Source organism: Colletotrichum fioriniae, assembly GCF_027942845.1.
Source record: "Colletotrichum fioriniae strain IMI 355084 chromosome Unknown scaffold_14, whole genome shotgun sequence".
Taxonomy (NCBI): domain Eukaryota; kingdom Fungi; phylum Ascomycota; class Sordariomycetes; order Glomerellales; family Glomerellaceae; genus Colletotrichum; species Colletotrichum fioriniae.
In genome coordinates, this window is record NW_027076850.1 from 15,810 (window position 1) to 148,782 (window position 132,973).

The 132,973-nt window shown below is 44.5% G+C and overlaps 26 protein-coding genes and 2 non-coding genes across 28 annotated transcripts; 17 read left to right on the forward strand and 11 right to left on the reverse strand.

Annotated features, from left to right (window-relative positions):
* Positions 1–21,060: 21,060 nt before the first annotated feature.
* On the forward strand, positions 21,061–21,644 carry N0V96_010206 (uncharacterized protein; the record flags this gene model as incomplete). The annotated part of the gene is made up of 4 exons (XM_065758878.1): positions 21,061–21,112; positions 21,199–21,209; positions 21,270–21,333; positions 21,394–21,644. The coding sequence occupies 4 exons, from the start codon at positions 21,061–21,063 to the stop codon at positions 21,642–21,644; spliced, it is 378 nt and encodes a 125-aa protein (XP_065612401.1).
* A 2,816-nt stretch (positions 21,645–24,460) lies between these two features.
* Positions 24,461–24,768, forward strand: N0V96_010207 (uncharacterized protein; the record flags this gene model as incomplete). Its single annotated transcript, XM_065758879.1, is given in 2 exon segments — positions 24,461–24,466; positions 24,481–24,768. 2 exon segments carry the CDS (start codon positions 24,461–24,463, stop codon positions 24,766–24,768), a joined length of 294 nt encoding a protein of 97 aa, XP_065612402.1.
* Positions 24,769–28,197: 3,429 nt separating this feature from the next.
* On the reverse strand, positions 28,198–29,481 carry N0V96_010208 (uncharacterized protein; the record flags this gene model as incomplete). The annotated part of the gene is made up of 2 exons (XM_053195686.2): positions 28,198–29,024; positions 29,085–29,481. 2 exons carry the CDS (start codon positions 29,479–29,481, stop codon positions 28,198–28,200), a joined length of 1,224 nt encoding a protein of 407 aa, XP_053047025.2.
* Positions 29,482–30,352: 871 nt separating this feature from the next.
* Positions 30,353–30,868, reverse strand: N0V96_010209 (uncharacterized protein; the record flags this gene model as incomplete). The annotated part of the gene is made up of 2 exons (XM_053195685.2): positions 30,353–30,565; positions 30,638–30,868. The coding sequence occupies 2 exons, from the start codon at positions 30,866–30,868 to the stop codon at positions 30,353–30,355; spliced, it is 444 nt and encodes a 147-aa protein (XP_053047024.2).
* A 456-nt stretch (positions 30,869–31,324) lies between these two features.
* On the forward strand, positions 31,325–31,430 carry N0V96_010210. The gene has a single exon. It is a non-coding gene; the product is annotated as a tRNA-Val (tRNA).
* Positions 31,431–31,437: 7 nt separating this feature from the next.
* On the forward strand, positions 31,438–31,509 carry N0V96_010211. The gene has a single exon. It is a non-coding gene; the product is annotated as a tRNA-Ala (tRNA).
* Positions 31,510–34,943: 3,434 nt separating this feature from the next.
* On the reverse strand, positions 34,944–36,444 carry N0V96_010212 (uncharacterized protein; the record flags this gene model as incomplete). The annotated part of the gene is made up of 4 exons (XM_053195684.2): positions 34,944–35,461; positions 35,516–36,064; positions 36,127–36,358; positions 36,415–36,444. 4 exons carry the CDS (start codon positions 36,442–36,444, stop codon positions 34,944–34,946), a joined length of 1,329 nt encoding a protein of 442 aa, XP_053047023.1.
* Positions 36,445–38,136: 1,692 nt separating this feature from the next.
* Positions 38,137–39,273, forward strand: N0V96_010213 (uncharacterized protein; the record flags this gene model as incomplete). Its single annotated transcript, XM_053195683.2, has 1 exon — positions 38,137–39,273. The coding sequence occupies one exon, from the start codon at positions 38,137–38,139 to the stop codon at positions 39,271–39,273; it is 1,137 nt and encodes a 378-aa protein (XP_053047022.2).
* Positions 39,274–39,914: 641 nt separating this feature from the next.
* N0V96_010214 (uncharacterized protein) lies at positions 39,915–41,222 on the reverse strand (the record flags this gene model as incomplete). The annotated part of the gene is made up of 1 exon (XM_053195682.2): positions 39,915–41,222. The coding sequence occupies one exon, from the start codon at positions 41,220–41,222 to the stop codon at positions 39,915–39,917; it is 1,308 nt and encodes a 435-aa protein (XP_053047021.2).
* A 6,933-nt stretch (positions 41,223–48,155) lies between these two features.
* N0V96_010215 (uncharacterized protein) lies at positions 48,156–50,918 on the forward strand (the record flags this gene model as incomplete). The annotated part of the gene is made up of 4 exons (XM_065758880.1): positions 48,156–48,200; positions 48,356–48,599; positions 48,696–48,904; positions 49,398–50,918. 4 exons carry the CDS (start codon positions 48,156–48,158, stop codon positions 50,916–50,918), a joined length of 2,019 nt encoding a protein of 672 aa, XP_065612403.1.
* Positions 50,919–64,039: 13,121 nt separating this feature from the next.
* N0V96_010216 (uncharacterized protein) lies at positions 64,040–65,081 on the forward strand (the record flags this gene model as incomplete). Its single annotated transcript, XM_065758881.1, has 3 exons — positions 64,040–64,051; positions 64,770–64,856; positions 64,905–65,081. 3 exons carry the CDS (start codon positions 64,040–64,042, stop codon positions 65,079–65,081), a joined length of 276 nt encoding a protein of 91 aa, XP_065612404.1.
* A 219-nt stretch (positions 65,082–65,300) lies between these two features.
* Positions 65,301–67,307, reverse strand: N0V96_010217 (uncharacterized protein; the record flags this gene model as incomplete). The annotated part of the gene is made up of 2 exons (XM_065758882.1): positions 65,301–67,106; positions 67,302–67,307. The coding sequence occupies 2 exons, from the start codon at positions 67,305–67,307 to the stop codon at positions 65,301–65,303; spliced, it is 1,812 nt and encodes a 603-aa protein (XP_065612405.1).
* Positions 67,308–67,630: 323 nt separating this feature from the next.
* N0V96_010218 (uncharacterized protein) lies at positions 67,631–68,235 on the forward strand (the record flags this gene model as incomplete). The annotated part of the gene is given in 2 exon segments (XM_053195676.2): positions 67,631–67,633; positions 67,645–68,235. 2 exon segments carry the CDS (start codon positions 67,631–67,633, stop codon positions 68,233–68,235), a joined length of 594 nt encoding a protein of 197 aa, XP_053047015.2.
* A 1,611-nt stretch (positions 68,236–69,846) lies between these two features.
* N0V96_010219 (uncharacterized protein) lies at positions 69,847–70,971 on the forward strand (the record flags this gene model as incomplete). Its single annotated transcript, XM_065758883.1, has 2 exons — positions 69,847–70,054; positions 70,136–70,971. The coding sequence occupies 2 exons, from the start codon at positions 69,847–69,849 to the stop codon at positions 70,969–70,971; spliced, it is 1,044 nt and encodes a 347-aa protein (XP_065612406.1).
* A 9,904-nt stretch (positions 70,972–80,875) lies between these two features.
* Positions 80,876–81,913, forward strand: N0V96_010220 (uncharacterized protein; the record flags this gene model as incomplete). The annotated part of the gene is made up of 1 exon (XM_053198927.2): positions 80,876–81,913. One exon carries the CDS (start codon positions 80,876–80,878, stop codon positions 81,911–81,913), a length of 1,038 nt encoding a protein of 345 aa, XP_053043672.1.
* A 380-nt stretch (positions 81,914–82,293) lies between these two features.
* On the forward strand, positions 82,294–82,891 carry N0V96_010221 (uncharacterized protein; the record flags this gene model as incomplete). Its single annotated transcript, XM_053198926.1, has 2 exons — positions 82,294–82,603; positions 82,683–82,891. 2 exons carry the CDS (start codon positions 82,294–82,296, stop codon positions 82,889–82,891), a joined length of 519 nt encoding a protein of 172 aa, XP_053043671.1.
* A 733-nt stretch (positions 82,892–83,624) lies between these two features.
* MRS6 (Rab proteins geranylgeranyltransferase component A) lies at positions 83,625–85,493 on the forward strand (the record flags this gene model as incomplete). The annotated part of the gene is made up of 3 exons (XM_053198925.1): positions 83,625–83,698; positions 83,819–84,948; positions 85,153–85,493. 3 exons carry the CDS (start codon positions 83,625–83,627, stop codon positions 85,491–85,493), a joined length of 1,545 nt encoding a protein of 514 aa, XP_053043670.1.
* A 438-nt stretch (positions 85,494–85,931) lies between these two features.
* On the reverse strand, positions 85,932–88,156 carry rec8 (R8 protein; the record flags this gene model as incomplete). Its single annotated transcript, XM_053198924.1, has 4 exons — positions 85,932–87,666; positions 87,713–87,994; positions 88,049–88,085; positions 88,138–88,156. 4 exons carry the CDS (start codon positions 88,154–88,156, stop codon positions 85,932–85,934), a joined length of 2,073 nt encoding a protein of 690 aa, XP_053043669.1.
* A 1,652-nt stretch (positions 88,157–89,808) lies between these two features.
* Positions 89,809–91,295, forward strand: N0V96_010224 (uncharacterized protein; the record flags this gene model as incomplete). Its single annotated transcript, XM_065758884.1, has 3 exons — positions 89,809–89,900; positions 89,986–90,950; positions 91,015–91,295. 3 exons carry the CDS (start codon positions 89,809–89,811, stop codon positions 91,293–91,295), a joined length of 1,338 nt encoding a protein of 445 aa, XP_065612407.1.
* Positions 91,296–91,865: 570 nt separating this feature from the next.
* On the reverse strand, positions 91,866–94,055 carry N0V96_010225 (uncharacterized protein; the record flags this gene model as incomplete). Its single annotated transcript, XM_053198922.2, has 2 exons — positions 91,866–93,574; positions 93,953–94,055. 2 exons carry the CDS (start codon positions 94,053–94,055, stop codon positions 91,866–91,868), a joined length of 1,812 nt encoding a protein of 603 aa, XP_053043667.2.
* A 738-nt stretch (positions 94,056–94,793) lies between these two features.
* N0V96_010226 (uncharacterized protein) lies at positions 94,794–96,071 on the reverse strand (the record flags this gene model as incomplete). The annotated part of the gene is made up of 4 exons (XM_053198921.1): positions 94,794–94,878; positions 94,983–95,380; positions 95,495–95,530; positions 95,640–96,071. The coding sequence occupies 4 exons, from the start codon at positions 96,069–96,071 to the stop codon at positions 94,794–94,796; spliced, it is 951 nt and encodes a 316-aa protein (XP_053043666.1).
* Positions 96,072–97,399: 1,328 nt separating this feature from the next.
* N0V96_010227 (uncharacterized protein) lies at positions 97,400–98,483 on the forward strand (the record flags this gene model as incomplete). Its single annotated transcript, XM_053198920.2, has 2 exons — positions 97,400–97,591; positions 97,683–98,483. 2 exons carry the CDS (start codon positions 97,400–97,402, stop codon positions 98,481–98,483), a joined length of 993 nt encoding a protein of 330 aa, XP_053043665.2.
* A 4,618-nt stretch (positions 98,484–103,101) lies between these two features.
* On the reverse strand, positions 103,102–104,902 carry PRB1_3 (proteinase B; the record flags this gene model as incomplete). Its single annotated transcript, XM_053198919.1, has 2 exons — positions 103,102–104,328; positions 104,525–104,902. The coding sequence occupies 2 exons, from the start codon at positions 104,900–104,902 to the stop codon at positions 103,102–103,104; spliced, it is 1,605 nt and encodes a 534-aa protein (XP_053043664.1).
* Positions 104,903–109,433: 4,531 nt separating this feature from the next.
* Positions 109,434–117,567, forward strand: BPH1 (beige protein-like 1; the record flags this gene model as incomplete). Its single annotated transcript, XM_065758885.1, has 2 exons — positions 109,434–117,476; positions 117,535–117,567. 2 exons carry the CDS (start codon positions 109,434–109,436, stop codon positions 117,565–117,567), a joined length of 8,076 nt encoding a protein of 2,691 aa, XP_065612408.1.
* Positions 117,568–117,982: 415 nt separating this feature from the next.
* Positions 117,983–118,321, reverse strand: N19M (n19m, NADH-ubiquinone oxidoreductase 9.5 kDa subunit; the record flags this gene model as incomplete). Its single annotated transcript, XM_053198917.1, has 2 exons — positions 117,983–118,029; positions 118,129–118,321. 2 exons carry the CDS (start codon positions 118,319–118,321, stop codon positions 117,983–117,985), a joined length of 240 nt encoding a protein of 79 aa, XP_053043662.1.
* A 551-nt stretch (positions 118,322–118,872) lies between these two features.
* WBP1 (oligosaccharyl transferase glycoprotein complex, beta subunit) lies at positions 118,873–120,470 on the forward strand (the record flags this gene model as incomplete). Its single annotated transcript, XM_053198916.1, has 4 exons — positions 118,873–119,014; positions 119,111–119,221; positions 119,282–119,985; positions 120,045–120,470. 4 exons carry the CDS (start codon positions 118,873–118,875, stop codon positions 120,468–120,470), a joined length of 1,383 nt encoding a protein of 460 aa, XP_053043661.1.
* A 537-nt stretch (positions 120,471–121,007) lies between these two features.
* N0V96_010232 (uncharacterized protein) lies at positions 121,008–121,214 on the reverse strand (the record flags this gene model as incomplete). The annotated part of the gene is made up of 1 exon (XM_053198915.1): positions 121,008–121,214. The coding sequence occupies one exon, from the start codon at positions 121,212–121,214 to the stop codon at positions 121,008–121,010; it is 207 nt and encodes a 68-aa protein (XP_053043660.1).
* Positions 121,215–130,040: 8,826 nt separating this feature from the next.
* On the forward strand, positions 130,041–130,817 carry N0V96_010233 (uncharacterized protein; the record flags this gene model as incomplete). The annotated part of the gene is made up of 1 exon (XM_053198914.2): positions 130,041–130,817. One exon carries the CDS (start codon positions 130,041–130,043, stop codon positions 130,815–130,817), a length of 777 nt encoding a protein of 258 aa, XP_053043659.2.
* Positions 130,818–132,973: the final 2,156 nt, after the last annotated feature.

Consider the following 132,973-nt stretch of genomic DNA (forward strand, 5'->3'; position numbering starts at 1 on the left):
CTACTTACCTTAGCTTACGTAGGTATACGTAGGTATAATCCACAATCATTGTCAGCCATGATCATTCCGAGTAAACTGTATCGTGTGCGGTTCTAGGTAAAGCTATCTTACATAGCTGACATAGGCGCGTGGTCACATCTAGTAGCAGCCTTTTCCCATCGAGTACGCTGTTAAATACAAAACACCTTGAGAGATCCCTTTGCCTGAAAACGGGAAAGCTGCTTCTATTGATATTATAAATTCATCGTAATACTTGAGTTCTTTTTACTTCCTTGTTCCCATACTACAGTCTGTCATAGCTTGCCGCGCTGGGCACTAAGCTATGTTGCATTTACCTTCCATCAAACCCAAGACGATGCCCTCCGAGCTCAGTAGAGGTGTGTTCGCTTGACTATTTCCATCCAACCTGGCCCAATTAACGTAACATTGTTCGCTAGCTAGATTTTGCTATGGGATTTCGCTCACGTGGAAGTCTGCCTCCATTAGCGGAGGTGCTTCACCAAGAAGTGAAGGTTTGATATTCAGATCCACCTGCACGATATTTCGAGCCGCCTGAGAGATGTATTTGTCGATAAGTTGACACCCGCAGCCGCTGTGCTGTAGCACCACGTTTTTCAACGAGAGGATATCAGATTGCAGCATGGCAACCTCGTGTTTGAGAAACATGTTGATGTTGTTGATGGCGGCTTCTTGGACTTGAAGATCCCCATTGACCCTCCGCTTCTTGTTTCGGCACCTGGATGCCGCCTGCCGATTACGTTCGAGGGTCTTATCTTGCCTATCATTGCTATCGCTTTCCGAGGTGTGTAAGACACTTCGGGGGACCTCTTGAGTCCGCACCTTGACGGCCTTTGTTCTGGCGGCTCGCATGGCTATTGGGCTGCTGCCGCTCTTTGAGAGTCTTGGACGGCCGCCGCGACGTGATTCCGAACTCTTCGTCCAGGCCGACGCCTGCTCCTGCGCCTCTGGTGAAACAATTGTCAAAGCTGATGGAAATATAAGTGAGGCAATGTTTGAGTCTGCCTCAGGGATGATTGGTTGTTGCAGTATCGGGAAACTCAGACCATGCTGAAGTTCGTTCATGTTGCCTTGACGCGTTTGTTGGAAGCGGTCTACCCCTGTGATGGGAGACGGGAGTAAGCAGGTGGCCTATGGCATGGATACTCCTTGTTCGGAAGGCTCACTTTCATCGGTTACGCTTGACACCTTCATTGAAGAATACTATCATTAAACTGGATTTCGTGTATGTAGAATGGATCATACCGGTGTCGGATCTCTTTGCTTGAAAAGAGGTACGGAACAGCGACAAACAATATTTTGAGCTCGTAGACAAGGCAGGAACAGGGACTGGCATAAATAGGGCTTGTATGGTGACGACATTGTAGAACACAACTTGGCAAAATTATGCATCGATAAAGGGCCCACTAGCCTCAACTAAGAGATAACGTTATCGAAATTCAGGTGCTCATATCAAATTATCTCTAACCGACTTCAGCAGGGTTAGCGAATGGCGGAGCTGATACAGCGACTTTGCTCTCTAGTATAATGATGAAGATGGAGCCTTTGCTGTCAGAAGCACCTCTCCAGGGTGTCGGAGTCAAAGTCCGGAGTGTACACAACAGCTGATTGGATGGAGTGGCCAGTGGCCACTGACGCTTATCTAACATGTCTGACTATGACGAAGCTTGGTGGCGCTCTACAGGGACATTTACGTACACTCTGGCATGTATACTGTGCTACGATTAGGACCAGAAGAGTCTCCCAGTACCGTCCATATCCCATCTATATCATTAACTATCGCCCGCAGCGGCGTGGCCTCTAACTCCAGGGTGCCGTCTAGGCTAGCTTCGAAATACCGGTAACACCACCGCTAGCCGTTTACAATAGCATCCTCGCACTTTCTTCTTAGCATTTCTTATATAATATATCGTCAATCGCTAGCTCTCGTACTGCTCTTTTAGCTTACTATTACCGCTATAAAAATAATACTGGCTATTAAAATCTATTCGTCAGTCCCGTTATATACTTTAAATATTTATAATATTATATAATAGAACGAGGTTAACTATAAATAAAAAAAGTATTTACTAAAAAAGTAAGTCTTATAGTATATAAAAGCTGAATCTTACTTACTTTTCGTAACAAAAAGCTAGCTAAAGAATTACCCCTATATTATAAAATAGTAGCTTAATAAGCTATAATACGTAATATTATAATTATTCTATAATATTATAGCTAGCTAGTCGTAGTAAGTATATTAGTAGAAGTTAAAGCTACGATACTAAATAGATAGTATTCGTAATTATAAATAGTTTTTTAAAAGCTCTATTTATAAATTATAAAGTAAATAAGGTTTTAATAATTAAAGATAATAAAACTTATTAAAAGGGGTTCTTAGTTAAAATAGTTAAAATATTACGACCTAATATATATAACTAAGACTAGGGCCTACCCCGCAGGCTTATAATAATTATAATATACTATATATATATAAAAACGTTAGTATAAGAATTATTTTAATAAAATAAAAGAATTATAAATAAGTTATATAATAATAAAATAAACTAATAAATAATAAGTAGTTCATAAATAAGACTAATAAAATAAAAATAATTTATCTTTATAGGATTAATATTATAATATTAATCTTAATTATAAAAAAAATATTTAAATAATATACGGGATTTATATATAATATAATTTTAAACTAGGCACGAGAATAAACTTTTTATAACTTTTTTAATGATTGATTTGATATTGAATCTTATAATTATTTTTTAAATATTTTTTATTAAGAACTTTTTAAATAAATTATAATTAATTACTAAAGTTTTATTTATTTGATAACTTATAAATATAATTTTTAAAAAAAACTATTTATAATTATAAAGCTATTTACTTAGTATTTATAGCTTTAGTTTTTATTAATATATTTATTATAACTAGCTAATTATAATATTTTAATTATTTTTAATATACTTATATAGCGAGCGGTATATTATAATAAGCAGCGTAATTTTATAACTTCTTAACTTTTTTTATAAGTTAATTTAGTTATAATATATAAAATTAATTAAAACTATATATTACCCTCTTTTTTATTACTATTCTAAACTATTTTATAAGTTCATACATTATATTTAAGCTTTTTATAATTATTATATCGTTATATATATAGTTTAGTATTTTTTATATAACCCTCTTTTTTAAAAAGTTATTCTTTTTTTTAGTATTAATATTACCCCTTTTTTTTATTTTTAATACTTTTATTTTAATATTATTAAGTAACTTTTTTAAAGACATAACTAAGTCTTTTTTTACTTTTTTAATATTTACTTAATATCTCTATTTTTATATAAAGTTTATAGTTCTTTATTTTAATAATAATAAGCTTTATAAACTAATTTATTTATACGTCTAGTTTAGAAATTAATTACTTTATATATTAATATTAATAAGCTATTTTAATATACTTTAAATCTTATTTCTAAAAAAGGTAGTATTTTGTATACCTTTTAATACTATAATTAATATTTTTAAATCTTAAAAACCTCGGCTATTTAGCTATAAGTTTAATAATATTAGCGTTTTTAATTTAAAATCTAAATAAAAAATAATTATTTTAAGGTTAAAAAAGTATAAAGCTTACCTATTTAAGACTAATTTATATATTATTTTTTACTTATTAAAGTAAAAGAATACTATTTTAAAAAATAAAAAAGAAATTATTTTTTATAATATATAAAATTTATATTCGTATTATCTTTTTTAATTTTTTTATTATATAAGTACTTTAATAAGTTAAAATACTTAATATTAAAAAGCTAAAGCTCGTATAATAAATAAGGAGGTATATAAAAAAGTAATAATATTTTATTTTTTTATAGTATTTATTAAAGTTAGTTAATTTATAGTTATTATAGCTATTAAGGATTAAGAAGTAATAAGAGCCCTTCGTATAAATCCTTTATATACTAATTAAAATACTTTAGTTAATCTAAGCTAATATTATTTATTATCTATTTATTTTTACTTAGATAAATATATTATATAGCTAGAAATTAATTATTAATATATTAAAAAGAAAAGGTAATATTTACTTTTTATAATAATATATAAAAATAGCGCTTAGCTATTTATATATATACCCTAAATGATAAAAACCTATTTATAATTAATAAATTACTTTATATAAGGCCTTTTATAATAATTAGAAATTATAATAATTTTTATATATAAAAGTATTCTTATTAAGAAGCCTATTTTATTAAAATTATAAATATTATTATTATATATTTTATACTTTATAATCGTATTTTTATATAAGGGTAAACTAAGTTTAAATAATTATAAAATCCTTAGCTAATACTTTTCAATAATTAATTTTATATTAAAAACGTATTTTTTAGTTATAATTAGTATTATACGATATTCTTTATTTATTACGATTTAATATATATTACGTTACGTTTATTAAAAAAAGTAATTAGTTATATTTCGTATATTATTAAATTATAATAAAAATCCTTAATTAATTAGGTTAATAACTTGTTTAAAAATCACGGTTTCTTTTTAAAAAAGTTATTTTTATTAAACTTATACATATTTTTTTATTATAATAATTAGCTAACGCGTTAGTATTAAAATATTATTCTTAAAATATTATAAATAATAACGGCTTTTTCGTATAAATAGTTTTAAATCTTTTTTTAATAACTTTAAATATAAGGATAATATAGTTTTTATTTAAAAAAGAACTTATTATTATATATATAAAAAAGTTATTATGAAAAAAAAGAGGTATAAATAATAATAAAAGTAGCCCGCTCGCTATAATAGCCCGCTCGCTATATAAATACGTTATATCTTTTTTATTATAAAAAGAACCTTTAATTAATTAAGTTAATAACTTATTTAAGAATTATTCCCTTTTTTTTATAGTTATTTTTATTAAATTTAGTCGTTTTTTTATTTTATATAACGCGTTTAGTATATTAGTAATAGAGAGTTAATTTAGAAATTTTAAAAATAAAAATAGCTTTTTATATAAATATTTTTAAGTCTTTTTTAATAGCTTAGAGAGTAAGTATTACAACCTAATATATATAACTAACCTAGAGGCTAATCCGCTAGCCGTAGTAACTATAATATACTATATATATAAGTAAAATAAAAAATATAGCTACTCCTTATAAAATAAAAAAACTATAAAATAAATTATATATTAATAAAATAAGGATTATTTTAAATTAGAATAATTTAATATAACTTAGGGAGCTAAACGATTATTTTAAATTAAATTAATTAAGAATAACTTAAAAAAATAAAAGATATATTAAAGAACGAGACTTATATATAAGATAAGCTCGAGCTAAGTTTTAAAATAGACTTTTATAACTTTTTTAATAATTAACTTAGTATTAGATTTTATAATTATTTTTAGTTATTTTTATTAAAAACCTTTTTTAATAAAACTACGATTAATTATTAAAGCCTTATTTATTTATAATTTATAAATATAGTTTTAGAGAAGCTACTTTATAATTATAATACTATTTATTTAGTTATCGTAATTTTAATTTTTTATTAATATATTTATTATAACTAGCTAGTTATAATACTTTAATTACTCTTATTTAGTAAGTTTATTTTATAAAAAACTAATTAAATAGTACGAATAATATCTTTTATACCTTAACTAAATTACTTACTCCGGGCTTTTTTATATCCTCTAAATAACTTATTTAAAACTTAGCTAAAAAAAATAAAAATAGCCCCTATAAACGTTAATTTTAATAATAAAGTTATTTTTTTAAAAAAAAATTATAAATAATTTTAAAAAAAAGTTAAAAAAGGGAGATATAAATATTATTAAAATATAAATTATATATAATAAAATTACGAACGAGTTTTAAAATTTTAAAATTATATATTAATAGTTTAGAAATAGCCCTTAGTATATTTAAGCTTTAAAAAAATAAAGTTATTTAACTTAAAAAATAAAAAAATAAATATTAATATTTAAGCTCTTTTAAAAAAAAAGTTAATATTTTTTAAGCCGTTATTAATATTATTAATACCCCTTTTTAAAAGGATAATAAAAACTTAAACTTAGTATACTTATTATTTATAATAATACCCTAAGTATTTTTAAAAATTTTTTTAATCTAAATTAAAAATTATTAGAACTTTTATTATAAAGATTTTATTAATAAAATTAAGAAAGTTATATATATTATTAATTTTTTTTAAAGAACGAGCCTTTAAATAGTTTAAACTAATTTAAAAAGAATACTTTAATAAAAAAACTCTTAATAAGTATTTTACTAAGATACGTAATATTTACTATACCTTTAGTAAATTTAAAAAAGCTTTTAGGTCCCTATTTTAAAACCTTAATAAAAAATAATAAACTAAGAATAACTTAATATAGTTATAATAAACTAAATTAATAAAAAAAATACTTTACTAAGTTTAGACGTTTTAATACTTAACTAGATTTTATTAATAATATTAAAATATTTATATTTTACTAAAAACTAAAAAAATAAAGTTAAAAAACGAATTAGTTAAACTTAATAAACTAAATAACTTCTTTTAATATAGCGAATTTATTATTAAAATCGATAACTAACTCTATAAATATAAAAAAAAAGAACGACTTAATATAAAACGTAAATATTAATAATAACCCTAGTATAGTTTCTAAATAAATTAAAAAACTTATAATAATTAGAATAATAATTAATAAAATACTATTTATAAATAATATAACGGTTTTATAAACCTTAATATTACTAAAAAAGAGGATAACTACCTAAAAACAAACTTTAAATATTATAATTATAATAAGCTAGGATATATAGCTAGAGATTATTAATAATTTAAATATATTTAATACTAACTTATTTTGAAAAAAAACGAGTTAATATTATAAATAAAAAAGTCCTTTATAAATAACTCTTATAAATAGCTTATTATAATAATAACTATTTTACTTATTAAAATAATAAAAAATAGACCGGATAGTATTTAAAAAAAACCTAAAAATAATAAATAATTAAAATATAGTATTATTTTATTATTTATTAAAATACTAGCCGTTATAACTAAAAAAAAGAAGTTATTTTAGATATTAATTAAATATTTTTTAAAAATAATAATTTTAAATATATTACTATACTTTTTTAAATTTATAAGAATATAAAAAAAAGGTTAAAACGGACCTTATTATAAAAAATACCCTTTATTTTTTTTAAAAAAAGAATTATATAAAAACTTTAAATAAATATAAAGGAGTAATTTTTTAAGTTTAAAAAAAGAGGACCCGATATAAAAAAAATTATAAATAACCCCGTTTATATAATATAATAAAATAATAAGTAAAAACAGCTCTTTAAACTAAAAAAAATATAATTTAAAAAAAAGTCCTAACTAAGTTTATTTATATAATAAAATAAGAAAATAGTAATAAAAGGTTTATTTATAAAATTAAAAAAATAGTTTAAAGACTTATTATATAAAAAATAGAATTAAAATAATTAAAAAAATTAGACCTCGATTTTAAAAAAATTAAAAAAAAATCGATTTTTAATTTAATAAAGAACCCTGTACGAGTTTTAGTAATTTTATTTTTTAATAAAGAATTATTATATAACTTAAATAAACCTCGTAACGTTATTTAATAATATACTTAAATAAAAATTAGTTATAGATCTTATTTTAATATTAATAATATTAGTTTTAAAAAGGATTTTAATAAGAATTAATATAAGAATATTAACTTATTTAATAATAAATAAATATTATAGTTTTATAAAATAATAAAACTTAAAAAGGTTTTTATAATATTTTAAATAAAAAGAAATAGCTCTTTATTTAATACTAAGGATATATTTTATAAGGAATTATTTTAAGTAAAATATTTAAATAATAAATATTTTTAGTACTTTTTACTTAAAAAAAATAACTATTTCTATTTATAAAAAATATAATAACTGACTTATTAAAAAATATTTATATTAATAATTAGTTATTAAACTAAATAATTATATATTTTAATAGGATTTATAAAGCGATTTTTAGACTAAATTTAAACTTCCTTATATAATATTAAAATAATAATAATATAATATAAACTAATTATAAATATAATTAATATTAAATTTACTATATCCCTAAAATACAAGCTTAAAAAAAATAATAAAAATAAATAAAATAAAAAAAATAATTAAAAAATAAAATATTAAAAAATTAAAAAAAGCTAATTATAAAAGAATAATAAAAGGTAAATATTAAAAATAAGTTCTTATATATAACTAAATAATAATATAACGTATATTTATTAATTAAACTCGTTATATATAAATAATAACTATATATTATAATTAATAGCGGTATATAAAGAAGTTTTATATTATTAAAAATAATAAATAAACTTAACTTATTATAGATATAAAAAAGATAATTTATACTAATTATAAATAATAAAAAGAGAAAGAGTTAATTATAATAATAAATATATTAATCGAGAAACTATATACTTTTTAATATATATTAATAATTATAAGGACTAATTATAATATAATATTATAAAGATTAGAAATATTAATATTATTTTAAAAAATCTCGTAATTATAAAAAGTATAACTTATAAATAAATTAGATTATTAGCTAGGTTTAATAAGTAAATTTAGTTATTAAATAACTTAAAAAAAAGGGTTTAAATAAATTTATTATAATTCTTATTATAATATATAGCTTTTATTAAAATAATAAAAAGCTTTTAAAAAGTTCGTATTTAATATAAATAATTAGGGATCAGAACGACTCTAAACTATACTTAAAAAGTACTAGAAATATATAAAACTATTTATAAAACCTAAAAAAAAGAGGGATTATTAAAATATAATAGTTAGGATATAAAAATTAAACTTAAAAAAAGAACGTAACTTAAGTTTTTTTTTATATTTTATAAACTAAGAAGAATAAGACTATTTTGATAAGTATATTAATAAAAAACTTAAAAAAGGATATATTTAACCCTCGAAATCTTTTCGTAAGATTATCCTTATTTTTTATATTTAAAAAAAAATTAAAACTTATTATTAATTATAAAAAACTTAATAAAATTATAAAAAAGAATTATTATTTTTTTATTATTTATTACTAAACTTAAAAATTTATTATATAAAACTAATTAGTTTATTATAATAAATTTTAAAAAAAGTTTTTAATTAAATTAAAATTAAAAAAGGGGATAAATAGAAAATAGTATTTTAAATTCGTAAAAGACTTTTTAAATATTTTATTATACCCTTTAGATTTACTAATACTTTAATAACTTTTTTAAATAATAGTTAATTATATACTCTAAAAATTCGTTAATATCTTTATTATTATTTATATTAATAATATTTTTATTTTCTTTCTTAATTTCGAAATATATAAAAAATATATCTATATAATATTTTAAAAACTTTAAAATACTAAACTATATACCAAACCCTCTAAATATAAGTTCTATATTTAGAAAATAGACTTTTTTAAATATATTATAATATTAAAATAAATTTATATATAAGTATTAAAAATAAAAATAGTTAGGGACTAGTTTATATTATAAAACGTTAAAGATATATAAAGATTTTTAAGATTTATTAATTTCTATTAACGATTTTTTTAAAAATTATATTAATATTATTCAACTTCTTAACGATTTAATATAAAAAAATAACTTATTTATTTAAGATTTTAAATACGAAAAAGTATTTATTAAAATTAAAAAATATAATTATTTCTAAACTAGTTATTATAATTTTAGACCTCTAAAAACTTTTCGAAATTAAAATTAATACCTCGAATTTTATTATAAAAATAGTTTTAAAATAGTAAAATAAATAAAGAAAATTTTATTTATATTATTTTTTATTTTTAAAATATTTTATAGAGTAGAATTAAATTAATAAATTTATAATAAGGAATTAATAGCTATTATTAAAGTATTTTAAAAAATAAAAACTATAATTATTTAGAACTAAATATAAAGTTATGGTCTATATAAATTATAAAAAACTTTATAAACTTTATAATAAATAAAAAATTTAAATAAATAATAAATTAAATAGAGCGAGTTCTTATTTAAATATAACTTCTAAATTATTTATTAAAAAAAGTTTAAAAAATAGTAAAATAAACGCTCTTAATAAAAGACCTAATTACGAAGTTATAGTCCCTAAAAAAATATAAATAATTTTTTTAAAAAAAAATAGTAACTTTATACTAATTATAAAGCTTTTTATAATAATTAGAAGGATTAATACTAACTTAACTAAAAAAAATAACCCTTAAGCTTATTATAAAAAATTTATAATATATTTATATATAGTTATTAAAGAGTTATTAAAATATAAAAAACGGATTTAATAATATTATAATAAATCTATTATACGTACTAAAGTTACTAATATAATTAAGGATTATACAATTTATAAAAAAAATAAGAATAGCCTATATAAACTATATAGCGAGTTATAACTATTATAATTACTTATAGAAATATAATAATCGATTTTATAAAGTTTTATTATTAAATTATTAAAATTTAAAAAACTATTTATAAATATATAATATAATAATATCTTAGTTATAATTAATTAACTTACTAAGTTTATTTATTTTATATTTTATAAAAAAGCTAGTAATATAAAAGAATTAATATATACGTTTTTTTAAAAATATTATTATTATTTATAATATATTAAAAGAAATTATTTTTTAATAGAAGTACTTTATTTATTTTAAAATTTTAGAGATCCTTAATCTTATAACTTAGTATAAATTATAAATTATTAACTATTTTTTTATTTATAAACCGATAATTAGATAAAAAAAATTAATTAAATTTTTTAAAATATACTTCTATTATTATATAAACTACGATTAGAATAATTAGGTAATATTATTATTAATAGCCTAATTTATATATAATAATATAATTAGCGAAAATATAAAAAAATCCCCATTCTATTTAAATTACGGATATTAATTAATAATATATAGAGAAGTATAATAAGAATTATAAACTATTAAAATAATAATAAATATAATAAAACTTAAAAAAAATTTAAAAAAAAGTATTTTTAAACCTCGAGTTTATATATTAATATATAAAAAAAAACGTAAATAGATTAAGGATTAAGGAACTAATTTTAAAAAAGAGGAATAATATTTATTTCTTCCGTTATAATATTAAAATAAAATAACTAAATAATAAATTAAATTATAAAAAACTTAGACTTTTTTAAAATTATTTAAAAAATTTTAAACGTTAATTATAAGTTAAGATTCCTAAATATAATAAAATATTATTTAGTTTTTTTATATTTTATTTCTCGAACTAATATTTAAGGGTTTATATATAGAAAATTATATTATTATAGAGCTAAATAAATTAGAGTATAAAGTTAAATAAATTATTAATTATAGAGTTAAGAACGAGATATAAGAATTCCTAATTAAATAAAAAAAATTATAAATATAAAAAAAATATATAAGAACTATATAATAATTTTTTAAAACGTATAAGAATTTCTAAATAATTACTAAGGAATAGCTAAGCTTTAAAAAGCTCGTTCGTAATTAGAAGACCTAAATTTATAAAGCTAATATTAAAAGAAGATTAATTAATCTTATTTAGAGCGCCCTAAGTAATTAAGTCCTTTATAATACGTATTTTTTATATTTCTAAGGACCTTTTTTTTATTTCTTATGTTTTAATTAATTATATTTTATAACAAATAAAAAATTAGAACTACGCTTTTTTAAAAACCGCTTTTATTTTTTTAAATAAAATAAACGACTTAGAATAGTTATTAACTAAGTTTATAATATTTTTAAGGTTTCTTTAGCTTCTTACTTTTTATATTTTACTTTTTTTTATTTTTTTTAAAATAATAATTTATTATAATAAGTTAGTATTATAATAAACTTAATAAAATAAAAAAAACTTATAAGTATTTATTATATTATTATTATTATAATTTAGTAAACTATAAGTAATATATTTGTTATAATGCTTAGAATTAAATAAGTTTATTTTATATATATAGTTATATTAAAAAATAAAAAGAATATAATATTATATTATAACTCTTATATTTTATAAGAATATTAAGGGCCTAATAATTACGCTTAATCTTATTATAATAAGTTTTATAAGAATTAGATTTTTAAATACGATTTAATATAATATTAAGATATTATAAAAATAAAACTTAACGAACCCTAACTTAGGTCGTAATTACTTATTTATAGGTTTATAAGACTAGATTTTTTAAAAAGAGAAATTAATATTATAATTTAATATATATAATTAACTTAAAAGCTAGTTTATTAATTATAATAGTTATAATATATTATATATATAAATAAAATAAGGATATAATTACTTTTTTATAAAATAAAAAAAATTATAAAATAAGTTATATATTAATAAAATAAGGATTATTTTAAATTAAAATAATTTAATATAACTTAGAAACTAAATAATTATTTTAAATTAAATTAATTAAGAACGACCTAAGGGATAAAGGATATATTAAAAAAACAAGATTTATATATAAAATAAGCTCGAGCTAGGCTCGAGAATAGATTTCTATAGCTTTTTTAATAATTAATTTAATATTAGATTTTATAATCGCTTTTAATTATTTTTATTAAGAACCTTTTTTAATAAAATTATAATTAATTACTAAAGTTTTATTTATTTATAACTTATAAATATAACTTTAATATTATAACCTAATATATATAACTAACCTAAAGGCTAACCCGCTAACCGCGGTAACTACGGTATACTATATATATAAGTAAAATAAGGATACGGCTACTTTTTACAAAACGGAAGAACTATAAGATAAGTTACGTATTAATAAAATAAGGATTATTTTAGATTAGATTAATTTAATATAACTTAGGGGCTAAAACAATTATTTTAAATTAAATTAATCGAAGATAACTTAAAGAATAAAGGATATATTTAGGAACAAGACTTATATATAATATAAACTTAAGCCGGGCTTAAAAATAAACTTTTTATAGCTTTTTTAGTAATTAACTTAGTATTAGATCTTATAATCGCTTTTAACTATTTTTTATTAAGAAACCCTTTTAATAAAACTATAATTAATTACTAAAGTTTTACTTACTTTTACAACTTATAAATATAGTTTCGAAAAAACTATTTACAACTACAATATTATTTACTTAGTATTCGTAGCCTTAATTTTTATTAATATATTTATTATAATTAGCTAGCTATAATATTTTAATTACTCTTATTTAATAAGTTTATTTTACGAAAACTAACTAAATAATACAAATATATTAATTATTAATAATAATAGTACTAAGTAGCCTACTAGGGTAGCTGCGCCTACTATTTAATAATTATATAATATAATATTTAAACTTAAGAATAAGAACGAGCAGTTTTATACTTAGCTTATAATACCCCGACCTCTTTCGGTACTTAGAGCTAAGTACTCTAAACTAGAACCTTATAATAAGTCCCCGGATATACTCTAAGGATTCCTTATTTAAACTAGGGCCTACTTACGTTATTACGGAACCTCTTTTATTACTAAAGTAAATAAAGTTTATTACATAGCCTTTTTTTTAAAAAAGGACGCCCTTACCTAATTTAAACCTTTAATAAAAGACTATTTTAAAAATAACTATTATATATAAAATAAAAAATACTAAAAAGATCTTCGCAAACTATACTAAATTCAAAAAAAAATTAAAAAAAACCTTTAGTAATCCTAATAAAAAAACGAGTTACTAAATAAAAACTTACGAACCTTAAGTAAAAAAGGGTTTATTAATAAGTACGCTTCGGAGTTCTAATAAATCGTTTCTAAACTCGACTAGGGCAATAAAATACTTATAATATTATTTTATCGCAGCCTAAAAAAAAAGTTAAAGACAAACTTTTATATAAAAAAACGACCTAATAAATTTTATAAGTATATAAATATAATAATTAAAATTAATAACCGACTTTATAAATAATATTTTAAGTATAAGGGTTAAAACGTATAAAATAACCGACCCAAACTTAATACTAAAAAAGAAATATTAACCTTTAATAACCGCTACTAGTTATTATAGCAGACTTATAAATCTTAATATTACTAAAAAAAAATAACCTCGCTAAAAAAAAATTTTAAATACTATAATTATAATAAGCTAAGATATATAGCTAGAGACTATTAATAACTTAAGTATATTTAATACTAGCTTATTTTAAAAAAAACGAGTTAATATTACGAATAAAGAAGTCCCTTACGGATAACTCTCTTAAATAACTTACTACGATAATAACTATCTTATTTACTAAAATAATAAGGAATAAACTAGTTAGTATTTAAAAAAAACCTAAGAATAACAGATAAATAAGATATAATATTACTCCGCTACTTATTAAGACGCTAGTTATTATAACTAAAAAAAAATCCTAACTAAGTCTATCTATATAATAAAATAAGAAAATAATAACAAGAAATTTATTTATAAAGTTAAAGAACAGCTTAGAAATTTATTATATAAAAAATAAAATCAAAATAATTAAGAGACTAGATCTTAATTTTAAAAAAAATTAAGGGAAAAATTAACTTCTAACTTAATAAAGAACCCTACGCAGGCCTAAGCGAACTTACCTTTAGTAAAGAATTATTATATAACTTAGACAAACCTCGTAACGTTACTTAATAACGTACTTAAACGAAAATTAATTACGGATCTTATTTTAATATTAATAATATTAGTTCTAAAGAGGATTCTAACGAGAATTAATATAAGAATATTAACCCGTTTGATAATAAATAAATATTATAGTTTTATAGAATAACTAAATTTAAAAAGGTTCTTATAATACCTTAAGTAAAGGGAGATAGTTCTTTATTTAATATTAAGGATATATTTTATAAGGAATTATTTTAAGTAGAGTACTTAAATAATAAATACTTTTAGCACCTCTTACTTAAAAAAAAGATAGCTACTTTTACTTACGAAGACATAATAACTAACTTATTAAAGATATCTATATTAATAACTAGTTACTAAACTAGATAATTATATATTTTAATAAGATTTATAAAGTAATATTCGGACTAAGTCTAGACTTCCCTATATAATATTAGAATAATAATAATATAATATAAACTAATTATAAGTACGACTAATATTAAATCTATTATATTTTTTAAAGCACGAGCCTAAAAAGAATAATAAAAAATAAACAGAATAAAAGGAATAATTAAAGAATAAAATATTAAAAAACTAAAAAAGCTAATCATAAAGGAATAACAAAAAGGCAAATATTAAAAAATAAGTTCTTATACACAACTAGATAATAATACGATATATACTTATTAATTAAACTTAATATATACAGACGATAACTATACGCTATAATTAATAGTAATATAAAAAAAACTTTATATTACTAAGAGTAGTAAATAAACTTAACCTACTATAAATATAAAAAAAATAACCTATACTAATTATAAATAGTAAAAAGAGAAAGAGTTAACTACGATAACGAATATATTAATCAAAAAAACTATATACCTCTTAATATATATTAACGATTATTTAAAATAATTATAATATAATATTATGGAGATAGGAAATATCGACGTTATCCTAAGAATCTTATAATTATAAAAGCATAACTTACGGATAGATTAAACTATTAGCTAGGTTTAATAAGAAAAATTTAGTTATTAAATAATTTTAAAAAAAAAGGTTTAAATAAATTTTTTATAACTCCTAAAAAAAAAGAAATATAATATATAGCTTTTATTAGAATAATAAAAAGCTCTAAGAAGTTCGTATTCAGTATAAATAATTAAGGATCAGAATAACTCTAGATTATATTTAAAGAGTACTAAAAAATATATAAGACTATTTATAGAACTTAAAAAAAATAGGATTACTAAAACATAGTAGTTAGGATATAGAGATTAAACTTAAAAAAAGAACATAACCTAGGTTCTTCCCTATATACCCTATAAACTAAGAAAAAATAAGATTATTTCGACAAATATATTAACAAAAAACTCGAAAAAGGATATATTCAACCCTCGAAATCCCTCATAGGGGCACCTCTATTTTTTATACTAAAAAAAAGAAAAAAAAACTAAGACCTATTATTAACTATAAAAAACTTAATAAAATTACAAAAAAGAACTATTATCCTTTACCTTTTATTACCGAGCTTAGAAATTTATTTTACGGAGCTAACTAGTTTACTATAATAAACTTTAAAAAAGTATTTAATTAAATCTAAATTAAAAAAGGAGATAAATAGAAGATAGTATTTCGGACCCGTAGAGGACTTTTTAAGTATCTCGTCATGCCCTTCGGACTTATTAATACTTTAATAACTTTTTTAAATAATAGTTAATTATATATTCCGGGAGTTCGTTAATATTTTTATTATTATTTATATTAATAATATTCTTATCTTCTCTCTCAACTTTAAAATATATAAAAAGTATATCTATATAGTATTTTAAAAACTCTAAAATACTAAGCTATATACTAAACCCTCTAAGTATAAGTTCTATGTTTAGAAAGTAGACTTTTTTAAATATATTATTATACTAAGATAAATTTATATATAAGTATTTAAAGTAGAAATAGTTAGGGACTAGCTTATACTATAGAACGTTAAGGATATATAAAGATTTTTTAGAATTCGTTAATTTCTATTAACGATTCCTTAAAAACTATACTAATATTATTAAACCTCTTAACAATTTAATACAAAAAAAATAACCTATTTATTTAGGACTTTAAATACGAAGAAGTATTTACTAAAGTTAAAAAATATAGTCATTTCCGAACTAATTATTATAATTCTAAACCCCTAAAAACCTTTTTAAAATTGAGACTAATACCTCGAATTTTATTATAAGAGCAGTCTTAGAATAATAAAATAAGTAAAAAAAACTTTATTTATATTATTTTTTATTCTAAAGCATTCTATAAAATAAAATTAAATTAGTAAATCTATAATAAAGAACTAATAGCTATTATCAAAGTATTTTAAGAATAGAAATTATAATTATCTAGAACTAAATATAAAGTTACAGTTTATATAAATTATAAAAAACTTTATAAACTTTACGATAAATAAAAATTTAAATAAATAATAAGTTAAATAGAGCGAGTTCCTATTTAAATATAACTTCCGAATTATCTATTAAAAAAGTTTAAAAAATAATAAAATAGACGTTCTTAATAAAAAAACCTAACTACGAAGTTATGGTCCCTAAAGAAATATAAATTATCCTTAAAAAAAAATAGTAGCCTTATACTAATTACAAAACTTTTTATAATAGCTAGAAAGATTAATACTAGCCTAACTAAAAAAAAATAACCCCTAAGCTTATTATAAAAATTTATAGTATACTTATATACGGTTATTAAAAAGTTATTAAAACGTAAAAACGGATTCGCTAGTATTATAATAAATCCGCTATACGCACTAAAATTACTAACGTAATTAAGGACTATACGATTTATAAAAAAAATAAAAAATAGTCCATATAAACCGTATAATAAGCTATAGCTATTATAACTACTTATAGAAGTATAATAATTAATTTTATAAGACTTTATTATTAAACTATTAAAATCTAAAAAACTACTTACGAATATATAATACAATAGCATCTTAATTATAATCAATCGACTTACTAAGTTCGCTTACTTTATACCTTATAAAAAAGCTAGTAATATAAAGGAATTAGTATATATATTCTTTAAGAATATTATTACTACCTATAATACGCTAAAAGAAATTATTTCTAATAGAAGTACTTTATTTATTTTAAAGTTTTAGAGATCCCTAATCTCGTAATTTAGTATAAATTATAAATTATTAACCGCTTTTTATTCGCAAACCAATAGTTAGATAAAAAAGAATTAACTAGATTTTTTAAAATATACCTCTATTATTATATAAACTATAATTAGAATAATTAAGTAATATTATTACTAATGGCCTAATTTATATATAATAGTATAGTTAATAAAAGTATAAGAAAAATCCCCTGTTCTATTTAAATTACGAATACTAGCTAATAGCATATAAAAAAAGTACAATAAGGACCATAAGTTATTAAAGTAGTAATAAACATAATAAAACTCTAAAGAATCTAAAAAAAGCATTTTTAAATCTTAAGTTCGTACGCTAACATATAAAAAAAAACGCAAATAAATTAAAAATTAGAAAACTAACTTTAAAAAAGGGAAATAGCGCCTATCTCCTTTACTATAATATTAAAACAAAATAACTAAGTAATAAATTAGATTATAAAAAAACTTAGACCTTTCAAAATTACCTAAAAAATTTCAAATATTAATTATAAATTAAGACTCCTAAATATAATAAAGTACTATTTAGTCTTTTATATTTCACTTCTCGAACTAGTATTTAAAAGTTTATATATAGAAGACTATATTATTATAAAACCTAACGAACTAAAATACGAAATTAAACAAATTATTAACTATAAGGTTAAGAATAAAATACGAGAATTCCTAATTAAATAGAAAAACTACGGATATAAAAAAAAATATATAAGAGCTATATAATAACCTTTAGAACGTACAAGAACTTCTAAACAATTACTAAAAAATAACTAAGCCCCGAAAGGCTCGTTTATAACTAGAAGACCTAAGTCTACAAAGCTAATATTAAAAAAGGACTAGTTAGTCTTATTTAGAACGCCCTAAGTAGCTAGATTTTTTATAATACGTATCTCCTATACCTCTAAAGATTTCTTTTTAACCTCCTACTCTTTAACTAACTATATCCCGTAGCAAATAAGATCTAAACTATACTTTTTTAAAAAGCGTTTCTATTTCCTTAAATAAGATAAACGACCTAAAGTAATTACTAATTAAGTTTATAATACCTCTAAAACCTCTTTTACCTCCTACTTTTTACGCTCTACTTTTTTTTATTTTCTAAAATAACAATTCACTATAATAAGTTAGTACCATAATAATTAACGAACAAAAAAGAACTTATAAGTATTTATTATATTACTATTATTATAATTTAATAACTCATAAATAGCGCACTCGCTATAGCGTTTAAAATTAAATAAGTCTATCTTATATATATAGTTATATTAAAAATAAAAAGAATACGGTATTATATTATATTTTCTATACGCTACGAAGATACCAAGAGCCTAATAATTACGCTTAATTTTATTATAACAAGCTTCATAAGAATTGGGTTTTTAAATACGACCTAATATAATATTAAAATATTTACAAAAATAAAACTTAACGAACCCTAACCTAGGTTACGACTACTTATTTATAGGTCTATAGGACTAGACCTTTAAGGGGGAGAAGTTAATATTACGACCTAATATATATAACTAACCTAGAGGCTAACCTACTAACCGCGGTAGCTATAGTATACTATATATATAAATAAAATAAAGATATAGCTACTCCTTATAAAACAAAAGAACTATAGGATAAGTTACGTATTAATAAGATAAGAATTATTTTAAATTAAATTAATCTAATACGACTTAGGGGCTAAAACGATTATTTTAAATTAAATTAATCGAGGATAACCTAAGGGATAAAAAAATATATTTAGGAATAAGACTTATATATAATATAGACTTAAGCTAGGCTTAAGAATAGACTTCTTATAGCTTCTTTAGTAATTAACTTAGTATTAGATTTTACGATCGCTTTTAACTATTTTTATTAAGAAACCCTTTTAATAAGATTATAATTAATTACTAAAGCCTTATTTACCTCACGATTTATAAATATAGTTTTAAGGAAGCTATTTACGATTACGATATTATTTACTTAGTATTCGTAGCCTTAACTTTTACTAATATACTTACTACGACTAGCTGGCTATAATATTTAAAGAAGCTATTTACGATTATAATATTATTTATTTAGTTATTATAACCTTAATTTTTTATTAATATATTTATTATAACTAGCTAGCTATAATAATAAGGATAATTTAATTTTTTATTTAAAAGGATTATATATTTATATATAGAGAAAAAGTATTTTAAAAATAAAAAGAGTAGAATTATAAAGACGTGTATTATTTATTATAATATACCGCTCGCTATATAAGTACGTTACTAATTTAGTTAAGTAAGTAATACGATAGTTTATTATTAAATACTTTCCTTTTTTATTTCTATTAGGCCTACTTTTACTACTATTACTATTGCCACTACTACTATTACTTCTACTATTATTACTATAATTATTTTCTATTTCTTATATATTCCTTATAGATTACGCATTGGAAAGCGTACAGTAATTATGGTAGTGATGGTGGCTTAAGAAAGGCGGCTAATATTCCTTAGCTAGTATCTTGTTCTAATACCCACTTACTACTTTCTAGTGTTTTGTAATAACATATATGTTCCGAAAATTGTTGGGGGAAAGTTCCAAGCTAGTACGAATGTTTTGATCTTTTGCGCCCTTGCATTGACGACATCGTCATTTCTGCATCCCACGGTGATCTGTCAGCAAGCAGGGCAAACTGGAGAAGACCCGAATGTTTTGATTCGCCTAACGCCCCGCGGAGATCTAATCAAGAGGCCGATAGATGGAGCAAGTGAGCAGCATGGAAAGAAAGATGGCCCATGCATCTCTCCACGGCACCTATTCCCTTACCGTGCTTACCTTAACGAGCGAACTAACCCCGCACATCTCCATCCCATCCAATGCTCTAATCATGACAGACAGGGAAGAAGAGGAGAAGGAAGAGGAGAAAGCTCAGCTTCCTTGTTGCCGGGACTAACGCTAGCCGAAGTTCTCAAACACGTATAAAGACGGCGATCGGACGTTCCGTACTGAGCATTCCCCCCTCGTCCAAAACGGTTAAAGTCAGCCTATTCCGAACATCTCAACTTCACTACATCCTTTACACTTTTTTCTACACTTTAATACTGAACGGTACATACGTCACTGCACAAAATGGGTCTGAAGGGAAGCTGTATGTGCAAGGCGATCAAGTACGAGAGTACTGGTAGGTTGACCTGATTGCAACATCCAGTGAACCACGCTGATAAGAAGTAGAGGACCCTCAAGTCACCGCCCTGTGCCACTGCACAGATTGCCAAAAGGTATGAAAACCTAATATCATTACTCTCATCATTCCAATACATGTAGCTAATTCAACGCAGTGGAGCGGCTCAGCCTTCACCTCCAACGCCGTTGTCCCTCGTACATCTTTCAAGGTCACCCAAGGTACGAGAGGCTCTCCCCCCACGTTCTTCCCTGAATATGCCCTAAACCCTGATCATCTAGGTGAGCCCAAGTTCTACGACATCACTGGGGACTCGGGCAAGAACAACAGACACTTCTTCTGCTCCAACTGCGGGTCTAGCTTGTACACCGAGCTGGACTTGATGGCCGACGTCACGTGCATCAAGGCTGGTGGGCTTGACGAGGGAAAGGCGAGCTTGGAGGGGAAGCCTGCTGTTGAGTTCTACTGCAAAGATCGAGTTTCGTACTTGGTCGATGTTAAGGGTGCTGATCAGAAGCCCGCTTTCAGTTGAATGGTGAGACGTGTGCGGTATACATGTAGCTAAGATTCTTTTATAGGCGAGCATTGAAGTTGCGCGATGATATGAAATGAAGTAAATCAATCCTAGTATACCCAATTGTCTCCTATAATTGGTGGGGTGAGACTTTCCCAAACTAACCTGTCCCATCTCAAAATCTCAGGCACAGCATTAGAACACCCTTCCCGTATACAAAACAACTGAAACCTTGAGGCTTCATTGCCACGGAATGTCATAGGGTCAAGACACCTGATCCACCTCTCTAGACTTAGCTGGCCGAACTTTGGTCGAACTCTGAAAATACCCTCGCTGTTAGAATATAGGGAAAGATACAAAGAGGACTGTTCCTTTTCAAGCAAGATCTGACGCCCATCCAAAATCCACTCATAAACCGTTGGGCAGCGTGGGCACCTGACGAGATGTCGACATGCATTGCCGCCGGCCATGAATCTGCCCATCAAATCGGGGTTGGAACGATTACGACACGCGCAGCACCTGCAAAGTTCTAAGACTTCAGGACTGTGCCAGTGCCAAATGTTGCCCCGGTCGGAGGGGTTTTGGAAGCAGATACAGTATCCCTGTTCGAAGGCCCGCATGAGAAAGGTATCGTCAAAAGCCACGTGAGGGCATAGAAAATGACTGAGCGGCTGTAGCCCCCGAAGAGATTGCTGAAGACGCTCTTTGGTGAGCACCTCCCCTCGACCGATCTTGCAGATGGGAAGTTTCCATCGTGCTATCAATAGAGGTTGCTGATAGTATTTGATAATACCGTGCACCCAAGTCCCACGGGTCATGTAAATACCAGGGGCCATTCCGCCACCAAGCTTGAACACCGGGGCGCATAGCTGGCATTCAAATAATTGAATGTAATAATCATCGGAGTCCAATCTTGTTGTAAGTTTGTCCCTATACATCTTTTTGAATGACTGCTGATAGTGTGGGCAGATAATTAGCTTCCCTTCCCGTGGGATGCACAACTGGGTTTCTGGAGTCGACATTCCATCCGAGAACCAAGATCTCAAGTGCTTCGTTCTGCAATACAGGCAGAACAAGGCGTCGATACAGATTAAACCTTTGTACCTTCTTCTCGGCGCACGCAAAGCGCAGTCTTTGCAGAGAACCCCCCTTTGGACACGCTTTCTAAAATCTTGTCTGTCTGAGTACGAGAGCTGCCGAACGTCGAATCGCATCAGCATCTGTCTCTTTTGTTGAATTTGTCCTTTAATAGAGGCCTCTTGTTTCTTCGAATCTGCCAGGCGCAAGAACAGTAGGCAGGCCATCAAGACCGTCATCAATCGTGATATGAGGGACTTTCCGACGTCCTTGCTTTCGGGCTCCGCAGGTGAGTCCTTACTATGATATCTAGCAAAGGTTCGGTGGGAAAAGGCGTGCAAAAAGATTGCCGAAGACTGTCGAAAAAAGTAAAGATCATCTGGAGATAAGAGATCCATTATTTCAAACAGGAGTTCTGTTGGAAGTCTGTGCAAGATGGAGGTCTGTGTGCGAGTCCGGCTTCGTCTGGGTCCTACGACCTGCCCTGTATAAATACCCCAGCGTTGAAATATCCCGTCATTGTTCCGGTACTTCAAAACCGAGCGAGTCTCAGAGGATGACTCCATCGGTACGGGAAGAACGCTGCACTGAAAAGCTACATGACCATTAGTTAGGTACGTTTGGGCAATGAGAACCGAGGTCTACCGTCGAGGGGCTTCCTACTAAAATATGCGTTGTGAAGGCAGGTCGTTGCATCTCATCAGAGGATTTGCAAGAAACAAAGAATGGATTCATGAAGTGCAGAATCATCGAAGACGATAGAGATCAAGTCAAGGCTTTTGTCTCTATGAATGACAACAGCAAGATGATCTCTGAACTGATTCTTGTCCCTGTCCAAGTGTCGAGGGCCTATATATACACCAGGAAATCAATCTTTGCGCCGCCCAAGTTCGCTCTCAAGGTATAAATTATGGAGAGATAAAGTTTGCAGAGTGATCATGGGTCCGTATCATCAAGGTTATAGCAAACACCATTCTGGCGGCAACCAAGTCCTCAGCTCAACCAAGGCAAGTGGTGCAAACCCAACCTCTGACTCGAAAGCAGGGGTCACACTGCAACTGCTCTTTGCTTGGAAACGGTTGGAGCAAGGTCAAAGGTGTCGCAACTTCCTGAGGTGTCAGTGACGCAACTCATGGGTCCAAAAGTAACAAGTAAGGTGCCAAATGCAGACTGCGGCCGTCACTGCCCCGGTAGGTGGTTTTGGGGCTTGTCAAGTCCGTACCTACACAATTCCATCCAGGATCCAGGGGGAAGTCCAGTGACATCTATCCATTGCCAATGTCCCTTCCTGCCGCCTTAGCCCATTGACATGCAGAAGTAGCCTTATGCAAAACGAACTTTCCATCTTTGTAGTAAATGTGCATTTGCTTCCTTGAGCCCAATCCTTTGTAACTACCTGGTTGACGATGATAACCACAACAACACACAACCACAACAACACACAAGCACACAAGCACACGAGCATACAACGACACACACACACACACACACACACACACACACACACACACACACACACGCACAAGATGGGTTACCGATGGTGGGTCCAAGAGCAGTGGACAAAGGACGAAGTACACTTTTAGTATGAGGTACTCTGTGCTGCCGCTGCCGCCACCGCCGTTCTGGTGGGCCTTCTGGCAGTTTGGGACCGCCGGCGCCCGATAAAGGTGATCCTCGTTCGCGGTGAGTTATATCTCTATTCTTACACAATCAGTATCCTATATCTGTACCCCGGGCTGACATATCTTTCCATGGACATGAACGTGAAAAAGACCAGCCGATTACCATCGACATGGTCAAAAACCTCGCCAAAGAAGTCTACCTCCAAGCCAAACGCGACGAGGCCGAGGCTGCCGAGGCTGCCAGGGATACCGCAGCCGGGCATGCGGCCCTTTCGTCGCTGAGGGAGGCGGGCGAAGCAGCAGCAGCAGCCGAAGTTGCACCGGCGGCGTCAGAGGGGCCCGCGGAGGAGGAGGGGGAGGAGGAGCAAGAAGGCGACAATAGCCTTGGCAGCTTTGGCGAGGCGATGCTCGAAATTCTGGAGCATTGGGAGGGCTCTACTTAAGAGACATTGACGACGACCTCGTCACCCCTGTCCGTGGAGGCATCTTGCCGCAAGGCATTTTGCCGTGGAAGCGGATGGGGGCCTGGACTACCGGGGACTGTGGGTCAGACGCATTTTCCTTTGTGTACCCTGTTCAGGTCTAGTAGGCATCATCAGCCGAAGCCAAAGCAGCCCCATTGTCTTCTGACACAAGACATAAAGGCGAGGTCAAAAGCAAGCATCAGCAACATCTCTCCGTCAACATCTCTCCATCAACACCTCTTCAATAACACCTGTCGAGCAACGCCTCTCCAACGACATCTCTCCGTCAACATCTCTCCGTCAACATCTCTCCATCAACACCTCTTCAATAACACCTGTCGAGCAACGCCTCTCCAACGACATCTCTCCGTCAACACCTCTTCAATAACACCTGTCGAGCAACGCCTCTCCAACGACATCTCTCCGTCAACATCTCTCCGTCAACATCTCTCCATCAACATCTCTCCATCAACACCTCTTCAATAACACCTGTCGAGCAACGCCTCTCCAACGACATCTCTCCAACAATCTTTGTCCAACAACACCTCTTCAACATCTTTCCGTCAAGGTCTTCTCGTCAAAGTCTCTCGGTCAAGCTCGTTTCTTCACCTAGAGATCTCTCCAACGGCAGCGTCTTCATAGGGAGATGTTCGCATTCCGGAATCATCCTGACACCTCCTTAGTGGTACTTTGACCGATACCGGGCAAGTTTACTCGCCAACTATTCGACCTGTGTGTGGTTATTCACTCTTTCGACTTGTGTGGTGTCGTCATCCTCGACCTGTGTGTGGTTATTCACTCTTCCGACTTGTGTGGTGTCGTCATCCTCGACCTGTGTGTGGTTATCAGCCTTTCCGACCTGTGTGTGGTCGTCATCCTCGACTTGCGTGTGGTTATCAACCTTTCCGACCTGTGTGTGGTCGTCGTCCTCGACCTGTGTGTGGTCGTCCCCGCGTCCTCGGATTATCAAGTAGCCCGACTAAGCTTCCTTCCCGAATCAACGAGTCAGTGTGTCCGATGCTTTTGCTACGCCTCCGTCAATTCCGCAGCAGCATGCATTCCGGCCAAATGGGTAACACGGTGAGCCTCTCAGTTTCTGGCAAACATCCTCACTAACGCGGACCGACAAAGAGTTGACAATTCGCCGCCTCGGAAACGAGATTAAGACTCCACGTCGTGTTGGTCTGATGATTTCGACTCACAAATCTATAGAGAACCTCAAGTGACTAGGGTACGTAAGTACTTTCTTATTTGATAAGCGGATTGGTTTGAGCCATCACGAGAAACGGTATTGAAGACTTTGCATCAGCAGATGTGACACCGAAGTTGACCAAAGATCCGAGGACACGTTAGATGCGGAAGAAGGCCCAGCAGTCGTTCTACGCCAATCCCCCCTTACGTTCTGACGACAACACGAACACCAGCCGCAATGCCTTGATCAGCCGCTGTCTTTCACGACCACTCAAGCTGAGTGATGAACATCGTTATTTTTTCGCCTGTATACGCCGAACAGCCTTCCCTCTACCCCCCTCAGCTCCGAGATCAACGTTCTGACTCTTCTCGACTCTCTTGGTATCTCTTCACTCGGACTTCTTGCAAGACCTTCGAAGCCGTAATTCGATCTTCTCGGAAGTGAAAGCGTTGGAGCAACTTACCTTTGCTCATGCACAACAAGAGGCATTGTGAATGCGAGGTCGCCATTCCTGCCGACCCTATCACGACACAGACCATTGCTGTCGCCGCTGCCATCAGCCCTCAAGACTTCGTCAGCTTCTATGGAGATCATACCGTTACGGTAGAGTGAGAAACAGAGTCCTTAGTCAACGTCAGGCTCGCTGTCGGTCCTTTGACATACTCAAGGGTCACCCTTTCGCAGCAAATCGACTTCACCGTCGCGTCGTTACCAGCCTCGCCTGCAACCTCTACGCGACCTGCTGGCCATGGAATTATTCTCTTTTTATCGTGGATGAAGTGGGGCGTGTCCGAAAGCGTACCGCTGGGATTCGGGTCATGTCTTCACCAAAGCTCATGTCCTCTTCATTAGCGACACGCGGCAATCTCAAATCCATCGCCCAGCGTCAAAGAATATTGTCGCTGTGAAGAACCCTCGATCAACACACGAACACGCTTCGAACCAACAAGGGGTGTAAGGGGGGTGGGAGGCGACCTTAACTCTGGTATTGCCTTTGGCCTCCGGTGCAGCGCCTTGATCCTCCTCTGCGCCGGGTTCTGGGTACAGGTCCTCATTCGGTCTAACACCCGTGACGGCGGAATTTTGAATTAGGCGAAGCAGCAAATCTAGGGCATGATTATCGCTTATACTGGTCTCGCCAAAACGAATACTGCCACTCAAGTCCATCACCAATCACTCCACTAGCACGCTCTTCCCCTCCTTCAAACCACTTGACCTTGGACTCTACGATCATCGACTTCCGCTACACGACGCTCCAGAAGCACGGAACCAGCTCCATCACCAACGGCAATCGAAGCGTCTCTCCAGAATTTTGTCGCAATCCTGTTCGACGGCCCTTCAACAATATGCCTACAATGACTGCACCGTCAGCAGAGCCCCCGAGCATTCTGATAGGCAAGTCCCTTCACGGTTCAAATTATTCTTCAATCAACATCACAACATGCGCCGAAGTTGACCTCGTAATCTCTGACTGGCTCTATACTAATAGCGTTATCAGGTTCCCAGATATGGAGGCTGCATGGCCGTAGCCTCGGCATACCCACACGAGGGACTTGAAACGCAAAAACTGATGACGACATTGATTTAGGTCCACAAAGAGGGGGAGATGGAGAGAGACTCAATTCGCATCGAGGACAAGTTTATTTACCCCGTTTGATCATGGGGAATTCATCCGCGAATTTCATCGATTCCCCGGTCATCATGATTCTTCAATGAAGAATAGCGGGCCATGTCCACCATCAGTGCTCCTGTGCCAATCGGAAACTCGGAACGAATAGACATGGGGGCAAAAAGAGAGTAAAACACAGGTCATAACTCTTCCGGGCGTACTCCAGCATTGCTAAGAATGAGTGGGCGAGTAAACAGAGCATGGTACCAGTGTGCTGATGTTGAAGTAGCGCAAAAAGTCTTTGACAATGTGAAATACTCTGGTCTCGAGTTGGATGAACCGTGTATGGATTTATAACATGAATACCATAGGACAAGTCTCAGGGTCAGCAAAGAGGTATGAGGGAAATTTGACGTTCAGGTTGGAGTCAGCGGACCGTTGCGATTCATTGAAAATGACAACCATTATTTATGGAGAAGATTCCAGCTTCCATCAAGCTTACGTCGCCAGAGAAGAGCTCATCCTAGTGCAATCTTGCTCTCTTGGCTCTTCCAGATGACCTGTCATTTCGTGAGTATCATGTTTCAACATAGCGCAGGTATAAAGCTTACCGCATTTCAGTGCCCCCCTGATTCTTCAACTCCACCTCCTCATCCCATTCATAGTCGTCCCTCCCCTCCTTGCCAGCGCCACGGAACAAAACTTTGACTTCGAGCTTCTTATCAAACCTCTTATACGCCTTGGGAGCGTCATCGAGGTCGTACTCTGCCGTAGCAATGAAACCAGGTCTAGCCCGTCCGCTCTCGACCAGCTTCACCAGTGCAGCAAACGTCGGCTGCCCCTGAACGATGCCACTCTTCATCGTCAGCGCCTTGATCCAAAAGTCACTCATTGGCAGACTGAGGTTCTTCTTCATCTTATCTGCATTAGGTGCGCCCGCGCTCTTCTCCTGGGCCCAGTAGACGCTAGGTATCCCGATCCCGCCGCCAACAGAGGTGACGGCGATGGTTTCACGCAGGATGTAATCTTGCTGCGGCTTCAGCTCGGCATTGACACACTCCTGCCCGCAGCAGTCGACGCTGCGGTTCACGCCGCCGGGATGGAGGGCCAAGATCTGCTCCGAAGCCGAGGCACCGCCCTTGGTAAAGTTGATGGGAACGGCACCGATGCTGGCGGCTTTGGCCAGGCGCTGTGGAATGTGGTCTACGACGTAGACTAGGCTAGCACCGCGAATGACGGCGCTATAGGCGCAGAGCAGGCCCACAGGACCGCCACCAAAGACAGCCACGGAGTCGCCTGGCTGGAAGCCCGACCAGTTCAGCCCTTCCCATGCGGTGGGGAAGATGTCGCTGAGGAAGAGCCACTCCTTGTCGGAGAGCTTCTTAGGAATCTTGATGAGGGAGCTGTCAGCGAAGGGCACGCGGACGTACTCGGCTGGAATTAAGGTTAGCTTCATTCTATATCTTTGTAGTATTTAGCGGCGCAGATACTCACCTTGGAGACCACCTAGATCGCCAAAGTCTTTGCCAAGACCGAATCCACCAAGCTGAGGGAAGATCTGGTTGTCAGTGTCGATGACACCGTCTTCGGGAAGACCAAAGACGACAACGCGATCGCCGACTTGCAGATTGTCGACAGCATCCCCTACTTCCTGGACAATTCCCATAGCCTCGTGGCCTACGGGATAGGGCACTTCGGCGCTGGACATGATGCCATGGTAGATGTGAAGGTCAGTGCCGCAGATAGCAGATGTGGTGATGCGAACGATGGCGTCTTCGGGCTCCTTGAGACGCGGGAGTGGGATGTCTGCTTTGACAACCATCTCATAGGGTTTGCCTTCCCAGACCACGGCGCGCATGGTCTTGGGACGTGAGGTTTGATGATTGGTCATGGTTGTTATTTTTGAGAAACTGGGAATGGTATGAGAGAGAAAACTCAGTGATTGCTCTGTCAGGTATCCTCCTTTGTGGACATCTTTATAGATCTTTGCCGTGATTGATCGAGAGACGATTTGTCAGATGCTCATTCTTTCCTCGGCGAAGATGGGTACCATTCAGAACCGAATCGGACATATCTGACACCTTTGTCGACCCCATAATCCACGACTTGTCATTTTGGTGGCGGAAAATGTCACCTGAGTATGAATAGCCAATTCCCCAGCCCAAACCTTGTCATCTGGACAAGGGTCATCATCGAATATGCTCGATGTAGAAAGGCAACTATGCCAAGATTGAACCCCGTGAAGCTGCTTTGAGTACGATTTATCCAACTCACCTTAGCCAGACGTCTAGCAAAAGCTGAACGGAAGTTCCTGCTCGCTCAAGATGGTGCGCAGCCAGTATTCGATATCACGTAGGGCTGACCGTGTTACCCCGGCGGCTCTTGGTCTCAGGGGTTATGGTAAGCTGACAGCAACCCCTTCCATGCCAGGGCGCCCGGCAACTACGCATGAACGACTAACGGCTCTTACCCCTGTCGATATTCGATTGGAAAGTGTGTACGAGAAGGGGTTGAAGCTGACATGAAGGTAGCAGGCATGTGAGCCCATCTCAGTCCTGCTTTAGGTAAAGACATGATTCATGAATGATAAGTCAAATGGGAACAGTCTGTCTCAGGAGGAGTGGATGTGCATTCGAAGGTGCCCGCAGTAACTTAGGTGTCTATGATACAGGTAGTATTACAAGAATGGAGTCAATTGCATTCCTCTGGGTCAGAGACTGAGTGCACGACAATGGACTTCATCTCATTGGAAGCGCTTAGGCTTAGAAACGAACGCGACCCTTGGTGAAAGCCAAGGCGAGCCAACCAGCAATCAGAGCAAGGCCACCAATTGGAGTGACGGGACCGAGGAACTTAAGATCAGGGTTGAGGATAAGGGCGTAGATGCTACCGCTGAACATGGTCGCGCCGGCGGTGAAAAGACCGGCGGCGAGGGGGTTGGATCGAGCGATGAGAATGGCAACGGAGTGGACAAGCTAATGATGTTTGTAGGGTCAGCTACTGATCTCACTGATGATGATGAGTGAAATAAGATGAGAGCAACTCACTTGATAGTGAGCGGCGGTGGACCAGCTGGCAATCTTTGCGGGATCAGAGATGCGGTTCTTCAGGCCGTGGGCTCCGAAGGCTCCGAGACCGACGGCGGTGGCGCCGAAGATGGCACCGACTCTCCAAAAGGCCTGGCTGCTCATTGTCTCTGTTTCCTCGGCGGTGGTATCGGGGTGGGTATTTCGTGATGGCAAGAGCGAGGTCGTCTCGTTTGCTTGAGCGCTGGACATTGGGGACGTGAGATGAGAGTGAGATGTGAGATGAACTGGTGAGATTCGGTGGTTCACTTCTGAAAGTTACGTGATGGGCCGGTGGGCTGAGAGCGCGAAACACCGAAGAGCGACCCCTTGGCATTTGCTTAGATAATCAAACTGGAAAGTATCGCCAGCTGGCCCCGACTGGCGCAGTATTAGAACTTGGCGACAAGTTTAAAAGGGAACACCGGAACAAGAAAGGGGAAAGGAACTCTTGTCTGTCTACCATTATACAGCAGGGTCTTTTCTCAGCCGGCTCGGTTGGTTCGGGCTTGGTATCATTCGAATGCCGGGCCGGTATCTGTGGACTCGGGGGTCTTCCGTGCGGAGCTCCCGCCTGCGAGTTGAGCTGTCAACTCCACCAGGGCTCAACGGGGCACGATTCCACCCACACTAGGGCAATCTCTGGCTCACGCCTTCAACAATTCATATGGTCTGGTGGTGTAGTTGGTTATCACGTCAGTCTAACAAGTTGAGACTCTCTCACGATAATCTCACTGTTCACTGAAGGTCTCCGGTTCAAGTCCGGGCTAGATCATCCTACTGGGCGATTGGTTTAGTGGTATAATGACCGCTTAGCATGCGGTAGGTCCTGGGTTCGATTCCCAGATCGTCCATTCTTTTGTCGTAATCGTGGGCTGAACTTCAAGATTGTGTAGTGATGTTGTTTTTGACGTTGTGGTGGTGGTTTCCGTGGGTGTGGTGGGTGAGCGGCTACTCTATTTGGAGACAAATCTTTTCCCCATTGAGGAGTCTTTATCATACCAGTGGAAGTGCTTGGACCGAAAAGTTTCTGAGTGGAAGAGATAGAAGGGGAATAAGACAATCTGCCAGCATTTAACTCGAATTCATAATGAGAGACAGAGGGCAGTAACACCATGGGTGTCCGTGAATCAGAATATTGAGGACACTGGTGCCCACCGACATTGTGGACCAGTCCGTACTCAGAAGGTTCTAATTGGTTCGGGTTTGGACTGCCATCGACTGTCCAATCGCTCACTTTACAATACGTGCAGGGATAAATACGACGGACGCTAAGACAGGCGATGAGCTTCTTCGAGGCGTGTCACCCAGTGACGATCTGACATATCCGGACTGTGGATGGCGTTGCAAATGAAGAAGACATTTCATTGTTCTCCTGAAGTGATGCCTGAACTTTCGAGGCATACGTAGAATGTTGCATATTTATAGCTAATTACATGAACAAGGTCGGCTTGCATTATCTCTTTATGGGATTTCACTTTGAGTTCGACCAATCATCAGACGAACCGTCCAACGAAACCACCTCTGGACATACGGACATTACGAGATCTCACTAGCAGCCCACGATATACGCGTATTTCGAATTCTGTCCGGATGACCATGCCTTCACGGTTTCTTCAGATATTTGACGCAGGACAGCTGAGTATAAAACCTCTGATCATCTTGAACTTCTTTTCGCGAAATCGACGTTCTCTAGTGATCGCAAACTCGTCAGAATCATGCACTGCCACTCATTCCATGAAGTCGAGCGAGCTGGAAAGGCGTCTTCGGTCGCACAGTGCATGGTCCAGGGATATGCTTGTTAGCGGGGCTTGAGATTGGACCGAGACTTTAAAGGAGTCTTTCTGCCCTTCCCGATTATGTTTCTGGTAATAATTCATTCGATGGCTTGATTTCTCTATTGCTTCTTGAAGCTATTCCATCTCAGTGTATTCGCATCAGACGGGCTGCTTTTGCTTCACATTCGCCCGAAACTCGGGAGTGAAAGCCCCTCGAGGAACATCGGCAGTTTTAATTACGCCACTTCGCCCGCCTGTCATCGGAAGCTCTTGGCAAAATGCGCCAGCGGACACCTCATCGAAAGTCGAGATTTGGGTGCAAAGAGTGTAAGCAACGTCATGTAAAATGCGACGAGTCCCGGCCGGCATGCGTCAACTGCACGACTGCTCTCAGGAGATGCTCATACCTCGACACTGAGGCGGCAGTACCATCATCATCCACGTTCTCGTACCAATGTCCGAGCCCAGCAACATCAATAGAGTCATCAACAGCAAGCCCAGCGGTGCCCATCACCCCGCAGCAAGCGACTTGCCGTAACAATCATGTGCCGACAGAACCGTACGATCTCCGGCACATGGAATTGCTATACCATTTCGAGCATAACTTGGGCTACAGCCAAGGGTTCGGCGATACTCTCACGCGACAAAAGTACCAACAAATGTCACTGAAGCAAGCCTTCCGGGTCCCATTTTTGATGGACGAGCTTCTAGCTATAGCTGCAGCACACAAGAGCACTTTGCCGGGAGAAGATCAGGCCTTCTATCGCAGCGAAGCAACTCGACTACAGACGAGAAGCCTTTCACGTTTTACGGTGGCTGACGGCGATCTGTCTGATGAAGACTTCCTTACAGTATTCCTGTTTTCGACCTGGCTCGGTCAACACGTTCTCTTCGACACGTTTTCAATACCCGCTGATCTTCCAGTCATTCTGGATAAGCTAGTCCACTGCATGGGCCTCCATCGGGTCGTCCGGAGCGTCGTAGGGGGCTCGTGGGACAGGCTCCGGCTTCACTTTGATACCCATCTAGGTGCAGGGAGCCGCTTCGTGCAGAACATGATAATCAGAAGAGAACGGTACGAGACCGGCAACGAGTGTAGACATCTGCTGCGCCTCTTTGAAACGAGCGACCTCAACGATGCATCTAAAGCAGCGTGCCAGGAGGCTGTTGAGCACCTGCAGCTCATGTTCGACATTCATCGTAACACGGACATTCCTGCGGGTCGGCGGTACAGCACGGTACAGGAGTGGTCAATTCGGGTGCCAGCCGAGTATGTCAGCCTGCTCGACCAAAGACGGCCCGAGGCGTTGGTGGTGCTGGCTTATTGGGGCGTGTTGATGCACAAGGCGAGAGACTGCTGGGCTTTCGGAGGCGCGGGACAGACGCTCGTACGGTCTATCGCAGCTCATCTTGGGTCGTATTGGGGAGAACTATTGTCATGGCCAAAGGAGATGACAGAAGCTCCCGTCATTTCGATATCTGGTCCAACTTAAGCCTGTTATGAACAAAGTTCCGGAAGGCGAGGATTGGAGGTTAAATACAAAGAATCAGCTTCCTTCGCCCACTGTGAGGCGTGTAGCCATACCCCATGGAGTCTACCTCCGTCCTGTGATCGATTGCGACATGCTTTGTATAAACTCGGAGGCTGTCGACCCCACGAAGTCTCACTCTGGCAACTTTACATCCCCACCTATCCAAGACCCATGTTACCTTGCTCTGGGACGATGATCCCGAAGCACCACTGTATAAACTACGGTAGGATGGAGCAAGTTCGTGGAGCGGGTCCATGCCGGCTTCGGTAGGATCCTGGAGGGTCCGGCCCATATGTTGCCAACATGGAGTGAAGCAACCGGGAAAATCCTCAGCCCTGCCTAGGAGACCAATAGAAGCTAGATTGCATAAGTCCGCCTCTGCTGTAGCCCGTCGCCCAGAGTGTAGTGCACTGATTCGATATAACGAAACCTACTAGGCCCTAGAGGACCAGACTAATGCGCCTCTACGTGACTGTGAGTACTCGCTGGTGGAAGCTTGGTAATAGCAGCGATTGAAGACACAGGTAAGACAGTGATTGCTTGATTTCATTTCATTTGGGGTTTACGAGTAATATGTACATATCATGCTTCATTTTCTTGCAGTACCCAAAGTCCATACTGTGAAGACCTCAAACCAGTTTTTACGCTGTATTGGCATGCAGACTAAGGTATAATATGGCAGAACATAGTATAGTGACCAATTCGTTCCCGATAAAAGGTCGCCGACAGACTGGACCTTGCCATACGGAGTAATACCTGTGCTCACTCATGATGACTTGGCCCGCGGGGAAAGATAGACCTTCATCTCTGTCTTATGCCAGGTAGTAAACATCTTTTGCCTCCCTAACCAGCCTGCACTGTCAGCGTGTAACTTCATGTCAAAGTTCCACACAACACGGGCAATGATTGTCCGGATCTCGGCATAAGCCAGACTGTGGAATTGGTCAGCCACATTTAAGAAAAGGGGGAAACTGAAACCTACTTCTTTCCAATACAGTTCCTTGGCCCGAATGAGAATGGCTGGGCCGCTAACTTCTTGTCCGACTCGAACTCTGGGTCCCCAAGCCATCTCTCGGGATGAAATTCGTCGTGCTTACTGAAGTGAATCGGAGATCGGTTGACAGCCAGGTGGTGAACACCGACTGAGTAACCTGCAGGAACGAACTGTCCACAGACCATTCTTCCGCCGTCAGGGACCACACGAGGAAATGTCCCAGGGCCAGGAGGTCCCAGGCGAAGGGCCTCTTCAATGGCAGCATTGAGATAGCTCAGTCCAGCTGTGCTCTGGATGGTGATGTCGTCTTCGCTCTCAAAAGTGTTGCGGATCTCTGCAGTGAGCTTGGCCAAAGTTTGCGGGTTCTCGCAGAGGAGGTAGGTGGCTGCAGTCAGACCTGTCGCCGTGGTCTCACTGCCGGCAACGATGAGGACCTGGGCAGCGGCATAGATCTCCTCGGTTGACATGCCCTTCTCATCGCTCCCTTGCAAGATGTAGTACACTGTAGATATCATTAGTGGCCTGCCTTGATCGAGTCTAGTCGAGGTGGACCTACTGAAGTCGGGACGATCGGTCTCCTGCTCGAGACGGCGGTTCACACGCTCAACACCAAACTGGAATTGGGCAACTCTCGTCTTAATAAGACGGCGGGGAATGAGAAGCAGGAGCATCTCGGACAGCGGCGACGGGAAACGACGGGCAGCACGGAGGTAGGTGCCAGCCTGGAAGATATCAAAGACAGCATGCAGCCACCAGTGCCACTCAGCATCGCGCAGACAGTAGAAGGGTTCGCCAAAAGCTAGATCGCCAATGATGTCAAAGGTGGTAAAGTTGTACCAAGAGTTCATGTCCACGATAGCCGCGGACTTTGCGCTCCCACTCGATGCCTGCCCGTGGAGCTTGTGGATGAGAAGCTTGACATAGCCGGTGATGACAGACTCTTGAGCCTTGAGGGCCTTATCCGAAAAGGCAGGATTTTGGAGACGGCGCATACGCTTGTGTCCAGCATCGTCGGCTGTGAGGATATTCTCGACGCCATTGACATTCTTGTTCCACCACTGAGCATCTTTCTCAAAGTTACCTGTGCCCTCCTTATTGGGAAAGCCTAAATAGGCGTTGCGTTAAAACGACCGAGTGCCAAGTCGATGCTGATCTCTCTGAACGTACCATATATCGTTTGCCAAGCCTGGCCAGAAGTGTAAGACAGCTCGCCGGGGGCGATGCGGACCACCTCTCCGTACTTCTCGTGCCACTCCTTAACCTTCCAGTGGCTTACCCCACGAACATCAAAGAACAAGTAGTACGCCCTCGTCACACCGGCGAGCTTCGGACCGGGGTAGCGGCTGAGTGGGTGTAGAAAGGCATTGTAAAAGCACTTTGACACGACTCCCAAGAATGCCTGCGAAGTGCCCTGAATCAGCAGTCTGTCTCTGCCAGTCTCATGGCCACACCTACTGCGAGAGCCAAAAGGCTCAAAAGCGCCATTTTAACTGCCTTGGTCAGATGTGGTTGTAAGACCCCGCTGATCGTATTATTGCTTGCGAGGGGTCGTTGATGAAACAATTGGATCGAAAGAGCAACGCCGCGAGTCGAGTCTCCCAGGAGAGAGCACGGGGGTTCATACAAGGAGTAAATCGGGATGTGGAAAGGACGGCATGGCAACCCCAAAGGACCCCAAAGGGGGGCGATTGTTCGATGATATGACGCATAGCGGTACTCGTCGGATCGCTTTACGCCCGCATCGCGAGTCAGATGGTAGGTCCCTATCGTACGCGGTCCAATTGTGAACTTATCTTTTCCAATTTTCCAATTAAGCAACGCTTGAACTTCCGGTCACTACGTTCCACCGTTAGAGTAACCCCACGGCCGAAGCACTGGGAATGGGAGCGGATAAGCCCGAAGGCAGTTGAGCTTGCTTCCCTTCTTGGCAGGCCGACGTCGATGCTCATCTTGGCTTCTGGGGTAATCGTGGAGTGTGCCCTGACTCGTCGACAGTCCAGGTTAATTTATTATACTTTGGCCGAGTGCCGGGCCCGGTTTATGGTGCCGATATGGATAGATAGGTACCAGAAAGCTTCGATTTGTGGAGTCTTCCTCACTTAGAATGACAAAATTGCATTACTGCGATCCGAGCGGCAAGCTCCCGGCAAGGCCAGTCTCCAACGGTCGTGCCAAGCTGCTTAGTCAATGAGATAGTGTATGGGGGATTCTATAGTCGTCGTATAAGCAATTGTGATGAACTCCAAGTATTGATTAGCAACAAGATATACCTGTTTCGAAACATCCCCATGACATGGGCTTTGAGCGGGCAGTCTGGCTTATCTCCCCCCACTCCGACCTTCAGACAACCTAGCCGTGCATAGTCATGGTTGCCGGAGCATTCCTTATGGTCATCAGGCCATGTATGCTAACTAGTGGAGATCTAGGGTCGCGTTCTCTTGGGAAAATTCAGCTATTAGAAATTTGGAATAAAGGACTGCTCCGAAAACGGTTTCGTATCGAGATCACCTATGCCCGTCACGACAGGTTCACGGTTGTATCTATATCCGTATGGACCCCGTCAGAAGAAGGCCAAGAGTCACAGCGACCGAGACGTAATCTGGCCAACAGATACCCTAGATGTAGTCCCCATACAGGCGCGGATAGGTAAGAAGTAGTATGTGACTAAAATGTATTTCATCTTGATGTTTAGCATGACTTGACTCAGTCCTTGTAGAAGGCTCCCGCCGGCATGCAACCGCCACCTGGCGAGCATCGACCTTGGAAGCCGCGCCTTGGAAGCCGCGCTGCAATCGTGGAGCGTCAAGGATCCCCTGGTCGGTTCAAGTTATCACGAAACTTGACAGGCCTATGCCACACATTTACCTTGCATTCCCACGAGTCGACGACTTTGAACCCCAGTATCAACCTCCGCATCGGATGAACCAATGAGCTAGGCAAGAATCGTCACCTACGGATAGGCCCCAACGGCGATGGGATGGCAAAGTTGTGGGAGCTGAGGGGCTATTACAGTTATTGCTGTCGCGGGGTTTACGTCGAGGTATGTGATATAACACCAGCTAGATCGTTTAGGGGTTCTACCGAGCTGCCTTCGCTTTTGACCTTTCACTTTGATCTTTACTTCCCACCTTACTTTGCTCCAATCACTACGTTCTGCGCTGCGGCACAATATTCAGTATGGGTGAAATGATCATGTCAAATGAGCCCTGGGACTTCCTGAACTCCGTTTTGCGGTTTAGGGACGACGATTCCCAATTCTGGTGGGACAAGACGGGGCGCATGTTTTCCAAGCTCCTGAAGTACGCCGGCTACAGCACAGCAGACCAATACCGCGAGCTCAACTTTTACTCCCTGTTTGTCGCTCCTGAACTCGGCCCCTCACCAGATTGCCACGGCAATGTCAGGAGATGGAGAAGTCCCGGTACACCAGACTCTACTCCCATCGATTTCAGTTGGGAATGGGGTCGCGATAATCAAGCTGTAATTCGCTACTCCTTCGAGCCCATTGGTCTCCACGCTGGCACAGAGATCGACCCTCTCAACAGACACGCAACAAACGACTGGATCTTCAAGCTTCAGCAACAAAAGCTTGTTCCCAACCTGGACCTGGAATGGTACAACCACTTCACAAGACGGATCCTGCCCCATGGCACGCGGACAAAGACCGTGGACTGCTTCATCGAAGAGACAACGCCGAAGGCAGGCACAGTAGTGGCCCTCGACATCGAGAAGAGCGGGCCTGTCATGAAGATCTACATCTATCCCGGACTTAAGGCCGAAGAGCTCGGCATCACAAACCTCGAGCTTGTAGAGCAGTCTATTCGTAGCCTTCCGACCGACCAGTTTCAATCACTCGGCGCCGAGCCCCTTCTAGACTTCCTTAGAGAAGGGACAAAGAAATACAACTTCGAGACGGGCATCCTCGCCATCGACTGCCTCGCGCCGAAAGATGCTCGCATCAAGGTGTACATCAGAGCAAAGCACACAACCTTCGAGTACATGATGGACTGTCTGACCCTCGGGGGTAAGCTCGATATGTCGGGCGAGGCGATTGATGACCTCAAAGACTTTTGGAAGACCTTCCTGGCGGACGCACCAGATGTTCTCGATGATGATGCCCCCGGACGTGCATCGCCGGGCTTCTACTACACCCTCGGATGTGGTAAAGCGATCTCACCAAAGGTGTACATCTCTCCCAACTATTTCAGCAAGAATGATGTAGATGTCCTTGCCCGCCTTCGCAAGTTCTTCTCTACCCGTCGGTCGGACTCAATGATGGACAACTACGAACAAGCCTTGAATGATATCTTGTAAGACCCTCTCAACCCACTTGTCGCTCACAATTGCTGACGAATCTGTTAGTGGGCGCAAAACTCTGGAAACTCGTTGTGGTAGTCATTACTACGTCGGATGTGCTTTGGCCAAGGGGCAATTGAGGGTGGTGACATATCTCAGCCCCCAGTCATTTGACTGCGAGAAGGACATGATTCAGGCTCGGAGGCCATGACAATGAATGAGTGATGAGATACTTGGCTGGTGTATAGTGGTGTAGTTCTTTTTTATTATTTGATATCCGATGTACTTCATGACGTTGATGACTTTTATTTGCCCATCATTCTAAATCCTCTATTAGCATGAATGTGCATGTCGTAAAGTCCGAGCTTCCCATCGGGACGAACGTTTGGTCCGTGTTTAGAAGTGGTGTTGAATTTGGTTTTTTAAACTCCGCGTTATCTGCACGATGGCAGCGTACAACGTTGTATCACTTCTTGGCGAAATGCTGACAGGCAGAAAACTGACTGGGTTCGTAAATTAACACACGTGTGACGCAAACCAAATGGGACTCTACGAGAACAGAGTTTGCTGTCATCCTGTCACTGCTTGCAGATTTAAACTCTATAAGCTCTCGGATGGAATCTACGTCATTATTCTATTCCTCTTAAGTGAGTTTCTATCTATGTTCTCCCCGTCGGGGCGCTTAGCTCTGTCGCCGCCTTTTCCAATAGATCGCACGCTCTCTTGGCACCACCCTGTGCATTGAGCTCCTCTCCAATTCTAGTCGCATTCTCCTTGTAACTTGCTTCATTGAGCACCTTGTGAACTGCATTGCGAACCTGATCCACTGAGGGAGTATCGGTCTTCAGATCAATACCCGCCCCAACCCAAGTCACTCGCGCAGCTGTGTCCTTCTTGTCTTCCGAAGTTCCGGCGCAGACAAGAGGAACGCCGTGTGAAAGGGCCTGCGTCACGCTGCCGTATCCACCATTCGTTACGAGTAGGCGGCAACGTGGAAGGAGGAGGTCATAGGGAACCCAATCCGCGATGCGGACGTTACCCTCAATCTTGACCCTATCGCGAATCTCGTCGGCAAGTTTGGATGGCACAACCAGCAAGTGACTCTTGTCGTCCTGCAGCGCTTTGATGGCGGGAATGATAAGTGAGGTCGGGTCCATGGCAAACGTGCCCTGTGTGATTCCAATAATGGACTTGGCGGCGAGGACATCTTGCCACCATGTTGGCACACCAGCATTTGTACCTGCAAGACGTGTAACCAGAGGTCCGACATATCGAGCCTGAGGAAGAATAGGCTCGGGGCCCTCCTGGAATTCCAAGGAAGGACACGAAGCCTGGATGTGCAGGAAAGGACTGTAAGAATACGTGTCTGTGACATTGAGGGCAGGCAGTCCGAGTTTTTCTCTCTCCGGGTTAATTGTAGGCAGAACCAGTTGTGGTTGACTGATGAGCAGTCCCAAAGCAGATTGAGCAGCATGCTCGATGGGCTCAGGCCGTATGTCGGGCAGATACAACGGCACAACCCCCAGAGTTGCGTAGGGGGGAATCTCGCCCAGCTCGTAGAGCGCTGCGACACCTTGAGGTAGAGCGTCGTTGAGAACAAAGTCTGGCTTGAATGTCTTCAGGACTCGGCGGATATCAGCGACTTGCGCCGTGACACGCCCTCGGAACATGACTTCTGCCGTCTCGGCCATATCTTTCGGGTTGGCACCCTCCAAGTTGGCATCTACTTTCATAACTTCCTCGGCGGCGACGAAGTTTGCTCCCGATGCAAGGACTCGCTGCTCCTGGGGCGCTATGGTTGTCCAAACGACTTCATGGCCACGTTCAACCAACTCCTTGGCGACGGCCTGCATCGGCAAAACATGGCCGGTGGCAGAGAAACAATGCAACAAGAACTTGAGCGGTTGACGAGTTTTGGTGGCCATCGCCGTAGCCGAGGCCGTCCCGTCTGGTGTTGAAAGGTGCATCGTGTTCACAGGGCGGTGTAGTTAAACAGTGCTATGGCGATGATCTGCTGAATTTGGTGATTGGACGAAAACCTGGCGTATTCAGTTGGCATTGCAGCACGAAAGAAAGACACATAATTATTGCATCTAGCAGGTATTATGAAACTATCGATATACCTCAAACTCTAAAGCTCCTGATTCGTTTATACGTGCCGATTTGTCAATACCAACAACACACCACATGATTGTAGGATAAGACCACCCATAATCGACCCATGGCAAGGATAAATCGAGATAGCTATCTTGACAATATCTTTGCAGAGTGCTGATTGAAAAGTACCATGCGGGTCGAGATACGACGTTACAAATTCAATTATTACCCCGGACATTGGGAACCCACACGCATGAGTCGGGGAGCATCACGAGTCATTGTCGTATTGATTGAGTTGATAACGAGCCGGGGGCTGTTGGGGTAGGTAACCCGGCAGTTGCGATGGGGTCTATCAGCGGAGAGACATTTGGAGGTTACGAGTAAAAGGGTCAGCGACACCGCGCTGGTTACACCATCATGCCAACAAGCTTTACTGCATCCTTCACAGATTTGTCAAAATGTCCCGAGCTGTCGATAGACTTCCCGCTCCCGCAGAGGGCCGTTCGATGAAAGTTATTGGACTCGGTCCTAGCCGGTAAGAATTACAGAGAAGGCTTGATACCGAGGTTTGGAGTCACGTAACTCATCTATTTACCAGTACTGGAACTCTCGGATTATGGCAAGCATTGAAGACTTTGGGGTATACACCCTTCCACATCTCAGAGCTCCTCCCGTATGGCTTTCAGCAGATGAGAGCACTTCAAGAGGCTATCATCGCCAATGATAGCGACAAGCCATTTCAACGAGCTGAGTTTGACAAACTCTTCGCCGGTTATGATGTAAGTTCAGGTGCACCGACTTTAAGAACTGGTTAGAGGGACTCGCCTAACATTTTTACCTCTTCAGTGCATTGTCGAAAGTCCTTGCTATCTTTGTCCAAATATCATCAAAGAGTATCTGGAAGACCCAGATGTCAAGTTTATATTGACGGAGCGTACCCCAGAGTCATGGGCCCAATCAATCGCGGGATCCCTCGGAGCCTATCATGCAAAGCTAGCGAAGCCGCCTTTGTCAATCGCCAGGTACTTTGACAGCTTCATCTGGGAGCTGACTGCACTGTTCAAAGCCATGACATACAGGTGGTCTGGCGGCCTGGAGCCTAGTGACCCTGGCTTCAATGAAGCACTTTCCAATAGCTATGTCGAGTAGTGAGTCATCACCTTGCGCTTCCAAATCACTAGAAGCAGATGTTGACGTTTGTAATAGCTTAGAGAGTGTGAAAGCAATTGTGCCTTCTGACAAGCTTCTGGTTTTGAATCTTGAAAAGGGATTCGGTTGGGAAGAGATCTGCACGTTCTTAGGGAAAGACGTGCCCGAGGAACCTTACCCGCGCATCAACGCCATGTCCGACTTTCATGTTGCCGCAGAGATGGTGGTCTCTCCCGCGATCAAGAAGACGATGCGAATTATCACTTCGTCAGCGGTTGCTATTGCTGGTGTTGGAATTTGGTACTGGCAGAGAAAGAGGTAGCGCTCAAGGCCTCAAGCCCAGTAGCTTTTTACGACAACTGTGTAGTCATCAAGCACTTCAATGAGAATTGTGATACCCATGATATAGGTGCGGGTTGTTTTACTCAGAGTTCTTGAATCCAAGGCGATACGACACCAGTATCATTGAACAATTAATTGCAACTGCCTCTAGTTGTCCGGAATCATGACCTTGATTCAAAGGAGTTATCAAAACTACTTAATCTCATACACGAATGAGTCAGAAGCCATCGGAAATGGTATCAGGTCTGGGCTTGTCCAAGTACCAAAAGCGGCAATGAACTAATCTTGGAGTCTATCTGGAACCTTTGGGGTCGAAGGCCGAGACCTCAACTTCAAGCCGCATACCAGGTTGACCAAGCTTTGAGGCCCCAATACCGGTAAGAATTGGCGCATGGTTGGGAACCCACTTCTTCATGTTCTCTACCATTCGGCCAAGGCCATCTTCAGTCCAGGCCTCGTCAAGTGCATACAAGCGGATGCGGAAGACTTGGGACCAACCTTGGCCGCCAGCTTCTTTCAAGGTGATGTCAACATTTTCAAATGCTTGGTCGATTTCCTGCATGAGATTACTGGGAACCTCTCCAGTCTTCGAGTCCCAACCGCCTTGAATTTGGTTTAGTGAGCGACATATTTGGACATAATACACTCCTTGCTTGCACCTACCTTGACCGGATATCTCAATGTTATCTCCAACTCGAACTGCTTGGCTGTAATGCATCTCCTTTAACAGTTTCTCGCCATATCCATTGTACGAGAAGTACTGAAGACCCGACATTTTGAATTTGATGGAGTGAGCGATTACAACGATAGTAGGAAGTTCGTGCAGATGTGAGAGGAAATGGTGTAAAATGGTTGGTTTCTTGTTAGTGAAGATTATTCTCGGTGACAAAAACCTGCCCAATGCTTCCAATCGAGTTTTCTACCGGTCTCTCTACTGGCATATACCTCTTTCACAGGCTTTATTTGACTTAATCGCACATAGTGCTACGTTCGCTAAACTCACGGTCATGCTCACTAGATGCAAGTATCGTCAGTTTGGGCCAACAACCTTGGTGGTGCGGCTAAACTCCTGTAGCCGGCTGATTAATGTTATGACTGAGACGTGCTTACGCCAAGCCCTTTTTCCTCCAACATGGTCCAGATCAGGTCTTGGGCAAGCTTAGCGCCGAGAGAATTGACAGCGGACGAGCAGCCAAGGATTGCGTCTTACTAATCTTGAGGAAGAATAGTGTTTTAGACCATTAGGACTACCTCAAAGTCGGGCACACCATCAGTCCGAGTTCTTCTTGTGGCGAAGCCAAGCAGCGAAAGAAGCGGAGGCCAAGACAATTTTCAAAGCAACTTAAGGGATACCTTAAACATGGGAGCACATATGCTCTGGCTCTGTTGCCTGTGATGGCTTGCTATCAATCACCCTTGGCGGCATTCCATGAGCAGAGAAGAATTCGACGGCCAATTTCCGGCCTACATGTCTTGAATCAAGGTGTAGACGATTTGCAGTCGTCTGCCCAGATCATTTTCATTTGGCCATGCTTGTACTCCGTCGCTTCCGTCGGGGAGATGACCTGTCTAAGTCGGTTAGGATGAGGTAAGACAAAGTTTCACCTTTTGGGTAGAAGATCTGCCTTTCACGGGCCGGGCACTGGCGCTGAGACCTTGGAACCGTGGCGCATTCGACATGATGGGGAGTGAATTTATAAACGTTTCTATCATTCCAAGAAGCTAGCGTCACCCCATAGGTCCCATTCATCGTGAGAAATCTGAGCCGGCGCTATCGGCATCATGCGCCGGATCTTTTATTCACGCATTGGCGATGCGGCCAGGCTCCGAGACAATCCTCAGCGTCCAGAATAGTCTTGAGGTACGGGCCTACCAAATATCATGCCCATAATCTCCAGATTCTCGTTAAGGCCAGAGCAATACCAGACGCAGCTATAGGCACGATCAGATACCTCATGATCCTCACCGCAGCCATTAGCCCTCTCTTCACCTCCCTCTGTTGGAAATCGTGCATCCGCAGCTCAAATACTTTGCCACCATTAAGATGTGGAAAAGGCATGTCCGATATCTCCTTGTCGAGGAATATGCACAATGGCTCCCATTCCGAACCAAGCTTGTACTCTAACAGGCGTTCTTTAGAAACAAGCTTCCGTATTTTCTCGGAATGCTCTTGGCATATCATCTTGGCGTTTCTTTGCCATTTCGTTTGATTGTTGCAGCGGAACATTGCGTATTGCAGATCCCGTGTAACCGTAACGGGCTTCAGCGTCTGAAGAGGCTCGATCAGATGAAGTACAGCCCACATCTTCCAGATAAAGAAAGACCTGATGATACCTTCGTCATATGACTTGTAGCATTTACTCACATCTCGTTTGACAAGCACAACTATAGTCTAAATAGCTAGATGAGCCAGCTAATCTTTGTGGTTGTGGTAGGAGTGGGTCACCGCAGGACAGGTCTGGAGGAGCTTCTCTACAAACCCGATCGCCGGATTATCTGAGATAACAGCCCATTCTCCTACCAAATCATTAAAATCTTTGGTCGTAAAGAGCTTGCCCTTTCTGTGATACTTGGCTTGGACTGCATCGAACCAGCGGAGATGATCTTGCGGTCTTTCCATATAAGCGAACCCGTGGTATGTCGGCATTCTAAACTCTTCATATGCGGCCTTCATGGAAAAGCTACACATCCGAGGAAGACTCATGTGCAAAACTTGGACAGTGAATCTTTGATCCATGCTGGGACATATTTGTGAGCGAATGCAGCAAAAAGCATTGAAATGCTCGAGAATGTAAACTCCAAAGATTTGGGGAAGCAACTTTTTTCCAGGTCAAGTTTCTGCGCCGCTTCTCAAGTTCTCAATGCCCATAAACTTTTGTAAGCTGACTGCAGTTTGAAAGTCCTGCTTGAAAATACCACATTATCTATGCGCCATAAGTCTTCGGATGACCTTGTCTTGGTCGCTCGTTCCTAATTGAGGTTCCCTTGTGCTTCTTCAGTTGATCTGTCCAATCATAATTAGTCGACCGTAAACATCGTGACGAATTACACCAAGGCTTCAACGCCAAAGCCCTCAATATAATGCATGCCGCCATTCGCGTCAATCCGACCACATTCGCGCTGCGGGTTCCAGTCTCTGAGACTCCATTAATAAGGTCATTATCGTCCAACCAAGTATCTAAACACGTGAGATATGCGGGGGTGAGCGGGATGAAATCAGTCTTCTGTAAGCAGCATGAAATTGCTCAGCTCCAGAATCAAATCATTTTGATTTGCAACCTTGGATGTGAACACATGATAAGAGTATGTACCTTGGATTATAGTAATTAATAGCAAATCGTCAACGCGCTGACTCCGATTCTTCATTGGTTCTGTGGCAGTATTTCTTATCCATCTGCGACAGCGAGCGACCTTCTGACCTTCATTCATCAACGGATGTCGGTATGGATTCTTGCAGAAAATTCCTTGCAGCGCACTCATGCCATAGAAAACACTCCAAACAGCGCCCGAATTCAAGTCGTCTCCTTCCAATACAAGGAAGCGTCCGCCTGCCTCTTTTTGTAAAATATAGTTATACTTTACCTTGGCGGGTTCCTTGCACGTGACCTGAAATCTCGGAGAACCTTGGTGGCTGGATTAACTTCTAGTCCTTAGTCACAGCAACATGGGTACGTTATCCAACTTCTCTCACAATTATCACCTTATTCTTGCCTTGGTCGATCGCTTTCAATTCGCATGATCAGTTAGAAAATCAACGCGCCAAAACAGCATGTCGTGGTCTGCTACGCAGCAAGACGCCGAGCGACTGGCCCCGGTCGCGCAGTCATGGCATCAATACGAGCTAACGACCAATTCTTGGGAGATAGTCAAAAACCACGACGTCGACAGTCCTCCACCCATCGTACCTCAAGATACCACCGAATCAAGCCCTCGTTTTGTTCTCGCCACGTGGAACGTGGAGGCATTTGATCGAGAGCCTGCCCGCCGCATCACCTCAATTCTCGACCAACTTCTGAACCATTCGCCTTCACCCGATGTCATCTTCTTCCAAGAAGTGTCGATAACAATGCTGAGTGCGTTGCTAAACAACAGCACAATTCGCGACAATTGGTATTCCAGCGAAAAAGACTCACAGAACTGGATAGGCGCTCCTCTCGCGGCTTTCGCCACCATCACTTTCCTATCCAAGGCCAAATTTGGTCACTTCGGCAGAGTAGCTCTGGCGAGTCTAGACGGGTCTCGCGGATCAAGTATCGATCTTTCTACAGACGGGATGCGCTGTGCAGTGAGGTGTTCGTACCATCGCGGCAGCCGGGGACTCAGACGATCACATACAAGCGGCTCCAACTTGTCAACGTGCATTTGGACTCTCTATCCAATGGGGCGGCATGCCGTCCAGCTCAACTTCAGTGTGTCGGATCACTTCTGCACGAAGTTGGCCATGGGCTGGTAGCGGGGAGACTTCAATCCTGTCACTCCACATATCGATGCAAGCCTGGTGGAAGACAATGACCTCCTCGACGCCTGGAAGGAGTTGAAAGGCGAGGAGAATGGGTACACATGGGGAGTTAATGGTACCGAAAGATTCCCAGCGAACCGGATGGACAAGGTTGCAACGGTGGGGCTCAGACCTCTGCATATCGAAGTTTTGCATCCGATGCAGGTACTTTTGCCGGGCGAAGATGGCTCTGTTCCATGGAGCGACCACTCTGGGCTCAAGTGTACTTTCACGCTTGCCTCGCCTTGAACAGGCCAAATTGCAGAGGCTAGAATGATGCAGATGGTCATAACTTCGTGAACTACCTTATTGCTGCAGGTGTCTCTTTAGTTTCACAATGTTTTCTTCACTTTAATCGTCCTGTGCTCTAGCTGCGTCAGCGCTAGCACCAACGTCAGCAATAAGCGACGTAGCTGCCTGGAAACCCCCTCACAAGTAAATTGGCGACGAACAATCACAGAAGACGAAGCTTGTTGGCTTACCCCAGATTTTTGAAATTCTTCATTCTTTACCTCAATCTTTGGTTGACTCGACTTTCCTCTCACGACTCCCATGCGATTCACTTCCACGCTTATTGAAAAGGGCCAACACGACCCGCGACAGCTGGGTTCCCTATCGAATTCTTGTGGACACTGTATTCATTGAGACATTTGGACATCGGCTTTGTGCCTCATCATGGAGCATCTTCCGATACCCCGCGACCCAATTGGTGGGCATCCGAAGATAGCATTGGGTACCAAACAGTTTCATAAACCTGGACCTTTTCTCGACTACCTGACACAACACAGTGAGGTTCTCAACGCACAGTATCCACATGTTCCGACTCAAGCCGATGCCCTTCAAGGGCGGTTTACAGCCGGTATATCGCATATGCAGGTCATTGACTACTACCAAGGCTGGTTATTCTGCTCTTTTCTTCAGGAGTTTCTGGGCGACTTGTACAAATGGCAAAGTTATACATCTTGCACATACAACGATCAAGGAAATCTCGAAACTATCAGCCTATCTACGCAGACCTTGCACGAGGACCTGGCATCAGTACGTGCAAATGGGCCGCTGGCATCCATCCGAACCGGCGATGCATATGAAAAGCACCTCAGCAAATGCTTGGATCGAGCATTCGAGGCCTTCGATGAGATCGAGTTCAGATTCCCAGGCTTTTCAGCGGCCTTTGCCGATGAAATTCTTTGCATGGCCAGCTTGGCTGAGACATTAGACTCTGCAGTCCAGACTGCCCTCGTTCACGGACCAGTCGCCGGTAAGCCACACCCCCCCCCCCCCCCCCCCCTTAACCCATTAACAGCTGGCAAGTTCTAGACCCTGGAGCTTATGCTGATGCGATCTCTTTCTACAGAAATGGACCGAGATGTACAGCACTTCCCAGAGTCAGCCAAGCGCCCCTGGTTCTACAAAGTTGCCTCGATGCTTGATTTGTCTTCGGGCGGCAAAAAGCTCGCAATGATCAACGCCGGCTGGTGCCCTGGTGATATCACTAAGATCGGCGAAAGCTTCAATACCATCGCCGCTTTCTACTACTTTAGCAAGTTCAAGGCGGATTCAACAGTGGCAGACTCACACAAAGAATGTCCCGAATATGGTTGCGGTCTCAGAATACCGGCAGAGCCTAAACACATGAGTGAGGGTTGCGACTGCCCGGGAATGGTTTCTTTTTGATGAGGAAAACCTTATAGACATCTACCAAAAGGGCGATGTCCCTTGCTTTTCTATTGGAAGGCTTGAAGACGGCAGTTTGGGCATCGCTCTCAGTTCCTGCAGCATCGACGAAGAGTCGCAGAAGGACCCCAACAATCATTACGTCGCTCTCTCACACGTATGGTCAGAGGGTATGGGCAATCCAGCGGCGAATGCCCTGCCCTTTTGTCAGTTGGCTTACGTACAACACTGGGCGATGATGGCATACCAAGTCGTGGAAGAGAAAGAAGCAGACGAATCTAAGGATGGCACAGGGATCATGATCCAAACGAAACCCAAAATACGCCAGCTCAATATCTGGATTGACACTATGTGTTGTCCTGCGACTCCTGGATATGGGAAGAATCTCTGCCTCTCCATGATGCGAGAAATCTACTCAAACGCCAATGTTGTCATGGTGAGAAGCGCAGTGCTTGGAGCCTTGGAGATAGGCGACATTGTACGGGATCCATCTAGGGGGGTGATGGACGTCGCAGCACAGGTGTACCTATCTCCTTACATGCGCAGGATGTGGACATTACAAGAGGCAGTCCTAGCTGGAGCCTCCAGAGCTCGAGGCATTGGCGACCGGCTCTGTCTGTCATTCGCTGATGGCATCCTCTCACTCGAGTCAATCATCAACCTTCTAAAGCAAGCACCCCGACAAGAGGCCTTGTTGGCATACCGTTTCATGGCAGAATTCCGCGATCTCAGCACTCATATGTGGCAGCTGGGGGACGATGATAACGAAAAGCCAATGAAGCACAATCTGAAGGGGTTTGACTTCTTCTTGAACATGCTCACCGTTGCCTTGAAATACCGCAACGTCACGGTTGCGTCCGACGAGGTGATTTGCTTGGCTACGCTGCTGAATCTGCGTATCAACAGCACACAGGGAGTCGTACCTCTCATTGGTCACGGAGAGACTCCAGAGGAGGGCATGTGTGAGTTGTGGAGGAGGCTCCAGGCCCTCGGCGGGAGTCTGCCATCTGACCTTATCTTCTCCTCTGTCCCGCGTGTTCAGGTGCCAGGATACCGGTGGGCACCCGCAACTCTTGTCCAGTACGCGAAACACGGCAATCTTTACGTTTCTCATTCCAGTGCGTATCCGGCGAAGATTACCGACAAGGGTCTACACGTGAGGCTTCCTGGGGCGCGACTCACGAGTCTGGCTGCCTCTGGTTCATTTGGCAGGTTACTCCCAAAGGTATCTGCGAATGGCGAGAAGGATATCCGTCCGAGAGATGAAGCCACACCCCCTTCGGTATTCTTGGCAAAGTTACAAGTAGATGAAGTTGGGTGGTTCGCTGTCAGAATTCACAACGACTCCAATTCAAGCCAGAGGCTAAGTCTTCTCCAACTTCTCGGAAGCAAGTCAGCAGCGTTGATATACCAAAATACCAATATCAGCGGGCCAGGTCTGCTCGTTTCAATTGCATCGCCACCGTCAGATCTGAGCGCTCTCGACATCCTGAGTCTGAACCAGGAGCCCCTCCAAAGCACAAGTGAATTTTCGGTAAAGATAATACCACTCAGCGGCGGGGCTAGCATCATTGCTGAAGCAGCCAGCAACTGTGTCGAAGAGCTAAACCGAAGGGTTGTGGCTGAATCAAGACAGCGGGGAGGCGGAGATACCGTTGAGAACGTCTGGGAAGATGCGCTTGTCATTGCCGACCTATTCAAGCAAACGGCCGAGATAACTGTGGAAGAGTCCAGTGCAGCCCTGAAAGAAGCCTTGTATTTCGAGGTGTTGTCTACGAAAGCCTCTGCCACTTACGAGGCCGCCACCGAGCGCTTCATGCAGTATGTGCGCCAGGTGGCGTACTTTGGCGGCGGTATAAGGTGCGAGTCGTATCCGGAGGACCAAGACTGGTATGTGGATTGATTCTGGTCTGAATCGGGGTTAGGCCTTCGTGGGGTCGGTGGCATTACCACATCGTAGGCAGAGCTTGAGTCCCTTCGGACTGGACGAAGTTCTTCCAAATCATATATCCGAAGGGTGACGAAGGCTAGTATGGGTTGCCTTCATATAAGTCTTTTAATCGAACGGCCGAGATCATTGTTGGAATCGATCCTGATGTTGGATCGAAGAGAATCCCTTTGCGCGGGCGTTGAACCTGGTCTTCAACTAGATCTAGCCTCCACAGAAAGGCCCATCATTGTAGTCTAGACTGCTTAGGTATTTTAGGTAACCCGAGTGCCCGAGTGGGGAATTTAGAATCTGACCTTGAATTGTCTAAGTCACAAATGGGAGGTCTCTTGTACCTCTGTCTTGAGCACCTAGCTCCTGGTGGCTTTGAGACACCCAGATAGCCGAGAGTGATGGTCGACCAGCGGGGCCACGGACACTTGCTCCGTATCATTCTAGGTAATAATTTAAACATGCCCATGACGTTTCAATCACGGAAACAGATAACCTCATGTGAGACAATACTTACTTCACGGGTGGCTTGGCAGATCGGCGAGATTGTATCGCGTGCCCGGTCACGATCTGGACAAGCTTGCACAACGTCATATCTCCAAGATGCATAAAGTTACAACATCTATCTGACTGCAGTCTTTATATAATCCCAGTGAAAGATGAAGTTGCCAAAATTTGACACACAGTGGAAGATTTGGTCAATTGTACATGTATGCTGGGTCAATTATTATGTGTAAGGTATAATGCGTAGAGCCCTGGAAAAAGAGCTCCTCGCCGTTCGGGGCGTTCGGCGTGAACACCGTCGTCTCCCGGCGGTCTGGTGCTCGTTACACGAATCTTTGAGACATTCAAATGTACGAGTCATCTGAGTTATCCGCGTAAACCTTCATGAACATTGAATGCCTTTCTCAACTTACTCCCACTACCCCTCCAAAGGAGGTACATCGATCGCAACCAGCCATGCAATGGCCGCCACCTCAACCCGAAGTCTATGTAGTTTGTGCCACACTCATGGCTTCCACGTATGGCGTATTGGAATTAGATTTACTCCTTTCATTTCCTCCCACAAAGCACTCGCATGGAGTGTAGGCGGGCCGCCGAGCCACAAGGCCTTCCATATTCTGCGCCTTAATCCAATTGGTTTGCCCAATCAAGACATCCAGTAGGCGATCAAGTCGAGACAGACTGATCTAGGTCGTGAACATAACATTGCATGCCCATTCCTGTCAGTCTGATGGGCTTTCGAACAATCAGCCAGCATGAACTCCATTGTTCCTCTTGCTATGGAAACGGCTGGTCGGAGCACATCTGCAAGCGGGCAATCAGATGGCAAAGACTTGGCGATAGAGAATAAACTGATCGATGTTGTCGAGGTGGTCATAGATCCGCCTAGACATCCCCGCCTGGACTTCTTCGAATCAATTTGAACGCATGTAGAATGGCCGTTTCGACGATCGCTCTCTTTGAAGTAGCTTCTGCTGCCATTCTATACTTGTCTTTTTACTCTTAATGGAGGAGGCGTATCGCTCAGGACACGGAAGAGCGGTCCTGGGAAGACTTTTGGGGACTCCCCTATCTTTCGCCCATCAAGGACCGAGCCTTGGGGTGTAGAATGCTCAGTTCTTAAGTGAACATGTCGAAAACTACAATTTTATGGCGGCTCATCCTGCCGCCGCTGCTTCTAGGAAGCAGCAGTCTGGCGCAATCATGCCTCGAGGCGCTCAACAATAATCAGGTCGACGCGTGTGTGTGCTACTCCCTAGAATATGTTGTCAGTTACGTCGCCTACATTGCTGTTTCTACGTCATACACGTCAAATTGCGAGGCTCTGCCCACGATCTCGGCCACCACATCCGCCGCGCCTCCGCTTCTAGAGAGTAACCGTGCAGGTGCAAACTACTCAGGGTACGTAACAATTAGCAATGGAGTTTACACTGGAACGGACATCTTAGCCGGGCCGACTACGAGAGCAATTTTGGGACCCGATGGATCGGGGACATTGGTAGTGGAGGATCCGCCTTCGTATACGACAGTTTCTCGAACTGGTACGGCAACATTCAGCCCCGGATCACTCCCGAACGTCGTCAACTCCACAAGCTTTCTGACTACAAATCCCATCACGGCACCACGAACCATTTTGGTTGCCAACCCCACGCCGGGGGCTTCCACAGCTTCTCAAGGAACTGTGGTTGTTGCAGTGCCTGACCCGAGGTTATACAACACGAGCACACTCGCTTACTCTGGGTCCGATCCCTTCGGCGCAATTCGAACGACCATTTCAACTATCGCCGAGTCTGGCTTTATGCCTGGGACCTACGTCGTCGCTGTCGCCACGACGACAGTACCAGATGTGTCCTACGATGCTTCTACGGTTGTGTATACTGGAACAGCCGTTCTTTCGGGCCCAACCGTCGTGTCAGTCATTCAACCCACGGACGGGAGTGGTCGAGGAACTGTGGTGATTGGAGTTCCGCCGACTGGAGTTCCCCCTCCTCAGGTGACGTCGATAGTTCCGTATGAGGGCACGAGTTCTATTACAGCACCGACGACGATTCTCAACAGGCCCTTCGACGGCACGGTGCCGGGAACCGTCGTAGTCGGACTACCACCGTCATCTTTCATCACGCAGACTGTGCCATTTACGGGTAAAGAAGTCCTTACGGCCCCAACCACTATCTCGATAGCACCGCCAAGCGGCTCTCGACTTGGTACCGTTATCATCGGAAGTCCATCAGCCACATTCTTGGCCAGCTTCGTTCCTTTTACAGGATCTACCCAGGAAACACTGTCTGTGATCCAGCCTACAGGCACATCTCCAGGAGTCGTAATCATAGGGCTACCCGGAGATTCCAATCCAAATGTCGAGGATCCCACGTCTGCTGCTTCGGCGCCTCAGGTAACGCCGACCCGATACGTCACGTCGATTGTGACCTACACCCCCGCCACAGATGCTCCTAGCACACCATCGACCTTGGCTGTCATAGACGGTACGGTTATCATTGGGTTACCTCGTATCGCATCTCCAGCTGCGACTGGCTCAGATTCTTTTATCACTTCGGCGAGAAGAGGGCCCTTTGTCACTTCTATTGTCGACTTCACTCAGGGTGTGGACTTGCCGACAACTGTTGATCCTGTAGGAACCATTCCTGGAACGGTCTTTGTTTATGCCTCATTGAGAGATGGGAATTCGGCAAGTCGGTTCGTTACTTCCGAGGTCGTGTTGCTTGGAACAGCGGCTGGCTCGGCGCCCACGACAATCTCCGTTGTGCAACCAACAAATGGACTTCCCGGAACCTTGATCATTGGCAGGCCAGCAATCTTTGTGACTTCGACTGTTTCTTGGACAGGCTCGGTTCCTTTACCATCCAGAACAACAGTTGCAGTCGTGGCCCCCTCAGGAGACAGCCCGGGCACAGTGTTCGTTGCGGATCCCACGGCTGTGGATAGACAATTTTTAACGTCTTATGTTCGACTCTCTGGTACCCAGGAAGAGGGCGCTGCAACAACGTTAACTCTGATACCAGGCCAGGGCACTTCGCAGCCAGTCATCGTCATTGGAGTTCCTGGTGACTATATAACTTCTACAGTTGACTTTAGTGGAACAGACATACTGACGACAAGGACCACACTTTCGACATTACCGCCGAACGGAGTGGCACCAGGCTTCATTATTGTGGCCGACCCACCAACGTCAGCGTCTATAGGAACTCCTGGGGTAACAAATGGGGCTTCTGGTGACACTCAGCCCGACTTTTTCACCTCAACAGTCTTGTATAAGGGCTCGACTACATTTACTTTGACCAGTATTCGGCCCTCAGGACCCAACAGGGGTACAATTGTGCTTGCAGTGCCCTCGGCGGCCTCGTCATCAAGAGCTCGAGAAAGCCCCGCGTCGCAAGTGAACAATCCAAGTGTGGCTCTAGCCTCATTCGTTACTTCGACCGTTGTCAATCTTGTCGGCTATTCTGTTGCATCACGAACTACAATCTCGACAATTACTCCTGATGTTGAGAACTCTGTACCTGGCACTTACGTCGTGGTCTTGCCCAACGCCTACATTACCTCGACTGTGCCGTGGACTGGAGCGATGCCCTTGTCAACCTTGACCACTATTTCAACCATACCACCTTCGGACTCTCAGTCGGGTGTTATCGTTGTGGCTGTTCCGAATGCGATAGTGTCATCTACACCTCAGCCACTAGGTAGTGATGCAACACCGCAGCCGGTTCCTCCAAGCAATGCTACCCCAGGAGACTCAGCTACGCCGCTTTCTGCCACACAACTATCAGCACAGACACGCTTGACAACCTCAACAGTACTTTTGGCGAGTAATCTTGGGATTTCATCAGCAACCACTCTGACAACACTTCAGGGGAATCCGGGTTCACCATCCACGGTACTGCTTGGCGTTCCTGCTGCCACCGGGACCTCCATCGCGAAAGAGACACTGGAGGCTACTTCCAATGCGAATGCTGGGTCCCAGTCACCTAGTGACTCGGAATCTGGAGCCATATCAACTCCTGCAGGCATTTTGATCTCGATAGCTACGCCCACTGACTCTTTGCCATTGACGACTGCTCTCGCCAACTCTGCAATTGATTCCATGGTCACTTCAGACATTTTCTACAGCGGAACCAACACATTTACCTCGCCCTTTCCACTGACAACTCTCTCGGCTGGCCTAGGAAGTCCTGCGACTGTAATACTGCTCCAACCGTCATCGGCCACCGGCTCAACTAGTAACTCTGCAGAAGGCACCGGTTCTAGTCCGCTGGCAGCTGTCTCGTCGTTGACGGCCAACAACTCGCCAACCCCAACTACCAATGTCCCTGTTCAATCTGGAACGACAAATTTGCCGCAGGCTTCCGTTGTCACAACTACTTTAGATGCGGGCAGTAGTTTCTCGGAGACCGTCCAGTCTCAGATTTTGGGATCCCAAGACATTACGCGGAGCTTGCAGACCGGCTCAAGCCAGACAACAAGCACCTCCTCTTACAGCGACTCAGATAGCATAGCTTTCTCAACTGTTGCCAGCACAGCCGTCCTAGTAGACTCCAGCACCGGTAATGCAGCTTCTTCTGGGCGCCTCTCTAATCAATCTCCCTTCGGCACAGCCCCAGACTCGGCGGTGACAACCCCTGTTGCTACGGTCTTCGTCGACTACACGGGCACTGGAGTTCCCAGCGAGTTCTTGACGCTAAGGACGACTTCAGGTACCGTCGTAGTTCAAAGACCTCGACCTCTTACGACTGTACAAACATTCATCCCTGGAAGCATCTCCGCTGCATTTCTCACAATCATCCCGTCTGGCACCGATCCTGTCACCATCGTCTTTGGAATTCCATCGCCGGTGGGCACAACATCCGTCCTGAGCTCTAGCCCAGTGGCTGTTAGCGTGGGGACGCCGTCAAGCACAATCTTGGTTGACACACTCACCTCTGTGGATCCCCAAATAGCCATTAGTAGCCCGACAAGCGCAGCAACGCCGGCATCTCAACAGGATGTTCCAAGTCTGCCTGTTTCCACGTCAACCACCATATCTACTGCGACCGATCCAAATTCCCAGAAGCCCTCAGAGTCTACGTCTTCCGGAAGTACAACTTCCGTAGCCGTCAATCCAGGTCTCCTCTCCCCGGGAATTGCCTCTAGTTCGACTTTAATTTCAACGTCCACGGTCCCGGAAGCGATCTCGTCAGCGAGTCAGACTTCTGCAGAATTTATAACAGACTCGTCTTCTCAGATTCCGACAATCTCTTCACCCCAGTCTTCTGCCTCTCAGACTTTTTCCTCGTCCGGTATTCCTAACATAGACTCTCTCTCACAGTCTGCTATCATTCCCCAAGTGTCCGAAACTTCGACAGCCCCAGATTTGATCTCGAATGCCTCTTCATCTACAGCAACTCAGTCACAGATATCCTCGTTGACTATTTCAACAACTTCGCCTTCTGCTACTGAGACGGCAATAGACGCAGACACCACGCTTTCGTCGGATCCCGTCTCCGATTTGAGCAGCTCGTCCGCCGCTTCTGCCGCGGCTGTCTCAAGCCCACTTGCTTCGTCCACAGCCGAGTCTCAGAGCACCAGCCCAGGAACCAACACCCTAAGTCCTCCTAGCTTAGATGTCTCAACTTCAGATTCATCCCCAGGAGTTTCTGAATCATCCGGCACCTCAATCTCAGACAGGTCTGCCCAATTCTCATCTAGTCTGTTACTTTCGGTTACAGCTGATCCCGATTTGATTAGCCCAACGTCCTCGACTGAAGTATCAACATCTACCGAATCATCTCTTGATTTAACCGAATCTACTTCCTCTCGGGGGGCTTCGGTGTTATCAACGCCTTTTACGGTTCCTGGAAGCGCTTCTAGCACAGAATCCTCCACTACTAGCACTCTCTCAGTAGCGCCGGGTGTACTTTCACCGGAGGCTTCATCTCTCTTTGAGTCTACTGCTACAACAGCTACAACAACAACCTCTCTCGACTCATCAGCAAGCTTTCTCTCAAATTCTCTTACGAGCGATGCTACGAGTAGTCCCGATACACCCACTTCAGTGATGACTACCCCGGGCCAGTCAAGCGTACCTTCTTCCACATCTGTATCAGACGCATCCTTTTCGACCGGAGATGACAGCTTATTGCTTTCAGCCACTGCAGAGACGCCTATTGGCTCGAGTCCCTCTTCAGCTACTACGGAAACCACATCCGGCTCATCGATCAGCTTCGAGCTTTCAACTCAATCTGAGTCTTCGATCAGCCCCACTAACACCGAGATTTCTACGCTTTCTGACCCAACGATCTCATCTTCGGCACTTCTCAATACTCTCAGTACCCTGTCATCAAGCGCAGTATCATCTTCATCTGTCTTTCCTTCCTTCTTGGGCGCATTTACATCTACTGGGGCAGATTCTACTACTGCAGCGACTGACATTGTTTCTGCCGACTCAACAGCCCAGGACACGACGTCGGCCTCAACCTCTGTCATCTCACCTGGTTCTAGCCTGTTCTCGTCCGATCTAAGTAAAGATTTCGGTTCCAGTAGCATTTCTGCTTCAGCCACACAATCTGGACCTGGCTTAGTAACCCCAACAGCGACCTATGTGACGTCTGTGGTTGTGTTCACAGGAACCGAGTCCCTCACGAACACCGGCCTTGTCCCTCTCACCACCATTTATCCAAGTAATGGCGACGCACCGACTATAATATTTGGTGCGGCGAGGAGACTCTTTGCTTCCGTTGCTGTGCCGTACTCTGGCACGGGGATCATCACTGGACCTCAGCAAGTGAGCATCGTGCTGCCAAGCGGTTCAAGCTCACTGGTCCTCGGGACAATTGTCTACGCAACACCAGATCCTCTGATCACGTCTGAGGTAGACTACACTGGAACAGGCACCCTCACCTCGCCTCTACCATTGACTACCATCTACCAGTCTGGCACAGTCCCTGGTACTATTGTTTTAGCAAGGCCAGCTATCTTTGCTACATCTGGGACCAGTTCTCTTGCCTTTTCCAGTGCTTCGAGCGAGCCCTATCCCCTTTTCGAGTCAAGCACGACACTGCAGTCTATGAGCTCGGTTGAAAGCAGTTTGTCACTAGAAGCTAGCTATTTCTCCACGCCCCCTTCTCCACTAAGCTCTGTTTCGACTGTTGTTTTCTCTGGAAGCTCATCGGGGCCGAGTGACGATCCCGAGTCTACCACCTCGAGCGTACCTACTGTTCTGGCTGACTCCAGCACATCGAGCGAATCGCAGCGAGTATCAAGCAGCCTTGTAGCGGCGTCCCAATCAACTTCATCCGATAGTTACAGCTCGATGTTTGGTGAGTCGAGCTCTTCCGCAATACTTTCAGCTTCCTCAGTTGGTTCCATTTCAACCGCCGAGCCGTCGACTTCTATCGCACCATCGACGGATGGCAGCCTCTCGAACAGCTTCAGTATTGATCCAGCATTACTGAGCACGTCTTCGAGCTTGACAAGTAACCCAATTTTCTCAATTTCTACGAGCGAAAGCCTCGTCTTATCAAGCCAGACGACAACATCAGCGGATTTAGAAACCACTGCAGTCCAGGCGACGACATTGGAATCATCTGGAACAAGTATTGAAGTGTCCTCTTTCAACACTGTTGAAATTAGCGACTTGCCATCTTCGTCTCTCTTGGTAGTGTCTCCCACTGCTTCCTCGCCTGATTTCAGTTCTGCCACTGGAGTTTTCCCCGACGATTCCTCGGCTTCCATCGAGTTTCCTTCGTCTGCGGAAAGTGGCTCTTCATCCGGAGACGCCATTCCAACCAGTTCCTCCACCTCCGGTCAGACCCTGGTCTCTAGTTCAGCTTCTCCAACATCCGGCCTTTACGACAGCATTCAGATACCCTTTACAGGCACTGATCAGTTGCCTACTCCGGTTCCCATCAGTACAGTGCCTCCAAGCGGAAGCGTCCGTGGGACTATTGTATACGCCGCTCAATTCCTCACGTCAACAGTATCAGGTACGGGTCAGTCCACAGTCACCCTTGCGACGATCCAGCCTTCTGGGACACAAGCTTCTGGTTTGATAGTCGTTGCAGTTCCTGCATCGCTAGATCCGTCAACGACGCCATCTGTCTCATCCGATAAGGGAAGAACATCTACCAGCGAGATCAGCTCTGATTCATCAACGGATTCACTCGAAACTTCGGTAACTTTGGCAACTTCCGTAGCTGCGACGAAGAATATCAACTCGAGCGGAAGCAGTGACAGTACCGAAACTGTCGAGGCTAGCATAAGCCTTGAGTCAAGTAGTGTCTCGACGACATTCAGCGAAGTCAAAAGCGCGAGCACCATCAATCTCGGAACAACAGGCACATTCTTTGCTTCTCTGCTTACCACCACCGATTTGAGCTCATTCAGTGGCGTTTCTTCTACATCTAGTCTTAGCAATTTGGAGAGTAGCAGCACCTTCCTTTCTCCTGACGCCCTCAGCACCGACACGAGTACTAGGAATTCGGGAACTATCGGATCAGAAGCCAGCAACAGCATCCTAACGACTAGCAGCACCAGCGACTTCGAGACGATTTCCACAACGCTTGCTTCTCTAATATCTACCCCCGATCTCAGCTCCACGTTTGGCTGGTCCACTACAGTAGATGATACTGCCTCGACGTCCAGCGGCTCACTTGCGGAAACCGCCAGCTTGACCAAAAACACTGAGATCTCTTCGCCAGCTTCTTCCAATCTTGCCTCCGAGACAGCCAATATTTCTCTCGAGATTACAACCTCCACTACTGGCACTCCAAGTACGTCGAATAGCTCGCCGACAGATAGTTCCTCTTCTCTTCTGTCGACTAGCACCGATACGACTGCCTCCTTTTCTCCGGATTCTGCAAGCAGCAGCCTCACAGCAGCTATTTCGATTCCTTCTGAGACTTCACAATTCTCTACTACATCAGCATCGGTGGACGCTGCTTCTTATGTCACCTCGCAACTCATTTATGTCGGCCCATCTTCACTATCAGAGCCTCTTCCATTAAGCACCGTCCAGCCCACGAACGGGTCTCCAGGGACTGTCATTTTGGCAGTTCCAGCATCTTTCTATGCCACTTCGACTTTGATCTACACCGAAGGCGACTCCTACCTCGTTCCGTCTGCCATTAGTACAGTTGCGCCTTCCGGAACAGCTAAGGGTACCGTCATCTTTGCCGCTCGGTACGCAGTGGCTAGGGTTACGTACTCGGGCACTTCAATCATCACGGAGCCTATCCCAATTGCCACATACCCGGGCAGTGGAACAATCCTTGGTACCATTGTTTATGCCGACCCTCCGTCATCCTTAGCATCATCAGAGGCATCATCTACGACGTCAACCTCTACAGACTCGTTCACTCCTCCAGCCACCTCCTCCGACGTAGGGGTCTCTTTTACATCGTCCAGTAGCTCACTCGTGTCTACTAGGTCTTCGTCATTGGAGGTTTTCACTGAATCTTTGACTTCTTCGAGTGACACTTTCACGGTAAACCCTGACACACTCCTGACAAGTTCTACCTCTGTTTCGACGACGGAAGAGCCAACAACGACAGACGGACTATCTCCCGAGATTTCTTCATCAACATCAACATTATCATCGAGTGATCTCACAGACCTCGCAGCTTCTTCAACTTCTTTCACAACTAGCTTAGATGGCGAGGTGACATCATCTGCCAATGCGTCATCAGGCAAAGAGTCAACCATTTCAAGCACTTTAGCCACTAAATCTACCTCAACGTCAATCGCTCCATTGTCTCTGTTGTCTTCAAGCTCCTTGGAAACAATTGGCCTCGATACCCTGTCACCTACCAGTACATCCAGCAGTTCATTACCTGACGTGGACAGCAGCACATCGGCTACTCCATCTAGAGACTCTGCTCTTCCCAGTCCAACGTCATCATTTGACTCAGGTTCTGCGGCCAGCAGTAATCCCCAATCGCCATCGGCGACGTCTACTCTTAGCTCAGCCACCACTGTCACATCAACAAGCGATTTTGCGGATGAAACCTCAACCAGCTCTTTGGCGGAGTTTTCGTCATTGACCTCAAGTACAGATACGATGCTGGAGCCGGATACCTTACTTCCGACCTCCACCAGTACCTCCTCGAGTGAAACCTTTTCTATAGCAAGTATCTCAGCTTCAAGCCCAAGCCCACCATCCACATCGATTTCATCTGGAGATTCGTCCTCATCCTCGAACACTCAAAGTACAGTAGAGATCAACACCTTGCTGTTAACATCTAGCGGCTCAACCACAATACCCTCAGTGTTATCGAGTGACACTGATAGCTCTGCTGTACTGACTACCTCAACTTCAGAGCCCAGTTCTAAGCTTACTACAATCTCTGAAGAGGATTCATCGTCCTCTTTCAGCGCTCAGACAACTGCCGAGATCAATACTTTGCTACCAACATCTACTATATCATCAACTACAAACACAGAGGCAGGTTTCTCGTCTTCCGAATTGAGCAGCTCATCAGGAGCTTCATCTACATCAGGCTCGACTGCTACGCTTGATTCGTTATCGTTCATCCCCAGCACCACGTCCTCGTCAGCTTTGGGTTCTTCAAGTGTCTTGAGCAGTGAGGGCTCTGACTCCATTACCTCGAGTTCAAGCGTGCCCGTCAATCTGAGCACGCTGCCTTCCTCAACTAGCCTTCCAATAAGTGAGGATATCAGTTCCTCGACCTCTAATGGAGCAGATGCACCGACGCCAACCCCAATATCGACCTTGTCTCAGTCAACTTCAAGCAGCCTAACGCTGGAAACCACATTCACTACGTCTGAGGGCTCCGTGACTGATTCTTCGTTTTCGAGTGCCACGATTGATCCGAACAGTCTACTGTCTACATCATCAAGCACATCAACGGAGCAAGACCCGAGTTCTACAGATATACTTGGATCGTCCTCGTCAACTTCGCAGTCGTCTACGATAGTAGACTCATTTACAGCTTCAGACTCCTCGGAAACTTCTTCTAGCTCTCCCATCAGTTCCAGTATCCTTACTGCGACTTCCACTAGTTCGACATCAGGCGTTGAACCCACCTCTTTGGAGGTCACCAGCACTACTGCCTCATCAAACAGCCCTACAATCAACACGGATAGCCTACTGGCAACCTCGCAGAGCACTTCGACTGAAAGTGCATCAAGCACCTCTGAGGGCATCTCGCTGTCCTCTTCAAGTTCTACAGCTATTTCTACTATCAGTTCCACGGATTCTTCTTTCTCGAGTACGACTGGCAGTTCGGTCACCGACACAACTTCTATGAGCTCGCAAGCAAGCTCTGAGGAAATTATAATCACACCAATATCTTCCTCTGCTAACATATCCACGAGCAGCTCACAGTCTCCTTCTCTCACGGTCGACCCCGCAACTCAACTTTTGAGTTCGACAACTTCTATTTCTTCCGAGAGCGATTCTCTGACGTCATCAAGCTCTACCGCTAGTTCCACTGGATCCTCCATATCGCTATTGACCAGCACTTCTACTGTCGAATCAACCTCTTCAGCTCCCCAATCAAGCTTTGAGGAAGCTACAGACGTTATATCTGTTTCCTCATCGGTCACTACGTCTATGTCTCCATCTTTTTCTCCAACAATTGACCCCGCCAGTCTTGTCTCAACGTCCATAGAATCGACAACTACTGGTTCGACGTCTTCCCTTTCCTCGACAAGATCATATCCAAGCTCTTCGCCTGCACCCAGTTCCGAAAGCTCAGCTGAGGCCACATCTAGTCCATCACTCTCCTCGTCGTCAACTTCGACCGTGCTGTCTCTATCTTCGAGCCAACCGATTGATCCAGCGAGTTTGGCTCCAAGTTCGGAAGCATCTTCTTCGAGCTTACCGACATCCTCAGTCAGCTCAACCGCCGGAATCCCAATCACAATCTCAAGCTCGACTTTACCCTCAGCTTCTGCTCCTTTCACCCCTGTGTCCTCCAGTTCGACAAGCGATGCAGAAACCTCAGCTACTCCATCTGAGTCGTCGTCGGCGAGCACTACGAGCACTTCTTCGCTAACGTCTCCGTCGCTGTTAACCTCGTCTCAATTGTCAGTCAGCTCGTCTCCCTCGTCAGCATCTCCAAGCCCAACAGTCGACCAAGCAACGCTACTGCCTACTTCCGAGTCATCATCAATTAGCACGTCCACAGATTCAGGCTCCCTGTCTTCGTCTTCGATCGCGCCGGATGCGACTCCCTCGACCTCATCTGACTCCACACCCAATTCAATTACTTCATCTACGTCTTCGAGTTCCACAATCACTCAAGAAACTTTGCTACCTACTTTACAGCTGTCATCGACCAGGACTTCAACCTTCTCATCGTCGTCAACAGCTTCCTCTCCGCTTTCATTCAGTTCCGCCTCCGAGCCTACAACTACTCCATCCGTTTCATTTGTTTACACAACCATTTTCTTAACGGCTTCAGACTCGCCAGACTCAACTATCATTGCTTCAATCGGTCCCAGCGGTACTCAAGCTGGCACTATAGTCGTTGGAAGGCGAGCACAGTTTGTTACCGTCACTCGCCCATATAGTGGAACCAATACTCTGAGCGGCGGTGCAACTACTGTCAGCATCGTTCAACCGCAAGATGAACAGCCAGGTACGGTATACGTTGAGACAACTCCAACTGCGGCACTCTCGACCTCTATGTCGACATCGACCGACCTTTCGTCAACGTCGTCGAGCTCGATATCCTCGAGCTCTTCGACCTTCGAGCCGACCTCAAGTACATCTCTTACTAGCGCCAGCGCCCCCTCTACAAGTACGACTGATGCTGTCGAGCCGAATACCTTTCTGTCAAGCACGAGTGCTGCCCCGACGAGCTCTTCTTCTAGCTCAGACTTGCTCTCGTCGACCTCAACTTCCCAGCCATCGTCGACTCCAGCTACCACGCCTGAGTCGACTAGTAGTGTATCTTCCATATCGGGTTCGAGCCCACCTTCCAGCAGCAGCTCAAACAGCCTCTCGGACCCATCTTCTAGCATTTCCAGTATCATATCGTCAGCTACAGCCAACTCAGCGGAAAAGACTACCTTGCTGCCGACCATGAGTGTGTCTTCAACGAGCGCCTCATCTAGCTCGGAGCTTCTATTATCGGGCTTGACATCACTGTCTTTGTCTGTATCAACAGTACTGTCTTCATCGACCACAAGTGGCGCCTCCAGCCAATCCTTCCAGAGCAGCTCAAGTAGCGTTTTAAGCGCCTCTTCCATTGTGACCTCACCCACATCGAGCCGGGATGTCGATCCCGCAACTTTGTTGTCGACATCATTGACTCCATCGTCGTCATCAACCACAAGCCCGACAGTTTTGTCTAGTTCAAGCTCTGTCGGTTCTCCCAGCACGTCCGCAACCGCAAGCGTCCCAAGCACACCCTCGATGCCCTCGCCGAGCAGCTCGGCGTCGTCAAGTACCGCATTCGATCAGGCCACCTTGCTGCCGACCACGACTAGTGCTTCCTCGACATCGACTGCGGGATCAACTACCGGCTCGACCGCGTTCCCTTCTTCGGATTCTTCCAGCGCAAGTCAAATTTCAAGCTCATCAACGATAACGAGTGCCTCGCCGGTGCCCACGTCTTCAAGCATTACGATTGGCCAGGCTACCTTGCTGCCGACTACCTCAAGTGACTCTTCGACGTCAACCTTAAGCCCAAGCATTAGTGCGTCCGCGACTTCGTTGTCGACTTCGCTCTCAAGTCTCCCCAGCACAAGTCAGATCTCATCGACAGCTGCGATCACATCATTGACGCAAACCTCATCCAGCTTCTCGTCAAGTGATTCTTCCTCAGCGAGCTCAACCGTGAATGCTGCTACGTTACTTCCAACATCAACTAGCACCTCAGTGGGTCAAGACTCGAGTTCCTTTAGCACGACTTTGACCTCCTCTACCTCATCGATCAGCAGTCCTGCTTCCAAACCGGCGTCTTCTTCAAGCAACCTTCTCGACAACTCATCATCAACCGCCACATTGGTATCTACGACTTCTAGCGCTTCACTGAGCAGCTCTCCAAGCACTTTATCGTCAATAGGCACCTCGTCTTTCACTGCCTCATCTTCGACTACGTCCGGCGGTGTTTCAATACCACCCAGCACCTCCTCGTCATCCATCTCAAGTATCTCATCGTCGGCCAGCCCAACGGCAAACGCTGCCACGCTGCTTCCCACAAGCAGTAGTACTGTAGCGTCCTCTTCGAGCAGTTCCAGTAGCAGTTCTCTTCCATCTCCTAGCTCTGCAGTCAGCTCAAGCTCCATTTCTAGCAGTACTCCATCTAGTAGTAGCTCGTTTAGCAGCTCTACATCTGCCAGCCCAGCTGCCAACGCTGCCACACTGCTCCCTACGACAAACAGCGCAGCAGGGTCATCCTCAAGCACCAGTTCAACGGCAGCAGCTTCGAGCAGGTCCGCAAGTAGCTCTTCGCCGTCTCTCAGCTCGTCGGCCAGCTCATCTACAGTTGCCTCCACCAGCAGTGTTACAATTATTACTAGTATTCTGTCTAGCACGTCTTCTTCCTCTCTTTCTCTGTCTTCTTCATCCAGCCCAATAGTCAATGCAGCCACGCTCCTATCAACGACCAGCAGCGCTTCTGAGAGCAGTCTTTCGACAGTCTCGTCTTCACCTTCCAGGGCAACAACAAGCTCCTCGCCAAGTGCAACGAGTGGCTCTTCTATCGGAACTACATCGTCCTCGTCTACTTCATCAATTCCGACTGTTAACGCGGCTAGTTTGGTATCCAACTCCATTAGCGGGACGCTCACGAGCAGTATCTCTGTCATCAACTCGTCGTCAAGTACCACAGCAAGCTCTTCGAGTTCAATTTCTACCAGCAGCATGATTTCTACGAGTACGAGCAGGTTCTCGAGCAGCTCCTCAACTGGCACTCCATCTTCTTCAAGCCCGACGGTTGAAGCAGCCTCACTAGTGTCCACTACTAGCAGTGGATCTACAAGCAGTAGCTCTTCCACAAGCTCAACATCTCTCACCGCCGCCAGCCCTTCGAGCTCGATATCCACTAGCGGTGGCACTATTACCAGCTCATCGTCTAGTAGCTCTGCTTTCAGCACTTCTCCCACTTCTTCGAGTGTGACGGCCAACGCAGCAACCCTGCTATCTGCAACGAGCTCCACAACGAGCACCTCGACGACGACCAGAAGCTCGACATCTAGCGCGGCGTCTCTAAGCAGCACTTCAACCAGCTCTTCGAGTAGTTCCTCCAGTAGCTCTACTACCAGCAGTTCTACTACTAGCAGTACACTCAGTATCTCTTCGAATTCCTCTACTAGCGTCACAGTCAACCCAGCAACTCTGATACCCACAACAAGCAGTACAATCAGCACCAGCACCAGCACGACGGGTAGCAGTTCTTTCCCAAGTAGCAATAGCTCGAGCAGTGTATCTTCAAACACCTCATCCTCGAGCGCCACTGTCAATGCCGCGAGCTTGGCATCAAGTATAAGTCCATCGACATCAACCACGAGGACCTCAACGTCGTCTTCACTCTCTCCAAGCTCTAGCAGCTCTTCCTCGAGCACAGCAGCAACCTTGTCGTCTTCTACATCACCTACAAGCTCTTCCCTAAGTTCATCTTCAAGCTCATCCGCCAGCGCTGCGCTCAACACTTTGTTGACTTCATCGAGCGCCTCCACGTTCTCGACCTTGACAAGATCGTCGTCTTCTTCTTCGACGACTTCGTCTACGTCGAGCAGCGTCGGTGTTCAGGCAAACACGCTGGCGTCGACTGGCTCGAGTTCAAGCAGCACATCCACGTCAGCTACCACAACAAGCACATCAGGCTCGACTTCATCGTCTACTTCATCGAGCTCATCCTCCTCCTCACGGGCTAGTAGTACCTCCATATCTTCTTCAAGCTCGACTTCCAGCTCAAGTTCAAGCTCAAGCTCGACCACATCTTCATCCCGTACAACCCCCTCAACAAGCAGCTCTTCCAGCTCAAGCAGCAGCAGTACCAGCAGTTCCTCTACCTCATCCAGAGTCGTCGCCTCAGCCACACAAGGCCCCGCATTCTCGTGTCCCACGACCGGTTTCCTCATTCAGTCCCTGACCCTCTTCTCACTGAACCTGGCCACCGGAGAGCGAACCCAAATCGCCGACAACATAGGCGGAGACTCAACTCGCAATATCAACGCCTTGGGCTATAACGCGAGAGAGGACTACCTCTATGGTATCTCCCAGAACGAGGGCGCCACCGACTTCAAGATCATCCGCATCCTGGCCAACGGCACGGGTACGTATGTCGCTACGGTCAGCAAGCTCACAACTGGCCTGTTCAACTCGGGCGACATCGACGAGAACGGCCAGTACTGGATCTCCACTGGTGGAGCCGACTTCTATCAGTACAACTTCGCTCCCGGCACCGCAAACTACGGAGGTCTCGTCAATAGTGGCAAGCTTAGCGGTACTGGTGGTTACACCATCGGTGACTGGACTGTCGTTCCTGGCGTCGGAGGCGGAGATCTATGGTCCGTCGGCGTGAGCAACCAAGTTGCCTACTTGTTACGCTGGAGCCGGACTACCCACGTATTCACAGTGGTTCGCAACTTGGGCAACCTCACAGGGGCAACTGGGACCACGGTACCTTTCTGGGGTGCTAGCTACGCAACCACGGATGGCTATCTCTTTGCGGTGGAAAATGGCAGTGGGCAGATTTGGCGTATTGCTGTTGACGGCTCGTCAACCCCGCTGAGATTGAAGGATGCACCAGTCAGCAGTCGAAACGATGGCGCTAGATGTCTGGATTCCGGTGCCATTGTTGTCAGTGGCTAATTGTGGCCTGATGTCTCCTTCATTTATCTCTCCTTTGTCCTTGCAAAACCTTCCTTCGTATCATGAAATACCTTAGCCAGCGCCGTGCTGGGGAATTATTTGTTTTTACAGAGTTTTATTGAGAATAATGGTGCACGAACACGGATCATACACCGAATTAATAAATGATAATGTCAATTTCCTTATCAAGTTGCTCATTACTGCTAGCTTCTAGGAGTCAATCTCGAGACGTCGCTGTCTCAGAGGCATCATTGCCGCGGCGCATCCAGGGACCAGTGGTATAAATGAGACTTGATGCTGGCAGGAGTAGCCAAATCAACCAAGCCACCTGTAATCACAGAGAGCGCCGAATTTAGCGAGCTGGCTCCCGGAAACCCAACATGGCATCGACGCTTCCCAGTCGTAGCGAAGATTAAGCTGCTTTACTTGGAGGCTCTAGGCGGGCGCTAATAGAAAGTAAATATACATCATCCACTTCCAGCCATTATCGCCTTGCACATATACTCATTTGTATACGCACGAAAGGGTATCTAAAGACGGGCAGTTCATGTGATGAAGTAAAATAACTATATATAATGTGAGAGCCCACGATTGGCGTCGCCAGACGCAATCCCGGCCGGCACAAAGTATTCGAGTCAAGATACTAATTGTCTATAGTAAAGATTCGAAGAGTTAGTCTTCTATTATGTGCTCTCAAGAATGGGAGTCCAAGAGAGGGCATCCATGAAGAAAACCTCGCTCCAATGTTCAAGTCTCGCAGGTAAGGTGATAGGCAAGCAACTTGTGATGTCGCGAACCACGATGATCAGTGCGTAAGACTGCATAGGTAGCTGCGAGTACTCCGTAATAAATCCCCAGATTCGCCATCTTGAATGGCTGATATAGACTTTAGGGTTATATCACAGACCAACATCAGTTAAGCTTCAAGTTGGTAGTGCTGGCCTTGAAGTTTCCCAAAGTTCCACCGAGTCAAGACCCATGCTAATTTTGGCCCAGATTTGGCACTAGATGATCGTATTCTATCAGTAGTTACTCATCACAAGGATCGCAAGGGATCCCAGCCCGCCTTAAATTGCTTAAAATGCATCCCCAAGCCAACTAAAAACTGTGAAAAAATGACGCTTTACGCTGTAAATCAGGCTTGGCTGAACATCCACGGTCGCTATGAACTCTGACGTCGCCGGTTCCGCACAACAACTTGGTTTTTTCTCTGCCTCCCCCATCCTCAGGACTCTCGCCCGTTGGTTGAGAGTCAGTCATACCAGCAAAAATTATATCACACCGGGGTCACCGGATGTCACGCCATATATAGCATTGTTTGCCTATGCCCTCTCCACTGCGAAAATCGCCAAGATGCCAAAAGAGGAGGAAAAAAGGGGGTTCGCCGTTCAAATTGGGTAGGACCCGGAAGAGACTTACATGGGGTCTCCACTGCGAATTGACCGTTACACTGCCGGCAGCCGAGGCTCAGGACGAGAGAATGAAGAACTACATAGTCGGCGGGGGTTCCTCGCTCGTCTTGTAGTTTCCCTTTCGTCTCTTCAGTGCCATCGCTGAGAGCATTCACACTCGTTTTCGACATTCGTTCTTTTTGCCGAATCTGGAGTCAAGATGGCGGCCGTCACTAAGTTTGGGTTCGAGTACCAGACTGCCACTATCAATGGCGTTGAGTACAACTACATCCACGCTGAGCCGGCAGGCAAGGTAGTAGGCACAATCTTCCTCATCCACGGGTGGCCCGATATGTCCCTGGGATGGCGCAACCAGATTCCTTACCTCCTGTCTAAGGGCCTCCGGGTCATTGCTCCGGACATGATGGGTTACGGAGGCACTGATGCTCCTGCCGACGTCAACTACTAGTAAGTCTCTTACACCAAATACCTTGCTTCAACGAGGAAAGCTTGGCAAAGACTGACGAACCCAATCAGCACATTCAAGCGCGCCTCCGATGACATCGCCGCCCTCGCCAGCCACCTCGGCCTCTCGCGCATCATCCTGGGCGGCCACGACTGGGGCGGAGCGGTCGTCTACCGCGCAGCCCTCTGGCACCCGGAGCTGATCTCGGCCTTCTTCGTCATCAGCACCCCCTTCGCACCGCCTCGACTGGCCTACATCGACCAGGCCACCGCGCTGCCCACGCTGCACTACCAGCTGCAGTTCCGCACCGACGCCGTCCAGGACTACATTGGCCTCGGCGACATCCAGAACGCCACCCGCGTCCGCCAGATCCTCAACACAATCTACGGCGTCAGGCTGCCCAGCGGCGCATCAGCCTTCAACTCCAGCGGCGCCGGGTTCGACTTTGACCTTCTCGACGGCGTGACGACGGACACGCCGCTGTTGAGCGAGGAGGAGCTTGACTACTATGTTGAGAACTATGCCGGTGGCGACCCCTTTAACAGGACGCTCAACTGGTACCGCACCGGCGAGCTCAACTGGCAAGACGAGCTTGCGCTCATCCCCAGCAACGCTACCGCGTACACGGCCAAGTACACGCAGCCTGCGCTGTACATCGGCGGTTCGCTCGACTCAGCACTGCCTCCCATCTTGTCGACGGGCATGGAGACGTACTTCGACAGCTTGTCAAGAGGCGAAGTGAACGGTACGCATTGGGTCATGTGGGAGAAGCCCGAGGATGTGAACGGTTATGTTGGCAACTGGCTGAGCAGCTCAGTATTGGGAAACTTGAGTCTCGGTGTCAATGTCACGGCTGGGAGCGCTCTGGCTTTGCTGTGATCGATGCCATGTCGGTGGAGGAGGGCCTTGCCTGGGGGTCGAATGGGAAGGACAACGATGCGAATGACTATGAACATCAGTATATAATAGAAGAATATTACCATTGTACATTTGAATTTCCAAGAAGCGCCGCTGCGATAGATGAAAGCAATCAATCGATCGACCTCATGTCCTGAAGTCGTCGACACTGCAAGAAAAAGTATGGTGGGGTGAGGGATGTGCGAAGATGCAGCTGCAGGAAGGGACCGTCCGTTCACTGCAGCCCAGGGCCTGGAACGTTGGCAGCCGTCTACCTACTCGTGCCCGCCCCCACTTTAATGGGCATTCGACACTCACCACCCACTAAAGTAGGTGCTTTTCAGCTAAACGGCCACGTCGCCCAAACGACTATAATTATCCCTATTTACTACTATATATTACTACTATTATAATAATCTATTATAATAGCTAAATTTAATACTATTAAAAAGGAGCGTATATAAGTAGCTATTATAACTATTTATAAAAACTTAGAGTTATTAATTATAATAGTAGTTTATTAATACTTTATACTATGTTAAAAAACTATTTTAAAGGATTTTTAATAGAGCTTTATTAAAAAAGTATATTAACTACGGCTATAAGCTCTTTTAAGATTAAAAAAAAGCGATTTATAATTATATTAACTATCTAAATTAAATTAACTTACTTATAAAATAAGAGCTAGTTATTAATATTATTAATTACTTATTTACTAAGTTATAAGACCTACTAATTAAATTTAATACTAAGAGCCCTCCTTTTTTTTAATTATTAACTCTTAATAAGCTAATTAATTTATTAAAAAATATAAATACTTTTTTAATTAAAAAGAAAGTACTAAATACTAAGTAGTATAAATCTAAAAATAAGAATACTATTGACTCTTATTTTTTTAAGCTAAAAGAGGTTATTAAGGAGTATAAGATCTAATTATATAATATATAAAATATAAATAAGACTAGGTTCTAAATAAGGGTTAAAAAATCTAATATAATAATTATAAAAAAACGTAGAGCTTATTACTTCGCCCTTTTAATTAATAAAGAGTTAGCTACTTATTATAGTTAGCTAGTTATAATAAGTATATTAATAAAAATTAAAGCTATAATAACTAAATAAATAGTATTATAATTATAAATAGCTTTTTTAAAACTATATTTATAAGTCGTAAAATAAGTAAGGTTTTAATAATTAATTATAGTCTTATTAAAAAGTTTCTTAATAAAAATAACTAAAAACGATCGTAAAATTTAATATTAAATTAATTATTAAAAAAATTATAAAAAGTTTATTTTTAAACTTAGCTCGAAGTTATATTATATATAAGTTTTATTTATAAATATATTTTTTATAATATTACTATTTATAATTACTTAATTATTTACTAAACGGTTATTTATCTTATTTATATATAATTATTTATTTTACTTTTTTATAAATATTCGTTCCTTATTTTATTATATAATTATAATTATATAACTTATTTATAGTTCTTTTATCCCGAGAGGAGTTATTTTAAGTTTATTTTTTTTATATATATAATATAATAACTACTATAAGTCTTATAGGGCGCCCCTTAGCCTTATTATATTTATTAAATTATAATATTAGCTTTTTTTTAAAAAAATTTAGTCCTTTAAGTTTATAAATAAGTCGTTTATTCTTAAGTTAGGGAATCGTTAAGTTTATTTTTTATTAAAAAAATATATTAATATAATATTAAGTTAAATTAAAAAAATCGAAGTTTTAAATAGTTATATCTCGTTATAAGCTATTATATATTATTCGTTTTTTTAATAAAAAATATAAAAATAATATTTTATTCGAATTATTATTTGCGTAGTATTTAATATTTAGTCCTTTTTAATTTTAATATTTACGAAATATATTATTACTTAAATATATTATATAATACTTTTATTAACGCTATTTATATTTATAAATAATCGTAGTCCTTATTTAATAATCTAAACTAATTTAGTATAGTTAATTATTTAATAATAAAATCTAATTAATTAAATTATAAAAAGTAAATAAAAGAGTTATATTTTTTAAAAAAGGGTTATAAAATTATAAAAAAAAGTTAAGGTTTATTAAAAAGCTTAAGCTAAGTTAAATAAATTATTATTTAAATTAAAGCGTTTTTATATTTAAAAAGTAAATAGTATTTAAAAAAGAGTTATATTATATTAAAAAGAATTTTTTTAAAAATATTAAAAAATACTTTATTAATAGCTCGTAAAATATAAGTTAATAATACTTTTAGGGTTATTAATTAGGATATTATAATAGCTAAGAGTTTTAATTTTAATTTTAATTTTAATATTTTTTAAAAAAGTTATTAAGAATTTTAAAAGTTCGTAATAAGTTCTTATATATTTTTTTTATATTTATAGTTTTTTTATTTAATAAAGAATTCTTATATTTTATTCTTAGTTTTATAATTAATAATTTTCTTAACTTTATATTTTAATTTATTAAATTTTATTATAATATAATCTTTTATATACATACCCTTTAAATATTAGTTTAAAAAATAAAATATAAAAAACTAAATAATACTTTATTATATTTAAGAATCTTAATTTATAATTAATATTTAAGACTTTCTAAATAATTTTGAAAAGTCTAAGTTTTTTATAATTTAATTTATTACTTAGTTATTTTGTTTTAATATTATAATAAAAAAAAATACTATTCCCCCTTTTTTAAAATTAGTTTTTTAATTTTTAATTTATTTACGTTTTTTTTTATATATTAGTATACGAACTTAAGATTTAAAAATACTTTTTTTAAATATTTCTAAGTTTTATTATACTTATTATTACTTTAATAACTTATAGTCCTTATTATACTTTTCTATATATTATTAATTAGTATCTATAATTTAAATAGAACGGGGATTTTCTTATACTTTTATTAATTATATTATTATATATAAATTAAGCTATTAATAATAATATTACTTAATTATTCTAATCATAATTTATATAATAACGGAGGTATATTTTAAAAATTTAGTTAATTTTTTTTATTTAACTATCGTTTTATAAATAAAAAGTAGTTAATAATTTATAATTTATACTAAGTTATAAAATTAAGGATTTTTAAATTTTTAAATAAATAAAATACTTTTATTAAAAATAATTTCTTTTAGTATATTATAAATAATAATAATATTTTTAAAAAACGTATATACTAATTTTTTTATGTTATTAGCTTTTTTTATAAAGTATAAAATAAGCGAACTTAATAAGTTAATTAACTATAATTAAGATACTATCGTATTATATATTTATAAATAGTTTCTTTTAAACTTTAATAATTTAATAATAAAGTTTTATAAAATCGATTATTATACTTCTATAAGTAATTATAATAATTATAGCTCGCTATAAAACTTATATAAGCTATTTTTATTTTTTTTTATAAATTACGTAGTCCTTAATTACGTTAATAATTTTAATACGTATAGCGGATTTATTATAATATTAACGAATTCGTTTTTATATTTTAATAATTCTTTAATAACCGTATACGGGTATATTATAAATTTTTATAATAAGCTTAGGAATTATTTTTTTTAATTAGGTTAGTATTAATTTTTTTAATTATTATAAAAAGCTTTATAATTAGTATAAAATTATTATTTTTTTTTAAAATAACTTATGTTTCTTTAAGAACTATAATTTCGTAATTAAGTTTTTTTATTAAGAGCGTTTACTCTACTATTTTCTAAACTTTTTCTAATAAATAATTTAAAAATTATATTTAAATAGAAACTCGCTCTATTTAACTTATTATTTATTTAGATTTTTATTTATTATAAAGTTTACTAAGTTTTTATAATTTATATAAACTATAACTTTATACTTAGTTCTAGATAATTATAATCTTTATTTTTGAAATATTTTTATAATAATTATTAGTTCCTTATTATAGATTTACTAATTTAATTTTTATTTTATAAAATATTTTAGAATAAAAAATAATATAAATAAAGTTTTTTTTATTTATTTTATTATCTTAAGACCGCTTTTATAATAAAGTCCGAAGCGTTAGTCTCGATTTTAAAAAAGTTTTTAAAAATTTAAAATTATAATAATTAGCTTAAAAATAATTATATTTTTAATTTTAATAAATACTTCTTTATATTTAAAGTCCTATGTAAATAGGTTATCCTTTTTATATTAAATTATTAAAGGGTTTAATAATATTAGCATAGTCTTTAAGGAATTATTAATAAAAATTAATAAATCTTAAAAATCCTTATATATTTTTAACGTTTTATAGTATAAGCTAGTCCCTAATTACTTCTATTTTAAATACTTATATATAAATTTATCTTAGTATTATAATATATTTAAAAAAGTTTACTTTTTTAAATATAAAACTCGTATTTAAAGGGTTTAGTATATAGTTTAACGTTTTAGAGTTTTTGAAAATATTATATAAATATACTTTTTTATATATTTTAAAGTTAAAAAAAAATATATTATTAATATAAATAATAATAAAAGATATTAATAAACTCTTAGAACATATAATTAATTATTATTTAAAAAAGTTATTAAAGTATTAATAAGTCCGAAGGGTATAATAAAATACTTAAAGAGTTTTTTTATAAGTCTAAAATACTATTTTTTATTCGTTTCCTTTTTTAATCCTAATTTAATTAAATACTTTTTTAAAATTAATTATAATAAACTAATTAGTTCTATATAATAAATCTCTAAGCTTTAGTAATAAATAATAAAAAAATAGTAATTCTTTTTTTATAATTTTATTAAGTTTTTTATAATTAATAATAAGTCTTAGTTAATATAAAAAAATAAGGGTAATTTTATAGAGGGATTTTAAGGGTTAAATATATTTTTTTCTCGAGTTTTTTATTAATATACTTATTAAAATAATTTTATTTTTTTTAGTTTATAGGGTATATAAAAAAGAACTTAAGTTACGTTCTTTTTTTAAGTTCGATCTTTATATACTAATTATTATATTTTAATAATTTTATTTTTTAAGTTTTATAAATAAATTTATATATTTTTAATACTCTTTTAAGTATAATTTAGAGTTATTCTAATCCCTAATTGTTTATATTAAATATAAACTTCTTAAAGCTTTTTATTATTTTAATAAAAGCTATATATCGTATTTTTTTTTAAGAGTTATAATAAATTTCATTTAAACCCTTTTTTTTAAGTTATTTAATAACTAAATTTACTTATTAAACTTAGTTAGTAATTTAATTTATTTATAAGTTATATTTTTATAATTATAAGATTCTTAGGATAACGTTAATATTTTCTATTTTTATAATATCGTATTATAATTATTTTAAATAATTATTAATATATATCGAGAGGTATACGGTCTCTTAATTAATATATTTATTATTATAATTAACTTTTTTTTTACTATTTATAATTAGTAAGGGTTATTTTTTTATATTTATAGTAAGTCGAGTTTATTTACTATTTTTAGTAATATAAAGTTTCTTTATATACTACTATTAATTATAATATATAATTATTATTTATATATATTAAGTTTAATTAATAAGTATATATCGTATTATTATTTAATTACGTATAAAAACTTATTTTTTAATATTCGCTTTTTTATCGTTTTTTTATAATTAGTTTCTTTAGTTTTTTTAATATTCTATTTTTTAATCGTTCCCTTTATTTTATTTATTTTTATTATTTTTCTTTAAGCTCGTATTTTAAAAAATATAATAAATTTAATACTAATTATATTCATAATTAGTCTATATTATATTATTATCGTTCTAATATTATATAAAGAAGTTTAAACTTAATCCGAATATTATTTTATAAATCTTATTAAAATATATAATTATCTAATTCGGTAATTAGTTATTAATATAAATATCCTTAATAAGTTAGTTATTACGCTTTTTATAAATAAAAATAGCTATTCTTTTTTAAATAAGAAGTATTAAAAAGTATTTATTATTTAAGTATTTTATTTAAAATAATTTTTTATAAAATATATCCTTAGTATTAAATAAGGAGCTATTTCCTTTTATTTAGGGTATTATAAAAACCTTTTTTAAGTTCTATTATTTTATAAAACTATAGTATTTATTTATTATTAAATAATTTAATATTCTTATATTAATTCTTATTAAAAAAAATTTTAAAACTAATATTATTAATACTAAAATAAGATTTATAATTAATTTTTATTTAAGTACGTTATTAAATAATATTATAAAATTTGTCCGAGTTATATAATAATTCTTTATTAAAAATAAGGTTATTAAAGCCTATATAAGGTTTTTAATTAAGTTAAAAATTAATCCTTTTTTTAACTTTTTTTAAAATTAAAATTTAGTTTTCTAATTATTTTAATTTTATTTTTACATAATAAGTCCTTAAGTTATTTTTTTAACTTTATAAATAAATTTTTTATTACCGTTTTCTCGTTTTATTATATAAATAGACTTAGTTAGGATTTTTTTTATATTAGGGCCTCTTTTTTTAAACTTAAGAAGTTATTTCTTTATACTTATTTAAAGTCTTTATATAATTCTTTCTTTTAAAAAAGATAAAAAGTATTTTTTATAATAAGGTCCGTTTTAGCTTTTTCTCTATATTTTTATAAATTTAGGAGAGTATAATAATATATTTAAAGTTATTATTACCAAAGTATTTAGTTAATATATTAAAATAACTTCTTTTTTAGTTATAATAATTAGTATTTTAATAAATAGTAGAGTAATACTATATTTTAATTATCTACTATTTTTAGGTTTTTTTAAATACTAACCGGTTTATTTTTTTCTTTTTTTTAATAAATAGGATAGTTATTATTATAATAAGCTATTTAAAAGAGTTATTTATAGAGGACTTCTTTATTTATAATATTAACTCGTTTTTTTTAAAATAAGCTAGTATTAAATATACTTAGGTTATTAATAGTTTTTAATTATATATCTTAGCTTATTATAGTTATAATATTTAAAGTCTTTTTTTTAGCAGGGGTTATTTTTTTTTAATAATATTAAAATCTATAGGTCTATTATAATAACCCTGTAATAATTATTAAAAATTAATATTTCTTTTTTAGTATTAGGTTTAGGTTAGTTATTTTATACGTTCTAACTTTTATATTTAAAGTATTATTTATAAAATCGGTTATTAATTTTAATTATTATATTTATATACTCGTAGAGTTTATCGGGTCGTTTTTTATATAAAAGTTCGTTTTTAACTTCTTTTTTTAAACTATAATAAAATAATATTATAAGTATTTTATTATTTTAATTAAGTTTAAAAGCGATTTATTAAAACTTTAAAACGTACTTATTAATAAACCTTTTTATTTAAAATTTATAAGTTTTTATTTATTAACTTATTTTTTTATTAAGATTATTAAAGGTTTTTTTAATTCTTTTTTTAAATTTAATATAATTTATAAAAAAAAATTTAATATTTTTTATTTTATATATAATAGTTATTTTTAAAATAGTTTTTTTATTAAGGGTTCGAACTAAACGAGAGCATCCTTTTTTAAAAAAGAGGCTATATAATAAACCTTATTTATTTTAATAATAAAAAAGGTTTTATAATAATATAAATAGGCCCTAGTTTAAATAAAAAAATTTTAAAATATATCAGGGGATTTATTATAAAGTTCTAGTTTAAAGTACTTAGTTCTAAATATTAAAAGAGGTTAAGGTATTATAAATTAAATATAAAGTTATTTATTTTTTATTTTTAAATTTAAATATTATATCATATAATTATTAAATAGTAGGTATAGCTACTTTAATAAATTACTTAGTATTATTATTATTAATAGTTAATATATTTATATTATTTAATTAATTTTTATAAAAGTAAACTTATTAAATAAGAATAATTAAAGTATTATAACTAGCTAGTTATAATAAATATATTAATAAAAATTAAAACTATAATAACTAAATAAATAATATTATAATTATAAATAGCTTCTTTAAAACTATATTTATAAATCGTAAAATAAATAAGGTTTTAATAATTAATTATAGTTTTATTAAAAAAGCTTTTTAATAAAAATAATTAAAAAGCGATTATAAAATTTAATATTAAGTTAATTATTAAAAAAGCTATAAAAAGTTTATTTTTTAAACTTAACTCGAAATTATATTATATATAAGTTTTATTTATAAATATATTTTTTATAATACTATTATTTATAATTACTTAATTATTTATTAAATAGTCGTCCGTTTTATTTATATATAATTATTTATCTTACTTTTTTATAAGCATCCGTTCTTTATTTTATTATATAATTATAATTATATAATTTATTTATAGTTTTTTTGTCCTGAGAAGAGTTATTTTAGGTTCGTTTTTTTTATATATATAATATAGTAGTTACTGTAGGTCTTATAGGGCGCCCCCTAGCCTTATTATATTTATTAAGTCGTAATACTACTACTATAAAAGCTATTTTTATTATTAAAAATTATATACTAGCTTTTTTTTATTTTTTAATAACTCTATTTATATAACTAAGTAATATAATATTAAAAAGCTTAACTCTAATATTATTATAAAAGTCTTACTTATTAAGTATATAAATAATATAATAACTTTAGATTAGATTAAATACTTTAATACTTATATAAGGGCCTAAATTAAAAAAATAAAAAAAACTATTACTTATAAATAGGTATAAATCTTATTATACTATCGAATTTATTAAGTACTATAATAAGAATAATATAATCCTATTCGGATTTCTATTATATAGTACTTATATTTTTCTAACCTCTCGATATAATAATATTCTAGCCCCTTAAGTATTATTATATTAAAGTACTTAACTTCGTAGTTCGAGAAAGCTATACTAATATTACTAAACTAAAATTCCTCAGGGTTTATATAATTTATTTATAAATAAGTATTTAAATATTTTATAATCCTTTTAACTTTTTAAAAAAACTAATATTTATTTATATAATTTATAAGCCGTATTTAAAAAAATCTATAATTATAGCTATAATTTTTTAACTAACTATACTCTCTTTTTTAAGAGCTAGGTTTATTATTATTCGTTATACTTATTATTATTTAAAAGCTTTATTACGTAGCTTAGCGCTTATAGAGTAATATAAACGACCTTAATAAAGAGATTTAATAGCTTATTAATAAGGCCTCCCCGCTTAAATAGAATCTTAAGTAATTTATTTAAAAAGTACTTATATAAGGCTTAGAGCTACTTTAAATAAAAAAAGACCTCGGGCTAACCTAGCTTACTTAATAAGTTAATAAAGCCCGTAAGTAGGGTAAAAATAATTAACTATAAATAGGGGGTATTATTATAATTAAGGACGGTTAATATATAGTTAAATAGAAGTAGGTATTTAAGATTATTAAGGTAGTAGCTCTTATAAAAGTAGCTAACATAAGGATTTAATTTATTATTAAAAAAGGGGCTTTTAAAATAAGAAAAAAAGCTAAAAAGATAAGGAATAATAGCTAATTATACCCTATATATATAGTTAACGGTCTAGGTAATAGGTAGTTATTAAAAAAGGTATAGTCGAGGCTATAATATAATAATATAATTACGACGATTATCTAGCCGTTTGGGCGATGCGGCCGTTTGGCTGAAAAGTACCCACTTTAGTGGGTGGTGAGTGTCGAATGCCCATTAAAGTGGGGGCGGGCACGAGTAGATACCTACCTACCTTAGTTGAACCCCACCGGAGCCAGTGACGCCGACCTCCGACTCCACTCAAAATTTCCAGCTCTCACTTCATCCCACCTCAGACAAGTCCCAGGCCATCCTCCAGGTCGTTTGTGCTTCAATTGAGAGGATCCTCTGCTTTCTCGCTGGTCCAACGGACATCACGACAATGGCTGCCTCCAAGGGCCTCCCTCGCGACACGTTCGCCAAGCTCTCTCCTCACCCCTTCCTCCTCGCAAACCTCCAGCCTCCCGCACCCGCCAATGCTGCCAGAAGCAACGGCCGCGCACCCAACGAAGCCCGAATTCCCAATGTCAACACTTCCAGCTTGACCCATGCCCATGGAAGCGCTGTTGTCCGCACGGGCGATACAACCGTCATTTGCGGTGTTCGCGCCGAGACACTTCTCGCCTCCGACATCCCCAACTTCCGCACCGCTGCGAATCTCGATGATGACAACGGCAAGCCCAGCTCGGAGCTGAAGGACTACGACTTGCTTGTTCCCAACATCGAGCTCGCCACTGGCTGCGCACCGCAGTTTCTCCCCGGCGTACCCCCAACCACACTAGCGCAAACCCTGAGCACGAGAGTTTACTCACTGCTGCATTCCTCTAACCTCGTCGACCCGGAGGACCTGAGAATCTGGTACACCCGCCCTACCGAGAAGGCCGAGACGGAGGGCGATGATGGAGATGACAAGATGGACGAGGACGAGGACGAAGAGAAGCCCGAGGGTGAAAAGGTTGTCATGGCGTACTGGGTTCTGTACATTGACATTTTCTTTATCTCTTTCGACGGCAACCCCTTTGACATTGCCTGGGCTGCTATCCTAGCCGCCCTTCGCGACACAACGATCCCCGTCGCACGATGGGACGCAGACCGCGAGATGGTCGTCTGCTCCCGAGAGAGCCCCAAGCCCCTGACATTGCACGGCTTCCCTATCGCCTGCACAGCTGGCGTCTTCACAGGAAAGGAGACGACGGATCGGCCTGCCGCCGGCAAGTTCTGGACTCTAGTCGACCCGGACAGGTTGGAGGAGAGTCTATGTGATGAAGAGGTAACGGCAGTGGTGGACCGAAGTGAGGGAGAGACGAAGGTATTGGCGATATCAAAGCACGGAGGAACGGTGCTGCAGCCGCAGCTCATACGGGAGTTCGTGGGCGTTGCGGAGCGGAGATGGGAGCAGTTTTACAAGGCCATGGCATGAAGATAATGATACCCACCAAAAGGAAGACATGGAAATCCAAGACGTTTGGGAAAAGGAAGCTGTTCCCTCTGATATATCCTTAGTCTATGCGCTACCCGTCCAAAGGTGGCAACCGATTCCCCCCTATCGTGAGCTTAGTGAACCAGCCGCCTTTCACCCACCAGCCGCCTTTGGTGCAGCCCGGGTGAAGATGAAAGCGCATACCTACCTGAGCCCATCAACTTCCATTATCTTTTCCCTGACACGATCTTCTGAAGCTATCAAGCCTCTTCTTCACATCACCTTGCAAAATCAGCATCACTTGAGAAAAGGAAAAAAAAAAAACAATCTTCACTTTCTGGGAGTTTTGCTTCAGAAACATCAAGCATCATCATCCAGCCATGGCCAATCTTCATTCTCGAATCCAGGAGGCCTCGAAGGAGGAACTCGTCCAGATTCTCAAGGCCGTCTGCAGCTTCACCGACATCCACTACCATGTCAAGAACGTCCTCGACTACCTCGACGACAAGAAGCAGTCGGAGGCCGCCGCCGCCGCCAAGCGTCGCCTGTCTACCCGCGCCTCCTTGTCCAACAAGAGCTGGGCTCAGCCGCTTCCCAAGACTGTGAAGCGCAACATCAAGATGTGCTCCCTCTGCGAGCTGCCCTTTGTCGAGAAGGAGAACACCAACGAGTCTTGCCAGTCTCACTATGGTATGTTGCGATCCATCCGAAGCGTTTCCTGTTCAATGTGGAGTGAAAGTATGCTGACGACCTGCGTTCGACGCGACAGGCAAGTGGCTTCTCGAGTGCGAGAATGAGCACGAGGTCTGGTTCATGGATCTTGACAAGGCCGGCGAGGAGTTCACTTCCAACCTGGATGCCATGTGCATCGTCGACTGCTGCAACAGCCAGCGTGGCGCCAGCAAGGGCTGCGTCAAAGGCAAGCATGTCGCCTTGGTCGCTGATGTCGACACCAGCGAGGACTCTTCCGACAACTAAGGGGACACCGACAACACGATAACGAGACATGATTATGATGCCACAAGGGCATTGCATTTTTGGGGGTATAGGTCTGCTTGATTATACAGAGTCGTCGGTACCTGTTCAAGGTGTCGCAAAGTGCGCCAGGAATTGTTACGAGACATCAGAACAGGTCGCAGCAGGTTTTCGCTAGCAGACAGAAGACTACCAGTAGGGATCAACGGCAGTCTGGTTTACCTGTTTTGGTTCATAGAATCAACTTAGCAAAGATAACAGAGCTTCGTCATCTCCCACAAGGATCGAGCCAAGTCTCCAAAACGCAGAACACACAGTGAGCGTGTCGCGGTGAAGATATGTATTCCACAATTCGAGCCACCTTTTCAGACTTTATTCCAAGGCAGTAGATACTAGGGAAATTCCTTCTACCGCCCGGCGCCGAGGAAGCCTAATGAAAGGCCCTCACGAACCGCGAATCTACTGAATGTTGACTCACGGCTTGGTTACCGAGCGGATGATGAAGGAAGGAAGAAACCAAAGAAAGTCGCGCTTTCCTGGCGATGAAATTTTAGGCGAGCCAGCTACAGTGCCGAAGAACAGTGCCCGCTGTGGCTTTCACACACTTCAGCCTCCGTTTTCCAGGTTCCCCACCATAGAGCCCCATCGTCAATCTTCCAGGTTCTAACCTCAGCTCTCGACTTCGACGCAAAATTTTCCCTCCTCGCTCTTCCTTCGTCCCTACACTTCCAACACCATGGAATCGCTGGCCGAGCAGACGTGGGATGTCATACTCCACGGCACTGGCCTGCAGCAGTCGCTGCTAGCCTTGTAAGCTCTCTTCCTGGCCTCTCTTTTTCTTTCCCAGCCCAACTCGTCGTCGGTCTTTCGGCATCGTTGTTTCTTGAAAAAGCCTCGATCTGACTGACGCAGTCTCGCTTGGCCGTGAAGAGCTCTCTCGCGGTCAGGAAAGCAAATCCTGCACCTCGACCCCAACGAGTACTATGGCGGCCCCGAAGCCGCCTTCAGTTTGCAAGAGATTGAAGAGTGGGCTACTGCGAACGCTGCTTCCACCGACGCCGACGATGCCGCGGGATCATCGCGCGTCTTCTCGTCGGCGACCGTGAGCAAGCCCGAGGTAGCGACGGGTTCTGGGCCTTCACTCTCTTTTCCGAGAGCCTACTCCCTCGCCCTCGCGCCGCAGATCATACACACTCGCTCAGAGCTGGTGAAGCAGCTCGTATCGTCGCGAGCTTTCCGACAGATCGAGTTCCTAGCCGTAGGCTCCTTCTTCATCTATACCCCACCAGCCGTCAGCAGCGGGTCTGTCGATGAGAAACCGAGCCTTGTACCGATTCCCTCGACCCGCGAAGCCGTCTTCTCCACAACTGCGATCCCCGCAAGGGCGAAGCGGTCGCTGATGAAGTTCCTCAAGTTTGTCTTCGACTACAACTCGGAGGACAACAAGGGCATATGGGCTCCACATGCCGACAAGCCTCTGTCGGAGTTCCTGTCGTCTGACTTCAAGCTGGACGCCGCGCTGCAGACTTTCGTTGTCACGCTTACATTGAGCCTGGACGGCAAGGTCACAACCAAGGACGGTTTGACAGCTATCCATCGACACCTTTCTTCCATGGGCGCCTTCGGACCAGGCTTCGCTGCTGTGTACCCCAAATGGGGCGGTCTCTCTGAGATCGCTCAAGTCGGTTGCCGCGCTTGCGCTGTCGGTGGCGCAGTCTACATGCTAGGCACTGGTACGAAAGCTACGCGCCAGCTCGACGAAGCCCATGAAGATGGCGCCCGCTTCGAGGTCGACTTGACCAGCGACGTCACGGTGAAATCCCGGACGCTGATTCGCGGCGCTGAAGAGGTTGCCTCCGTTAGCCAGCGCGTGAGTAGGTTAACTGCGGTCGTCAACTCGCCGCTCTCGTCTTTGTTTGAGGCTATTGTCGAAGGATCACCTACACCAGCTGTAGCAGTTATTGCATTCCCGGCCAACTCAATCGCCGACGTTGCATCATCATTCCCCATCTACGTCTTTGCTCACTCGAGTGAGACTGGGGAGTGTCCAACCGGCCAGAGTAAGTTCACACAACTCCCTGTTTCTCCCTACCACGAGTCCTCCATCGTACACATGATGATTTCAGAAAAAACTTATCTACATTGCCTGAGCTTTTGCTTTGACGTAAACTTCTGTGGAACTGATTGTACACATTCCCCTCACACTTTGACCTGCAACTACCTTGTATTGTATTATCACACGACTAACCGAGGTCACTGTTTAGGCGTTCTGTACTTTGTCACTCCAATGACGCCATCTTCAACCGAAGCCTTGGAAAAGGCTTTGGCGTCGTTGCTTTCCGCCCTCAGTCATGGGGAAGACAAGCCAGAGGCGATCTACAAAGTCGCGTACCAACAGGCACATGCGGCTGCGTCAGATTCCGCAGACGCATCAGACACCCTTCCCAGCCTGCCGCTCGATCTCGCCTTCAGCGATACGGCTCTGGGGCCAGTCAAGGATGCCTGGACGAAAGTCATGGGTCAGGCGGCTGAGGATGGCGACATTGTCTACATGAAGTTTGAAGACCGGGAAGGTGTTGGCGATGAGGAGGATGTCTACGAATAGTCTAGCGTTTCAAATGAGTGCACGTAATAATGAACCTCGATGACATATTCGAAATCAAGAACTTTTATGGTGAATGTAGCTAATGTGTGTGTGATGTCTAGCAAGCCTTCTGCCCGTATGTGATCCCCACTACCGAGATAGCAATTCTGGTTTCCCAAATTCTCCACCCGACCGATACCTTGGTCCGCAGATGACTGGAATTGTCTTCTCACTTCGAGAAGAACCCCCTTCATCCTGGTCCGTAAAATCAAATGCGTCATAACGTAAAGTTGAAAATCAAAAACGCAGAAACTGTCAAACGAACCTCCCTTCCCGAACGAAATTTCTCAAGCAAACAGATTCTCCCCGATTCTTACTTCCAAGCAATTTGCAGCATTTGACAACCCCATGTCGTTATGTCGTGTAGTGAAATCAATCGTCGAGTTCGCCGTTCAATCGTCACTCCTCGCTATTGATGTGCGCCGTCATATCAACTCCAATTCGAATGGTTCCAAAGGGCTGCAGGTCCGCGACGTGCTGCTCGATCGTAATGGCGTCCTTGGTCGCCAGGGCGAGAACATGATAGAACGCCTGGGCCGCGACGACGTGGTTCTGCTTTGTGGGCTCGATGAGATCGTCAAAATCAACCCACCGGCGGTTCTTCTTCGCATCTCCCTCCTTAATCTGGCCCGTCTTCTTGGCTTCTTCCTCAGTCCACTGCAAAAACTCTCCGCTTGCGGTGTCGAGCATCGATCGCATCCATTGAGAGTCGTTCTCACCTTCCTGCTGAGCAGTGGCAAGGATCCCGGCTGGGTCAAGACCCTCAGAAGCCAAGTCTTGTGACGCAGGCATGTCGAAGGGAAAGGCGTCGAAGTCGTCCGTGTGCTGCGCATCATGGAAGGGTTCGAAAGGTGGCATGCTGCTTCCACGGATGCTGGCAGACTTCTGGCGGCTAGCGTTTTCATGCCGCTGAGCGCTGTGGCTGGCAACGGAAGAGCCCCTGCCAACCGAAGGGGTTTGAGCCCACGGCATCAGGGAGGATGAATGATTGTCGCGCATTGGCTGGCCAGCCTCCATGCCCATCTCGGGCATCGAATCGTCCCCGAATGTCATGCCGAAGCCAGTGTCATCGTCTATAGAGCGGCCTCGCTGCGGTGTCTCGTTGAGCCTGGGCCGCACGTTTCGGTCCACATTCTCAGCGCCTTCCTCTCCGAATGCCTCGCCTGCTCGTCTTCGACGGCCTTTGGGGGAAGGTGTTTGAGCCTCGCGTTCCTCTTCTGTGGGCGGGCCGTAGATGATGTCACGCAGGCCATTGCCCGCGAACATCTCAGCTAAGGGGAAGTTAACCCCATAGGTACCCACGCCTCCAATGCCCTTCCCAAAAAGGAAGAAATAGGCGTTCTCTTTGGCTTGGTTGGCGTTGCCTCTACGCCTTTTGGTCGCTCTTTCTGTGTTATCGAGGTAGTCTTCCTGCCAGGATTTGAGAGTTGAACGGGAGAGTTGCGTGCCAGTATCCGGGTTCAAAATGCGGCGACGCTTATTGGCAGGAGCAACTGCTTGATCGCTCTGAACTCCCCGGGAGGCTCCAGGGACCAATGGCGCGTCTCTCAAAAGCGGAAGAGGGTCGCTTCCGAGCAAGGGCACGGCATGTTGAGCGTCGACAGCAAGAACATCGCCAGCAACTGGATGCTCGGCTGACACCTGATCTTGCTGAATGGGAAAGTCAGCCTCGCCCAAGTCGATCCCTGCAAGCTCAGGTAACTCAAGCTCGTCTTCGTCCAGGATGACTGCCCCGTTCTCGTCAATGGCTAGCTCCACGCCACCAAAGTTGTCGAAGTCGTCCAGAGCTCCGAACGGTTCTGCATTCATGTCGAGTTCCATATCTTCCCGAGATCGAGGAAGGAGCGTCTTCTGTGCAGAGCCTTGTGCGAATGGAGAAGGCAAGCGGAAATCCGGGATATCTGGCGACTGGGAAAAGTCGAGATGGAACGGCGAGTTTCCGTGGCTGCTGCCGTCAAGGAAGTCAATGGGATCGGAAAATGGACTGAGTTGCGACTGCGACTTGCTTTTGGAGCCCGAAGACGGCTGACTTCCAGCAACGAAGCAGGGATTACCGTCGTCGCCAATGGTGAAGTAGGGCATAACACTCGAAGGAACGAAACCTGGGTCGTCGCTCAAGGTAATCTGCTCGCGCCTGACAGAGTAAGTAAATGCTTTAGTGGAATGCCCGGTGAACATACCTTGCTCTTCCAGCCTTGGGATCAGTCTCGTTGTTTGCAATGAATCTGAGAAAGGTTCTCATCGTCGTCTGAACCTTCTCTGTATCGGTGAGCATGTATTTACACTGTGATGAGTAAACTCGGGAGACGCCATAGAGAAGATTGCTCTGCAGACGGAGGGAGATGGGCGCTCCCGGCTGAATGATCTTCTCGCAGGCCTTCCGAATATCGACATCTTGGATAGCCCGACGCGACACCTTTTTGTGAGTGCCAGCGCCACGAGGACCAATGGTGGCAACGACCCTGGAGATACGAGTAAGTATAAAAGTTGTTTCATAAGGACAAGACATTACTCACCAGATAGTCGCAACACCGAACTGGTGGCTGGTGAGGACTGCTTGGTATTAGTGACAGGTGGAATCCGATGTAAGACTGGAATGACCAACTCTCGTGGCTGTAGAACATGGTGGTTTCTACAAAAGAGATCAACGCCGTCGGGGCGGGGATTCGAAGCTTCGATAGGTACAACTAGACTTGGCAGAAATCAAGCGGTCGGTGTGGTCTTTGTGATGTTGATGTGGAAGTGACTGGGTGAGAGAGAGTGGAAGAAATGAGAAGGAACGACATAAAGGAAGGACAAGCAGTCGCATCGTGGCGCGTCGACGGATGAGGCAGGCTGCAAGGTGCCTTCCTCATTCGAGCATTGTTGCCTCGGGCTCTCCCAACTGTTCCTGCCATGTCAGGAGTTTTCCAGCTTCCAGAAAGCACGTTGACCAGTGGGCACCTACCTCAGAAGAAGGCAGGTACGCGTAGTTCGATCTGTTCAGACTGGCTGACTCACACCTACTACGTCAGACACTAATGCGTCCCAAACATTATTTCCAAGGCATCACAGCATTATATTGGATACTATGCCTTGCAGGCTTGATAGAAAGCCAAGGGAGTACTTGACTATTAATACTCACTTCTTACTGGGAACTCGGCAGAATGATGTAAATAATCGTTGGCCATGCCTGGCTTTAACGACATAATTCATATTCTAGTCTCGGTAGTCCGTCGCTCGCCGTCATTATCCATTCTGTTACGTCAAAAGTCACCTACCTTATAAAGATGCCATAGCTAGGCAATATCTCAAAGTCACAGCTAGGCCCTTTCACGATATAAGGTAGACTTGGCTGGCGTTTACGGCTTTTGACATTTCGGGTAACAAACAACACCAAACCAAGTTAGACTAAGGTATAGGTAGCTTGGCACTTCTACTCGACCAAGATCTGAGGAAGAGATATATCAGAAATTGTGGAGAAATCTGTGCATTGGGAATTGTTGAGATGGTTTAATCCACAGGTACTCGCATTGAATTCAGGCTCTTTGATTAGGGTATCTCTAAGTGACAAGAGGAAGCCTCAATCGAAAGAGACTTTGAAGTTGAGATTGTGGAGGGCCACAGTATAGGATAATGACGCTTGGTTTTATAGAAGTTGAGGCCTCAGGTAGCTAAGAATGTTTTTATATCAAACCTCCAAACTTCGATACGTTTCTAGTTTTCACAAAGGGGATTAGAAAGATGAAAAACCATTGACAATTGATCAACGCAATATAATGAGCTCAACATCGCTTTCTTAGCCAGGAACTTTGCAAGATCGCGAATTATTCATCGTGTGGTTGAGACTTGAGGTTACGATTGGCCAACAGATGACATAAGCATTGAACGGATCCTCCAGTGTGCACAGATCCTGAGACCCCTGCGAAATCCCGACAGGAAGCGCCCGGGTTCTAGTACACACGGAAGTCGGCAGGCTGATATTCCGCCGGGTCGTTGCTGGGTCAGGCCTGGGTGCCTTTTCGCATTGGAAAATCATCACCATGGGCCATGTGAAGTCGACCACAGTAAGGCACTTTCTTTGTCCTCCCAGAGCCAAAGGCACAACAGCACCTCGGCGACTACCACACACTCCTTTTCCCAGTCTCCTTTACCTCCCTGCGTCCGAGTTAGAGTACGATTCTTTGTGTTTGCCTGCTTCGAAGCACGTCGAAGATCCCCTTACCGCCGCCTCTGCGACAGCTACCCCGGACCATACTACTCGACGAGGCAGCATCCTCCTAATACCAACAACACGATGGCGCCCCTTATTCTTCACAATGTTCCCGATGAGGAGCTCTACATTGGAGACGACGGCATCAAACGCCCCTACGCCATGGTTTTCCCACAGTACGTCTCGAACCCAACCGCGCTCGACTGCAAACTCAATGCCACGCGCAATGACATTCCGCTAACACAGACTTTCTTCCCCTAGACAAGAAGGCCTTCCTGGCGCCCGCCGCCGCGGCGTAGCAGAGACGGGGTCCTTTGGTAAATCAACACGCCGCTCGCGCTCGAGGACAGGAACTCCCGCCGGCCGTCGCGAAAACCCAACGGTAGCAGCTGCCGATAAGATCTTTGGCGACTGGATCTCCTCCCAAGCCACAACTTCCAACTCCAACCTGGCGCCCTCATCAACAACGGGCGGCGGCGCGACGAATCCTTCTTCCGCCTCCGGTGCCAACGCCGCCCCCCAGCGCAAGACCTCTGGCCTCTCGCAGCCGCCCCTACTCGCAGCCGACGACGCGCCCGCCGCCGCCGCCGAGCCCCGCGTAACCCGTCACGTCCCAACCGAAGTCGTCCTCCGCGGCTACCGCTCCGCGTCGCAACAGTACGCCGCAATTTCCCACTACGAGCAGCTTGCCGGCCTCATCTGCGAGGACTACCCCCGCGAACCGCCCCTCGAGCAGCGCCGCTACAAGTCAGAGCTCCGCGACCCTGCGTTCACCCGCCGAAGGGCCCTCACGCCCGAGGAGCGCGTAAAGGTCAACCGCGCCGATGGCGGCCAGCACTGGATCAAGGTTACCTTCGAGTCCGCAGACGCCGCCGATGCGGCCGTCTACGCAAGCCCTCAGCGCGTGCTGGGCTACCTCGTCTACGCGGAACCCTACCACGGCCACCAGCCTGCCCGCGACGAGCCCATCCCGGACGTCGACTCTCTCGTGCCGAGCCACGACGACCTGGGTCGTTCACAGTCCGTCCCCGCAGGCAGCTTCGGCACCCACCGGACGCCGCGCAGCAAGCATCGCACCGCATCGTCCAATAAGCCCAGCGGCGGCAACCCCTTTGCCCTCCCCAACGCCCGCTCCATGAGCGACCTCTCCCCCGCCCACATCCCTCACCTCCTCCAACACAATCGAGACGGCCACAATCTCCAACGCGACAAACTCGTCCGCGACGGTGACCGCCGACCCCTTTTCGCAGCAACAATCAGCGCTGACCACCGCCACAACCACCACCGAAGACAGCCTCTTCTGCCGACGCATCCCCACCGCGCGCAAGGCTAGGCTCCTACCCGCCGAGCAGGCCCTGCTGCCGCAGCAGAGCTACACCCAGAGGCTCGTCAACATGGTGCCCTTTCTGAAATGGTTCAGCGGTTCCATGATTGGCAACGAGGTGCCGCGCACCGACAACGGCGACTTTGACTGGAACCGCGCCAGCTTGTACTGGAAGGTCATTTGCTGGCTCGACTCCACATTTGGGCTCTTTGGCGGCGAGATTATGAGCGCCGACAAGGACGATTAGGGTGGTAGAATGGTGAATTTGGGGGTCACTGAGTGAAGAATTTTCAACCAAAGGGGGGCTTGTGGGCTTTAACTTGACGGGCGAGATGGACGGCGTTTGGAAAGGGGGCTTGGTAAACGGGCGGGGGTTTAAAAAAAGTTTCATGTTCTATACGAATACCACGCGCATAACTACTTTGTTTATAGTTCATAGATTGGGCGAGCAGAAGCAGCAGGTTTGGTCAGAGACCAAGCACCGAGACAAGAAAGATTTGAGAGGCTCAGGCAAAGAATCATCCTCTGTCCAGATTTAGATATCGTTCCGTTGAGAAATGCGCGCGCAAGGAGACTTTGTCAACCAGAATATGTATAACAGACTATGTAATCTATGCAAAGCGCCACAAGGGGATGGCGAGATAGGAGCATCCCCTCAATCCACCAGGTTAAGTCTGTAGGTTTAGAAAATAAACAACGCCGCCTCTAAATGGGTATAACAAGAATGAATCATGAGTCTTTTTTTTTTCCGCCGCCGTCAAAAACCCGAGCAGAGAAACCACCAAACCTCAAAGGGGAAAGGAAAAAAAAAAAACATCTAGGCGTCGTCTTCATTCACACTCCACCGCCGTCCAGGCCGTCCTCTCTCCCCCGACCCGCTCGCGATTGCCGCCCCGTCTTGCTCGGTGATATCTTCCACGGCCGCAGTGTCTCCAAGCACCGCCGCAGAGTCGCCTTCCTCTCCTTCTTTTTGTTCTCCTCTTTCGGTAGTACTCTTGGAATCAACCGGTTCGTCGCCCCAATTCGGCCTCTCCCCGAAAGTATCGCCCTCATCTTCCTCCTTGAGCACGTCATGCCGCCTCTGTTCCACCTCATCCTCCGGGGTCTTATCATCCTCGCCCCTCGACTCCTCGCTCAAGCCGACCCCCAAGCTATCAAACGTGACGTCGGTAGCGTGCCGCCGGATAGGCTGCGGCGAAAATGGCCTTACGCCCCGGGGTCGGTTGAAGTTTGTCTCGGAAAAGATACTATCCGTATCGTTGTCATCCCCGCCGAAACCAGGCGACGGCCCTCCCGCGGCGGCAGCAAGGCTCTGGTACCGCTCCGGGTCGCTGAGCAAGCTATCGCCCCGCGCGTGGCCCCCTCGCCTCGTCATATCCGACGCCGCGTCCGCGAGGATACTCTTGGGCGGGAGAATGCTAAACAGCTTGGCCGTCTCAGCCGACCCGCCGCCACCGCCTACACCGCCGCCAATAACGCTGCCCAGCCCAGAGTGGTCACCGACCTCGTCGCTGGCAAACAGATCCGCGCCCTTTTCTAACAGCTCGTCCAGCCCTCCACCGCTCCACCCCTTCCGCGCAAGCGACTCAAAGATATCGACCTCGGCGCGCACAAGACTACACGACGACTCGAGGATCCGCCCGCTGGTATCCTGGCTCTCCCGCAGCAGCGTCCGCGCGTGCTCCCCGTGCAGGGACGTCAACCCGTCCAGTCTCGTCGTCAAGTCCACTAGGTGCGCCCTGAACTTGCCCACGTCGCGCCTGCGCTGCTTATGCAGCTTCAGCCCTTCCTTTTCCAGCTTCCTGATCTCGGCGTTGCGGGCCTTGACCTCGCGCACGTAGGCCTCCTCCTCATCGTCAACGCGCTGCCGCCACTGATCTAGCTCGTGGAGCAAGGGGACTTCGAAGTCGCGGTAGACGGTCTCGGAGAGGATCTGCTGGTGGTTCGCGACGAGGTGGTGGACGCCAGAGGCGGAAAGGAGCAGATCGGCGGTGCAGGATCCCTTTGGTCCGCCGGCCGTGAAGCTCGCTGATAACAGGCCTCCGCCGCCGCCGCCTCCTCCGCCTCCCGAGAGGCCATTTATGCCACCCGATAGAGACTCGGCGCGGGCTTCTTTGAGCCTTGCGCAGGATTCGAGTGCGGAGCCGAAGGCGGAGGCGGCGGTGGAGAGGGAGGCGAGTGCGATACGGTAGGCCTTTGCGGACTGTATAAGGTCGGTGTAGGCCGTCTGTGAGGACTCGAGATCGGACTTTGTGAGGACGGCGTGGACGGGTTGCGGCGGTGGCGGGAGGGGCAGGTGGTAGGAGGAGAGGGGGTTCGCGGTCGAGGCGAGGGAGTAGACTGGCGACGCGGGGACCGGCGGGAGTTGTGAGGGCGTTGGGGTTATGGGGCGGAGTCGCCTGGTGCGCCTTGTGTCGCCATCGTCGGGCTTGAAGCTTTCGGATGCTTCGTGGTGGTCTTCTCCCTTTCGCCGTCTGGGCGCGGTTTCGTTTCTTTTCTTTTTCTTCCTGTTGGTGATAACAACAGCTGCGGGGAGTATGGTATCTTTAGGAGGGGAGGAAGATCTCGGGGCTTCGGGGTTGCTATGTGCCGGGGTGTGCGACTGGACGTGGAGTTGTGGGCTTTGTTTTGTTTATCGTGGTCTGTACAACGCTGGTCCAGACAGTGACATGCTCAAAGGGCCCGGTCAAGATCAAGAATAAAGAAACCTGAGAGCTTGCGATGAGAAGCGCTCCCACCGGGACGATGAAGATAATGAAGAAAAAAAAGAGAAGAAATGGAAAAGTTGTGGTTGGAGATCTTTTTTTCTGGAGAAACGCAAGACGAACGCCGCCGCTGCTGCCCGGGTTGTTGCTGGATGCAGATGCAAGCTGCAGCTTCCCAGGACGGACAGCACAAAGTCACCACCCGTTGGGACCTGGGAGGGTTCCGGCTGGCTCAGGATTGGGGCATCTGGCGCATCTGGCGCATCTAGGCTGGCGTCTTTTGGACGTCCATGGGGGCCCATGGCGCTGGGAGACCTTGTGATTCGGGGGACGATTGAGTGGGGGGAGAGGGGCCCGCAGGTGACCCTGGAAGCTGCCCTGCTTTGCGGCAGGCGGGAGGGAAGACTAAAGAACAGTTGCTGCAGCACCACACACCGCAGTGAAGATTGAAGGTGAGATAAGACGACGGCCCTTGGACGAGACAACACTAAGGTAGCGCAACCAAACGGCGGGTTGACGAGCTTGCCACAACTTGGTTAGCTTACCTAGTCTGACATGGTTAGGTAAGCCAATTAAGTATGCGCATGACTGTGTATGCTGGTGTTTGGGTGCGTGTGAGGCAAGGACACCCTCTGACTGAGTTGCTCAATGAGAGACATAATCCATGAATTTCATTGAGCGTGATCTCACTCACATCTCTCATAACGGGTCCACGGGGCGATTGGAAACGAAACTACTTCTGATACAAACCATCGAAGATGAGGCCACTTATTCTACATCATCGACTTCGTTCACTCTCACTTTAGAGGATCATGCCCCCATACAATTTTATCGAGTGATTGGCGGACTTAGTGTGGGCTTCTGGCATTTGAGAGAGTATATCATGTAGTAAGACTGCGTCTGTCGAACTTATTTTTAGTCGAATAGACCACCCCTTCACAGGTTCCGGGCTCTATCTTGCCTCCCTATGCCTCATGCCCTTTCTGCATACATAAACACATCTTCCAGCCAACCTTGGAAACACCTCTGCCACCAGCTCCCTACTTCTGCGTAGGCGGGAGTCTCTCCAACAAGAAGGCTTCGACGTCGTCCAACTCTTCAGGGCAAGCGGCGTGACCCATGCCCCTGTGATTGATGTCAGCATTCTTCTCCAAGTTTGATCATCCAGCCCTCGTCCACCAACAAGGGATGAAGAATGGAAGTGAAAGGGTCGTCAGGAATATACTCACGGGTAAAGCGTCCTCGACACCTTATACCCAAGCCCCTTCAACGCATCCATACTCAGCGCCCCCAACTCGGGCCTGACAAGCGGATCCGCGTCCCCGTGGCCCAACCACACAGGCGTCTCCTGGTTCGCCTTCTCGGCCGGCACAAGCCCGGCAAACTTGTTGCTCAGCAGCAGCCAGCACGACAGGCCCACGATGCCGCCGATCCGATGCTTGCCCGTCAACCCCGAAAAGATGGCCATCGCGCCGCCCTGGCTGAAGCCGCCGAGGACGACGCGCTCGGCGGGGATGCCGGCGTCCACCTCGGCCTGGACGAGCTGCTGGAAGTACTCTGACGAGGCGAGGATCCCCCGCTCGTCTTCGGATTCGCGGAGGGCCTCGACTGTGCCATCAAGGACTTTCTGTGGGTGGGGGGCGGTGGTTAGCTTTGGTGATGATGATGATGATGATGATGATGAGAATGATGCTTGTGCCTGTTGTTGGCGGTGGCGGTCGAAGATTGTAGCGCGACTTACAATGTCGAACCAACCCGGCATGCGCATGCCCCAGTTCTATACATGATGTTAGCAATCGGCGACAACTTCCAAGTTTCCGAAGAAGATAATAAATAAATAAATAAAATAAAATAAAAATGAAAATTGAGACAGGGTGTCAACTTACACAGGTAATGGGGATCTGAGGCGCATGAGGCAGTATAAACTTGACCTCATCAAGCCTCTGCCTCCGCCGCCAGTTCTCAACGGCGCTCGCCCATCCATGCCCCGTATCGCCGAGGCCGTGGGCAAAGATGACGGTGGCCGTATGCTTACCCGCGGCCGGGAACACGAGCGGGGCCGTCCGGGCGACGGAGGACGACATGGCTTCGTAGGTGGTAGGGGGTGAGAGGAAGTTGGGACCTTGCGCCTCTGCGATGCCTGCGAGAGACGGTTGATGAGGTGGCAGGGTGTGGAGCTGGTCTGCCTCAGAAAGTGGATCCTGCTGCTCGAGGTGGTGTTTTTCTCGTTGTTGTGGTTCCTGTTGCGGTGTGGCGGCGGTGAAGGGCGCGAGGAGGGTGAGGAGGATGGTTGTTGCGGTCACTCGCGAGACGAGCATTTGCGGATTGTGTCAAGCAAGGGCAGGCAGACAGACGAGAGCTGAGAGACGACGGCGAAAGCTCGGGCGGCGGGCCGAATAAGATGTGGGTTTTTCTGACCCTTTCTCCAGGTCCGATGGCGTATGCGGGGCGCTGATCCGGGCTCGGTACCGTTTTTCAATGCAGCTTGCACTGTCCTATCGGTGCAAACGAACGCTTAATTACTCGTAAGATATACGAAGGTTCAACAAGACTTCACCACCGGTGTGGCTACGTCTCTTGGTGCGCTTGTTGGGAATCGAACTCAACCTCATAGCCTGTCGTGGAGTACTAGAGCTGCGGGTGTATTGATTCTTGACCATTAAGTCAGGCAAGGTACTCAACCACCCAGCCGACCTAGACGGACGCCTTCTGGCTGGTATAAGGAGAAGAGTTGAGGGGCTATAAGAAGTCTCATGCCAGTTTGTATTTTTTTTTGTTTGTTTTTTGCGTCTTTGGAATTTCCTTTTTACTTACCTAGTATGGTGATGTAGTGCCAAGTCATGAAAGGATAGCAGCAAGCACCGATCATCTCACTGACGAGCAGGGGGGGGGGGGTTCGAAACTCACCTGGAGCTTAGACTGCACTACACCTCGAGCTTCACCGTCGGGCCGTTGGATCAGTAGATGGCCCTTACATCGCTCCCTTAACCCCCCTAATCCGTAATTCCGGCCACCCTCCTGTCACCATCTCACGACCACCTCGGTGCATCTTACCTTAGTACGCAGGTGGGTAATTAACAAAATCATTTGCTGCCCAATACGTACTCTGGGTAGATATATTCCTAATATTCCTACTATTAAGCTATTCCTATCATACCCACTATACCTACCTACCTTATTGCTTCCCACTGTTGCTGTGTGCTCCCACTATTCCTATTGTTCCTACTTCCTATTGATCTTGTGGTTCTTATTATTCTTATAACTCCCGTTGTTTCTGCTGTTCCTATTCTTACCCATGATCTTTTATGCATTTCTCAAGAGCATATCCATTGAGTAGAATAGGGTGATAATTAATAACCCTGCGTTGACGCATTCTATTTCATCGCCCACCTGGAACGGCCCTCCCACCCCGCCCGCCCGCTAAGACAGCAGTGGACCCGGCCGCGCGCGACGAAAACAAAACCACCCGCCATCCGGCCCCTCCTCAACCCCCGCGCCGCATCCCTCATCCGGGTCCGTCGGATAGCGCCCAACAACCCTCCGGAGGTTCATATGTGCTTGACTCCCGTCATCCTCCAGGCCGCTCATTCAAACAAACACATCGCACGCGTTTCAAACAACCCAAACCAAACAACCGCGCTTCAAGATGCCTCGTCTAAATCCCCTATTCCTCCTATCCCTCACCGTCGCCCTGACAGCCTACATGCTCTCCCCAACCCTCCGCGCCTTTCTCACATCAGTGACCTCAACTCTCATATCCTCCAAATCCTCTCAAACTCCAGATTCACTAAAGATGAAGAAGCCCCGACAGCCAGTCTACTTCTTCTCCCACGGCGGCGTAAGCAACCCCCTCCCCCCGTCCCTCACTCTCATTCCACCACATCACCTCACCATACAAAACCTTTCACAACCAAACTAACACCACAAAGCCAGACGTAATGTACAACAAGGCCCACCCAGTCTACCCAACCCTCCAACACATCGGCGCCGAAATAACCTCCCTCAACCCATCCGCAATCCTAGTCTTCTCAGCCCACTGGCAATCCCCCTCCCCGACCACAATCTCAATCAACGCCGCACCCGGCCCGGCACCGCTAATCTACGACTTCTCCGGCTTCCCCCTCCACTACTACTCCGCAACCTACCCAAACACCGGTAGCCCCCAGCTCGCATCCCGCGTCTGCTCCCTCCTCGCCGCCTCGTACGGCAGCAACATCTCCTGCGTGCCCACCACAGACCGCGGCCTGGACCACGGCGTGTGGGCAGGCTTCCACGTAGCCTTCAACCCTTCCTCAAACCCCCTCAAGATACCGCTAGTCCAAGCCTCTCTCTTCCGTTCAGAAGACCCGGACGCTCACTACCGCCTCGGCGCCGCCCTCTCCGCCCTCCGCGACGAAGGCGTCGTCATCATCGGCGCGGGCATGTCGGTCCACAACCTCTACCACATGAGCAATGATCCGCGTCCCATGCCGTACGCAGTCAGCTTCGACGACGCGCTCAAAGAGGCCGTTGAGGTCGCCAACGTCGCCGAGAGGCAGGACAAGATGGCCCAGGTCTGCAGACGTCCCGATGCTAAGCAGGCTCATCCGTACATGGATCACCTCATGCCCATTCACGTGGCCGCCGGGGCTGCCGGGGATGACCGCGGGAAGCAGCTGTGGACCATGAAGGAAGGCAGTTTTGCGTGGGCCCAGTATCGTTTTGGAGACGTCCCGAAATTTGTGCTCTGATGCCATCACAAAAGCCCCCTTGCATTCAAACCAAAACCTTGTATTGACATTGAATTTTGTAACAACACATCTATGATACCCGCGAGCCATCGTTAATTATAAAAGTGTCTGACAATAGACTTGCTTTAAGCGTTTTACTGAACAGAATACGTCTCCATTGCGAGGATTTCACGGTGTCTTCTTATACGAACGCCCTATGGACGGATGGCCGACGCCTACTGCTGAGAAAATTCTCCACCAAGTGATGACTGCCAGCTGCTTCCGCCTTCCAGTCGAGGCTCGTGGTATCGGACCTCTCACCGTCGTGCGAGTCGCTAGAGTCTAGCAGCCGACGAACGGATCCCCGCCTCTCCCTAGGAGATCCGCAATCATGGCTGGCTAGCATGGGACCAAATTGTTTCTCGATTGTTAGTCCTGGGCTGGAAGCAGACGATTGAAGCCCTTTTTGTAGTCCGGCGCGTCTGACTAATTTGACCGGAGATCGTGTCTTGGGTTGGAGGGGGCCCTCGAAATTTTGGGCCTTTGGGATGGCGTCCATGCTGCGCACCTTGGAAGCTTGTCTGTCTACGGCTTTGACGGGTAAGTTGCTATGAGAAAGACGAGGCTGGATAAGCGGCATCGAAGGAGTCGTCCTCAAAGAGCTTCTGGGGGGAATTGGTGGAGGATTGTAAATGCCACGAAGACGCCTAGCAACGCGTCCGTCCGTCTTGGGGATTGTGTTCTCGTCTCTGAAAGGTGTTGAGAGCTTTGAATCGTTGATGTCAAGCTCAACGCGGCTGGCAGACGACGCTTGACGTGGGTTGTGGCTCGTCACTCTCAGCGGCGTTTGCAATTTGGCCTTTCCTGTGCCCATAGCTCTGTACAAAGTTGGAGATTCCGGGTCCTCAATCTCTGCGCGCTCACGCACATGACCCAAGCTTTTAGGCATACTTGAATTTGCGTAATGAACTTCCGTCAAGTTCTGGGTTACGGTATTGGCCAACTTGGCGTCGGTATGCGCCGCATTGGCAGAGAGCCAAGTCTTCCACTCCACAGAACTTGTGTTTGAGACCGTTCGGCTCTGTGGCATTGTCGGTGTATAGGTCTGAGGGCCACTTGGTAAGTAGCGTGTTTGGTATGTGTTCATCACAGGAGTAGCGTCAGGACTGTGATCATTCGCAACAGCCTCTGTGTCGTTGGACATAGAGGGTGTCTGTCGATGATCAGAATCGGCGACTTTGTGGTCGGGGTGCCGGGGTGGCACTCTTGGTTCTGTTTGTCCCCCAAAGTCCGGCGGTATTGTCCGTGGTGAGAGGAGGTCGTCAGAGTATATACTTTCAGAGTAAGCAAGTCGGGGATCTTCCTTAGAGAGACTCGGGCGACGCCTTGTGGGTATAAGGCCTAGGTTCAGCATTGAAACCGATGGTGACAGTAAATGATCTGGAGCCGGAGCCTGCGACTCTGATCTGACCTTTTCTTGCAAGGCCTTGCGATATGGACTCGTGGTGCGGAAAAGGTGGCAAGTTGGGCTGCCAAAGAACGCCGAACTGCGAGTGGATAAGGCTCTTGGGGGATTCGCGGTATTATCGCCGTGCAATTTATACGGCTTCGAGGGCGAGTGACCTGGTTCAACCACAGCCACAGGTCTTGAGCAAGGCTTGTAGGACCCTATGGTAGTCTCAGAAGCCGAGCGCTGGCGATGATGCCTTGTACTGTCAGATGAAGATGCTGCTTCATCATGACCCGACTGAGCGGCCTCGGCCTCAACCACTGTTTGCAATCTTTGCTCCCAGGGACTGTCACGGAAGACATCATCCTCTTGCAAGACATATCTTATGGTTGGTGGGTCTTGGCCCGTAGCTTCGTCAAGTTCCTGCCCGCCGAAGGTTGTCGACGAACCAACTTTGCCGTTCCCCTTGAGACCGGTACCCCCAACACTACCATGCCGCAGCTGCTCTTCTCGTTGACCCTTTTGCTTGCATTCATTTAATCGCTTCATGAGAGCAGAGTAGACTCTGGCGCTATCGACGGTTGGGCCGAGGCGGACGGGTCCATCCTGTTGTGGAGATGGTGGTTCGGACTCAAATGGGTTGCGGTCAGCCAGGCTTGGTCGCTGGAAAGAAGAGGAGGACTTATGTGGTCCAATCTCTTTGATGACGGAAAGCCGCTGACGCTCCCGCTCCCCGCCCCAAGTACTTTGACTGTTAAGAGTATGAGTACCCGAGCTCGTCCAACTGGTGACGCGAGACTTCTCATCTGATGCCTTTCTTTCACCTCCAATGCTCTCTATGCTTCCTTGGCGCGAATGGAGCTTTTGAGTTGGGGAAGCATCATGAAGAGACGGAACTCGCGAAGGCACTTGTGAAATCGAACACTCGTCCAGCGACACGGGTTCCACAATGTCCATGTATGCATCATCTTGTTCGTTGTCAACGCCAACAAGGTCTTGGACGACGTTCGAAACCTTTGGGGGAGACTCGCTAGGTGCCACGACCAAATCATCCTTCTTGCTGCGCCGGAACATCTCTTTCAGCTTGCTTTTGAGGCTGCTTGAAACCTTTCGGGCCTTCTTTCGAAGGGAAGCGTCCTTATTGATAACCAATCCATTTTCCGGGCCAAGGGGTTGAACTTCGGCGCTAAAGTCTCTCATGGATTGGCGTAAACTCAGAGACGCCTGACCCTTCTTTGCTTTCGAGAATATCGTCGATGGCCGCGGTTTCAAATGCCGTTGTTCCTCGACGTCTTTACGCAAGCTGTCCCCAGCTTCTTGGACTACCAAATCGATCCGCCGCCGGCTTCCAAGTCTGTCAGAATCCAGCACGCCCCGAATTTTGAGAAAGCTCATTGACTTTGGGTTTCTTAGCCCAAGAGTCTTCTTCGGTGATGGCCTGTTCTCCTTCATGTCTTGCATAGACTGTCGTCGCAAGGCAGGCTGCGCATTCTCTTGCTCCGGAGACTCGCTGAGATATGTCTTACTTGGTCGGCGCAGACCTGTCGGATTCAGGGGGGCAAACATTGACCGCGACTTGCGCAGTCCTCTGTAAGATGCTGGAGCAGGTGCACAATCGTCCGGAGACCCGAATGATTCGCTCGGAGGCAAAGAGTTGATGTAGTTGGCCGTATAAGTGCTCACAAATGGACGCTCGACAGTACGACAAGTTCGGCGAGCGGGCTGGTTGGCAACATCCTTGAGGACGCTCCGGTGACAAATAGTCCCTATATCAGAAGAGTCATCATTTCTTTGACTTTGCTGTCGCTTGATTTGGGACCCTTGCTTCATAAATCGAATACTCTGCTGTTTGCGTAGACCACCGGCGTTGGAGCTGCACCGGTCCAAATCGCTTGGAAGCTGGCTTGAGGGATTCTCCGGCCAACTTCCCATGTTGAAAAATTGTTGGGATTGTCTCGAAGCCTCGAATCCCATACCAATACCGGCATTGCGGTTCGCACGAGAGAAGGATAGGGTGGCAGCAATATGAGCGTCTCTTTCGGCAGTGGCTGGATCAATGTGCTCTAATCGTTGAACAGCCGAGCGAACGGAAGCCGTCGACTTGCTTCGAGTCAGAGTCGACCTCGACTTGGTACTGTTATGCCGCCGCATAGGGTGAGCGTGGATGTATTAGGACGAGGGCCTGGGCGGAAGAGGGACACCAACTCTCGAGGTGGCTTAGGAATAAAGGGAAGTAGAGAGATTCAAGTGAAGCTGCTATTTGTCGGTCGACGTTTGGAAACTCGGCCTGAGGCTAACCAAAAGCAAGCTGGGAGACTATGAAGAAGTATTGTCGAGAGTGTCAAATGATGAGCCGTGAATGCTGGAATGGAGTATGTAGAGGAGGGACATCGTCCCTTGGGCAGGGCCACCAACAGCCAACAGTCAGGCCAACGGCGAGCTCCATGACTGCTCTTTCTCCAGGGTTGAGTGAACTTTCAAAGAGAAGAGGTGGGAAGGCACGTCATGTCCAGGCGAAGGAAGGAGAAACGCTGACTGATCCCTTCCCTTGGCCTTTGGGGGGAAGGCATGAGATGGCACCTAAGCAAGAGCCAGCCGTTGTGTCATTCCTTCTGTGGAGGGACCGGATAACATTCCAGTCTTCCCTCTTTCCCCCTTCACACAGCAAGCGCAAGGTGCAGAATGCAAAAGTCAGGCAGATTCAGTCAAGATTGGTTGGAGATTCAGGACTAGGTGGTTGAAATGCGTTGTCTCAATGCCAAACTGACTCAGATGACGGAAGCTAGCCATGCAGCCATGGCACCAACTCCCCAAGACTTCAGTTTAACTACCTTTGTGCCGTTCACGTCAATCCTATTTTGACTTGACAACCTCAAGCTGCAGCGGCATGACAGATGGGCTTACTCATGGTCATCATAAAACTTTGGACCAACTCAGACGTGTCCAACCTTCCTAGGGCACGGCCGATAGGACAACATTGGCTATGTAGCAAACTTTGATAATCAAGATCACCGTGGATGGAAGTGGTTACAGTTAACAAGAAACTTATTGGTTGTGCTATGAGATCTGTATGTAGCTATGAAAGCGATGCATCCATCCTGTCCCATCCCGCAATAACCCTATGCGTACACTCTCATGGACCCAATGAAAAAGGAAATAAAAGACCATTCTAGCGCTCTATGGTAACGCTTACAAAGAGGTCTCCCTGAGGAACTCCTTAAGCTCCTCGTCGACCAAGTTGTGGATCTTCTTGGCGAACTTCTCGGCCTTGGTGCCGACATTCTTGGCACCCTTGACAACCTTGCCAGAGAGAACCTCGAAGTCCTCCTCAATGGCCTTCTCGAGGTCATCGATGGTGGTCTCCTTGGACTCCTGCTTGACAGTGTAGCCGCCAGCCTTGACGATGGCAGTGTAGTTGTTGCAGCCACCGCCGTTCCAGGCGAGGACGTTGGGGGTGTCGCGGGGAATGTCGCTGAGGGCACCGACGGTACCGACGGCAATAAGAGCCTCCTTGAGCTTCTTGGGGGTGATGGGAGCAACGGAGTATTCAGAGTCTGAAGCGGGCTGGAGGGAAAGGTAGTAGGCCAGGAGACCGCAAATGTGGGGGGAGGCCATCGAGGTACCGCTGATGGTGTTGACGGCGTACTTGCTGCCAATCCAGGTGGACTTGATGTTGGTGCCAGGGGCGAAGATGTCAGTGCACTTTCCATAGTTGGAGAAGTAAGAGCGGCGGTCGCCGAGCTCAGTGGCACCGACGGTGACGGCCTTCTCGGCAGCAGCGGGGGAGTAGTTGCAGGCATCGGCGTTGTCGTTGCCGGCGGCGACAGCGAAGTGAATACCAGCATCGACGGCGGCGTTCACAACAGCATCGAGAGCCTGGGTCTTGCCACCACCAAGAGACATGTTGGCGACGGAGCCCTTGAAGCCCTTGCGCTTGCCATCCTTGGCAGCCTGAACCTGCTCAGTGTGGGAAGTGGCAGCCCACTCAACACCCTTGACAACGTCGGACATGGTACCGGAGCCGTTGGAGCGAAGAACCTTGACGGCGTAGACGTTGGCCTTCTTGGCGACACCGTACTTCTTGCCAGCGATGGTGCCGGAGCAGTGAGTGCCGTGACCGTTGCCATCAGCATCCTGGTCACCAGAGGGGATGGTCTTTCCCCACTTGGCACGGCCCTCGAAGTCGACGTGGTCGACGTTGGTGCCGGTGTCGATAACGTAGGCATCAACACCTTCACCAGCATCCTCGGCGTAGAGGTACTTGTCATATGTGCCGAAGCCAAGGGACTTGCGGTGGGAGACACGAGCCAGACCCCAGGGGGCCAGCTTCTCGAGCTCGCCGTCACACTTGTCCTCAACCTGGGACTTGACGGGAACCTGAGTGTGGACAACGGAGTCGACCTCGATGAACTCGACCTGTGAAGAAGCATGTTAGCGGCTGTGTGAAGAATGCGGCTGGGGGGACCGCAAGCGGCCGAGCCGAGCTTGAGAGCCCGAGCCCGTTAGGGTCGGATAGCCAAGACCGCCTCTGCCGTGGACTGCAGTGACTGTGGATCCGCGGATTTGAGGGGCGTCTTGAGTCTCGGGACCTGGGTGTGAGGGTCGGACTTACGTCAGGGTGCCTCCGGACCTTCTCGATGGTGGCATCATCGAAGTGACCGGCGTAGCCCAAGAAGTCCTTGCCAATCTTGTATGTGTGCTTCAAGCCGTGGAAGACATCGTCAACCATGGGCTCCTGGCCACGCTTGCGCAGCTCAAGACGCTCATCCTGAGCGGAGGAGTGAATGTTCTGGACCCAGTTGTGGTGGTCCGAGGCGCCGGAGTCCGAGACGTGCTTCTTGAACTTGACAATGTATGAGTTCGGGACAGCCTCGGCGTTGGTGGAAGAAAGAAGGGGTGCAGCGCCGTCGTGGACAGTCTCAATGGAGAGAGAGGGGGTAGCGCTGGCAACAGCGGCCAGGCCGGCCACAGCACCGATGAAGCCTCTCATGATGGGCGGTGTTGTGGTGGTGAGTAGAGTCTACCGGAGACGCTGGTTGTGATGACAGGGAAGGAAACTGAAGCTGCGAAGGACGCCAAGGACAGACGAATACTCGATGGGATTGAGAGGATGGATGGTCGATGAAGGAGGGGGAGGGATGGGAGAGAGATGGAGCAGAGAGATAGAGGATGGAGCTGTCGGAGAGCGGGAGCGGGTAGATATAAAGGGAAGGCAGCGACAGCGGTTGCGTGCGCACAGCTCCAGGTGAGGTATCGGCCTTAGGATGGTTGCGCCGCCCCAGTGTTGCCAGTGTGTGACGCAGCCAACCAAGATAAGAGCTGGAGGGTGGCTGACGGGGCCGAAACCGGCTTAGCGTCATGGTGCGAGAGCCAATGGAATGACTCGATAGGGTTTCCTCGGCAATGCGATAAGGGAGGTACTGGGACAGTCTGGGAGGGTCACGTTTGGGGTTTCCCTGGGACTGTCCCCGCTTACAGGCAACAGGTACGTACTTGGCTTGTGCTAGGTGCCCAGTAAGGTAGGTAAGGTACGGAGTACCTTTCCACTTTACCCCGAGCAGCTTGTCACTTGTTCGATACGGGAGGCTGCTTCAAAAGAGGACGAACGGAGGACGGGGATGGGATTGTGCAGATGGGCGATAGCAAGTGACCCCTCAAGGTACCTCTGCTTCTCCTCTTTCTTTCTGGCGGCACGCTGCATCCGCCAGGAACACAACCAATCCGGCCTCCGCCTGTTGGGGAAGCTTCACCCAAGCTTCCCGCCATCGACAATGTGCCTGCCATGCTATGCCACGCCATGCTGCTTTTCTATCGTCTTCACCGTTTACGCTCATCTGAATCTTTAGACACCATTTCCTTTCATGTCTCAGCAACATTTTGTCGGATTCTGGTGGTTGCAACCGACAAGGAAGCACGCATGAGTGATCATTGCACCTTGAGAGCCAGAGTCAGAGCTCTGAGGGCGACGTCATACCCCCGAGGCTATCTGACCGAGTCCCAATAGCCAAGGCCGATACGGGGGCAATCAGTCACAGCAGAGCATGGGCGGGCAATGTACTCTGTGCTTCGCCCTGTCCAACAGCCTCGGGGTCTCACTCTTCCTCACGACCCATGGCTCACAAGTGACAACCAGCCCATGGCTACGAGGGTGCTTTCTCATTTCCAGGAAACCTTCCTACGGATACGGCTGACAGCTTCCAATCGACCATCCCAAGCATCCCGAAAGCAACGGACGATCAAGCCAGCACAACGCCCATGCCATGCCAGACGTGCCAGGCACCGAACGGGCAGCACAAAGGCACAGCCTACCAACACCAGTCGCAGCTTGGGGGCACCGGCTCCCTGGTCATGAGCAAGTCGAGAAGATGTACCGCGCTATCAGCATTCCTCAGACATTCTTCACCCACTTCTACTAGTCCACAACCAAGCTCCCCTCCCAACCCACCAGAGCACACCCACCCAGCCCGCATATCCCGCATAACGCTGCATGCGATAACGCGTAATGGACGATTCACGGAGCGGAGGGCGAGGCAGATCTATCCGGAGGACCCTGAAGCTTAACAAGCGCTGCCATCCCGTCTTATCTTGACACTCGAAGCTTTCGTCGTTTTGTTGGGCTCTGTGGTCGACCACTCAGAGGAACAGAGACCCAAGTCCTACATGTCGTGTGCTGGCAGTACGGAGTATGCATCGTGGAGTTTGTCCGGACCTACTACTGCCTGCCTGGCCTCGGGACGCAGGTCGGCGTCTCGGTTTCTTCTAGCCTGCTGGGCTGCCGGCTGCCACATTGAGTAAGGAACCTGCTCAACGATGATGCGATTAACTGTAATAAGGTGTCTGGCGCAGCTGGGTCTTTGTGTGGATAAGACCTACCCGGGATTAAATCCAAGGCGAAGAGGGTACCGGGTTCTGGAGCCACTAACTGGGCGATTGCTTTGTTGGTCTCATCAATGCCCCCAGCCCCCAAAGATCCAAGGTGATGCTGGAAGGCGGTTGTCGCTCAGGTGGTTCTCGATGCTTGAGCTATCCCGCAAGGTACCTCTGCTGCCCTGCCACCCACTGCTAAGGGCAAGCTCCTAGGCGGAAGGGGTTCAAGAGCAAGCTGGCTGACTGGAACACGGAGGCGGGGAGACGAGGCCCAGCACCAACGCTACGCTGGTCCGAGCTAGGCCAGACGCCTGACCCACGGGTCAGATGAGAACGTCCCCGTGTGGTGCCTGGCACGTGCCTCTATTCATTCCCCTGTCTTCCCGTCATCGGGAGGCAGTCTGGCGTTGGACAAGACACTGCTGGAGACGGCAAGTCAGACGTGCGGCGTGCCAGACAGGCCAGCCGCAGTTTGGTACGAAGAGCCAACTTGTCAACTGCCAGTCCCGAGCTCTAGCTCACAGTTAAACGACTCATCCGGGTTCTCTCAGTATGGGAGGCGACAATGGCGGCGGCGGCGACGGCGGCTTGCGTTACTCGCGCAGGTCAGCAGAGCGGAAACATTCGTCCGAATATGACAATTGCCTTTTGTTTTAGTTCACCAACCGCCGCCCATCGGCTCAGGAACGTCTCTGTGGGTGTTGCGTATAAAGGAAACGCCACGGGCTTGCGAGTCGCCTGTCAATGCGAGGAGTGCAACTCAACACACCATCTTGATCCGTCCGTGAAGGCAATTGGGCCATTCACGCCAGTTCGATATGGATATATGCGGTACGCGTGTCGTTGACCATAGACGCAGTAACGAAGCTCGACACCATTTCAGCGAACATTTCGGTGAGCATCGTCGCCTTGCGAGAACATCTCGCGACTATTTTCAGTCCTCTCACAATCAACCAAGCTTGTCCATGTCTCGGCGTCCAAGAGTTGGGGAAAAGGCAGACTGAAACCACGCATGCCGCCTAAGCTTCCTCCCAGATGCAGCAATGCTCCTCCGAAAGGATGGCCAGCGCCTGAGGCGATGATCGCCCAAGCAAACCCCGGTCAACGGAGTCATGACACATGGGCAGTTGACCGACTCTCTGTCTTTTGTTTACCTGCATTGTCATAGCCGTTTAGCGCTGAGGGCTGGCCACTGACTCAACGAGCTAGAAAGACTGATAGGCCGCCGTCGACTGATTCGTGTTTCTATGTCTTTGGGGTCTTTCTAGCTTTTGCTGGTGGGTTTCATGCAGCAGTGAGGGTGTTCTCTTCAACCCTCCAGCTACCTCTAGCGATTATGCAGTTGCGAGAGAGTATGCATTCATGTACGGATATGTACGAATACACCAAGCGGGCTACCTCCTAGTAGGCATTCTTCGTCATCCCAGGCAAGCAAGACAACTCGCGTCAGCTTTGTAGTTACTTGAGGGCCCGAGCTGCTGACCGAAGGACACACCATCCATTTTCTATCAATTCGGTACTTAGCTATACAGATACCTTGATGCCTATATCTGAGAGCGTGCTCGAATGGGATGAAGCAACAATGTTTCATGGGGTCCACTCTGGTTATCCCAGTCCACTGTTAGTGTTAGCACCGGAAGCTATCCGTATCTCTCTCTGCACATCTCAGCTTGGCCGCGATAAGCCAGGGTTTATCTGCACTAAGATACACCTTGTTTCTGAAGCTCAGCTAAGCTTGTCGGTGCCAGGCTCGCATTTTGGAACATGTCACTGCAGATACCCGCAGCAGTACGGAGTAAGGTAATGAGAGCTCTCTGGCAGTGAGGCAGGTAGCAAGCAATGTCAAGTCTTATTCAAAAGGGCGTCATCAACGTAAATAAGGTCATCAAGTCGCCACACATGTGAAGATGAAAACCGAGAAAGCCAAGGTAAGGTGGCCCTCACTGTGCGCTTCACATCCTTCTCACGCAGTGTGAGCTGTTTCCATGAATAGCATGGGGAGCAAGGCGTATCACCATCGTCTCTGCGCAATGTAACGGGGACCCCCAAGCTGAACATGGTCGTGGTGGTCTTTTTCAGTGGAGTAGCTCACTGAGCTGCATCATCTTTTAGCGGTGTCGGCCCTGACGGGTCCGTCCATGATGACTGAGCTGCAGCAGCACCGCCACCATTCCTACCCCACTCCTTCCCAACGCGGCCGGCACGTCAGACGTTCCTTCCTGCTTGTGCGTGACAAGGCGGCCACTGAGAGCGGTGCAAGCCACACTTCACTGCTCAAGGCTGACACTCACAAGCATCAGCTCCGACTCCGTCTTTGCGATAACGCGTAGCTGCAACACTGAGAAATCGAAGCAAATTCGAGGTGATTCACTTTTGTTTTTTTTTCCCTTCCTATCAAGATATTCGAGAATTGTGGCTCCTTCTTTACATTGAGATTGTACTATTCCACCACCTCAAACCTCCACCCATACATCCACTACACATACTACTCGAATCCCCCACCGACCAGTACTCTCAGCTACAAGCTGCCGTTCGATCCCACGCCGCATCCCACTTTCGATGCCGACTAGCTTGGACCGTTGCCTGGACCCTCGATGGGTGCTGGGATTGAACGTTTTGGAATGAGGGAAACGCTGCAGTAGCAGAAATCAAACATGTCGACCTTACAAGTGTCGAGGCGTTATCGCTCGTCGACTTCGGCGTCGTCCAGATCGTCCAGCGCCGCCAACTCGAAAGCTCTCGAAATCCTGCGCGGCCTCCTCGATACACTCACGTCCAGCACGCAACGGCGAACCAACGATGGATATCCCGAGTTTCCCGTGCTCATCAAGAGCCTCCGCCAGATTCGACAGCACATTGCCGCAACCGAACCCCCGAGCCCGCCCCAAGACGATTTTAGGCACCTACACGGGTTTAACAGGCTCCTTGACGTGCTGAGATCCTACTCGGGCTTTTACAACCCCCAATGCCGGACCAAAGAAGAGAAAGAAGGTCTATTCGGATTGCTGGAAGCCGTCTTGGACGTCTTTGCCGCTGCCTTTTTGGATCATCCAGGGAACAAGCGATACTTTCGCCACAGGGTGGAAGGAGGCGGATGGGAGGCTCTCGAGCAGACCATTGCCAGCGTTGGCCTTGGCGGAAGCGACTCTGATCTGTGGACCAATTGTCAGATGTTTGGGAAACTGCTGGCATTCTCGCTCGGGGACAAGACTATGGATGCCATTTGCCAGTCGGTTGCAACAAGTGCAGAGCCGAAGGACGAAGATGCCAAGAAGACGACAAATCCCGAGGAGCCTCCCGAAGATGATACTCAGCAACAAGAAGCGCAGCCAGTCTCAGAACAAAAGGATATAATACAGGAGGTGCGCGATGCCATGCAGAAACGGGCTGTCTTCAAAAACCCCGAAATTCTGCGTGCTGTCGTAGGCTTCTGGGAGTCCATCCCGCGAGCGCAGGACATGCCGGCCAACTCTTGCTCAATGGTCGTCTTGGAGATCATGTCAAGCGCAGTTTCCGTCTCGATGTTCAACCTCGCAGCTCTCCACGCAACCGGAGTATTGTCACGCTTCCTCCGCGTGCTGTTCAGCCCCGTCGCCAAACTCGACCAAGCAGAGAAGGACAAGCTCCTCATCATGTGCAAAAAGCTCATGTACCTGGGATTCAACCAGCCCGCCGACACCCAATTCTTACTGACGAGCACATTGCCGGAAGCCTCAGAATTCTGTTTGGAGATGACTTCGACGTACAGCGGCCCTCCATTCTTTCAATTCGACCTCTCCTTACATGGTCACTCGTCCATCGAATTACCCACCCTCGGCCGGTCTTTTCCTCCCAGCTCGTCGCCAGGCTACACCTTTACGGCATGGATTCGTGTAGACCGTTTCGACCCCAACTCACATACGACCCTCTTTGGCGTCTTTGATGCTAGTCAGACATGCTTTCTCCTCATGTACCTTGAGCGAGATACACGCAACTTCATCTTGCAGACCTCAGTCACTTCCAGCCGGCCAAGCGTGAGGTTCAAAGGGATGTCATTCAAGGACAAGCAATGGTACCACATTGCCCTTGTTCACAGACGACCCAAAACAATGACTGCCAGCAAGGCCTCACTATACGTGAATGGGGAGTTCGTTGAGCAGATCAAGTGTGCATACCCTTCGCCGCCACCTCTCGCCAATGCTAGTACCGAAAGCTTCGCATCTTTTGCTTCGACAAATGCAAAGCAACATCCTGTTCAGGCATTCTTAGGAACTCCAAGAGATCTTTCCAGCCAACTTGGCTCCGGACTGGTCTTCTCGAAGTGGTCGCTGGCTTCAGCACATCTTTTTGAAGACGCGCTGAGCGATGACTTCCTAGCCGTTCACTACGGTCTCTCCCCCAAATACCAGGGCAACTTCCAAGATAGCCTAGGCGGGTTTCAGACTTATGAGGCCTCGGCCAGCCTAGGGCTACGAAACGAGGTCTTCCATCCTGGAAGGGATGAGAGTTCTGATATCATAAGAGCCATCAGGGACAAGGCTGGCAGCCTTCTCCCAGAAAGCAAAATTCTTCTCAGCATACTTCCGACAGGTGTCTTCAGAGAGGATGGCGTTTATCAAGATACTCAACTTTACCGTGCACTACCTCGACCTGCAGCGACGAATCTCATCCAAATGACCCATAGAAGCGGTTCAGCCATTGCGATCAACGCTGCTCTGCCATGCCTTCTGGATGCATTGGCGCGATCCCAAGGAGTGGCTGTTCTATCTGGCAATCCAGTGGTGGTAATGCCCTCCTATTTCGACGACAACTTCTGGCGCCTTGCAGGCTTCACCCCTTTGGCTCTGAAGATTGTTGAAAGGGCGACTTCAGTAGAAGAAACAGTCCGAGCAGTCGAGATGACGTTTTTGTGCATCAGAAAGAGCTGGAGAAACAGCGAGGCAATGGAGCGTGATAATGGCTACGCTATCCTCGGCATGCTCCTCAGAGCCAAACTAGGCTACACTGTCAACTTGGGTGTTGACAGCGCCAATCTACGCCTACCGATTTCAAGTGAAGAACGGGACAGATTGAGTTTCCAGCTTTTGAGCCTTGTCCTCGAATTTGTGGGCTATAACCATGCAGAACCTTTGGAGTCCTTCATTGTCAATCCTCTGGCGTACCGTATCCTGCTTATCGATTTCGATACTTGGAGACGATCAGCTTCCATTACCCAGGAGCTATACTACAAGCAATTCGTGACATTCTCAGTGAAGAGCAAGTATCATCAATTTAATAGCAGAAGATTAATGCGCATGAGTGGGTCGACCCTTAGATCAAAGTCATCGGCACTGCTGACAAGCGACATGAAAGGAATCGTCAAACGGCTGCTCGACGCGATGAAAGCAGAATCGATATCCGAGGAGGTGCAGCCACACTTCATGGCTGCTTTGGAGCAACTGGTCAAATGCAACTACACAGCAGAGGTGCACAGGTCACTAGCTTTGTTCATCACATATGCCTTCCACTCACCAACAGCCTCTCTGATAAGGTCGCCGAGACCTGTGTCTACCACAACCCGAACTCCTACGACCGGATATGCCAGACGGGCAACCTTCGACTCCAATAGCTCATCGAATACGTCCCCCTCCCGGTTCCTGACAAAGAAACAACTCGGTGCCAAGATTCTGGGAATGTACTCGAACCTGCTCTGCGAAAAGGGCAACCTGGCCAACATCCGCAAGTTTGCAAGGACAGTGACGAACAAGGTGAGACCACCGTTTGGAGAAAAGGAAAAACAGTTATATTTATTGAGTATGGACCAGTGGCTGCTATATCTCTTGGCCAACGACGACCCCGAAACGGTAGTATATGGCAGCAAGATCCTGGCCAGACTCCTCATCACGCACGGCTCCACGTATACGGCCAAGTTCTCCGGTAAGACTGGTGGCTTCACCATCATGGCACATCGACTTAAACGCTGGTGGCACATTCCCTCTTTGTGGCCAATCTGCTTCAGCATCTTATTCGGACTTGACGTGGCCAACGTCGACTTGGAGCGCACCTTTGAGTTTTCAAGCTTATTTGAAACCTTTGGAAGAGCTCGCGTTCTCTACCCTGAATGTCTCCAAGTCATAACTTCAATGCTACAACATGGCTTGAAGGATGTCATGAAGCATCAGGAGGACCCAAATTCCCCTCAAAAGTCACATCACCTCCAGGCAAGCGGATTCGAAGGCTTAGAAACCCGGCCACGGGCCAAATCCATGGAGACCAGGGGCCTCGATGCGAGAAGTGAGTCGTTGCCTCTATGCACGGGAATGACAATGCTGACGTTCACTACAGTATCAGAGAATGGCCCGCGTGACAGCGAGCGGATATCAAATCACGCGCCCATGCTGCTAACGGTTATCCGATTCCTGGCAGACTTGCATTCTCGGTCAGCCGACTTCAAGGACTTTGCATTGACGTCCGAGTATGTGAGGTATCTCTTGTGGGCGTGTTATCCCATCATCGTTAGCACCGATGCCGTCACGCCGGATACGGAGCTCAACTCTCGAGATTCAGCCCTGACATTCGAGGGCGGGGATGTGATGATTCGCCCACTGGCCGGCTCTCAGCCTGGCCCCATCGTGCGGACGACGAGCACAGACGCAGTTGCTGCTTTGGCAGGGAACCCTCGTGGAACACCACTACGGAAAGCATCTGGTTTTGTTCTGCTCACCAACCAAACATCACCTCAAGCCCCAAGCCCGGTCCGGTTTGCACCTGTCATGTCACCGAAGAAGAAGGTCGCCTCTCAACAGTCAAGCAGCGCCACGCTCGACAGCATGGTGGATCTAGTCATCAGTGTCTTTATAGAACAAGTCTTTACGCGCAAGGAGTTCCCGGGATTTAGTCTTTTCCTCAAAATTCCGCCAGGCTTCCAGGAGCACCAAGCCTATTTCGAGTCTTTTGTTCTTAGGAAGACACTTCAACAACTTGGAAGCCATGTCCAAGCGAATCAGAAGGTTCTTAGTGAGCCTAAGATTCTTACCAATATGGGGAGACTTGCGGCACACATCACCGATACCATTTTTGAGGGCTGGTTTATTAACGGTACTGAGCCCATGCTAGAGTTCGCTGGCATGGTGCTGGAGTACCTTCAACGGCCCGAAGTTTCGACGCTGAAGAGCGTTCGCTTGTGCAGTCAAGCCGTTGGAACCATCCGTCAATCATTCTTGAAGCTTCTTCTCTTGCGGTTTTCAGAACTGGACAACCCAGACACGCCGGATGCCAGCGCAAAGGAATTCATGAGTAATATTCTCTACTGGCAAGCCCCGATCCTGGGCTGCCTTGCGAATGAGGAGGAGTACATGAAGCTTTTCTGGTATCAATTGTACTCGAAGCTCGTGGATCCCCGAACATCCATCAGATCTGCCGCCGCTACAATCATGCGCATCATGCTTGTCCAGAAACCCCATGAATCCAAGGTGCTATTCAGACAATGTGTAGCACCAGACCAGCAGCACTTGACGAAAGATTTCGTTGTTAAGCTCACCGAAATTGACGACGAGGCTTTTATCGAATGGGTGGATCAACACCGTGCATCACTTGATGCATTCTTTTTTGGTGGCATATCAAAGATCTGGGAGGAGTTCGTCGTCGTCGAAAACCAGCGAACGGTTGATTCGGCTAAGTTCCGATTAGCGAAGCGCAGAGATCGACTTAAAGGATGGCAGACGGAGGCACTTACCGTGGATAATATCCTCCTCCGTCACGACATGGCGAACGGGGCCTGGATGAAGAGCATCTTTACTAGCGAGCACTTCAAGCATCAACGTCTGACACAAGACCAGCAGGATGATATGGCATTCCTCGGTGCAGCATTTGTCAAGATGGATAACGATCTGCGACGCCCAGGTGCTGTATTCAGTGAGCATGCTCAGCTTAAGTGGAAGCTTGATCGAACGGAAGGACGTAATCGGATGCGTCTGAGGCTTCTGCCCGACTACTCCAAGAAGCATTCGAACTACCAACCGAAGAGAAGAGCAGGAGAACCCTCCACTCCTTCAGCCCTGAAGGTAAACACTGCTATGGCTCCTGTGCAGATTGCACCATCACCTATAAAATCAGCTACACCGGCGTCATCACGTGTACAGCCTATCCCGAGCCTTGATGGCGCAGAAAACCCCGATACCCCGCCAGATGTTGACCAGGACGCGGAGGTAAACGAGTCCGGCGTGGGTGCTGAAGAAGATTTCGAGCTTGTTGACGATCCAAACGACGCCAACGAAGGAGATGACGGCTTCGAGGACAAGAATCGCAAGGTTATGCGGCGTCTTGAACAAGGAGACCAGGTCCAAGCCGTGTACAACATCTCGCGCATCGTCGGCCTTGAGGGATGTGAGGGTATCCTTATCATTGGCAAGGATGCCTTGTATATCATGGACAACGTGTTTCAGTGTGCATCTGGCGAGATTGTCAATGCCTGGCAAGCTCCTCCAGAGGAGCGAGACCCCTTCTCGGAGATCATTACGGACGCCAAAACGACAGAGCAACGCCAGAGTTCAAGCCGAAGTGAACAAGAATCCCGCAGCTGGAGATGGCACGATGTGATCAGTATCTCCAAGAGAAGATTCCTGTTCCGGGATGTCGCTATCGAGGTCTTCTTCACAGATGGACGCAGCTACTTACTGACGTCCATGAACCCGATTCTGAGAGACGAGGTCTTTGGCAAGCTGATGAACAAGGCTCCGCACACAAACTCCGCCAGTTCACTTCCCAACCCTGAGGATGCCTGGCGCCTTGAAGCGTTGAAGGTCTCCGAGGAAATGCCTCAAGGCTTTGGTTCGAAGTTTGGAAGCATCTTCAACTCCACGCCCTGGAACCCCGCCATGAAGAAGTGGCAGAAGGGAGAGATGTCCAACTTCCACTACCTCATGCTGGTCAACACGATGGCAGGACGTACGTTCAACGACTTGACCCAGTACCCAGTCTTCCCTTGGGTCCTCGCAGATTATACGAGCGAGGAGCTCAATCTGAACGATCCGGCAACCTTCCGAGACCTCTCAAAGCCGATGGGTGCCCAGACGGCTGGCCGTGTTTCCGGGTTCAGGGAGTCGTACGATGCACTGGCAGAGATAGGCGAAACTCCGTTTCACTACGGCACCCACTACTCTTCAGCCATGATTGTGTCGTCATATCTCATTCGCCTTCCGCCCTTCGTTCAGTCTTACATCCTCCTTCAAGGTGGATCGTTTGACCACGCCGACCGTCTGTTCCAGTCAATTCCTCATGCGTGGAAGTCTGCCTCGTGCGACAACAAGGCCGATGTCAGAGAGCTGATTCCGGAGTTCTTCTGTCTCCCAGAATTCCTGACAAACATTAATCAGTATAACTTTGGCAATCGTGAAAGCACAGGAGCAAAGGTCAATAATGTTGTCCTGCCTCCCTGGGCCAAGGGTGACCCTAAGATATTCATTGCCAAGCACCGCGAAGCACTTGAAAGTCCCTACGTCAGCCAGCACCTGCACAACTGGATCGACCTCATATTTGGGTATAAGCAGAGAGGGGATGCAGCTGTAGACAACCTTAATGTTTTCCATCATCTCTCGTACCGTGGAGCTACGGACCTGGACAATATCAGCGATCCTCAGGAAAGGCGCATTACTGCTGGCGTCATCCACAACTTTGGTCAGACTCCGCACCAGGTGTTCACTCGGTCTCATCCTGGTCGCGAGCACTTTTCTTGCCCGATACGGCGATTGGATACCTCGGTTTATGCCTTGACTAGGCTATCCCACCCCTTGCTCGGTATGCTTCACTCCACCAAAAATTGGCGCTGGCTAACGAATGTCTCAGAATCACACGAGAGAGTAGCGACTCTGATTTACTCTCCAAAGATAGACCGCCTCATATGCGCCTCACCTTTCCGCCTGAATGTTGCTCCGTACGACAAGTTCCTCGAATGGGGCTATGCCGATAACAGTGTCCGCTTCTTTTTCAGCGACAACCGGAAGGTGAGACAGCCTGACAAGACTTTTCCTGAGAGCTTTGCTAATAGCCATAAGCCCGCGGGACTTTTTGAGAATCTCCACATTGGGCAGTTATCTTGCGCCATCTTTGCAGATTCCAAGACGCTCATCACAGCGGGAGAGGACTGCGTCATCTCCGTATACGCTGTGCAGACAGCGCCTGGGAAAGTAGTCGATCTTTTGCCTCGGTCATCACTCTTTGGTCACCGGGCTCCAGTGACAAGCATAGCCGTGTCCAAATCCTTCAGCACGTTTGTGTCAGCGTCGACGGATGGCCAGGCTTTCCTCTGGGATATCAATCGTCTAGAGTTCATCCGCAAGTTGCCTCTCTCGCGGCCCGTGGAGTGCGCCCGCATCAATGACGTCTCTGGCGAGATCATGCTCGGATCCGGCCCCAACGTCATCTTATACACCATCAACGGCACAGTCCTCATCGACCAGAACGTGTGCGCTGAACCAGACGACTACGTTCACTCATGTGCCTTTTACGAAAGCGCTGGCGACGAGTGGGTTGAGAATTGCCTGATCTTCACCGGCCACAAGAGAGGTCGTGTGAACGTTTGGAAGAAGTGCGTCAAGAACGGGAAGTGGGTATTAGAGCTGCTCCGCCGCTTGGACCATACCGATCCACGATCAGAAGTGGGAGCCAATTACGACGCAGGCATTACTTGCATCACGCCCATGCCACAATGCGTCTACACAGGAGATGATGATGGGCGAGTGGTAAGTTTACACAACCCTTCGCTTTACAAAGCTTATGTTTTCTAACGCGGTTGCGCAGTACGAGTGGAACCTTGTCCAGCGAGACAGATAGAGTCTGGCCATTGCCGGCAACAAAAGTTATGGGAAGGGTGGCAATCGCATCCGATCAAGTTTATAAGGGGGCATAGCGGATTTCTACCAGGCTAGCATAGAATTGGCGTCCTCTCTCTCGTTCTGTCTCTCTTGGTAAATGAACATCGCCGCATTTGAACAGTTGGAGTGGGCCACGAGTGAATTGAAACTTCGCGTGACTGGTAGTGTACAGCATAAGCCTCAAAGCAGATCATCTCCTGTGTAGAAGGGCAACTCCGCGAGCCGCGAGCTATAGCTTCGGTTCAGCAGCTCGCACGAGTGGCCACTTCATCCCTTGTTCGCTGTCTAGAGCCCGAACGCCGTGCATATTTACAATAGCTTTCTTCCTTCGCCGAATGTTTTGGATTTTTCTAGATTTGTCTTGCGGCGAGGGTTCATTCGTCGTCATACCCCGTCAGCTGCTTTCTGGGTCCTGCAGGAACTGTGGCGTCGTTAGTATTCTTTTATTGCCTTTCATGCTCCCGTTGATGGAGAGAAGCCTCATCGGCCTTCGCGGTGTTTTCGTTTTCTCGAGACTCACCAGGGTATGTGACGGGGATGGGCGGCGCGTTGTAGTCGCCAATGAAGTTTCTGACGGGGGGGACGACGGCCAGCTGGATGGGGCCGAGGGCGCCGAGGACGACGGACCAGAAGTAGGCTGGCTTCTCGCGGGATGCCCAGCGGCAGTAGCGAATGGGCCCGGCCCAGAATCGGGGAGATGCGGCGGAGGACATTGTTGGGTACTGTGATGCTGACAATTAGCTATGCGATTGGAGTCCAGAGGGCGGGGATGCGATTGCTCGACGTGACGTACTCAATTGACCGTGTGGTGTATCGTCAAATGATTGTTGCTATCGCTGGACGGTCGTCTTTCCTCGATGACCGAAGCTCAGAATGGAGCCGCAAGAGTTCCGGGGGCCGGCAGGGGTCGGATAAACCTCGCCGGAATAACTAGCGCTCCCAGGTCTGGGTATCTACGCGGCGAGTACGTACCCCTGCTGAAAAGCGAGACGGGAAGCTCAGGCCAGGCCACCTCAGGTCCCGGGAATGGACCTCCCACCCACCTGCCGGGGATTCTCCGACCGCTACCTTAGCTTGGCAACGGCTACGTATCCCCAAGCTTCAAGACACATGCACCGGATCCCAAAAGTGCATGTCAAGCTCTCCCGCGCAGCCAGCTACGCAACGCACCCCAGCTGTGCGCCCAACTTTCTCTTTTTGTTTCTTGAACCTCCTCACCCACCACCCCCCCTCCTACGAACTTGTCTATTGAATTTAGTCAATCATGCGGTCTCTTCTTTCGCTTTGTCTGCTATTTCTGGCTGCCGCTGTGCACGCTGTTAGCGTCACTGGCGGCCGGCTTCTGGCAATTCTCGACGATGTTGCTGAGAAGGAGGGATACTCCAAGTTCCTCGGAGATTTGGAAAGTACGTCAGAGCTCATTTGAGAGGATGGGAAAGCTCGGGGATGAGGGCAATTGCAAGACGAGAGAATGCGATTGGCTAACCAATTGATCGAATTAGGCCGCGGATTCAGCATCTCTTACGAGACGCCCAAGAGCGAGTCTCTGCAGCTGTTCAAGCTCGGCGAGCGTGTCTACGACCACGTTCTGCTCTTCCCCTCTAAGAGCAAGGGTATGCGACTCAACTGCAATCCCAGATCTATCGAATCTATACTTACAATGGCATCTCCAGGTCTCGGTCCCAACCTGACCCCCAACATTCTCCTCCAGTTCATCAACGCCAAGGGCAACATCCTTCTGTCCCTCTCCTCCGAATCGACCGTCCCGACCTCCATCGTGAGCCTCCTGGCCGAGCTTGACATCGCCCTCCCCGCCGACCGCACCGGCCTTGTCGTCGACCACTTCAATTACGACACCGTCAGCGCCTCCGAGAAGCACGACGTCCTCGCCATCCCCGCCCCCAAGTCCCCCCGCACCGGCGTCAAGAACTTCTTCCACGAGGACGGCGAGGTTATTGCCTTCCCCAACGGCATCGGCCACGTCCTCGGTGCCGGCCAGCTCCTCACCCCGATCCTGCGCGCTCCCAAGACGGCCTACAGCTACAACCCCAAGGAGCAGGCCGAGGTCGTTGACGCCAGCGACCTGTTTGCCGCCGGCGAACAGCTCGCTCTCGTCTCAGCTTTCCAGGCGCGCAACAGCGCTCGCTTCACCCTCGTTGGATCTGCCGAGTTGCTGAGCGACAAGTGGTTCGACGCCAAGATCAAGCCCGCGGCTGCTGGCAAGGAGGTCAAGACCTGGAACCGCGAGTTCGCCAAGAGAGTTGCCGGTTGGACTTTCCAGGAGACTGGTGTCCTTCGCGTCAACAACATCGAGCACTACCTCAACGAGGCTGCCAACGAGACCAACCCCGAGCTCTACCGCATCAAGAACGAAGTCGTAAGTTGTTTCGAGTTAGATGCTCAGTGAAGCGCAAGAAAATGCTAACCCCTGAGCAGACCTACTCCATCTCTGTCTCTGAGTACTCCTGGGACAAGTGGACCACCTTCACACTTCCCAGCGGCGATGACCTCCAGCTCGAGTTCAGCATGCTCTCCCCCTTCCACCGCATCCCGCTTGCCGCCAAGGCCAGCACCGCCGACGCCACCACTTACACCACCTCCTTCATCCTGCCTGACCAGCACGGCATCTTCAACTTCAAGGTCAACTACAAGCGCCCCTTCTTCACCAACGTCGAGGAGAAGAACACCGTTTCCGTCCGCCACATGGCCCACGATGAGTGGCCTCGCTCGTACGTCATCTCTGGCGCCTGGCCTTGGTTGTCTGGCATCTTCGCTACCATCACCGGCTTTGTGCTGTTCTCGGCTGTGTGGATGTACAGTGCGCCTTCCGGGACTGCGACTGCCACCAAGAAGACACAGTAAATATCTCAGGTTGGAGGATGTACTTCAGTTGAAGAACGAGGATATGCAGATACAGAGATGAGGATTTTTGTGGTAGGCCACGATCGCTCATGGAACCTCGGGATAGAGAAAGCGAGCACAAAATGAGACGTGGATTTCACGACCATGTGATGTGGTCTGGAGCGTGTAACTGTAGTGTACATCTGGCTATAGGATTGTCTCCTGATGTGAAGGGGGCCAAAAGCTTAGGTATCAAATGACTTTTACGTTTAGAGTGCCTTGCTGTGTTTGTCTCAATCACTTGTTTCATTTACTCTTTCATCACAGTGGATTCTGGCCTTGGCTAGCGTCTGCAATAGATGAAAGGATTGTAACAATGAACCGGCAGTCTTCTCCAGCATGGCTTCATTGAATTTATGATGGTTTGAAGGACCTAGATGCTGGCGTCAGGCATACCGCTAGCAAAGCTTGCGGCACCAACCTGACTACACACATAAAGACGCAATCTGCAAAGGCGTTCTTTCCTAGTATGAAGGCCTCGACCGAAGTACCTCAGTACTACCACTGTTTCCGAGACTGTTCTGCCATAGAAATATGACCACTCCCACCCTTTGTCCGGGACTCTTGCTTCATCTGCCGTCGCAGCTGCTTGTTGTACGCCGGCGTCTTCATGTATTCGGATTTGGGGCGTGCCGTCCAGCCCTTGCCGTCGTCGATGTAGCCCCACCAGTAGGGGTCGCTGTTTTTGCTGCTGGAGGAGCCCATTGTCTTTGTTTATTCGAGTTGATTTCCTGTGAACGAGGGTGCTTCAGTTGCTGGAGGGGTTGGGGTGGTGTTGCAATGAGAGATATGAACCTGTTCTTTTGACGAAGAGATGACAGCTGGGAGATGCCAATCTGTTCATTTTATCTTTTTCTACATTCACCTGGCAGTAATAAGAAGAAGAAGCCTCGATAACGGTCGGCTCAAAGATACCACCCATGAGTGGTGAATTGACGTCAGTCGTCATCTTTAAGCATCATTGCCAAGGCGCCGGGCACTGAGTATTGTCAATCTTTGCGGCTGTAAGTGGCGGCGAGTCGGTTCCTCGACTTGCCGTATCGGGCAGTAAGAATGGCCAAGAGAAGGCAAGCTGTGCTTCTATTGGCCAGCGCCCTGAACCTCCCGCCCCCTTGACTCGGATCATGACAAAAGCTTTCTAGACCTCATCTGTTCTATTTAGGTAAAATTTCAACAATGACGAGAACGGATTTGAACTTCAGATCAAATGCACTTTCTATGAATTTTATAAAGTAGACCGTCTCATTACATTCTATTCTGAATAGCTTGGTGCGTGGGGTCCGAAGTACCTCATAGCAACCTTGCACTCCTGAATTAATGCGAACTCCATTGTGACCATTGCTGAACTGTGAATAACACTCGGTTCCAAGGAAACCCTCAACGTTTGTCTTCCACAGGTACTCTGTATCAGACCATTCTATCAGTTGATTGCAAGGCTGAGGAAGCTGCTCATCACGGACTGATTTTGTGGGCTACGGGGACTTTTGAATTGAAGATGGCTTGCCAATATGTTCCCACCATCATAAAAGCCGAGTAAGTTGGTATCGACACCATCATCACCGTAGGAGGACTCAAACGTAGTCGACATCTTCAGATCCATAGGTGTCATGAAGATGCCGGAGCAAGGTTCGCAAACGGTGTAGGGGAAGGGGCGAATTTCAATTGCTTGAGAACCGTCACTGTTCGTATGGTGGAAGCAATCCGGATCGCCAACACGTATCGGTCAACTTTGTCTGATCTTCTCCGAAGTCTCCATCAACGGTACCGATTGTTGTACCTCGAAGAATAGTGGATCGCGCTTTAGCCTTTCCTCTTTCAACTTTTGCCGTGAGGAGAAGAATTAGTATCAAAACTTAGACATCTGGGAAACCTCCGTAGGGGTTGTCGATTCGACATACGATGTTTGCGTTGGAAAATGTGGTTTTGAAGTCTACGACGCTCAACAGAGTTGGCAACTCTGCTCCAACTGACGTCAACGTTTTCATTACCGTTCACAACATTAATGGTCTTGAATCCTCCCTTCCCCCATTACCCGAAATGGTCGCAAACTCGGACCAATCGCATGGCTTTCCGTCGATGTGTATACTAGACCGACTCTGTGTCAGAAGAGCGATCCTTCCTTGGGAGAATTCGTCGATAATTAAATAGAACAAAAAATTGAGTGGCCATGTATCTGTATGCATCTTCCAGCTGGCGCTCATTTCTGCTTCCCATCGCAGAGTGCCGCTAGCCTAAAGATGTTAGTCGTGCCGAAGGAGACCAAAGACTCTTTGTCGTCGGCGACCCAGAAACGTAATGTATCGTGGGAGAAGGCTCCAGCGAGGCCATCCATATGCGGCTCGAAATCGCGATATTTGATCTGAATCATCAGCTCGCAATGCTTTTGCATATTTCTTGAAGCCAGCTTCTCAGGTCAGCTAAGTCTAGGGGTTGGGTCCAGGCAATACGCAGCCGGATGGGGCCAGCCACACTGATTTCTCGCATTGCATCTTGTCGACTTTGGTCATTCTGCATTCTTCTGTGGAACTACAATAGCCAGCCTCGATTACATATGCTGTTTGAGAATGAGAGCTGTGAGCGAGACTTATATGGTCTGTGTGGGTGTGCTATGATCAGCAGCTTGTTACTGTTCCTCTTGTATATCGACCATTTCGAGACAACCTACCGCAAGGATTGGAATGTTGACTGTCCAACACACCTAAATCATTCAATCCTTCGCCTTAATATTGTTGGGGATTGCGGATTGCCAAAACTTCCGCTTGCCACCAGTAAACATGCGGGTCTCTGGATAGATAGATATTGCTTTTACGAATGTTCCTAGCCGAAGTCAAACATCATACTATTCACATCATTGCTATTTCAATAAGAAGCACGTCCCACGTTTTCTCATTCCAGTTCGTATCATCCAACAGGGAATTTTGGCCGCACCGAGTCCCAGTGCAATGAGAACATCAGCCATAAGGGTGTTCGCCCTGCACTCTAACCCATTAAGACTCAATCATGTCTATACCACTGATCTCTGGCTCGGCTTCAGTCAAAAGCTGCTCTATGATTGCACTCAGCGTAGGGGGATATGACTATTAATCTTTCGCTTCCCACGCTGGCATAGCCAAGACTAAACAAGGGAATGGATCGATGTCGACCATACACGAGGGTTCTCCTCTGTTTTCAAAGCTATCTAAACATACCCAGCTAGAGAATCCTAGACTAGAGTCAACATAGCTTGAGTTACACGGCGAATATGTGAGCGAGAAGTCAAGAATTTTCCACTTTTTAACGGCCAACCACGTCCTACAATAACTAATATTGACATCTGATATTTATGTGAAATGGAAATTTTCTGGAAGACTTACAGATGACAAGAACAAAAACAATAGCAACAACTAATACGAAGTAAATGCCAAGCTAGAACTTCATACGAAGTTCATTCTGACCAAGGCTCAAGCTCTGATTAAGGATAATTCCTCATCGAACAATCCGCTGTACCTATTTAGAAGCACTTACTTCCTAGGATTCCCCTTGTACCCAATGACATTAGACCAAGTGGCATAATTGACCACTTCGTCGCTGTAATCCAACAACTCTTGCTTGGTTTCAAAGCATTGTGCATAGAAGTCCAAAGCATCAGAGTTCACCATCTCGGTTGGAATGAGCATCTGCTCATGATAACCGTGACCTCCTATGTAAGACAAGCGGAGCGTTTTATCTGGTTCCTCGTTCAGTGAATCCTCGATGTAGCCTGTGATGGTGCTTTCTCCTTGATTCCAAAGACGGTTGTCGTAGTAATCGGCATAAGGAATCCATGCCTTGGTTGCGGCGGCAAACAAATCCTCATCTGCCTTGATAGCGCAGTACCTAAATTTTATTTACCCAGGTAAGTAATTGTAGCTGAACATAAGAACGAACGACGCACCAATTTGTAACCCCATAGCTGCTCCATCCAGCTGGAGTTGGTGTCGTATACACACCATTCCCAAGTTGGGACCAGCCTTCGCTATCATCATAGTCCGGGTCTCTGAATGGTGCATTCTTTCTGTTTATCTCGGTAGCTTCTTCCTGTTCAGGGCTTGTTAGTAGATGCTACTGGAGCTACGTCAGGAAGCTCACTTCTGAAACTGTTCGATATCCGATAACTATCCTAGCCCAGGTAGTATGACAGCCTAGCGTCAAGAGTAAGATAATGTTGGTGAGCCACATCTTTTGTTGGTCCATAGAAGATTGCCTTGTAGATGAGGTGGTCGAGAGATCCAAACAGGGCGGATTCGGCGGGGATGGCGGCGGGTAGTTGTCTACCTTAATAACGAAGCCTTGGTCATGGTTCCAATCCAAGAACCAGAACCTTGCGATGTTCTATGAGGACAGACATTCTTTTGAACTGACGAAATTATTCTTGAATCAAGTCCTGAACTCAAAACATTATTTTTTCTCGGCTCAGTAGATTGATAACACGGTGATTTCCGAACTATATTAACTATCACGCTGTGGCGGCTGTGCGCCTTATCAGGAGGTGGGTCCAAGCTGTGCCCGGACACATATGTACACAGTACCTTAGCTACGTCCGATCTTTCTCCACAAAGCCCAGTTTAGGAGACTTTAGCGTGGGTTGGGACTTCATGTCTCGATACTGGCTTCCTTTCCATAGCTATGCATGGGACTACGCCTCTGCTGGACTGCAATCAATCGGCTGCGAAATAGAGACACTATCAGAAATCGCTTGCGACTAGTGGGTTCACTTTGGAACCTCTCACCAGTGTGATCTCCGCTTGATGCCCCTAGCACCACTAAATACTGATAGGAATGGGATATATTTTTACTCATTTTAGTCTCCTAGTCATTCTACACAAGCAGGGCCCTCGTTAAATGCCTCTAAGCCATGGCGAAATCTTGTCAATTTGTCCGTTCAAAGTTCCAGAATAATAAACCTACCTGATGAGAAATTACTGCAATTACCGGATGGCTTGGTATTTGCAAATCAAATGTGTACTCTATTTACTTTGCAGACAAGAGAAACTTGCGCACTTTACGATATCTCGTTTTGATTACTCAATTCAGGGTATCAATTGGAAAGAGTGGCTCCTTAGAGAGGAACCAGAAAGCAGAAAAGGGGGACAGAGCCAACTTATATCATTCAATCCCCCATCTGTCTAATACCTTGCATAGCATCGTCAAACTCTCGACCCTTTTTCCTCTTGTTGTCAAAAAGGCAGAAAAGGCAATGTTTTTGGGTATTTTGCTTTGTGTCGGGTTCCTTCCACGAGCCACTCTTACATCCGTATTACCACGCGGGGATAACTATGGAGGTCATCCCACAATCAACCATAATGCAGTCATCGCACTTCCTCAGATGACATCCTCTGGGTTCGCGGGACAGCTTGAGTCTAAATACAACCCTTTGCTTTTTGTTTCGGGCGGCTGCGATCCTTATCCTGCTGTCAACGCTGATGGATCTCTCGGGTGAGTCGGTGAAGGAAATCTTGAGAATGGTACATTTGCTAAAGTCACACGGTAGTGCTGGATTACGGCCTACTGGAGGCGGAAGAAGCGGCTGCGACGCCGGCGGCAAAGCTCAGGTCTATATCCGACGAGGAATCAGCAACGGCCATCGAGGCATAATGTACAGCTATTACGTCCCAAAGGTTCGCTGGGGCAAGGGAGATGCAGAGGGCCACCGCCATTACTGGGCGAGTGTTGTTGTCTGGATTGCCCAATCGACTTGCGATGGCGCTGCTATGAAGGACTTGCGTGCTGTTGGTATATCTTTTACGACTGACCACGAGGCGTGGGGTTCTGCCAGAGGCGACCAAACATCCGCCTTCCATGTGCAAATACATGACAACGCCATTTCTCCCTACAGTGGCAGAGACGACGGTCGACTTTTCCAGCGCACTCCCGTGAGCTGGGATTCTCTTGATAAGGTAGTTCAGCAGGCATTAAATGATGTGAGGTACGAGAAGACACAGGTACCGTTTAATCACGTTGCCTTTCAGGCTTCCCTAGATGCTGCTCATGGGGCTTTCTTCTCGGATGTGCCACCGGAGGAAACCGAATGCACGGAAGGCATCGCGCCATCTGAAGTCACTCATTAATGCCACCGTTTCCAAGTACTGCAGAAATATAAGAATTCAGCTCCAATCGCTCGATAAAAACATACCAACACAAGACCGGGTGTTCTAAGCAATTAGGTTATGCGTGAAGAGCTAAGAGCAATGCGAGTATCGTATACCACGTAAAAAGTACAATATCACGAAGGGCATTCATGCGTAAGACACCAATCAAACCAGTGACGGTCGAAACAAGGTTGATTATACATATTGCTCCTTGCCTGCAAGTTTGTTGCATTTGAGAGCCATTTTTTGCAGATGAACGGTTTGTTTGAAGAGGGGTTGATAGCTGCTGCGGTGAAACTTCACGCTCAAAGGGTGGGCAGTTGTATTCCGGGAAGAACAGCATATGTCTACATTTTTTTCATGGGACTTACAAGCAGCTTTATATATTTTTCATATTCTACGAGGTAGGAGTAATCAAGCAGCGGTGATTCGTACATGTGTTGCTTCTGCCGTCACTCAATTTGATATTAACACATTGTAACCCCCGAGCGTCTGGCTTCGTCGCAAAATGATGAATAGGTCGCATCGTCCGATGGCGTTAAACTTACCCGACCTTCTCTAAATACATTAGTCTGCTGATGGCCGTCGATCGCTGAGAAGAGTTGTGCCTCGGAACGGCCACAAGACGTTGTGGTAGAATTCAAGTCCGGCCCTCGAATGCGGAATGGCTACTACATATGTCAGCTCGTATCCAGAGACATCAATATCCGTGGTTTCATATTAGTACCGACTTCGAGGGAATTTTCAATAAAATCTGTCACTGGTTCCTCATTGGAGATTATGAATATATTGAAACTTGCAACTTGACAGTTATCTAGCAAGGCCCACTTGTTGCTTAGAAGATGCACCTTGAGCGGGCATGTCATCTAACTGTATGTCGCCCACAACCCAGTCCTTAACATCTCTTGACGTGACCTTACCACTGCGTTCAACACAAACATCTCGCTGGACATGGATGCCATTCTCGGAGTGAATACCGCCTTCGTTCTTTGCAACTCCATTGCCGTTCACGTACAACCCGTCAGTAGAGCCCTGCAGGCTATTGCTGTCTTCAAGGCGCTCAAACGAGCCGTCGAGATCATCCTGTTCTTTCGATCGCTTCATATGACCACCGCGATTGGAAATTTTGCCAATTGTGACGAGAGTATTGAAGTTCTTGGAGGCTGAAGACTTCCCCTGTGCATCAGGCCCCTTCTTCCTGGCTGAGCGAGAGCCATACCGTTCACCCGAACTAACGACGCTGACAACACCACCAAGCCAACGCCGGAAGAGCGGTGCGCATGGCGGGAGACAAGCTCCGATTATAGCCAGGCAAGTCTCCACGGCGGATGCAGCGTGAGGTATAATGACCGTTTGACTGATGTTGTTACCAGTGGTTCCTTGGCCGGGGCGATAGATGGCGAATAGGATGAGACGTGCGACGGATGCGAGCACTACGCTTTTCGAACAACTCGTGTTAGCCATCATCTCTCTGTGGCTTCACGGCGAAGGTCGAGTTGACTTACCTGCCTCCTAAAAGAAAGACACCACTGATAGCAAGCTTTTTCTCCCTCCCCATCTGCAGTGCCCAGACCTCGCGAATGGGAAGCACAACCGTAAGGATGTCGAAGATGATGTTCGGAACTGTGATGCCGATGAAGAAATTGCTCGAGTTGATACATGTCCCAGGGATGGTCCGATCCCAAAAGCGAGGGATCGGAGTACAAGAAAATACTATTTAGCGGCGTCAATACAAAAGCGGTCTTAGTCATCTATGCCTCGTTGAGAATTGGACTTACTGCTGACCATAATAACGGCAATACACCATCCAATGAGCATGGCAGTGATAGCCCAAATACTATACCGAAGCAATTTGGATGCGGAGAAAATCCTGTAGAACATCGCGAGAACTGCCATCTTGGACAACGGACATGCAATAGCATATTGAATTTCCAAGACGAGGATACACTATGAAGTTATAAGTCAATCTATAAACTTTGGTGCACAGTGGCCTGAAAGCTTTGTAGCTACGCGTCCTTAATGTTCTTCCAAAGAGCGATATGACATACCTTCAAGAATGCTGAAACACCACCCGGATATAATTCCACTATTTGATTGACATCTGTTCCCAGGCCATACTCTACCGCTGCAAGGCTTCATCAGTAAAATGGTGCGATGAAGGGCAGGCGCAGAGAACCATGGGCCTCGATAGAAGGGGGTGCCCATGAACTGCAAGCAATAACTTACAGATACCTTCAGTAATCAGCATGATGTGATTGGCAATCTGTGTAACTCATCCATTAGCGAATGATGGCTCTTAATGCTACGAGTGCTTCAGAGTACGGGCCCTCTCACCAATGCTACGATGGCGACATGTTCGTCGAAAGTCCATGGCGACTTGGCTACAATTCTAGTGACGTAAAGTCGCATGCCAACCAGGACGGTTGCCAGAACACTGAAAACAGCATGAGGTACAATTAGAACCCTTGCAATATTTTCTGCGGAAGAATATGTGACGTCCGACATATTGTGCTTTTTGACGGGCCTGGCGCAACTTGTCCGATGGGAAAGTAGTTTGCCGAATGCCAACTGAAAGCACTGTCAAGGAGCGGTGAGAATTTTGTAAGTCAAAAGTGATATAAACTTATTGTTAGCACAGAACAAAACTGACGACTAATTGGAGAAGGACATTTCTTTTTGCTGAACTGCGGTGTTAGCGAGTATAATTCCGCAATCATACCGGCGTTGCGCGCGGAGCTGCGCCGTTCGATCCGGTACCTGGGACCCTTGTCTTTCACCCTGGAATCCATTCGTCACGATGCCGCGATCCGTGGGCCGCACCACAATAAATCTTCACGATGCCGCATGTAATCGTTCGTCCCGAGTCAAGCAAACTCTCTTTCTCAAAGCGCGGAACAACAAATGCTATCTTTCTCAGGATTTTGCACAGAATGTCTAGCGTTGCCAGAGTTATTATCTATCTGGCCGATTCCTAAAAGCTCGTTACTTTTTAATTGGTCAATAGCTTTCATCTTGATGGTATTGGAGCTAAGGGATTAAACCAAAGATGAGGCTGTTGGTTGTTTAAAATCACCGGTTCCGAAGCGGTCCGTTACACTTGATTGGTATGCTTCTCGCGTTATCCCCATGAATGAAGTCAGTCTCTACTGGGGGCTCGTCCCTTTGAAGGAATGCCACATTGTATCGGATTGTTAAGCGACTCACTTGTCCCACCAAGACTGCAAGGTTAAGACTAATGGAAGTTTGGGACCCGTCCATTAGATGATCAACATTTCCCTCACATCTCAATCTTGAGTCAGAGTTGTCTGCCCGAGCAATAAGCCAGAACGCTCACAGAAACTGTATTGTAAAAGCCCCAGAGACACGTTCTCAATTCAACTCACATCATTCATCATCAAAGGAAATAACTTGGCCTTCAAGCACAATGTCTTCCGTGGCATACGCATCCAGATCATTGGGCATTGTTTTCGCCCACGGGGGCTTCCACCTCCCCGCTTGTTTTGACCTCGCCAAAGCTCGGCTCGAGAAGGCTGAGTTTTCTCCAGTTGTTGCTGTCCGCCATCCCAGTGTGGGAACCGATCCCAAAATCACCGTTGACGACGATGCCCGGAATATCCAAGCCGAACTTGCCCCCTACCTGGAACAGGGCAAAGAGTTCCTTGCGTTGGCGCACTCATATGGCGGAAGCCCGTTGACCATCGCAGCCAAAGGTTACTCGGTCAAGGAAAGAGCAGCACAGGGTCTCAAGGGCGGCATCCGCGCTATCGTCTTCGTGACAGCCAACATGCCCCCGAAAGCCGGCGCCAGTGCACTGAGCGTGCTGCCCCCCGGCTTAGATATTGTCGATATCGCTGATGGACTGGTGATGGCAAACGCCAAGGCCAAGGCCGCGTTCTACGGCCCTGATATGGACGACAAGCTGGCTGATGAGTGCATGGCGACATTGCTGCCGCAATCGCAAGAGGCTCTCTTGGGTCCGGCGTCTGTCGGTTCGGAGGAACTGACGGTTCCTGTTTATTACATCCTTTGCGAGAAAGACCGGACAATATCCCCAGACACGCAAGAGCAAATCATCTCGACAATTCCGACGCTCAAGAGAGTTCTGAGAAATCCTGGTGGGCATTCGGCTTTCATCACTGAGGTGGAAAAGTTTATTGAGCAGATCAACGAGATTGCGGATGAGGTAGAGAAAGAGCTCTAAAGGTTGTATTTTTAGTTGAAGATCCTTTCGGCAATGCCATCCGTGGCTTAAGAATGGAGCTTTCTAGGGGTCTCGTGTCCGTTTGAAGACTAGCAATCATAGAAATACCTCGACTGTCGTAGTCCATTTGAAACATCTCCATAAGACGCATTCACAAACGCATATGGACTTTTCGCACGCAGACTGACTTGTGATGGAGGCTATCTTCCAGATTTTACAAACTACTGCTCCTTTACCTTACGATATCCGCAGGTCGGTTCTCAGGGTTGAAGCGCCAAATTCTACACAAACAACAGGCTCACGAAACCGACCCTTTTTGCGCGGCCTCAACGATTTGCTTGAATAACTCATCAGAGCCAGGCCCGACGGGGTTAGCCGCTTCTAGTGCTAGATGAAAGTCGTCAGGCGTGTATATCAGCGTCTGATTGATGTACATCTTGGCCTGCTTTGCTAGCTCCCCTGTAAGGCGTACCTTTCTTTCCCAACCACCCATAACCACAGCACCCCACGCGCCAAGATCAAGACAGAAGTTAGGCGATTCCTGTCTGTACTCGTAAAGTGGAACTCCAAAGAGGTCTGCGGCGGCATTATATTCCGAAACACGGCCAAACTGGAGAGCGTGCTGGCAGGACATCAATGCATGGTGCTCATCACTATCAAAGACAGCATAAGCAGCATCGCCGCCGGAAGCGAGCTGAACACCCTGCGGGTCGACCGCTGTAATGGGCGAGGCGAGTCTAAGTTCTATGCCAATTGCTTTCAGTGCTTGGGTGATGACCGGTCGAGGACCTGGCCCCAGGTCTGGACCAAGCACTCCCGCCGCTTCCACCAAGATTACTCGCGGAACCTTGAATTAACTTAGATGTTTGAGCAATTCTGTCGCTAGCTCGATTCCAGTGAAGCTAGCGCCGCATGCGATGACAATGTCGCGAGCAGTGGTTGACGGGTTGCTTCCAAGAGCTAAGGCTGTCGAGATGCGCTCCGAGTTTGACTGCGCCTTCTAACGAATCCACATCATGCGCATGCTGCTCAAGTCCAGATACTTGCTGTGGCCGAACGACCGAGCTACCAGTTGCAAGGATGAAGCGGTCATATGTGACAGAATGCCCAGTGCCTGCGCCGGACCTATACGAAACTATGTGGGAGTGAGTATCGATGTCATTGACGCTGCCATGGAAGAACTCGATGCCGGATGCCTCGAATAGTGGTTGGAGATCCTGGCTCATGCTGGACGGATTGGCCTCGTACAGTCGTGGTCGCATGGCAAGGCATGGCTGTGGAGCTGTGATAGTGATCTTGAACGCTTCGCTCTGGCTGCAAGCGTTGATAAGACGTTTGGCAGACAGGGCGCTCCAGACATCTGCGAATCCGGCACCGACTATGATGATCTTGCTGGATATACTGTATGGGACTGACGGCTAGAAATTGAGGCTTGTAGTAAACTATGAGGGCATTAAGACAGTTGCTGTGATACGAGCAAGATTGTATGGGCACATTATGTCGATATTATTTGACTTTTGAAGCTGCCGCTGTCCGCAGATTCTTATACATTGCTGCCAGTGTCAAGCAACAATGCACCCACTGTCCGCTACTAGATATGATCACTATAGTTCAACCTATTCCCCGCGTGCTTGTACTGACAGATCTCCTGTTCTCTCCCAGCGGGTTCCCGTTGTGCTGCCTTTGACTCCTCCCACGCTAACCTGCTTAGCTCCCTGGCGAACATAGCGGCCGGCTTACGTCGGGTAACGGATTGACTTACAACGGGTCCCCGATTACACGAGTCTCGGCAGCCGTCAAAGGGCCCGGCGGACAACCGAACTCCCCCCAAATTCAACTTCACACACCCGCTAATACATCCAACGATGACCACCCCTACCGCGCCGACTCATTCGAAAGGCACAGCATCCCGCTCCTCGCTGGCCTGTTTGCCATGCCGCTCGAGACACTTGAAGTGCGACGGAAAACGCCCCCATTGCAATAGATGTGCTGGCGCCGCGAAGAACTGCCAATATGCCCCATCACGCCGGGGCGGCTTGGATCGTGCAGCACTTGCTGAAAGAAGAAAGCGCCTTGCCGTCGCAAATAGTGCCGGCAACAGCAGTTCCGAGTCGCCAACCAGTCTCCCATCGCAGCATTCATCAGAATCACAAATA